At 44.3% G+C, this 144,179-nt stretch overlaps 2 protein-coding genes and 1 pseudogene across 3 annotated transcripts; all 3 read left to right on the forward strand.

Annotated features, from left to right (window-relative positions):
* Positions 1-7,249: 7,249 nt before the first annotated feature.
* LOC143965155 (U6 spliceosomal RNA) lies at positions 7,250-7,334 on the forward strand (annotated as a pseudogene).
* Positions 7,335-15,411: 8,077 nt separating this feature from the next.
* LOC143961289 (uncharacterized) lies at positions 15,412-95,956 on the forward strand. Its single transcript, XM_077470541.1, has 9 exons — positions 15,412-15,539; positions 34,797-37,109; positions 46,522-46,623; positions 52,794-52,915; positions 74,385-74,443; positions 79,967-80,109; positions 91,957-92,019; positions 92,100-92,265; positions 94,759-95,956. Exons 1-9 carry the CDS (start codon positions 15,494-15,496, stop codon positions 94,964-94,966), a joined length of 3,222 nt encoding a protein of 1,073 aa, XP_077326667.1. The 5' UTR covers positions 15,412-15,493; the 3' UTR covers positions 94,967-95,956.
* A 2,432-nt stretch (positions 95,957-98,388) lies between these two features.
* Positions 98,389-134,001, forward strand: LOC143961290 (uncharacterized). Of its 2 annotated transcripts, XM_077470542.1 has the most exons (6): positions 98,389-98,529; positions 119,982-120,212; positions 124,428-124,565; positions 127,704-127,729; positions 129,003-129,139; positions 132,101-134,001. In XM_077470542.1, exons 1-6 carry the CDS (start codon positions 98,484-98,486, stop codon positions 132,294-132,296), a joined length of 774 nt encoding a protein of 257 aa, XP_077326668.1. In that variant the 5' UTR covers positions 98,389-98,483; the 3' UTR covers positions 132,297-134,001. The 2 variants fall into 2 exon arrangements, with proteins under 2 accessions (XP_077326668.1, XP_077326669.1); XM_077470543.1 differs by lacking the exon at positions 124,428-124,565.
* Positions 134,002-144,179: the final 10,178 nt, after the last annotated feature.

Consider the following 144,179-nt stretch of genomic DNA (forward strand, 5'->3'; position numbering starts at 1 on the left):
GGCAATAACTTTTCCGCAGGATGTGGAAACCTTGAAAAAAGATCTGAACAAATTAATGGGGTGGGCAACTACATGGCAAATGAGGTTCAATGTAGAAAAAATTAAAATAATGCATTTGGAGGGCAAAAATATGAATGCAATCTATACACTGGGGGAATCTAGGATGGAAAAGGACCTGGGGGTCCTAGTAGATGATAGGCTCAGCAATGGCATGCAATGCCAAGCTGCTGCTAACAAAGCAAACAGAATATTGGCATGCAATAAAAAGGGGATTACTTTCAGAGATAAAACTATAATTCTCCGGCTCCAACAAGACTCTGGTCCAGCTGCACCTAGATTATGCTGTCCAGTTCTGGGCACCAGTCCTCAGGAAGGATGTACTGGAAATGAAGCAAGTACAAAGAAGGGCAACAAAGATAATAAAGGGTCTGGAGGATATTAGTTATGAGGAAAGGTTACGAGTACTGAAATTATTCCCTCTGGAGAAGAGACACTTGAGAGGGGCTATGATTTCAATTTACAAATACCATACTGGTGACCCCACAATAGGGAGAATACTTTTTCGTGGAAGGGAGTTTAACAAGACTCATGGTCACTCATTAAAATGAGAAGAAAAGAGGTTTAACATTAAACTATGCAGAGGGTTCTGGATGTGGCAACGATGTGGAATTCCCTTCCACAGGCGGTGGTCTCAGCAGGGAGCATCGATAGTTTCAAGAAACTATTAGATAAGCACCTGAACGACCACAACATACAGGGATATACAATGTAATACTGACAAATAATCACACACATAGGTTGGACTTGATGGACGTGTGTCTTTTTTCAACCTCACCTACTATGTAACTATGTAACTATATATATAGCCACTGTATATAGTTAGTTTGTAGTTAGGCTACCTGTTACTTAGGCATTTTTGTTATATGTAGTTCACGTGTATCTTCATGTTTGCTTGCTTCCTGTTTGCAGGTGTATGGGTATCTTTTCTTTTACTATTAATCGATCCCCTTTGTTATATATAGTCTGTTCTCAGTTTATAAGTTTTGACACGCAAATCTGACCATCTCTGCTGCTGATTCCTGACAGGTCCATCAGGTATGAGATATACCTATTTACATTGTGTCAAGCTCTACCAATTTAACTATGCAAAAAATATAACTCCTGGAGTTCAGGTTAAGTTTCAGCTGAAAACACAGTGCCTCTGCTGCACTGAAATCCCAAGAGAAGGTACAGAGCATCAAATGATCATGTCAAAAGTCCATACAACCTTTATTCTTGACAATAAAGTTTCAACCAGTAGAAAAACAGTAACCAATGGATTTCGGGGGTCAAAGCAAAAAATTGACTACCGTTTTTCTATTAGTTGTGACTTCATTGTCAATAATAAAGGTTATGCTGTGTGTTAGGTGTGTAGCACTCCCGTGGGACTATTCTCCCACTTTGTGCTTTTTAGAGCAGCCTAGATTGATTTGACAAGAAACACTACCAACCTGTATTTGAAGAAAGCCAAGTATAGGATCTTGCTTCTTTAGTTTATTCCCTTTTACAATGTATTTCTTTTGGTTACATAACAACACCACTTACATTATGGAGGAGAAGAGAGCACTGTCATCCTAGGTAAGGAAGTGTCTTGATAGCAGGATCATCAAGTGAAAGCAAAGAAAAAAAATAGCCAGAAAAAAACGGTGAACGAGGACCGCTACGGGGGCTTTGATCTCAGGTAAGTAGTTCATAAAGAGCTAGTATGCTATTCATACTAGCTCATTATTCCTTTGTCTTGCAGGTTTTTGGTGGGGGGGGGGGAGGGTGTAGGGTTTACAACCACTTTAACATGTTTAGTTCTTGGATTTGGATACACTTTAACTTGGAAACATGGAAGTGAAACTGTGACTTTTATTGACTTTCTAATTGTGTACCTTAGATTAGCTTCCTGTTATTGAACAGTGTACTACTAATATTTAACTTCATCACAATTAAAGGGGTTTATTTTCTAGAGACTAATTCTTAAAGGAGCTAAAAATTGTGTGTGTATATATATATATATATATATATATATACACATACACACACACACACACACACACACACACACACACACACATACATACATACATACATATTTACACACATACATATATATATAGACACAGAGTGGCAGCCATGACTTTCCTCCAGTCGCAAGTGCAGCTCTTCTACATACATATACACATTTCCCAGTGGTTGTTGGCTAGGACCACCAGCAACCTAGCAACCAATGATGCGATTGTCCCATTTAAAGCAATTACAGGAGGACCGGACCTCCTCTGTCCAGTTTCACTCCACCTCTTGCCCTCACATTGAAACATTTGGAGATCCCTGTTCTAGGGCTATGATACTCCAAAAAAGGCAATCTAATACAATGCAATAAGCCAAGCAAACAGGGTTGAAGACAGCAAAGGTTTAATCCAATCTATGGTGTCAGCAAAATTTGCCTGTACACAGATCACACAGCCAAATCTCCTGTTTCTAATAATAATAACATTTTGTCTCATGATATAATGCATCTTACCTAAAAACCCACTCACCCAAGTAAACAGACATGACCATCCTTAAGTTCTCAGTTCCGTCAGCATCACTGACTCACACTAGCCAGCATGGCCTTTTATTATCACAAAAGCTTTCACAAATAGGAAGTGCTGGTTCCAGCCAATCACTTCTTAGCCCCTGTACACACGGTCGGAGATTTCCACAGCCAAATCCGTCGGATTTTGCCCGTCGGATTTTGTCCGTCGGATCTTGTCCGAAACTGTTGCATACACACACGGTCGGACAAAGTTGCCGAAAAAATCCGATCTTTCAGAACGTGATGACGTAATTTCATCAGTAGCCAATAGCTTTGATGTAGGAATTTGATCTGAGCATGCATGGCACTTGGTCCGATCAAAATTCTCTACACATGATCGGAGTATGTCCGATCGGCCCAGTTGGTCAGGAAATATTTCCAACATGTTGGAAAATTGGGTCCGACGGATATTCCGACAGAATCAGTCCGATGCATGCCACACACGTTTGGATTATCCGACGACACGGTCCGATAGGACACATTCCGACGGATTCTCCGACCGTGTGTACAAGGGCTAACATGGGAAGTGATATCACAGGGAATGACAAACAGTAAAGGGGAAGGGAAAGGGAAGGGGGAGGGAGAGTGCACACACCCCATCTCAGCATGGATCCCACTCAGTACTGCTCAGAGTAACCAGTATTTAATAAGATCATTCTAATGGTGTTGTCAATATACGGTACAAGTATATTAACAAGGCAGATATCAATGTCCTCTTATTAAAGCAGATATGTATCCAAAAGGCATAGCGTAGCCGCAACAGAGATAAAATAATATGTTTCTCTCGTTATGCAGACTTTGCTTCTCTAGTGTGCATGGGCATTTGAAGGCAAGAAGTCCAGCGCATTGCGCTTGACACTTACAAACCAGAAAAGGCCCACACACACAAAGAACACGTCTCCAAGCCCAAGAGAAGGTTTTCATACTGACAATTTTACCGCTGGTCCCGATTCAACCCAAGTGCGCTCTGCTAGAGCTCTCCTTGGTTAGATCAGACAGAGGGAGACAGATGACAACAATCCATAAAACACACATCCTAGAATAAAATGTCCACATGAGTCCATATAATAAACATTTCCACAACAATGGGTAGTGCACAGATATTCACAAGACATCTCCTTATATATAAATAAAATCTCACGGGCCCACCAAACATGTACCTTTTTATATACTAAAATGTTTTAAAAATTGTGTTTTTTTTATTTATTTTTATGTCTTAATTTTTCAAAACATCGTGACAAAAAATTACATCAAAAAACTCACCATGCCTCTTATTAAATACCTTGGAATGTCTACTTTCCAAAAAATTTTAATTTGGGGGATATATATTGTGCTGGTATTTTCAGGCCTCAGAAAAAATATCCCATAGTTTGTGGACTCTACAACTTTCCTACAGACTAAATAATATACACTGATTTGGGATTTTTGTCAAAGAAATGTAGCAGAATACATTTTGACCTAAATTTATAAAGAAAGATTATTTATGTACAAAATGTTATTACAGAAACAAAAAAAAAAATCATTTTTAAGGAAAAAAATAAATAAACATTTAGCAAAAATTTGAAAAAAATAAATAAAAAACAGCGGTGATTAAATACCGCCCAAAACAGCTCTATTTGTGTGGAAAATATGATACAAAATTTCATATGGGTGCAGTGTTGCATGACCGCGCAATTGTCATTCAAAATGTGACAGTGATAAAAGCTGGAAATTGGCCTGGGTAGGAAGGGGGTAAAAGTGTCTGGCATTGAAGTGGTTAATAGCAGCAGTTCCCTGAGACCAGAAAGTTATTTCAAGGCAGTGGCGTATCATTCATGTGTAGCACCCTCTAGTGTGCTAGACTCTAGAAGGATAGTACATGTTTGTGAGAGCAGGTAAATGTCCAGACTTGGCTGACAGCCAAGCTTGGGTGTGTTTTTGATCTGAGAAGGGAGTCACTCAGAGTAGAGCTGGGTGACTCACAGGTAGTGTCACCAAGACTTCCCACTTCTTTCCAGAATGTTCTGGTGTTTTCTGGAAAGAGAGGTGGAGACTGGAGGTGGAGCTATCTGGGGTGTTCTGAGGAGCCCTGACCATTTCCCAATCTGGATTGGCAGGGGGTAGGCCTCCTTAAATACCCAGGGTCAGCCCAACTGGGGAAGAGTTGATCGGGTGGAAATTGGAGATGGAGAGTTAGGCTGTCGGGCCTTGGAGGGAGCTTCCTAGTGGAAGGTGACCTTGGGCCTGGCCTTGGGTACAGATGGGACCCTCTTACAAGCCAAAGAAGTGTCCTAACCAGGTGGCACAGGAGGAGCAAGAGAGGACAGCAGGAGAACACTGCCAGGCAAGTCTCCAGGAGTTCCACAGAGGCAGCCAAGAGTGCTGGTGAGTGTTCATACAATCGGGAGGACTGGGAGGCATGCCTGAGAGGATTGAGATGGAGCAGTCTGGGGTGGGTGCAGAGCCAGTCTGGAGGATTGTGGTGGCATGGGCAGTGGAAAGGGGCAGCTTCAGCGGGAGAGCTGGCAGTGCCTGAAAAGGTTGTACTGGGAGCAGAAGCCACAGGAACAGCTAGCACTGGGACTTTCTATATTTTTTTGCTACATTATAAGGGCCCACAGTCCCTGTGCCAATCTTACAGTGATAGTTGGTCCTGAAAGTGCAAACAAGTAAAGTGCTGGAGGTCTTGGGGTGTTGAGGAGTGAAGTGCTGGAGAGAGAGAGAAAAGACTATATATACTGTGAATGTATATAGTTGGTCCCAACATTGACTTCCAATTATCTGGGCATCTCATTGTAGCGCCTTGGGGTTTAGTCAGGGAGTTCCTCACCAAATTCCTTGTCAGGAGTAGCTACTGTAGATAGTTGTTAGAGATCCATTGATTTCGCCCTAAGTTTGGCTTTGTTGCACTTTTCTCTTCTGCCACTAGATGGCTGGGCACTTGGTGGCATTAGATGTGAGAAGGACATTTCAAGGTCAAGTTGTGGGCATATGGGATATCTCAGCTATTCAATACTTATGCTGCTTAGAAAGAGACTTGGGGATCTCTGTCCTCAGTCCCTTTCTCTGTCTCAAAGGGGAGATGTCAGAGGTCTGTTTAGACCCTGATATCTCACCAAGTCCCATCAACAGCGCTAATAAAAAAAAAATCTAAATGATAAAATTATAAAAAATAAAATTGTAAAAAAATATATAAATAAAAAACTACTGGCGCCACTGCCTCCCCCAACCCCCTCCCGCCTAACCGACACTTTACACTGCCCCAACCCCCTCCCCCAAAAAGCATTGTGTAAAAAAATTAAACATAAATTATATTGTAAAAAACATTGTACAAAAATGAAACTGTCCACCGCCCTACTGACAAAGTTCACTGCCCCATACCCCACCCACTTTCTCAGAACCACTGTGAAAAAAAATATTTAAAAAACTATAAAAAAAAACAAAAAAAAACAACAAGATTGTTAAAAATAATCGATAAAATAATAAAAACAAAAAACTGCTAACAACCCTCATTTTGAAAAAAATAAAATATAAAGTAAATGGTAAAAAATCATTTAAAAAAAATAAAATTTAAAAAAATAATAGCAATAAAAAATTCTGACACTGTCTACTGCCCTACTGAAACCATCCGCTGGCCCCCAAAAAGCATTTTAATAAAATGAAAGAAAAATACAAAAAAATGTAATTGTAAAAAAAAATAAAAATAAAGAACTACTGACACAGTCCACTGCCTTACTGACACCATCCTGCACATACTACCCACCACCGTACACTCAACACTTCTCACCTGCACATTATACCCACCTACATACACTGCACACTCCTCTCCTGTACTTACTGCCCACCACCATACACTCCATACTCCTCTTCTGCACATACTACCCACCACCATACACTCCATACTCCTCTCCTGCACATACTACCCACCACCATACACTCCATACTCCTCTCTTGCACATACTGCCCACTACCATACACTCCATACTCCTCTGCTGCACTTACTACCCACCACCCTACACTCCATACTCCTCTCCTGCACATACTGCCCACTACCATACACTCCATACTTCTCTCCTGCACTTACTACCCACCACCCTACACTCCATACTCCTCTCCTGCACATACTACCCACCACCATACACTCCATACTCCTCTCCTGCACTTACTACCCACCACCATACACTCCATACTCCTCTCCTGCACTTACTACCCACTACCATACACTCCATACTCCTCTCCTACACATACTACCCACCACCATACACTCCGCCCTGTACATTCCCTACTTATCATTACTGCCTTCTGCACTATGCAGGTCAACTCAAACTCTATTAAACCACACCCCTTTAAGCTAAGCCCAATATGTAGTGCAATTTAAGCCATGCCCCCATTTCACCTCGGCTCGCTACACGCATCGCTTTTTTATTTATCAATCTCTTGGGCCCACTTTTTATCTTGCAGGTTATGCCCCATTTTCAGGGGTTCCTCCATATTGAAAAGGGTCAGAAAGGCTGGTCTAGTCAGCAGACTGGAAATGGAGAGAGGACACCACTGTATGCCATCCACCTGGCTGTGCTTTCCAGCAGGACTGTGTAAACCTCAGGACTGAATTGAAGAATTACAAATCAACCGACAGTTAAATCAGGATGTAACAATTTGTATTTTTTAGTCCTCGCTTCGGCAGGACATATACTAAAATTGGAACGATACAGAGAAGATTGGCATGGCCCCATGCCAAGAGTTCCATATTTTTACACACCAGGGAATACCAACACATACACGACTATCGCAAACACTCAGAGACAAAAGCATTTTACTAGACCCTTAAAACCCTTCGAAACGATATGTTTCATGGCTACCACGACCATTAAGAACATTTCATTAACATATACCTGGTTGCAGTCCTATGATTTACAGGAGCCGAACAGATACAAAACCTTCTGGGAATCAACCCTAAACAGATCCTTTACAAGAGATCAATGTCTACAAGCTTGCGTATTCACTCCCAAATGTGCAGTCAGTGTGAGATTGCAAGAAACATCTTTTAAAATTCTAACAAATTGGTACATAACACCAAACAAATTACACAAATGGTTTTCGACAGTTCCTGGACATTGCTGGTGCTGCAACCAGGAAGAAGGTACTCTCTACCATATCTGGTGGGAATGTGACTTGATTAAACCCTTTTGGAACCAAGTAATCAAGATTATAAAACACATTACAAAAACTAAAATCCATTTAGACGCTGCTTGCTGTCTTATAAATATCACCAAATGCACCTTGAGAAAATACAAAAACTCCTTGACCAGATTCTTAATCACAGCAGCAAAAACAGTGATACAGAGGCACTGGAGAGACACCACCGCACCCACAATCAAAGAGTGGCTGGAAGAGATACATCTCAAAGGCATGGATGAGATCAGGGCAACAGCACCCGTGGATCATCTTTAACCACTTAAGCCCCGGACCATTTTTCAGCTAAAGGACCAGGCCCCTTTTTGCGATTCGGAACTGCGTCACTTTAACTGACAATTGCACGGTCGTGCGCTCCCAAACAAAATTGGTGTCCTTTTTTTCCCACAAATAGAGCTTTCTTTTGGTGGTATTTTATTTTTTGCAAAATACACAAAAATAGAGTGACAATTTTGAAAAAAATGCAATATATTTTACTTTTTGCTATAATAAATATCCCCCCCAAAAAAATATATAAAAAAATTATTTTCCTCAGTTTAGGCCGATATGTATTCTTTTACATATTTTTGGTAAAAAAAAAATCGCAATAAGCGTTTATTGATTGGCTTGCGCAAAAGTTATAGCGTCTACAAAATAGGGGATAGTTTTATGGCATTTTATTAATCCCTTTTTTTTTTACTAGTAATGGCGGTGATCAGCGATTTTTATTGTGACTGCGAAATTATGGCGGACACGTCGGACAATTTTCACACATTTTTGGGACCATTGGCATTAATACGATCAGTTCGATTAAAAATGCGCTGATTACTGTAAAAATGTCACGGCCAGTGAATGGGTTAACCACTAGGGGGCAGTGTAGGGGTTAAGTGTGTGTGTGTTTTTTTTTTACTGTAGGGGGGCTTGGCTTGGCGTGTGACGTCACTGATCGTCTTTCCCTATAACAGGGAACAGACGATCAGGGACAGCCTCACTAGAAAGCATGAGGAGAGGTTTGTTTACACTTACCTCTCCTCGTCCTTCAGCTCTGTGACCTGATCGCGGGACACCTGCGGAGATCTGGTCCGCGGGTCCCATGGCCACGGTCATGGAGCTCAGGACTGGGTCGCGAGTGCACCGCCAGTGGCGCGTGCGCGACCCACGGCTGGGCACTTAAAGGGCAACGTACCTGTACGTGCTTGTGCCCAGCCGTGCCATTCTGCCGACATATATCGGCGTGAGGTGGTCCTTAAGCGGTTAAATACTCTGACTCGTATGCAACTTTCATACAGAGATAGACCTTTAAAGTATAAAGAATCGTGAACAATCAATATTCTTCTCCCATTTTTATTTATTCTTCTATCCTTCTCTTTCCTTTCATTTCTGTTCTATACTTTTAAGGGCACTTCTCAGAGGCCCACAATTTTATTCTTCTTTTAAAAATAAATAATATATTTATCTACACAAACTCAGAGTATTTCTAAATAGACCATCGATGTAATGATTGGCTGATCACAAAGCAGTTTTGTTGGTTTTACTAGTAAAATACTCTACCACTGAACTCAATTATACTTTGTTATATTTTAACCACTTCCCGACCGCCGCACGACGATGTACGTCGACAGAATGGCACGGGCAGGCATATGGGCGTACATGTACGTCCCTGCCTTCCCGCGGGTCGGGGGCCCGATCGGGCCCCCGCCCGGTGCCCGCGGCGGTCGGTATTCGTTCGGGAGCGATCCCGGACGAGGGGACGGCCATTCATTCATGGTCACCCCCTCGCGATCGCTCCCGACGAATAGAAAGTCTTCGTGACATCACTTCCTCTCCTGTAATGTAAACACAGGAGAGGAAGTGATGTGATCTCTCCTCCGTGCAGTGGCGGAACTACCGCCATAGCAACACATGCGGGCGCTATGGGGCCCGCAGTCAAGTGGGGCCCGGTGAGGACAGGCGCCACGGCTCCGCGGGAGATAGCCGGCGGCTCCGCGGGAGGTCCGCGGGTAGTCCGCGGCTCCGCGGGTGGTCCACGGGCGGCTCCGCGGGTAGTCCGCGGCTCCGCGGGTGGTCCGCGGGTGGCTCCGCGGGTAGTCCGCGGCTCCGCGGGTGGTCCGCGGCTCCGCGGGTGGTTCACAGGCGGCTCAGTGAGTGAGAGCGGGCGGTCAGAGGATCCGTGGGAGGCGGATGAGAGTGGCCAGTTCGCTGGTGAGAGAGTGGGCTGGCCAATCAGGGAGCTGACAGGCGGGGAGCATAGAGATGACATCATCTCTGGCCGCCCTGCATCCCTGCAGTGCAGTTCCCCCCTCACTGGGCAGGCAGCCAGGAAGCAGAGAGCTGACATTATCTCTCTGCTGTCTGACTGATAATCTGCTGCCTGACTCAGTGACACAGCAGGAAAGTGGCAGAGCAAGTGACAATCCATAATGTGTGGCAGGCGACGTGGCAAGTGACAATCCGTAACGTGTGGCAGGTGACGTGGCAAGTGAAAATCCATGACGTGGCAAATGACAATCCATAATGTGTGGCAGGCGACGTGGCAAGTGACAACCCGGGACGTGGCAAGTGACAATCCATAACGTGTGGCAGGTGACATGGCAAGTGACAACCTGGATGTGGCAAGTGACAATCCATAACATGTGGCAGGTGACGTGGCAAGTGAAAATCCGTGACGTGACAAGTGTCAATCCGTAATGTGTGGCAGGTGACGTGGCAAGTGACAACCCGGGACGTGCAAGTGACAATCCATAATGTATGGCAAGTGACAATCTAGGATGTGGCAAGTGACAATCTGTAATGACGTGGCAAGTGACAATCCGTAATGTGTGGCAGGTAACGTGGCAAGTGACAACCTGGATGTGGCAAGTGACAATCCGTAACATGTGGCAGGGGACGTAGCAAGTGAAAATCCGTGACGTGGCAAGTGACATTCCGTAATGTGTGGCAGGTGATGTGGCAAGTGACAATCCGTAATGTGTGGCAGGTGACGTGGCAAGTGACAACCCGGGACGTGGCAAGTGACAATCTAGGACGTGGCAAGTGACAATCCGTAATGTGTGGCAGGTAACGTGGCAAGTGACAATCCGGGATGTGGCAAGTGGACAATCCACAACATGTGGCAGGTGACATTCTGCAATGTGTGACAAGTGACAATCTGCATCTGGTGGCAGGCGATGTGGCAAGTGGACAATCCGCAACATGTAGCAGGTGATGTGACAAGTGACAATCCTTAATGTGTGGCAAGTGACAATCCAGGACGTGGCAAGTGACAATCCATAATGTGTGGCAAGTGATGTGGCAAGTGACAATCCAGGACGTGGCAAGTGACAATCCATAATGTGTGGCAAGTGACGTGGCAAGTGACAATCCAGGACGTGGCAAGTGACAATCCATAATGTGTGGCAAGTGATGTGGCAAGTGACAATCCAGGACGTGGCAAGTGACAATCCATAATGTTTAGCAAGTGACGTGGCAAGTGACAATCCAGGACGTGACAAGTGACAATCCATAATGTGTGGCATAATGTGTGACTTATCTATCTTGGCAAGTGACAATCTGGGATGTGGCAAGTGGACAATCTGCAACATGTGGTAGGTGACATTCCGCAACCTGTGACAAGTTACAATCTGCATCTGGTGGCAGGCGATGATGGCAAGTGACACGCTCAGGGATCCCACTGATTTTGCATTATGGTGAGTTGAACTATTTCATTTTATATAACAGAACAGAAATTGGTTAGAAGGCCTGGAGGTCTGCAATGTGTTCCCTTCAGGGGCTGCATACAGTATAGTGCATACTTTGTTGTTCAAAATTAATATAAGCTGTTGCCTGGGTACTGTGCCACATGGGTGTGGTAGTCTGTTGTTCAATGGCATTAGTTCATTTTTTTTTTTTGATGGGGGGGGGGGGGGCCCATACAACATTTTGCTATGGGGCCCTGTGATTTCTAGTTACGCCCCTGCCTCCGTGTCGGTATTTTTCGTTCCGACACCGAGGAGAGAGGATCGGTGAGTTGCACCAACACGACACTACACAGTAGAACATGCCAGGCACACTCACACCCCCCCGATCACCCCCCCCAATTACCCCTGCCCCCCAGTCACAGTGACACCAATGTCATTTTTTTTTTTTTTTTTTGCATTGGTGTCATTTGTGACTGTAATAACTGTTAGGGCAGTTAGGGTTAGCCCCCTTTAGTTCTAATGTACCCCCCTAACCCCCCCAATAAAGGTTTAACCCCGTGATCACCCCCCCGTCGCCAGTGTCACTAAGGCTGGGTTCACATTGCAGAGGTTTATGAGAACGAATGTGATTCGCACCGCACTGCAGTGCAAATCACATCCGATCTCTGTGCGATTCGAGTTCAGCCATTCGCCGCACCCGCCGCACCCGCCGCAAATTCGCACGGGACCCTTTTTTTGGTCCGCAGCAGAATCGGATCGCATAGGTGTTCACACCATGCGATCCGAGTTTGCAGATCGCACTGCGATATGCGAACTGATCTGGGGGTGTCATTAACATTTCACTGACACTCCCAGCAGTTCGCATAGGGCAGTGTGAACTGCCGCCGGGAGGCATGCGATGCGGGAACCCGCCGCGGATTCGTGGCGTTCCCGCATCGCTCCAGTGTGAACCCAGCCTAATAAGCGATCGTTTTTCTGATCGCTGTATTAGTGTCACAGGTGACGCTAGTTAGGCAGGTAGGTATTTAGGTTCGCCGCAGCTTTTTATAGCGCCAGGGACCCCCATATACTACCGCATAAAGCCCCCTGATTGCCCCCTAGTTAACCCTTTCACCAGTGATCACCATATAACTGTTACAGGTGACACTGGTTGGTTAGTTATTTTTTTATAGTTTCAGGGCACCCGCCATTTATTACCTAATAAAGGTTTAACCCCCTGATCACCCAGCGGGTGTCATTTGTGACTGTAATAACTGTTAGGGCAGTTAGGGTTAGCCCCCTTTAGTTCTAAGGTACCCCCCTAACCCCCCAATAAAGGTTTAACCCCGTGATCACCCCCCGTCGCCAGTGTCACTAAGGCTGGGTTCACATTGCAGCGGTTTATGAGAACGGATGTGATTCGCACCGCACTGCAGTGCAAATCACATCCGATCTCTGTGCGATTCGAGTTCAGCCATACAGATAGTATGGCTGCATTCGTGTCGCACCCGCCGCAAACTCGCACGGGACCCTTTTTTTGGTCCGCAGCAGAATCGGATCGCATGGGTGTTCACACCATGTGATCCGAGTTTGCAGATCGCACTGCGATATGCGAACTGATCTGGGGGTGTCATTAACATTTCACTGACCCTCCCAGCAGTTTGCATAGGGCAGTGTGAACTGCCGCCGGGAGGCATGTGATGCGGGAACCCGCCGCGCATTCGTGGCGTTCCCACATCGCTCCAGTGTGAACCCAGCCTAATAAGCGATCATTTTTCTGATCGCTGTATTAGTGTCACAGGTGACGCTAGTTAGGCAGGTAGGTATTTAGGTTCGCCGCAGCTTTTTATAGCGCCAGGGACCCCCATATACTACCGCATAAAGCCCCCTGATTGCCCCCTAGTTAACCCTTTCACCAGTGATCACCATATAACTGTTACAGGTGACGCTGGTTGGTTAGTTTTTTTTTTATAGTTTCAGGGCACCCACCATTTATTACCTAGTCTCACTAGTGTACCCCTAAATTTAGGGGTGTCTACTTTCCAAAATGGGGTCATTTGGGGGGGGTTTGTGCCATCTTGGCATTTTATGGCCTTCAAAACTGTAACGCCCTTAGAAAGCCTGAAGGCGGTGCTTGGTTTTCGGGGCCCCGTACGCGGCTAGGCTCCCAAAAAGTCCCACATATGTGGTATCCCCGTACTCAGGAGAAGCAGCAGAATTTATTTTGGGGTGTCATTTCACATATGCCCATGGCATGCGTGAGCAATATATCATTTAGTGACAACTTTGTGAAAAAAAAAAAAAAAAGTTTGTAATTTTCCCGCAACTTGTGGCAAAATATAAAATATTCCATGGACTCAACATGCCTCTCAGCAAATAGCTTGGGGTGTCTACTTTCTAAAATGGGGTCATTTGTGGGGGTTTTGTGCCATCTTGGCATTTTATGGCCTTCAAAACTGTAATAGGTAGTGAGGAGTGAAGTCAAATATTTACGCCCTTAGAAAACCTGAAGGCGGTTCTTGGTTTTCGGGGCCCCGTACGCGGCTAGGCTCCCAAAAAATCCCACACATGTGGTATCCCCGTACTCAGGAGAAGCAGCAGAATTTATTTTGGGGTGTCATTTCACATATGCCCATAGCATGTGTGAGCAATATATCATTTAGTGACAACTTTGTGAAAAAAAAAAAAATTAAAGTTTGTAATTTTTCCGCAACTTGTGGCAAAATATAAAATATTCCATGGACTCAACATGCCTCTCAGCAAATAGCTTGGGGTGTCTACTTTCTAAAATGGGGTCATTTGTGGGGGTTTTGTGCCATCTTGGCATTTTATGGCCTTCAAAACTGTAATAGGTAGTGAGAAGTGAAATCAAAAATTTACGCCCTTAGAAAGCCTGAAGGCGGTGCTTGGTTTTTGGGGCCCCGTACGCGGCTAGGCTCCCAAAAAGTCCCACATATGTGGTATCCCCGTACTCAGGAGAAGCAGCAAAATTTATTTTGGGGTGTCATTTCACATATGCCCATGGCATGCGTGAGCAATATATCATTTAGTGACAACTTTGTGTAAAAAAAAAAAATTTTTTTTTGTCATTATTCAATCGCTTGAGGCAAAAAAATAAAATATTCAATGGGCTCAACATGCCACTTATCAATTTCCTTAGGGGGTCTACTTTCCAAAATGGGGTCATTTGGGGGGGTTTTGTACTGCCCTGCCATTTTAGCACCTCAAGAAATGAGATAGGCAGTCGTAAACTAAAAGCTGCGTAAATTCCAGAAAACGTACCTTAGTTTGTAGATGTGACAACTTTTGCGCAAACCAATAAATATACAATTATTGACTTTTTTTTTACCAAAGACATGTGGCTGAATACATTTTGGCATAAATGTATGACTAAAATTGAGTTTATTGGATTTTTCTAATAACAAAAAGTAGAGAATATCATTTTTTTTCAAAATTTGCGGTCTTTTTACGTTTATATCGCAAAAAATAAAAATCGCAGAGGCAATCAAATACCATCAAAAGAAAGCTCTATTTGTGGGAAGAAAAGGACGCAAATTTTGTTTGGGTACAACATTGCATGACCGCGCAATTACCAGTTAAAGCAGCGCAGTGCCAAATTGTAAAAAGACCTCTGGTCATTTACCAGCAAAATGGTCCGGTCTGAAAGTGGTTAATATGATACTCCTGTACAAATGTTAGTATTATTGTACAATTGTTATATCTAAGAACCAATAAAAGCTTATTGTTTAAAACAATTTGTATTTCATACGTGTTTGAGGTTCAGCGTTTGTTTAAGGTGAATTCCTGAACACCAACTTGTCATGGCAGCTTGAACATTTTTACTGACTTCCTCCTAAACAAATCCAGAAGTTTGAACTTTAATCTTTTCCTTTGTTAGCTGAGCAAGAAAACTAATTATTGGTCCTTTGAGCTCACATTTGCATTTATTGCATTATGCATGTCTCATTTATAACCCATTTAAATCATATTTATTATTGACTTTGTGGATTATCTTTGGAGAACACATTCTGGGTGATTGAACACTTCAGAAGCTTCCTGTGTGAGCGTAGCAAGTGATGTGAAAATGGTGCTCAACACGGCTATCCTCTATCTACTCATTCTATTAGCAGGTAAGTGGCCAGTTAGCCAAAATGGGGGGTCAGTGCATAGAGTTATCACATTGCATTTCTATGTATCATTTTATCCATATGTGTAATATAAATTTTTTATTAAATATTAACAGAAGAAAGGAGAATAACTTTTTTTTAAGTGTATTGATTTGTAAACCATTTATATTCAATATATATATATATATATATATATATATATATATATATATATATATATATATATCAGGGATATGCAATTAGCGGACCTACAGCTGTTGCAAAACTACAAGTCCCATCATGCCTCTCCCTTTGGGTGTCATGCTTGTGGCTGTCAGAGTCTTGCTATGCCTCATGGGATTTGTAGTTCTGCAACAGCTGGAGGTCCGCTAATTGCATATCCCTGATATATAGTATATTTTGAAATATATTTATTATATTATTTTTTTTAATTTCTGAACATATAAAAATATAAGTGGTATGTTGATACCACATGTGTGAGTCTTTTTCACAGCCTGGATACATAGAGAGGCCCAAAATCCAAAGAGCACCTTTGGGCTTTCTAGGAGCATAAAGTGATTGTAAACAATCACCTTGTAAACAAACCCATTCCATTTAAAATAGAAATGAAAAACAAAACATTTGTATATACATATAAAAAAAAACATTAGAAATACCTTTGTTTCCCTTTTTTATAATTGATCACATATCCTATGTTCTCAGCTGCTTGGTATGTGGATACCACGTGTGAGACTTTTTCACAACCTGGATACATAGAGAGGCCCAAAATCCAAAGAGCACCTTTGGGCTTTCTAGGAGCATAAGGCTCGGTTCACACAGGGGGCGACACGAGGCGACACGACTTGCCGTGCCGCGACCTGCCGCGACCTCAGCGGCGACTTGCAAATGACTTCTGTATAGAAGTCAATGCAAGTCGCCCGAGGTCGCCCAAAAGTAGTACAGGAACCTTTTTTCTAAGTCGGAGCGACTCGAGTCGCTCCTCTTAGAACGGTTCCGTAGTACAGAACGGGGGCGACTTGTCAGGTCGCGGCACGGCAAGTTGTGTCGCCTCGTGTCGCCCCCTGTGTGAACCGGCCCTAAAGTGATTGTAAACAATCACCTTGTAAACAAACCCATTCCGTTTAAAATAGAAATGAAAAACAAAACATTTGTATATACATATAAAAAAAAACATTAGAAATACCTTTGTTTCCCTTTTTTATAATTAATCACATATCCTATGTTCTCAGCTGCTTTGTTTGTGGATACCACGTGTGAGACTTTTTCACAGCCTGGATACATAGAGAGGCCCAAAATCCAAGGAGCACCTTTGGGCTTTCTAGGAGCATAAAGTGATTGTAAACAATCACCTTGTAAACGAACCCATTCCGTTTAAAATAGAAATGAAAAACAAAACATTTGTATATACATATAAAAAAAACTTTACAAATACCTTTGTTTCCATTTTTTTATAATTTATCACATATCCTCTGTCCTCAGCTGGGGAAGGAGAAGCAGCAGTACACTAAACTTCCCCATAAATGGCTGTGCGGGGGGGTCAGGATCTGATGAAGTCTGATCATTGGAGGAGAGTAGGCGCCGAGTTCCCGGCTGTGCTGTCATGCCTAGTGTGGGCAATTTTTAATAGGAAATCACAGGGACTGGCAGGAGAACCAGGGATTTCACACAAAAAAAAACAATGCAAAGAGAACAGGATACTTTCTCATACAAGTGCATGGTACAGCAGGCACATATCAGGAATATGAAATGTTGCTTTTACATATTTTAAGTGGTACCAAAAGTTCAACTTTTTAACCGGTTCCCGACCGGCGCACACCGATGTACGTACAGTTACGTCCAATCTTCAATGCCGCCCTGCCATCGCGAGCACGCCGCCAGTCCGGTCGCGGGTCCCACGGACTCGATCGCCACGGGCATACCCACGATCGATTCACGGGGCGGCTGAATGGAGGAAATGCCATTCTAAACAGCATTTCCCCATTCTGCCTAGCAACTAGTGACGCTGATCTCTGCTCGAAGTGATTGGAGCAGAGATCAGTGTTCACTAAATGAAAGCCCAACCCCCCACAGTTAGTAACACACCCCTAGGAACACTTAACCCCTACACTGCCACCCACTGGTTAACCCCTTCACTGCCAGTGTCATTTACACAGGAATCACTGCATTTATATAGCAGTGATTGCTGTATAAATGACAATGGTCCCAAAAATGTGTCAAAAATGTCCGATGTGTCCGCCATAGTGTCGCAGTCACAATAAAAATCACTGATCGCCACCATTACTGGTAAAAAAATAAATAATAAAAAAATAATAAAAATGCCATAAAACTATCCCTATTTTGTAAACGCTATAACTTTTACGCAAACCAATCAATAATCACTTATTGCGATTTTTTTACCAAAAATACGTAGAAGAATACGTATCGACCTAAATTGAGGGCAAAAAATGTTTTTTTTATTTATTTTTGGGGGATATTTCTTGTAACAAAAAGTAAAAAATAATGAGTTTTTTTCAAAATTGTCGCTCTATTTTTGTTTATAGCGCAAAAAATAAAAACCGCAGGGGTGATCAAATACCACCAAAAGAAATTTGGGAAAAAAAGGATGTCAATTTTGTTTGGGAGCCACGTCGCACGACTGCGCAATTGTCAGTTAAAGCGACGCAGTGCCGAATCGCAAAAAGTGGTCTGGTCTTTCACCAGCAAAATGGTCCGGTCTGTAAGTGGTTAAAAAAGCAAAAAAATTAAATAAAATAAAGTTATATTTATTACAGGTACTTATATAGCCCTGTCAATTTACACAGCACTTTACATATATATTGTACATTCACATCAGTCTCTGCCCTCAAGGAGCTTACAATCTAAGGTCTCTAACTCACTTTCATACATACATATATATATATATATATATTGTGAGGGGGTTCGCTCGGTAGCGGGTGTGTGTGACCCCCTGGATGGGTTCACAACACAAAGTCAGGCACAGCAGACAGCGGTGTAGGTGCAAAAAACAAAAGATCCGGTTTATTTAGGCTACATGCAGTGATACATATAACAGCCAAACAAAATAAAACAAGAAAATAAATCCTGGTCAGCTTGACCTCTAACTACACACGTAGACTCCCTGTCTAACAACTGGGTGCAGCCTTGTGCTGCCCCAGTCCCTGTCTCTATTGTAGGGGTTTGCCACACAGGCGTTAACTCACCGCACAGAACAGATCTCAGACTCCCCAGTCTATACACACAAAACTGGTTCCAGGATGGAGCATCTCCCTATGCATGCTGGGGTTTTTTGTAGAGGTCTTAATGAGCCCACTTACTACAGCTGGGCTCATTAACTCTTCCCCTCTAATTGTAAAAGTCTGCATAAAGCCTGAATCTAGGACACACATATTTCCCATCCTGAATACAACCAGGTGATTTTACCTGCGTGCTGCCACATACCCCCCCCCCTCTTGTTTCAACCTTGGGGTTGTAACACAAGCAGCCAGACACGCATGTATCCGAGACAAAGCATCCACATTCCCCATTTTAACACCAGGGCGATGCTTAACTGTAAAGTTAAATTCCTGTAGGGCCAGGAACCACCTATTTACCCTTCTGTTGGTCTCCTTGTTCTGAGCCATCCACTTTAAAGGAGCGTGATCAGTCACCAGGTCAAAGTGCCTACCTAGCAGATAGTACCGAAGGGAATCTAGAGCCCACTTCACTGCTAAACATTCCTTCTCAATCGTGGCGTAATTTACCTCATGGGACTTCAACTTCCTGCTGAGGTAAATGACTGGGTGCTCTTCCCCGTTCCAGACCTGGGATAACACTGCTCCTAACCCAACGTCTGATGCATCAGTTTGTACAACAAAGTCCTTAGAGAAGTCTGGTGAGTACAACACTGGCTGGCTACATAAGGCTGTTTTTAAGGACTGAAATGCTTCCTCAGCCTCTGGGGTCCATTTAACCATAACCGACTCTTTCCCTTTTGTCAGGTTGGTGAGGGGCACAGCCTGAGAAGCAAAATGGGGAATGAATCGTCGATAATAGCCAGCGATTCCCAGAAAGGCTCGTACCTGTTTCTTGCTGTTGGGACGTGGCCAACTCTGTATGGCCTCGACTTTATTGACTTGGGGTTTTATCACCCCCCTCCCAATAGTGTACCCAAGATATTTGGCCTCCTCCTGTCCAATGGTACACTTCTTTGGATTGGCTGTAAACCCAGCTTCCCGGATAGAGTCTAGGACTGCTTGTACTTTTGGCAAATGTGAGACCCAGTCTGTGCTATGGATAATCACATCATCCAGGTAAGCTGCAGCATATTTATGATGGGGCCTCAGAATCTTATCCATTTTCCGCTGGAATGTTGCCGGTGCATTCTGTAACCCAAACGGCATTCTCTTATATTGGAATGCCCCATCTGGGGTTACAAACGCAGTTTTCTCCTTGGCCGACTCGGCCAGGGGAATTTGCCAACACCCTTTGGTGAGATCAAGAGTTGTCATATATCGGGCTGTTCCCAGCCGGTCAACCAACTCATCTATACGTGGCATGGGGTAGGTGTCAAATTTTGTAACTTTATTTAATTGTCTAAAATCGTTACAAAACCGCCAGCTACCATCAGGTTTGGGCACTAGTACAATAGGACTGGACAAGTCACTCTGGGACTCCTCTATCACACCCAATTCCAGCATCCTTTGAACCTCCCCACGTATTGCCTCCCGTCGGGCCTCTGGTATTCTATAAGGTTTTCGTTTTACCCTTTCTCCTGGCGGGGTGATAATGTCATGCTCTACGCCAGATGTTTGTCCCGGAAGCTCAGAGAAAATCTCTTTGTTACGAAGTACAAACTCTTTAACCTCCTGTTGTTGGGGTTTCGATAAGGTGTCTGCTATTCCAACCTCAGGAACTAAGCAATCAGGCTGTGCTTGTGACAAAGTCTCTGCGACTAGGGATTCCCTATCCCTCCAGGCTTTCAGCAGATTGACGTGATAGATCTGCTCCGGCTTTCGCCTTCCTGGCTGTCTAACCCTGTAGTTCACCTCACTAATTTTTTCAATTACTTCATATGGACCTTGCCATTTGGCCAGAAATTTGCTTTCAACCGTAGGGACTAGCACCAAGACCCTATCCCCCGGGGAAAAAGTACGTGTCTTGGCCCCACGGTTGTACACTCTCTGCTGTGCTAACTGCGCTTGGGTCAAATGTTCCTTTACAATTGGCATTACTTGTGCAATTCTATCTTGCATCAGGGCGACATGCTCAATCACGCTCCTGTGAGGAGAACTCTCATTTTCCCAAGTTTCCTTGGCGATATCCAGCAGCCCTCTTGGGTGTCTCCCATAGAGCAACTCGAAGGGTGAGAAACTCGTAGAGGATTGGGGTACCTCCCTAATGGCAAACATCAGATAGGGTATTAGACAATCCCAATTCTTTCCATCTCTATCCACCACCTTCTTTAACATTTGTTTTAGGGTTTTGTTGAATCTTTCAACCAACCCATCTGTTTGGGGGTGATACACAGATGTACGCAATTGCTTCACTTTGTACAACTTGCATAATTCTTTCATAACCCGGGACATAAAGGGTGTACCTTGGTCCGTAAGCAGTTCCTTACAAATACCCACGCGGCTAAAAACAAGGGATAGCTCTTTGGCTATGGTTTTGGCCGAGGTATTTCGGAGAGGAATTGCTTCCGGATAACGGGTGGCATAGTCCAATATAACCAAAATGTACTGATGCCCCCTAGCAGACTTCATTATCGGACCTACCAAATCCATTGCGATCCTCTCAAAGGGGACCTCAATGATAGGAAGAGGTACCAGTGGGTTACGGAAATGTGGCATAGGTGCCGACTTCTGACACACAGGGCAGGAGGAACAATACTTTTCTATTTCCTTCATGACCCCAGGCCAATAGAATCTCTGCAATACCCTCTCTCTGGTTTTCTCTGTCCCCAGATGACCTCCCAGAATGTGTCCATGAGCCAATTCTAACACCAACTTCCTGTAAGGTTTGGGCACTACAAGTTGCTCAATGGTTTCTTCTGCCCTTTGAGCCACTCGATATAGCAGGTCCCTTTCCATAGTGAAGTAAGGATAAGGGCAAGTCTTATCTGGGTTCACTAACTCGCCATCTATTTTCTTTTTTTTTTTTTCCACAAAATTTTTTATTAAGGTTAAGTAGTCATACAGAGAAATACAAACAATGGAGTAAGTATAGCATCAGAATATACATGACACAAGAAGGCATTAAAGCGTAGATAAACAGTTAATAGTTCAACATCTTACTCCAGAATTTAACCAATTTCCAACCGTGGAAAGAGTCACATTAAAGATCTTAGTTACTGATATAGTTGAATCTAGAACCAACCTTAAGGGTGCATTAACTAGAAAGGAGGGAAAACTAAGACATTCTGAGCCATCGAATGGGAAAACAGATCAAGCAGAAATACATATTATGGGGGAAAGGAAGGATGGAAAAGATAAAATTTAGAGGGTAGGGGTAAAACTGAGAAGGGTATAATCTAGTGTATGAGAATTATTTAACCAAATTGTGAGGAGTAAGCGTCAGTAAGTTTGAAACGGCGCCAGTCCTGCCATATTTCTGAAAATTTTGTGACTGTGTCATTGGATATGCTAATTAGTTCTTCAATGGTTTCGGTGTTATTTAATCTACGGAACCATTCCGCTATGGTTGGTACTGTAGAGGATCGCCAATGACATGGGATGCATTGTTGGGCCGTGTTAATCATGATCATATTGAGTGATTTAAAGTAGCGTGTCCTGGGGATTTTGGTGTAGTGAAGTAGGTAGGAAGCAGGGGAAAAATTATTGGTTTGGGATGTTACAGCCAATATGGTGTCATGGACAGATCTCCAGAAATTCTGAAGGGCGGAACACGACCACCAAATGTGAAGCATGGTCCCTTCCGCCTTGCCACAGCGCCAGCATAAGTTGGAATTATTATCTGAGAATTTGTGAAGCAGGGAAGGGGTTCTATACCATTTGGATAGAATTTTGTATCCTCCTTCCTGAACCGCTACATTAAGGGATCCTTTGAGAATATAAGTACAAATTGTTTCCCACTCAGAGTCAGAAAGTTTGATAGCTAGATCTTGCTCCCATGAGGAGTAAGGCTTGCTGGAGAACGCTGAATCGCCCATGAAGAGATATGTGTACAGGATGGAGATGAGATGTCTTTGTGGTTCGTGTTGTGTACAAAGGCTTTCTAGGGTGTTCAGATCTCTTGTCCAATAGTCTATATTATGTCGTCCAGTCAAGAAGTGTTGTAGTTGTCTATACGTCCAGTCGGAGATGTGGGTAGGGGAAGCCGTGGTATTCAAATCAGCCAATGATCTGAAATTCCTTCTCCTGTCGAAGAATTGCCTAGCAGTAAGATCTGTGTGGGGCCAGGAGTTGGCCAGATAAATAGGACTCTTGCCTGGTGGAAAATCGGGATTGTTTCTCAGTGGGGTAAGAGGACTCAGCCATGGGTGCGGATATAGTGTTTTCAATGCCTTGTGGATAACAGACAGTGTGGGCCCAATCAGCGGATGTTGCTTGTGCTGTATCGATATATGGCGTGGATTTATCCAGGGCAGTGATCGAAGATTTTGTGTAGAGACAAAGTGTTCTAGTGGTACCCAATCTTTTACATTGTGGTGAACATTCCAGTCCACAATCCTGGCTAGATGTGTGGCCCAATAGTATCGACGTAGGTCAGGAAGAGCAATTCCACCTTTGGTTTTTGGAAGGGTAAGGCGTGTAAAACTTATTCTTGGCCTTTTATTTTGCCATATAAAAGCGGAACATACTTGACGGAAAGAATGGAAAAAGGACGAGGGAATATTGATCGGAATCGTTTGTAATAAGTAAAGGAAGCGTGGAAGAATAGTCATTTTAAGGAGTGCGGCTCTACCGAACCAGGACACTTGTAGAGCTCTCCAATTCTTAAGGTCTGATTTGGTGTTTTGCAAAGTTGGGAGAAAGTTTTCCTTAAAGAGGTTGGAGAGGGACGTCGGTATTTTAATTCCCAAATAAGTGATTGAGTGTTCAGCCCAATTAAAGGGGAAATTTGCTTTACATTGCGTTACCATCTCTGCGGGGAGAGTTACATTCAGGGCAATGGATTTGGAGTAATTTATTTTAAGATTGGAGATGGATTGGAACATCTCCAAGTCGGAAAGAAGATTGGGGATGGATATATGCGGGTTGGTTAAGAAAAGAAGAATGTCATCCGCAAAAGCTGCTAATTTATAAATGCGGGTATTGATGGAAACGCCATTAATATCTGGATTCAATTTTAGTTTATTGAGAAGGGGTTCGAGAGTGAGGACAAAAAGTAAAGGTGAGAGGGGACAACCCTGTCTCGTACCATTGTGAAGCCGGAAGGCGTTTGACAGGTGGCCATTGACCCGCACTCTGGCGGTCGGTTGGGAGTACAGAGCCCGAATATATGAGATAAATAAGCCCGGCAGTCCTATTGCTTTGAGGACCGAGTCCATGTAATCCCAGGCCACCCTGTCAAACGCCTTCTTGGCGTCCAGGGAAAGGAAGAATCCTTGTTTTTTGGTTGAAGTCAGCCAATGGTGGATGTTAAGCGCTTTAATAGTGTTATCTCTACCTTCCCGTCCTGGGATAAATCCTACTTGATCTAAAGAGATCAAAGACGGGAGAAGCGGCAACAAGCGATTCGCTAGAATTTTAGCATAAATCTTGACATCCACATTAATGAGTGAAATGGGGCGGTAATTCGGGACCAGGGAAGGATCTTTGTCCTCTTTCGGTATTACTGTGATGTGTGCTTCAAGCATATGAGGGGGGGCATGGGAAGTGGAGGCGAAGGATTTATATGCTAAGAGAAATCGGGGTCTAAGTATGTCTGTAAATGTTTTGTAATATGTCAAAGGAAGACCGTCTGGGCCAGGTGCCTTCCCTACTTTCATCTCTTTGATTGCTTTATCGAATTCTTCTTCGGATAAGGGAGTATTCAGCTTTTGGGCATTTTCCTGAGAAATACGCTTAGGGCCAAATTTGGAGAGAAATTCGTTAATCTTATGCTGTCTCACCTCCAAACTACTGGGCTTAGTGGACCTAGAGGGAATATTATAAAGCGTTTGGTAATATTCTTCGAATTTTTGGGCTATATCTTCATTTGAGTTGTAAGCTTTACCCTGGTTATCAGTAATATGATGTACAGTTGAGTTGAGTTTCTTACTTTGCACTGCTCTAGCCAGAAGAGAGCCAACTTTATTACCCTTTTCATAAAAGAGTTTATTTCTTAAGACATATTGTCTCCTGATCTTCAGGTTAAGTTCTTCTAATAATTGTTTCCTGATTTGTGTCAGGGATTGATAGGTCTGTATTGCAAGTGTTTGTTTGTGCGTGGCTTCCAACACGCGAATTTGGGACATAAGTGTTGCTATTTTGGCCTGGCGTTCTCTTTTAAGAAGAGAGGATAATTTGATAAATTCCCCTCGGATTACAGCTTTATGGGCTTCCCATTGGAATAGTGTGGAGGTGTCAGGGATTTCATTAAGTCTGAAATAGTCTGTAAGACGAGTTTTTATGCTTGCCACGTTGATTGGGTCTTTGAGCAAGGCAGAATTTAGTCTCCACGTTTTAGATTTGGTTACAGTTTCGGGAAATTCCAGAAGAATGGATATTGGATGATGGTCAGAAAATGTCATAGGTTCTATTGTGGCCTTAGTCAAGAGGGGTAGGTCAGGTTGTGAGATAAAAAAATAGTCAATTCGGGAGTATTTTTGATGAGTAGGGGAGAAATATGTATAATCTTTTCCCTGTGGATTCAGCGTTCTCCAGGAATCATGTAGCAGGATGTTTTGGAGTTGCAATTTTATTTGTTTCAAAGCTTTGTATGGCAAGGCTGAGGAACCAGAGGAGGAATCTAAGATAGGATTCAGGGGGACGTTGAAATCCCCCCCGAGAATGAGGATGCCCGATGAGAAGGAAGACAAAAGATCACAGATAGAACGAAAAAAAGTAACTTGTTTTGTGTTGGGAGAATATATATTAGCAATTGTGATTGGTTTGGAGTGAATGGTCCCTTTAAGAAATAAGTATCTCCCTTCAGTGTCGCTTAGTGAATCTATTAGTTGAAAGGGTGTGCTTTTAGAGATAAGGGTCGACACACCTTTTGTTTTGGAGTGGCTATTCGTCGAATGAAAGACCGTGGGAAAATTTTTATCCGACAGCTTAGGAATTTTGTCTGTCAGAAAATGTGTTTCCTGTGCAAATATTATATTCGCTTTCAATTTATGGCATTCTCGCAGGAACTGGGATCTCTTTTCCGGTAAGTTAAGACCTTTGACATTAATGGAGACCAGTCTCAGCGAGAGCGCCCTGGAATGTGTCTTGTATGAAGGGGAGTCCATTCTATCTTCAGATGTGCGAGAGACGCGATAGAACACCCTAGAAATATAATGACAGGGGTCGACGAAAAGACTAGCCAAAGGAGTTTATACTACGTTGTGAAAGAAAAACACTAGGAGAAAAAGGGAACAAAGGAATCCGGGGGGTAAAAGGGTCAAAAGAAGGGGGGGGAGTACTAGTCTCGAAAGATCTTACAGCCGTAGATTATATAGAAGTGCAGTCGAGACTAGTGAAGTAATCGATTTCTCGGAGGTTTGTAGCGAGAACCAGCTCACTGTGTCCGATGCAGCAAATATAATGCAAAGGACTAAACCTAGACAGGTGTGAGATATTCCAAGAAGTAATGGAAGTAAATGTGGTATGGTTGAACAGAATATCTCTGTGTGAAACGTCGTCTGGGTTATTGAGGAGAGTAAATACAAGATTAAGAAATGCTGACAGCTGAACGGAGGGAAGGGTATGAATGCTGAAAATGGAGGTGTGAAAGATGTAAGCTGCCTAACGACAGTCTAAATTCTTGTCAAAACAGTTAGAGGAAACACCCAAAAAAGAAAAAAAAAGGAGTGTATATCGGCTAATGGATCTAGTCAGTATAAAAGACACTTCGTCTGCAGGCACGAGTAGGAGAGGCAAAACAGGATTGAGGATAAAGGATGCAGACCTGAGGCCTAGTAAAGTTTATCTGGAAACTCTAATTGACGCAATCATGCATAAAACATTGTCAAGGCGAAGAGGTATTGAGAGATAGAAATAAAAACCCATGAAATGGAGCAAAACATGGAAGAAGGGTTACGCAACATCAGAACTAAACCGATAATAAACTTCAATTTCAAACTAAAGTATTTTTGTCAGACTAAACAGGTATCTTGTGGCAATAAAGCAAAACTAGCTCTTTCCCAAATTGAACTAGGATAGTCTCGAGGACGAGTCAAGGACCTACCATTAGCAATACTCCTATGGAGATTGTAATATCAGAGTTGTAGGGGAAATGATAGACCTTGCTCAAAAAAAAAAAAAAAAAAAAAAAAAAAAAGGGCGTCTGACTTGTGATTGGTGTATCAAGGTATTAATACACGGGACAAGATCCATCAGACTCAGTACGAAACTTAAATTGCATGTTTGTGACCCCCCCATTAAGAATAAGGGGAGAGCGTGAAAATGACCACATCCTAATGGGAAATAGAGGAGGTGACGTAACACAAGACTCTTAAAATGGTAGATGCTAACCATGATGTCAGTAATCTAAGATAGGACACAGATGGATTCATTTATGCTTATTAAGTCACCCCTTACCCCGGGTATCCAGTAAGCATCTGGGTGATCCTCAAAAAATTAAATAGATCTCTTTGTTTCCTGGTAGTAGAGGACCCAATGTAAAGAGGGGCTTCTGAGCACAACATAAATCATGAAAAACAGGAATCATAGTTTCCCTCAGTTTCGGTAACAGTTAAAAACTGGGGGGAGGGGTAATCCACAAGGACCACAGCGCATATTAGTGAAGGGGATAGAATGAAAACAAATGGTCCCCCACTTAATTAAGCAGCTCACTGAGTACCCAAGACAGGTCTGGGGTAACATACAAAGCCTGGTTGGTAAGTTATGTGTATTCTCTAGCTAAGGAAAATGCCCATGAGACGTTGCATTGGGTCCATGTGAATTAAACCTATAAAAAGAATAGCATACTTTAAAAAAGAAAAATTTTCATCCCAACATAAAGGTTTGTAATGAGTACGTTGATAAAAATCCCAGATTAGGCTATAAAATAACAATCTCTGAGCAGCTTGAGATTTACAAAAAAAAAAAAAATAAAAAAAAAAAAATAAAAAAAGGGGGAGCAAGGTTGCTAGTAATAAGTCCCCGAGACCTAATGTGGCCCAAAAAAAAAAAAAAACCCCCGAGCCAATAAAAAGAAAAAAGAAATACGATGGGAAAGAGGTGTCAGTATATCAACAGAAGAATCCCATTTAGCAACTCCAAGAAAGGGTAATACCACTGCATTTCTGATCAACGATTCCGACGAGCTCTTCTCGTGGTCGGCGCTTTCATCGGACTGGAGTTGTGGGTAGGATCGTTACGGAAGCCGTGAGGTTGATCAGGTGAAGGCGAACGTTGTCTGCGGTTGCGATGTTCTTGAACTTCCATCGGTTCGTATTCTTGCTGGTGACGTCTCCCGGATTGTGGACGAAATTCCGCGTACCAATCCGGTACCTCCGTGAAGGGAATCTCTAGGGTGGTACAGAAGCGTCGGAGGTCCTCCGGGACTCTCAACAAAGCCGAACGGCCTTGCGCAGAAGCAGATAATGCGAACGGATACTTCCATCTGTACTGTATGCCCTTGGCGCGCAAAACCTCCAGAAGTGGGCGGAGTTCCTTGCGACGTTGAAGCGTTATGGAGGATAGGTCTTGAAACAAACGAACTTCTTTATCGTTGTACGTCAGCGGGTGTTTCACCCGCGCTTGTCTGAGAATATCTTCCTTAAGCTGATAGTCTATCACACAACAGACCACATCCCTGGGGGGGTCCGTCTCCTTGCCTCGTGGGCGTAGGGCGCGATGAATGCGCTCCAATCCTATAGGGGTGAGCGGATCCCGATCCAGGATAGCGTTGAACAGGCCCGTTACCTCAGGTCTCAAACGATCGGCTTCGACCGATTCAGGGAGTCCGCGGTTATCAAGGTCCTCCATGTGGCGATTCAGATCTCTAAGTTGCAGGGTATGAGTATCTATAACCTGGCAGGACCGACGAAGTACCGTGGAATGTTGTGCCGTTCTGTGTTCAACATCTTGTACTCTGTTCGCTATCGTTTGAATGTCTATGCGGAGCTCCGAAATAGCCGCCGTTAATGTTTGCTTAATATCATCCGCAACCGATCTAAGATCGGTAAGACTGGGGTGGTGTTGCGGTTCGAGTACAATCTCACCAGTAGCTGAGGGAGACCGTGAGGATTGTGAGGTGATTTGAGGTGATGGCGGGCCTCGTGTGGACGCCATATTGCTGGCCTGAGAGCGGAACATCTCAGGGACGTTTTGACTCGTTCCGTGTGACAAATCTCGAGGAGACCTGGATCGGGACGAAGAGGATCTACGGGAGGATGTTCCCATGTCGGTTTGTAGACCGTGGGTTCGAGTTTACCTCCGGTATCTGCTGTTTTCCCTCCGTTGCAGCAGGAGCTCACAAGTTAGGCTGCCATTCTCCTCAGCGTCCAGGCCACGCCCCCCATCTATTTTCACCACATTTTCCCGTGCCTTTATTAGGGTGGGGTCTTTTAACTGTTCTGTGGCAAAATTTTCCCTGTGAACCTCAAGATCCGAAAACTCCACAGACGGCATGTTTTCATCTGAGGATGTTGGCTCCTCCCCAGTTTCTCGAGTTTCCCCCGCCAATACCGACAAGGGAAATTCAGGAGAGTCCTCACCACTCCCAGAGGAATTCTGGTCATCTTCCTGGTTTATAGGGGCACCAATGGGGGCCTCAGGACAATCCCAGAGTTCCCAGAATTTTGGAAAATCCCTTCCCACAATAGCATCATGTGGTAAATGAGACACTAACCCCACCTGATGAGAGAGGTTACCTTTGGGGGTCTCAAAAATCACTGAAGTTACAGGATACTCTCGGGTGTCCCCATGCACACAAATACCAGCCACCCTGTTCTTCCCAGAGACCTCTGTAGTAACTAATTCAGCTTTTATCAATGTTACCAGGCTACCTGAATCTAGCAACACATCAACATGTCTACCATTAATACACATTTTACATAAATGTTTCTCAGGTCCCCGAATGGCAGTGCATGCAACTGTCGCAAACAGCGACTGACTTCTCTCCCTTATAAAGTCACATTGCATAGGCTCATCCACAACTGGGCAATTGGCTGCAATATGTCCCTCTTGCCGGCAGCGGTAGCAAATAATTTTTTCCGCTGCCTCTTGCAGCATGGGCTTCCTGGGCTGCTCCCGCCAGACCTTAGGTAGAACTCCCACCCTCTCACTCTCTCCACCCTCACCCCTTGGAGTCATCTTACCCGCCACTGGGGATGATCTGGTCTTAGGGGGGAAAGTCCGTGAGTCCCTGGAAGAGATGGTCAAGTTCTCTGTAGCCAAGTACCTCTCAACCAGATCCACAAGTTTATCTGCATTTTCTGGGTCTCCATGGCTTACCCATTTTTGGATGGCAGTAGGAAGAGCTCTCAGGAAACGATCCATAACCACACGTTCCACAATGTTTGGTGCGGTCAAAATCTCTGGCTGCAGCCACTTCCTGCTCAGGTGAATGAGATCATACATTTGAGACCTGGGAGGTTTTCCAACCTGAAAAGTCCAGTTATGCACACGCTGAGCCCGGACTGCCAGGGTGACACCCAGCCGTGCCAATATTTCTGCTTTTAGCACCACATAGTCTTTTGCTTGGTCAGGCTCTAGGTCATAATAAGCTTTCTGCGATTCCCCAGTTAACAGAGGGGCCACCAGTCCAGCCCACTGCTCCTTAGGCCACTTTTCCCTTTCAGCAGTGCTTTCAAATGTGGTCAAAAACACCTCCGGATCATCCTCTCCAGTCATTTTTGTCAGTAAACGGCTCACACCAAAGGTTGCGGTATTATTGTACCCACTTGCTTCATTGGTCTGCGGACGTTGCTGTATCAATGTCTCTATTTGCTGTTGAAAATTCTGCTCTTGCTTCTGCAACAGGTCTATGAAGCGGGCTTCAGATCGCTGCTGGGCTTGTTGCTGAGCTTCCAAACTCTGCTGCAAAGTTGCATTTGTCTGCTGCTGATTTGCATTTGCCTGCTGCTGGGCTTCCAAACTCTGCTGCAAAGTTGCATTTGTCTGCTGCTGATTTGCATTTGCCTGCTGCTGGGCTTGTTGTTGAGCTGCAAGGCTCTTTTGTAAAGCTGCATTTGTTTGCTGCTGGTTTGCATTTGCTAGAGCCAGCTGTCTCAGTATCTCCTCCATGCTGGCCTTAACAAAAAAAAAAAAAAAAAAAAAACTGCCAAAATTCTCCACCAACTGTGAGGGGGTTCGCTCGGTAGCGGGTGTGTGTGACCCCCTGGATGGGTTCACAACACAAAGTCAGGCACAGCAGACAGCGGTGTAGGTGCAAAAAACAAAAGATCCGGTTTATTTAGGCTACATGCAGTGATACATATAACAGCCAAACAAAATAAAACAAGAAAATAAATCCTGGTCAGCTTGACCTCTAACTACACACGTAGACTCCCTGTCTAACAACTGGGTGCAGCCTTGTGCTGCCCCAGTCCCTGTCTCTATTGTAGGGGTTTGCCACACAGGCGTTAACTCACCGCACAGAACAGATCTCAGACTCCCCAGTCTATACACACAAAACTGGTTCCAGGATGGAGCATCTCCCTATGCATGCTGGGGTTTTTTGTAGAGGTCTTAATGAGCCCACTTACTACAGCTGGGCTCATTAACTCTTCCCCTCTAATTGTAAAAGTCTGCATAAAGCCTGAATCTAGGACACACATATTTCCCATCCTGAATACAACCAGGTGATTTTACCTGCGTGCTGCCACAATATATATATATATATATATGTCACGTACCTGGTGGAAGGAGCCCGGAGTGCAGGGAGCGGCCTCTCGTAAGCCTCTGGCTCGAGATCCCCTGAAAGTGGGAACAGGGACTCTAGAGGTCAGAGGGCACAAGTGCCAAGTCCGTGTAGGTAGGCTTGGTCCTGGAGCTGGTGGCAGGCAGCAGCGGGTGCAGGCAGATGATACTGGAACAGCTGGAGAGCGGTCAGCGGCTGGCAGCAGGTGCAGGAAGTCACACAGGAACGGCTGGCAGGCGGGCAACTGGCAGCAGCGGTCACGGAGACAAACTGGATAAGCAGGCAACAGCAGGGTCAAACACAGGCCGGGTCGTCAACGGGCAGGCAGGAGAGGTACCGGAGGAGAAGGCAGAAGCGTAGTCAGGAAGTCCGAGGTCAAGGCTGGCAGCAAGCAGGGGTAAACAGGAACAGGCCGGGTAGATCAGAGGCAGGAACAATCAGGTTTAGCAGAGGTAACTCACAGGAACGCTGTAGACAGGACAGCACCGAGCCACTAGAACGGATCTCTTAAGAAGCCCTCTGGGCGGCAAGAACGGTCGCACGGCGTGCCCGTTCGCGTCCACGTGAAACCGTGCAACCGACCGTGACCCCGCGCACCCGCGTGCGCACGTTCGCAATCTCGCGCACCCGCGTGCGCCCGATCGTACCTGCTCGCACCCGCGTGCGTCCGTTCGCGCTAACACGCGCCCGGGAAGACCTATTAGCGCTCAACGGACCAATTCTGTGGGTAGGTCTTCCACGAGCCGCTGGAACTCGGAACCGACCATGACAATATATTAGGGCCAATTTAGACAGGAACCAATTTACTTACCAGCATGTCTTTGGAGTGTGGAAGGAAACCTATGCAGGCACAGGGATAACATGCAATCTCCAGGTAGGTAGTGCCATGGTGGGGATTGGAACCGATGACCCTAGTGCTGCTAGGCAGAAGTGCTAACCACTAAGCCACTGTGCAGTGGTTTTGCACAGAGCTGCCCTGATCCTCCTCTTGTCGGGTCCCCCACCAGGGCTGGTGGCTCCTCCTTCTTGACCCCAATAGAAAGCCTCTTCCTATAGGGGAACTGGGGCATGCTCACCCCCGAGCCCTGCTCTATACATCCATAAGACATATAGAGCCGTGGTTCGACCGCACCACCCCCACTCTACTCTCCTCATTTGTTCACTGGCTGTGATTGATAGCAATGGGAGCCAATGGAAGGTAAAAAAAACCTTCAGCCTTTACAACCACTTTAAGTACCCATTAACTACAGTATTTGCCTACCAGGCCAATTCTGAAACTTCTTTCATATATGTAACAATTGGTGTCTTGTGCAAGTCGTTTCATTCCTAATTTGTTTTTTAATGAATTTTGACAAATCTGAATTAACGAAAACCCGTAAACAAATTTTTCCTGAATATTCGTAAATTTGAATATTTAAAAATTCGTAAATTTGCACATTCGTATATTCGTAAATTCTTAAATCAATAAATTCGTAAATTTGTAAATTCTTAAATAAAAAAAATGAGGAAATCTGAAATAATAATTAACTAATAACTATTACTAACTATTACATTTTTCCTTTGAAAAACTAGTGATTTTGGTTGCTTTTCATTTCTTTTCTTTTTTTTCTTTTTTTTTTTTTATTTTGAAAAGAGAGTGATTTTTGTTGCCTTTCATTTTTTTTTTTTTCCTCCTTTGAAAAGTGAGTGATTTTGGTTGCTTTCTAGGGTGGTTCTGTGTGGAATATTTGCGATGTATATGCATTTATATACACAATATTTTGCCTCTACATGATTTATATATCACGGACGAGAGCAAGTCCGAAGTTACAAATTACCCGAAATGAATGCCGTATCTAAGAAAATGGAACGTAATGAATTAATAATAATAAATAATAATAATAAAAACTTTTTATTATTATTATTTATTATTAATTTGTCTGTTCCATTTGTTTGGATGCAGCATTCATTATTTTGGATAATTTGTAACTTCGGATAAATTTGTATTCGTTTCGTTCACTAACAGCCAAATTTTAAAGGAAATTTCAATACCTATAATTTAATAGTTAGTTATTTCAAATTTTCCCATTTTTGGGTTTTCGGACTTTCAAATTTCTTTGTTCCAAATTTCCAAATTTCAGAATTTTCGAATTTACGAATTTATGAATGTACAAATTTACGAATATACGAATTTACGAATGTATGAATTTACGAAATTGCGATCATAACGAATGACCCAAAAAAATCTAAAAAAAAAACACAAACGAATGAAATGAAAACTAAAAGCAAACAATTTTTTTGGCAGTGCACGTCTACATGGTATTTGCGCAGCGATTTTACAAAGCATTTTTTTTTTAAATACATTTTAATTAATTTAACCAAAAAAACAAAAAAAAACACAATATATAACCCAATTTATTTGTAAAATATGAAAGATGATGTTACACCAAGTAAATAGATACCCAACATTTCATGTTTTAAAATTGGGCCCACTCGTGGAGTGGCACCAAACTACAGTACTTAAAATCTCCATAGGCAATGTTTTAAAAAGTTCTACAAGTTTAGAGTTACATAAAAGGTCTTGTACTAGAATTATTGCTCTCGCTCTAACGTTCATGACAATACCTCACATGTGTGGTGTAAACAGTGTTTACGTACGTGGGCATGACCTATGTCTGCCTTTGCCACTGTGTGCAAAAAAGGGGGGGGGGGGGGGGGGTTTGCTGGCACTTTAAAAAATATATATTATATTATTTTTATTACAATTAAATTGTAAAAATTTATTCTTACACTCTCCCTTTAATTGTTTTTTTTTTCATCTTTCATTTTTTTGCAATAACATTACATGACAGGTCCTCTTTATGAAGAAATCTGGGGTTCAAATGACCCCACATTTCTCCTCAACCAAACGTGATGTCATGATGTTGCTCCAGTCCTTCTAAACCATAGAGTTTAGCTAAGGCCACCTGTCCTCAGCCAATCTCTCTGGTCAGTCGTTGCAACTGTAGGATCAGTTCCCAGGGCTACTGATCATCCAGGTAAGCCCAAGAACCACCAGAAAGTGGTGGGAGGGGTGGGGGGAAACATCAATAGCTAATCAGCCGCTGGGATCACTTTTAGTGGTTAGAGACTTGCCAGCTGAAAAAAACAATACCGGGGTTATGGCATATTGGTGCAGCCATAACCCCCAGTATTTCACTTCCAACCAAGGACGTCATTTTACTATGGCGTTAAACCCTAAAGGACCATATTTTACATTACATCCTCATTTCTAATCTTGATTGATTAGTGTCAGTATTCACTGCATATTGTATAATTAATCATATCTATTTTCTCTTCCAGCATCTGCAGGTGGAGGGGGCACTGCATCTGGTATAATGCAAGTAAATTCTACTTCGCCAGGCTGCAAAGCCCAGATGGCATACCTAACAGGCATGGAAATCACCACTACACCTATTATACCCACACTTTCAACTACAGAACTTTCCACCACCACAAAACTTACAACACTTACAACTACTAGTACCGCTTTCACCACCACAACACCCCCTACCACGCCAATGTTCCCAACCATAGCACCATCTACTACCACCACAATGTTCACAACCACTACACCAACTACCAACACAATGTTTACAACCACTACATCAACTACCACCACAATCTTCACAACCACTACACCAACTACTACCACAACGTTCACAACCACTACACCCACGACCACCACAATGCTCACAACCACTACTCCAACTACCACCACAATTTTCACAACCTTAGCACCTCTTACTACCCCCCTAATGTTCACAAATACTACACCCACTACCACGCCAATGTTCCCAACCACAGCACCATCTACTACCACCACAATGCTCACAACCACTACACCAACTACCACCACAATGTTCACGACCACTACTCCAACTACCACCACAATGTTCACAACCACTCCTCCAACTACCACCACAATGTTCACAACCACTACACCAACTACCACCACAATGCTCACAGCCACTACTCCAACTACCACCACAATGTTCACAACCACTACACCAACTACTACCACAACATTTACAACCACTACACCCACGACCACCACAATGTTTACAACCACAGCACCTCCTACTACCACAACAATGTTCACAACCACTACACCAACTACCACCACAATGCTCACAACCACTACTCCAAATACCACCACAATGTTCACAACCACTACACCAACTACCACCACAACGTCCACAACCACTACACCCACGACCACCACAATGCTCACAACCACTACTCCAACTACCACCACAATGTTCACAACCACTACACCAACTACTACCACAACATTCACAACCACTACACCCCCGACCACCACAATGTTTACAACCACAGCACCTCCTACTACCACAACAATGTTCACAAACACTACACCAACTACCACCACAATGCTCACAACCACTACTCCAAATACCACCACAATGTTCACAACCACTACACCCACGACCACCACAATGTTTACAACCACAGCACCTCCTACTACCACAACAATGTTCACAACCACTACACTAACTACCACCACAATGCTCACAACCACTACTCCAAATACCACCACAATGTTCACAACCACTCCTCCAACTTCCACCACAATGTTCACAACCACTACACCAACTACCACCACAATGTTCACAACCACTACTCCAACTACCACCACAATGAACACAACCACTACCCCAACTACAACCACAATGTTCACAACCACTACTCCAACTACCACCACAATGTTCACAACCACTACTCCAACTACAACCACAATGTTCACAACCACTACCCCAACTACCACCACAATGTTCACAACCACTACTCCAACTACCACCACAATGTTCACAACCACTACCCCAACTACCACCACAATGTTCACAACCACTACACCAACTACTACCACAACATTCACAACCACTACACCCACGACCACCACAATGTTTACAACCACAGCACCTCCTACTACCACAACAATGTTCACAACCACTACACCAACTACCACCACAATGCTCACAAACACTACTCCAAATACCACCACAATGTTCACAACCACTACACCCTTGACCACCACAATGTTTACAACCACAGCACCTACTACTACCACAACAATGTTTACAACTACTACACCCACTACCACTGCAATGTTTACAACCACTATACCCACTACTACCACAATGTTCACAACCACTAAACCTACTACCACAATGTTTACAACCACTAAACCTACTACCACAATGTTTACAACCACTACACCCACTACCACCACAATGTTCACAACCACTATACCAACTACCACCGCAATGCTCACAACCACTACACCAACTACCACTGCAATATTCACAAGCACTACACCAACTATCAACACAATGTTCACAAGCAATACACCCACTACCACTGCAAAGTTCACAAGCACTACACCCATGACCAACACAGTGTTCCCAACCACTACACTCAGGACCAACACAATGTTCACAACCACTACACCAACTACCAACACAATGTTTACAACCACTACATCAACTACCACCACAATATTCACAATCACTACACCAACTACCACCACAATGTTTACAACGACTGCACCCACTACCACGGCCAGAATCCATACAACCTGGAATCCAGGACAAGGTAAGGGGTTCTTTCAAGTATGAGCTATTCCACTAAAAAAGTATTTTACAAGTTTTGGAACATGATGGAGACATATCATCTATGGCTTCTTGTGTTTCTCAAGCATCTTTATCTCCATTCTCTGCCTGAACATTTGTAATAACTATTACAATGGAGTCACACTTTCCTATTGTATTTTTTTACCATGGATAATGCAAAAGGAGCAGTGAGATTAGTTAAAGATTGGTGATATTGCTCCAAACTGAATTGTGGACAGAAAGAGAGCAAGGAACTAGGGTGGGGAGGGCATCCTAGAGGTACAAGAAGCCAAAAGTGATTAGGCCCACCAGATTCCACCTATACAGAAAATAACAATTTGGGGAAGGCTGTTCTTTTAAATACGCTTTAAGAGAAACTAAAATGTTTTTTTAGTTTAGTAGCGAGTTATGTAATGTGAACTAAAAAAATATCCTGGTCAGCTGCAAAGATGGGTATCTTTTTTTTTGCAATTTCAATGGTACATATCATTTTTAGGCTTGACATATTTGGTATTAATATATTCAAAATTCTATTTTTAACATATTTTACAAAAATATGAGGATTAGGTTATGTTTATGTGCACTAAAATTGACTGTATTTTTAACTCAAAATATAAGTTTGAAAAAAATGTGATCATATACAGTATGACAGAAGAATTACAGCCACCATCTTTCTAGCCTATAGGCCCACTGCTTTCAAATATATATACTGTATATTGTTACAGGGTTTTAAGTAATTTGCAAAAAGGTCTGGAAACAAAAGGGCTAATGCTGATATTGTAAAAAAAATAAAAATAAAACGTGTATTTACGGTAATAAAGGAACGGAGTAAGCACTTAAATATGACCTGATACCAATGCTCCAATCTTCTGACCCACTCTAGGGCTATACTCATGGTTTATAAAAGAAGATTGGCCGTGCTAATTAATATAACAATCTTGAATGGTTATATGTGTTCAAAGACAAAATACAAAAGATAACTCCACATAAAAATATGAATAATGTATAGGAAACTATACCTATCCATACCAGTGGAGAAGGGCAATTGAAAAAAGTCCACATAAATCCATATTGTGTAAAAATTACCTGTGTATAAAACAATGTATATGTAATTTACAAAAATTATTACAGTGCAAATAATAAAACAATAAAGTATATAGTTCAAGTATATATGAGTCCCAAAGATTATTAAAATGCAAAAAACAATTAAGTGTATAGTTCAAGAATAGTGAACGCTGAGTCCAATTCCCAAATGTGAAAAGAAAGGCAGGGAGCAGGAGACAAAAACGCTGAAGGATGGAGACTACAGGTTGATTCCACCACCACTGGGAGGACGAGGAGCAAGCCTTTCCTTGAAGAATGCACCAAAAGAAGATGGAGACCCTTACCAGATGTGGTTGATCACTTATCAGAAACAAGGTCATTATGGCTTGCAGATACAACCCTTTGCGGGGTCTCTGATCAGTCCAAGATGCCTGAAGTTCCAGACTCCTAGCGTCCTTCTCCCTCCATACATCCTTTCACTGTCCAGTGTGTATAGGAAACTCTCCCTCTAATGAGTACCAACACACTCTCCCGGGCCGGAACGGGCCGTATAAATATAAAAAGGAACTCCAATAGTGTGTGCCCTTTGAGAATGTCATGTGTGACGAAACATGTCAGGGCATGTGCCCTTTGAGAACGTCACGTGTGACGAAACATGTCAGGGTGGAGCTACACATTGATGTCACCACGTTTTGCATGACCCCGGAAGCACGGGCGTTCGCTTTAGATTTAGATTGCTGGCAAAATCTTTTTATAGTTTTGTATTTGTACTGTGAACTTTTTCAATAAACCTTTAGTGTTTAAGGGTAACGCACTGTTGGAGTTCCTTTTTAGCTTTATATGGTCCGTTCTGGCCGGGAGAGTGTGTTGGTACTCATTAGATTGAGGGTTTCCTATGCACACAGGACAGTGAAAGGACGTACGGAGGGAGAAGGACGCTAGGAGTCTGGAAGTTCGGGCATCTTGGACTGATCAGAGACCCCACAGAGGGTTGTGTCTGCAAGCGATAGCGACCTCGCTTCTGATAGGAGGTCCACCACATCTCCATCTTCTTTTGGTGCATTCTTCTAGAAGAGGCTCCTTGTCCACCCAGTGGTGGTGGAATCAACCTGTAGTCTACATCCTTCAGCGTTTTCTCTCCCGCTTCCCTGGCCTTTCTTTTTACATTTGGGAATTGAACTCAGCGTTCACTATTCTTGAACTATACACTTAATTTTTTTTTGCACTTTAATAATTTTTGGGAATCATATATACTTGAACTATATACTTTATTGTTTTATTATTTGCACTGTAATAATTTTTGTGAATTATATATTCATTGTTTTATACACAGGTAATTTTTGCACTATATGAATTTATGTGGAATTTTTTCAATTGCCCTTCTCCACTATTATGGATATGTATAATTTCCTATATATCATTCATAATTTCATGTTGAGTTATCTTTTGTATTCTGTTTTTGCACACGTAGAACCATTCAAGGTTGTTATATTAATTAATGCGGCCATTCTTCTTTTTTTTTTGTTTTTGCATGAGTATCGCACTTTTTTTGTGCCGCAGCTTTCGCATCACATGAGTACATTCATCACTATAAACTTTCAGCGCAGTATAGGCCCCTTTTACTATACTCGTGGTTTAGCATTAAAGTTTATAAGTGATTATCTGTATCTGATTATTTCCCATTTTTATTTAATGCTAACCTTCCAGGCAGGGGCGTAACTAGAAATCACAGGGCCCCATAGCAAAATGTTGTATGGGCCCCCCCCCCCCCTCACCCAGGGGCGGATCCAGAGTCTAGTCTCGGGAGGGGCACTGATAAAAAATACTTTTTTGGGGGGGCAATTTATTGGGGCAATGGCTGATGTTGGCGCTTCAATTATCACGGCACCATTTGTGTTATGGTGTAAGGATGATTGAAACACATTATTTCTATTATTACATTGTTATAGTTCAACTCACCATAATGCAGAATCAGTGGAAGCCCCGAGTGTGTCACCTGCCACCAGGTGCAGATTGTCCACTTGCCACGTCACCTGCCACCCGTTGCGGATTGTCTGTTTGCCACGTCACCTGCCACACGTTGTGGATTGTCCACTTGCCACGTCACCTGCCACCCATTGTGGATTGTCCATTTGCCACGTCACCTGCCACACATTGCGGATTGTCCACTTGCCACGTCACCTGCCACCCATTGTGGATTGTCCATTTGCCACGTCACCTGCCACACATTGCGGATTGTCCACTTGCCACGTCACCTGCCACAAGTTGCGGATTGTCCACTTGCCACATCACCTGCCACCCATTGTGGATTGTCCACTTGCCACGTCACCTGCCACAAGTTGCGGATTGTCCACTTGCCACGTCACCTGCCACCCATTGCGTATTGTCCACTTGCCACGTCACCTGCCACAAGTTGCGGATTGTCCACTTGCCACGTCACCTGCCACCCATTGCGTATTGTTCACTTGCCACGTCACCTGCCACCTGTTGCGGATTGTCCATTTGCCACGTCACCTGCCACAAGTTGCAGATTGTCCACTTGCCACGTCACCTGCCACCCATTGCAGATTGTCCACTTGCCACATCACCTACCACAAGTTGTGGATTGTCACTTTCCTTTTAAGGTGGGGAATGGGATTGTCACGTCTGAGTCAGGCAGCAGAGAGATTCAGGCAGCAGAGAGATGATGTAATCTCTCTGCTGCCAGCACAGTGAGTGAGGGTGGAGCTGGCAGAGAGATTCAGGCAGCAGAGAGATGATGTAATCTCTCTGCTGCCAGCACAGTGAGTGAGGGTGGAGCTGGCAGTTCGCAGGGCGGGCTCTCTGCCCCGCCACTCGCTGATTGGCCACCCACCAAGCCTCCCCGCTGGCAGCTTCCCCGCCACGCCCCCCCCCCGCCGCCGCCGCCTCCGCCGCTGCCGAGTGACCCGGCTGCGTCCGCTCGTACAGTCAGTGTGACTGTACGAGAGCTGAACGGATAGGCAGCTCGGCGGCTTACCCGCCGCCCGCTCACCGGGCCCTTCTCAGCTGCGGGCCCCATAGCGACCGCACGGGTCGCTATGGTGGTAGTTCCGCCACTGCTTCCAGGGAAACATTTGTGACAGAATAGTGGGGAGGAGAGGCAAGGTGAATACATGCTGCTGATGAGGGGGGAATAAAAGCGGAGCTTCACCCAAAAATTACACTTGGCTTCTTTCAATTCCTTTCCTCCAGCCTCTTCAGAAATGGCACATGTTTTTGTTTTCTTTTTTCGGGTAGCGGGTGCCTTTTTTTCATGGTACCCACTACCACTTTCTCATTCCTATTCTAGCACCCCCAGCCTGCACCCTCCTCAGATCACATCGCACACCCCAGGAGGTTGCAGCTTGCACATTCTCAGTAGGGGAGCTGGGTGTGAGACATCAGGTAGTCACAGCTGGCTCCCAAATCCAATATGGCGGCACAGAGGAGCAGTGGCCCTGGGTAGAATCGGCTGAATAGAAGACAGCGCTGGACTCCAGAAGCTGGTGAGTGTCTGGTTATTAAAAGTCAGCAGCTACAGTATTTGTAGCTGCTGATTTTTAATTTTCTCATTCCCCTCTTTAAGTGACCCTTTTATGTTGCCATGTGTGAGCAAAGTACAGGTTCACTTTAATGCAGGGTGCAAGAAATTAGGTACACTATACTGCCATGCTTTTGTGGACACCTTACTCTCACATCAACCCATACATGAGCTTTTTGGACATTGTATTTTAAAATCACTGGCAATATTATGAAGTTTTCCCCTCTTTGCCGCTTAAGCATTTTTCTGGAAAAGCTATTGGCGTGTGCCTGTGTGAATTTGTGCTCATTCACCCAAAGGAGCATTTGTAAGTTTGATTACGAATGTTGAATAAGAAGACCAGGCTCATTCTAATCTAGTTCATCCCAAAGGTGTTTAATAGGATAGAAGTTGGGGCTCTGTGGGTCCTTCTGGACACCTTGAACAGGGTCACTGCCTTACACATGGGGTACCTTTACTTGCCCAGATGACTGAAATTGAATTAACTCTCTTGGCATTAGTGTACACAGTCACTGTTGCATTTAGGAGGGACACGCAGAGCTGAAGCCCTCTTCCCATGTCCAGTGTATCTCTGCTACCTCACTCCCAGTAATGGTTTGGGGTCCCGCAATGCGCCTTTCATTGGAGACTGAGAGAACAACTCCTCCTGAAAGAGGCTATCACACCTGCCACATGTACACACTTAAGACACGCTGCATGCAAAATCTTTTTTTACCTTTAGTAGCCCATTGTGTCTTCACACTGTATTAACTCTTGTACCGCTGTCGTCATACCCAACTCTGAATTATGTGTATCAGTTACTTGCGTTACACCTCTTCAGTAACTTCAGACCAGGCAAAGACAAAGTTTCCAAAGCTTTACTGAAATATATGATCATTCCAGGTAACAACAGTAGCAGTTTTTTCCTAATGTCACTACTTCCTAACTCAGGCTTTGTAGCTGCCCCAGCATACCTGCACAGGATAGAGTCCGTTATGGCAGATTTCCAGGATTGGCGATTTGCAGCTCGCTCTGGTCCCATACTCTCTAGAAGGCTCTTCATCCATAGGTGCTCCAGACTCACCAGTAGGCTGGACAGACATACTCCAGCAATGACATCATGTCTAGTACTATGCGCACCCCTGTCCCTATTTGTACACAGCACAGGACCAGTGGGTTGGACCCAAGAAAGCCAGCTGAGAGAGACCCAAGAAGCAAGTTAACCCTAACCCTCCCAGCTGGGACAGCACTAATCTTTAACCTCCTTATATCAACCAATACTAAAATGAAATCAGTTAATTTTAGCAAAAGCAGCTCCAGCTCTCCCTTGTTGAAGTAAAATTTACAGTGGAGAACTGTAAAATTGTTGTCAATGCCTAAGGAACAGTTATATTTTTTTTAAAAGCAGTGGTGGAAAATCAACATCTAAGATTGACAGTCCACTTGAACTATAAGTCATTTAGTAAACAGGGCAGGGTAGCAACCATGCTGATTTTCTGACATTAAAACTTTCAGTCATTGAACTTGCAGAGAGTGAATTGAGAGCCTCTAACATATATATTTGCTTTGTGCCAGTTACATAAATACAGTCAGGCAACCAGCAGATTTGGAAGGAGGACATGACCATTGTATAACAGATGTGTCATGCTAACTCACTATTACCATCCCACATACTTCCCACTGCTACATACCCCACCCTTCAACCCCAGAAAATCAGACCACGCCAGTCTGGAGTAAAACTTGGCCATAGCAGCCAATTATCTTTATTATTAAAAATTCAAATAAAATTAACATAAATTAACATAACTGTATAAACCTGTACTAACCACCTCCTCCATTAAATTCCACCACCCGTTGATCTTTGCAGGAAACCCCCCCCCCCCAATCTTAACACCAGATCCATTCCGGCACTGCGGTACCTTAAAACTAAAATAGGCCTCCAGCTGACATGCTAGCTCAGAGACAACAAACACTGACCGTGACCGCAGTGCACCCGATAACCAACTTCCAGCTAAACACTTTTAGCTGGAATACCACCCTTGGGTACCATACCACCGATGGGTCCCGAAATCTTCCAAACCTGGGGTCATCAGCAAAGATCAACACCATGCCACTGCCATGACATCCACTGCTCTGTAATGTAAATAACACAAGATTAATAATCACATAACCCCCCCAAAATAAGGGAAGGGAGGGTGGGACGCTCTCTTCCTCCACGCAGACTGAGCTAGGGAGGAACCACTCCCCCTGCTAAGTGAACTCTGCTCCGCCCCTCCTGCTCTTCCCTTCCAATCAGCACCATCCTCTCATCTTTCCCCAGCACTGCACACCACCCTGTTAACCCTGTCATGCCTGCCCTGCGCTGATGTAATTTTATTTCTTTTGCTCAGGGCTTTCTGCAATGGGCCATGTATTTCTCTCAAGAAATGAAGAATATAACGAAAAGAGACAGGTTCAGCTGGTAGTGGCTTGTGGCAGTGGTAAACCATGCACAAAACAGGGACACTCGGCAACAGCCCAAGCAGGTTTTCCTCCCCTTTTCCCCTTTTTTATCAACAAGACAGCAAACAAACACAGTTCCAGTGCAGGAGGGCTTTGTTCAGTAAGTCCATAGCATAAAACAAAACATTTACTCACCATGCCAATAACTAAACTTATGTCAGTTCCTGACGAGCAGGGTTTCCACTAATGGGTTCCCTAAAACAAGCAGGCAGCACTACCTTTTTAGTGTTCTGTCAACAGTCAGTCTTTTCACCCAGCAGCAGTCTCCCACAGCATACATAGATCACACAAACAGTATATAAAGTCAGCTCACATATATAAAGGCCTGTGCACAGATGGGAATAATAATGAGGTCTGGCTATCACATAAGATGTAAGACTGGAGACTTTCCAACCCAAAGCTCTACAAAGTCTCCTGGCTCCAAGTCTCCAGACAGTGGTGTAATTATGTTTTGTGCTTCCCTAAGCCTGACTAAACTCGTGCACCCCCTAATTTTAATATGACCCTCTCCTTCCTGTCAAGGCCACACCCCTTCCTGTTTAATGACCACCCTGTCCTCTGTAAACCACACCCCTTCCTCTTGATGCTCCACCCTTTGCTTTTAGAGCTCCACCTCAACTGCAGTGGACTCCTGTAGTTGGATTTCCAGGTGCTTGAAGACAGTTGAAGCTGTTCAAAGCAATGAAAGGCTGACAGCAGCTGCAGCCATCCTTGATGTTTACATGTAATCACTTTATGGAATTATTTTCTATGGTGAGGGACAGATGACTGTCCTTGCACACAAGTTGTTTGTGTCCTGGAGTGATCATCTGTCCTCCCGAACCCTAGGCAATTGCTACATGCGAGATTACATTGGAATACCAGTGGACAACTGCTGCCAGACTGTCACCGGCTTGCATGGGCTGAGCTGTATGTCTTTGTGTGGGAGCTGAGAGAAGGGGCTTTTTTTTGTGCGGGTTGGGGGAGTGAGCAGCTTTTTTGCTGCCCCCCCCCCCCCCATAAAGTGCTGCCCTAGGCCTGGGCCTTGTTGGCCTAGGCCAAGATAAATTGCTGGCTCCAGGACACAGATATTAATATCTGAAAAAATAGTCTGTTTTCTCCATACTAGATTAGATACAGATCCCAGAGGCTCACACCAGGTATATGTGTGAAGCAAAAATTTCAACTAATAAAAATAATACCTGATGATCCTTCCATGAAGATTCTTGTTTAGGCATTTCCTGTTATGGGATGCCCAACAATTATGCTTCTATGTTGTAACCAAAGCATAAGTAAAGATGAGGCCAGCACACCAACAAGATACAACAACCCTACTACAAGGTTAACAACCTTAAATTCCTTGAATGGCACTTTTTAGGAGCAACATAGGGACCCCATTATCAAGATTACTAAACAATAAAGGGGTCCCCTTGCAACCCCAAAACATCATTGGTAGAATGCTATTTAAGTAAATCAAGGTTGTTTGTATGCTGTTAGTGTACTGGCCTCATTTTTACTCATGCTCAGACTTGTATTACCTCTACTGCTGTGCCCCATATCATAATCCTCTTGCAGTGGTATGGGCTTGATTTACTAGTTCGGTTGTCACCCTGTAACATAATACCCTAGTGGTGACTGCAAATGGCCATACCGAAATACATTGTCCCGTTGCGCTGTCACTATTAGGGGAGCCAGATCAATGATGTGTAGCTAATGCTGGAGCAAGTGCATGTAGACAGGAAACGTCTAATGCCCCATACACACGATCGGACTTTCCGAAATAAAACCGTGGATTTTTGTTCAAAGAATGTTGGCTCCAACTTGTCTTGCATACACACGGTCACACAAATGTTGGCTAACAATTACGAATGTAGTGACATGCAAGACCTACGTGATATCTCCATTACGAACGCTAGTTATATCTTCGGCTCGTACTTTATTCCGAGCATGCGTGGACGTTTGACTGACGGACTTGTGTACACACGATCGGAAATTCCGACAACCAACATTTGTTGGCGGAAAATTTGATAACCTGCTAGCCAATATTTGTTGGCGGAAAGTCCAACAACAAATGTTCGATGGAGCATACACACGGTTGGACTTTCTGCCAACGAGCTCACATCCAACATTTGTTGTCCGAAAATCTGATTGTGTGTACGGGGCATAAGAGTTCTAAAGACCTCAGCACAGTAGCACTGAGATACAAATCAGAGCAAAAATACTAAAGGCAATACTTGATTTAAAAATTGTTTTTGATACACTAAATATTATCCATTTAGAGTTTAAATCTACTTTAACCATGATACATATGTCATTTGTGTTTTTTTGTTGTTTTTTTTTTTTTACTTAGTACAATGTCAAAATGGTGGCTACTTTGATGGGGTCAAATGTATCTGCCAGGAAAATTTCATTGGGACCTTTTGTGAGTTAGTTCAAGATATAATCACAATAGGTAAGTCTTAGTGGGCTTTGTATGCAACAGAAATGTGTGGGAATTTGTCTGCATTACTAGTACAATACTATACCCAGATTAAATAAAGAGGATCAAAGCAGCATCTATGAGATCACAAAACCCAATCAAACAAGAAGCCCAAGAGCATGAAAAATAAAGAAAAAAAACAGCAGCTACCTATCCAGAGATCTGGTGTCTGTCCTCTTCCTGATCGAAGCCCAATGCCATTGAACCCACTTTTGTTGAGCCTAGGACATCGAGGTTCTGCCCCTATCCTGATTTCACCAGAGAATTGTACAGGGAGTGGTGCCACCTCATTGCTCCCTGCAGCATTTACCCATACGTTCACACTTAGGTGCTTTTTTGTGCATTTTCCGTTTTGCAGAAATGTACTACAGTCCATCGAACATGTTTACATCTACGCGTTTTTCAGCCGGCATGTTTTTGAAAAGGGTCGTGTAATAGACTTCAATGGAGTCGCACCAGAAATGCAAGTGTTGCTATACACACTGTGTATATCTGGTAGCTAAGGAGCGGGCCAGGAAACTGGCTGCTGTGTCCTTAAAGCGGTTGTATACCCGCTAATGTTTTTTTTTTTTGCCACCTGCAAAGAAAAAGGCCTAATGAGCTAGTATGCACCGCATACTAGCTCATTATGAAATACTTACCTTAGAACGAGGCCCCGACATCTGGCCCGATCCACGCTGAGGGAGCTGACATGCTCCCTCGTCGTTTCTTCCGGGTATCGCGGCTCCGGCCCTGTGAGTGGCCATAGCCGCGATATCGCATGCGCGGGAGATTTCATCCGGGTCCGGCCACTGCCGGGCTTTCAGCCGAGAATCCCCTTGTGCGCATGCGCCGCTGCAGTCAGCGGCGCATACCGAGGGGAATATCTCCTAAACTGTACAGGTTTAGGAGATATTTTTTTTACCTACAGGCAAGCCTTATTATAGGCTTTCCTGTAGGTAAAAGTAAAAAAAATGAGTATACAACCACTTTAAAGAGGAGGGCCACTCTAAAAAAAAAAGTTTTTACTTACCAGAAATGGCTGTTGCTAGGCAGATTGTCCTAGTCTGCCACTTCCTACACCGCGGTGATCTTCAGTCTTCTCCTCCTCTCATTGTCTTCTGCGGAAGGTGGCGCGCTGTGTTCTGGGAACTGTGTGTGTCCCAGAATACAGCCGGCCATTCACAAAGTGCAGCGCGACTCGCACATGCCCAGTAGGAAATGGGCAGTGAAGCCACAAGGCTCCACTGCCTGTTTCCCTTACTTCAAATGGCGGCGCCGGGACCCGATCCGATGGACGAATCGGCCTCGGGCTGCTGACATTGTGGGCAGCCTGGACAGGTAAGTGTGCTTATTAAAAGTCAGCAGCTACAGAGTTTGTAGCTGCTGACTTTTACATTTTTTTTTTTTTAAATGGACCTCCTCTTTAACAACAGATGAGTCATCAGCTGTCAGCGGTTTCCCCGCTGACAGCTGAATGTGAAAAAAAAGCATTGCCAGCTAAAAAAAAAATCAGGAAAAAACACGAGGGATCCCCCCAATCCATACCAGGCCCTTTAGATCTGGTATGGATTTTGAGGGGAACCCAACATCTAATTCATACCAGGCCCATATCCGAGCATGCAGCCTGGAAGATCAGGAAAGGAAGGGAACGAGTGAACCCCCCCCCCCAAACCATACCAGGCTATATGCAGGACCCAGTGCATCATGGATCGGAGTAAAGGGCCAATGAAAGCAGCCCTTTACCACTTGATCACTCCGTCCAATGACAGAGTGATCACTTGTCATTAAACCAGCGTCATTGCCAGTTCAGCCTGTGCTGCTGCAGTGTGAGGAGAGGAGAGAGAAACAATGCAGCAGCGTGAGCTGGCACGATCCTGTGTGCCATCAGTGCAATCACAGTGCCCCATCATATAGACAAGGTGCTGTTGCATGTAAATCTGACTTCGTGATTAATTTGAAATTTAATTATCACAATATAAAATAGATGTGGGGGCCTTTTGGTTGGTGCAAATTTTTTTGGGGTGGGGGGTTGGGGGCAGCATTTTATTCTTGGACCCAGGCAGCACAATGTCTTGGGCCAGCCCTGCATTGGAGGACAATAGGCAGCCATAGCTATCTGTATCCTATAACTGAAGGATGTTACATGGCAATAGCCACTTACACCCTAACAACCCATAGGCTGCTTTATTGCTGCATGCTTTTCGTGGGGGGAAAAAAAATAGCAAATAAAGAAAAAATAATATAGTGTATATAATTGCAATACAAGTCATATTGTAATTGAATGTTATTAAAAATTGCCTTTCCTTTTCAATCTGCAGCCACTGTAATTTTCTGAGAATGCATTGCAATATGGCTACATGGAGTTGTTCTGTACACAGAGTGTGTACTGACCACTCCCCAGAAACATCATTTCCTGCTTGTGTGATTGGCTCACCAATTTTCCCAGAAGTCTGCATAAGATACAAGTCAGATTTTAGGCATCCCCTGCAACAAAAATGTCATTTTTGGTGAGACATTCCCAGTAGGAACACATCTAAAGGGATGCAGGCCCAGCAGATTTCCTCATTAGAGCCCTGCAGCTGCACACCTGACACTTAATTTTGAAAACAATCCCATTAGACCCACTGAGCACAGAGGCACAAACAAACACACAGTGATTTCTTGAGAATAACAAAAGGTAGGAATCTGCAACAAAGGTTGGTATAATCCTTGCAATTTACATAGATTACCGAGAGGGGAATGTTTTTCTTTGGAATTACTCTTTAAATGATACATGCGCACAGATCACTTATTACACAGGATCTTGCTGCCAGAAAGACCCAGTGTTTAACTGCCCATAGCCCACATGTTTTCCCAGAAAAGGGATTTCTTGTCCTTCTGTCTGACCCTTTTCAACCTTAACCACTTGCCGACCGCCGCACGCCGATATACGTCGGCACACTGGCAGCAGTGGGCAAATGGAAGTACTTGTACGTCCCCTTTAAGAAGCGGGGCTAGCAGGCACACGCGTACAGCGTGACCGTGCCCGTAGGACTGGCGATCGTATCAGGGAGCTGCAGAGGTATTTCCCCGTTCTGGCTTGTGTCATGACAGAGATCACTGCTCTTTGTCTTCGGGAGCAGTGATCGCTGTCATGTCAGTGATAGCCCACCGCCCCCATAGTTAAAATCACTGCCTAGGACACACTTAACCCCTTCATCACCCCGAATGGTTAACCTCTTCACTCCCAGTGTCATTTACACAGTAGTCAGTGCATTTTTATAGCTCTGATCGCTGTATAAATGACAATGGCCCCAAAATAGTGTCAAAAGTGTCCCATGTGTCCGCCATAATGTCGCAGTCCTGATAAAAATCGCAGGCCGCTGCCATTACTAATAAAAAAACTAATAATAAAAATGCCATAAAACTATCCCCTATTTTGTAGACGCTATAACTTTTGCACAAACCAATCAATATACGCTTACTGCGTTTTTTTTAACTAAAAATATGTATAAGAATACATATCGGCCTAAACTGAGGAAAAAAATATTTTTTTATATATTCTTGGGGGATTTTTATTATAGCAAAAAGTTAAAAATATTGTGTTTTTTTTTTTCAAAATTGTCGCTCTTTTTTTGTTTATAGCGCAAAAAATAAAACTGCAGATGTGATCAAATACCACCAAAAGAAAGCTCTATTTGTGGGAAAAAAATTACATTATTTTTTTTGGGGGGGTGCAACGTTGCACGACCGCTCAATTGTCACTTAAAGCTACGCTGTGCCAAATCACAAAAAGTGCTCTGGTCAGGAAGGGGGTAAAATCTTCCGGGGCTGAAGCGGTTAAAGAAGGAATCGGAAATCTCCCATCATCCAAAAATACAGACACCACCAAAGTCCTAAAAAATGAAGGGAGAACAAAAGTTCTACACCAAAGGTCTAGAATCCCAAGTATATTTATTTCATCACAGGAGTCTATAGCTTGTTCAATTATGCAGAGCTGCATCAGATTTTGCACACTTCAGTTTTAGCAAATCGACGCCTATACCTCCATTACATATCAGCTCCTTTGAAGAAAGGTGCACTCCGTTGTATATCAATCAGAACCAAGCCTGGATTCTATTGGTCCAGCACCATCACGCTATCAGACATTCTGTGGATCAGGAAAAGAGGAGGCCTCCTCCAACATTACCATCTTGTGATGGGACAACACTATACCTTGGACCTCTCTACACTTTAGTCCATTATAGAAGTAACTCAATAACCTTTTCCCTGTGGAAATAAGAGTAACCTTAGATTGCAGTAATCATAAGATGTCTTAAAATAATTGTGACCATTATGCTAAGATAAGTGTTGCATAGATATCTTATAGCCTATTCACAGATAGTCCTGACAAAGTGGACCTACAAAATGCGTTGACCACAACCTATTACCGGTAAATTGGGAAACTCAGTATAATACAAATATATAAGTGGTCTTTGTAGTGTGTCAAAAAAAGAATATTGTTTTTTTTTTTGTTTATTCATGTATAAAACAATACATTAAATATATTCCTTAATAGCCTTAGCCCTTGTACACACGGTCGGACATTCTGACGGAATATGTCCGATCGGACCACGTTGTCGGATAATACAACCGTGTGTGGGCTCCATCGGACTTTTTCCGTCAGAATGTCCAACTAACAAAGTTTGAGAGCTGGATATAAAATTTTCCAACAACATGATCCGATCGGACTTTGTCCGACCGTTTGTAGAGAATTCCGATCGGACAAAGTGCCACGCATGCTCAGATCAAATTACTAGACCAAACCTATTGGCTACTAACCCTGAACGTAGTCCCATTGTAACGAAAGAACGTCATCACGTTCCAAACGATCGGATTTTCCGTCAACTTTGTCCGACCGTGTGTATCCAACACCAGTTTCGGACAAAATCCGTTGGAAAATATCTGACGAATTTTGTGGTCGGAATGTCCGACCGTGTGTACAAGGGATTAGACAGGGCTGGACTGGGACAAAAATTTGGCCCTGGACTTCATCAGCCCACGTTAATTTTGAGTGTCTCCATCAGCACTTCCCCTTACATCAGAGTGTCCTCCCTCTCCTCCCCCTCCCACGTGTACTCACAGTTTTGAAGGCAACTTCTCGTTCCTCTCTCCAGTCATGTGATAAGTGACAAGTGATAAGGGGAGAGAGGATGGAACGTCTGCCAGCTGTCTATCTCCCCCTGCAGGCTGGATGGAGCAGAAAGCCTAATGCTCTCTCCTGCAAGTGACGGCAGCTGCTCCTCCTAACAGGAGTGAAATCCCGATCACTCACTGTCAGAGAGGAGTGGCTCCAGGACTGCACCTGACCGGCCCACTGAGCCATCGGCCCACCGGGAAACTCCCTGTAGACCCGATGGCCAGTACATGCCTGGCCTTAGAGAATATAAATCCACTTTGTATGCACCAAATGTCTCGACAAACCAAGTTTTCACCTTGTAAAAGTAGCAGTGGCATCATCACTGTACTGTACATAGCCTGTGCAGACAGCAGGTCTACCCAGCACATAAAAATGCAGGAGGGGGCGGAGACGAGACCAGTCCCCCTGCACAAGGAGAGAGCAGCAGTGAGCGGTCTTTATTAGCCCCTGTACACATGGTCGGTGGGCTTCATCTGACTTTTTCCGTCGGAATGTCCGATCAACAAAGTTTGAGAGCTGGATATAAAAGTTTTCCGACAACATGATCCGATCGGACTTTGTCCGATCGTTTGTAGAGAATTCCGAAAAGACAAAGTGCCATGCATGCTCAGATCAAATTCCTAGACCAAAACTATTGGCTACTAGCCTGAACGTAGTCCCGTCATAACTAAATTACGTCATCACGTTACGAACGATCGGATTTTCCGTCAACTTTGTCCGACCGTGTGTATGCAACACCAGTTTCAGACAAAATCCGTCGGACAAAATCCGACGGATTTTGTTGTCGGAATGTCCGACCGTGTGTACAAGGGCTAACAGGAAGCTCCTGTACAGAGGGAAAGTCTCACACTGGATTACTGCACTGATCTGGAAGAAACACGCAATGCACACCACGATTCAAGGAAGAATACACATGATGAATGTATTTATTTGTTCTGCTTTAACCATTCTTGGTGTCAGTGTTAAGCAATAAAAGCCGCTGTTTAACATTCTGTTCTCTTAGGAACTGGCATTCCAGCCCAGGTGAATGTAGAAGTTAGATTCACTAACTTAATTTTCACAGAGAATCTGATGGATGTAACAAGTGAGGAATTTAAACATTTTGAATCGAATTTCAAATTGGAGGTAAGTTATCTTCTGCCAAAAAAGTTAAACTTTCATTTTTTTTTTTAGTTTTGGATTAAGTGGAGATGAATTAGAACACCTGTCAGGTTTTTGTTGCTGTTGGGCACGCCCTTTGGACTACTGTGTGTAAGAAATATCCTATTAGTTGACAGTGTGTAAAAATAAATAACTACATTTTCATTTCTTTTCTTCATTTTCTAAAAATCTGTGGCTTGACATGAAATATTCAAAAGATTCTCCTGATGTCTCTTTAAAATACCTTGGGACGGGGCCAGACTGGCCTACTGGGATACAGGGAAATTTCCTGGTGGGCCGCCTGTCCTGATGGCCACTTCGAGCTGTGGCTGCAGCGGCGCACAGGTCCAATCCAAGTGAAGCCTGCTCCTCTCCCTCCCTCTGCTTTTGTAATCACACACAGTGATCTCCCACTGTGTCATGGAGCTGGGATCTGAACTGTTCGATGGCCATCCACTCACTGTAACAAAGCCCCACCTCCTAGATGGTGATCAATTGTATCTTTGTTCCATCTATCATGATCTAGGAGGCGGGGCTTTGTTACAGTGAGTAGACGGCCACCGAACATTTCAGAGTTCAGACCCCAGCTCCAATACACAGCGGGAGATACCCACTGTGTGTAATCAAGGCACCGACGAGGCTACATTGTTGGGACAGTGAGGCTGCAGATGGGCACAGTGAGGCTGCTTAAATGGGCACAGTGATGCTGCTTAGATGGGCACAGTGATGCTGCTTAGATGGGCACAGTGAGGCTGGAAATGGGCACAGTGATGCTGCTTAGATGGGCACAGTGCGGCTGCAAATGGGCACAGTGATGCTGCTGTTCAGGTGGGCACAGTGATGCTGAATAGTGATGGCCGAACGGTTCGCCCGGCGGTCGTTTCGCGGCGAATTTCCGACTTTCGCCGTCCGCGGGTTCGAACGCCTTTTTCCGTCGTTCGCCCCGGCGGACTTACGTGTTTAATGTATACAAGAACTTTAACCTTTCGTGACACGTTTATCATGTGTTACAGGACAACCAATTGAGACATGACAGCTCATGGACACTTGGACATTCCCCCTAACCTATAAATACACCCGATCCGGTGGCCATTTTACATTCTTTCTTCTGTCACTGTAGGGAAAGGATCCTGTGTGGAGTAGGGACAGAGAAAACGCTAGCTATTTGGTACACAAAAGTTCTTTTCAGGACTGGTATAGGTGTTAGGTCAGCAGCCTGAGTTTCTTTTGTCAGTTTAGATAAAGGGACAGAGCGCTGTATGCTGCTATTTTAGGGACAGCTCAGCCAGATTAGTCTTTCTTCATCATCATCATCATCATCATCATTAGCTGTTACTATCAGGTCCACAAAAGAGCTGTTCCAGCTAATCGTTCCAGCCTACTCTTTTTTGCCAATTTGTATAGGGACAGGCAGGAAGCAGTGTGTCAGGCAGTGAGGATAATTTTAAAGACTTGCTGTTACTATTAGTTCCACAAAGGTTCTTTTCAGGACTGGTATCAGTGGTACGGTAATAGGCTTGTACACGTATAATATTCTTTCTTCCAAATATAGAAAGAATATTATACTTGACTGCTGCCCTTCTGCTGCAGTCTGCTAATCATTCACAACTCACTTGTTCCACAAAGCTCTTTATCAGGACTGGTAACTTGGTCTGTCTAGGGTGCTACGGTACATAGGCTTGGGTGCGGTACAGTCTGCTGTTCTGTAAGGACCGCTATCGGTCCACAATACATAGGGTTGCCGTGCACTACTGCTGACCGCTGCCCTATACTGCAGCAGTCCTTCAGCGGTATAGGGACTGACGCACAGTCTGCTAAACACTAATACACAACCTGCTTGGTCCACAAAAGTTCTTATAAGGACTGGTAACTTGGTATAGGGTGCTACGGTACATAGGCCTGAGTGCAGTACAGTCTGCTGTTCTGTAAGGACCGCTATCGGTCCACAATACATAGGGTTGCCGTGCACTACTGCTGACCGCTGCCCTATACTGCAGCAGTCCTTCATTGGTATAGGGACTGACGTACAGTCTGCTAATCACTAACACACAACCTGCTTGGTCCACAAAAGTTCTTATAAGGACTGGTAACTTGGTATAGGGTGCTACGGTACATAGGCCTGAGTGCAGTACAGTCTGCTGTTCTGTAAGGACCGCTATCGGTCCACAATACATAGGGTTGCCGTGCACTACTGCTGACCGCTGCCCTATACTGCAGCAGTCCTTCATTGGTATAGGGACTGACGTACAGTCTGCTAATCACTAACACACAACCTGCTTGGTCCACAAAAGTTCTTATAAGGACTGGTAACTTGGTATAGGGTGCTACGGTACATAGGCCTGAGTGCGTTACAGTCTGCTGTTCTGTAAGGACCGCTATCGGTCCACAATACATAGGGTTGCCGTGCACTACTGCTGACCGCTGCCCTATACTGCAGCAGTCCTTCAGCGGTATAGGGACTGACGCACAGTCTGCTAAACACTAACACACAACCTGCTTGGTCCACAAAAGTTTTTATAAGGACTGGTAACTTGGTATAGGGTGCTACGGTACATAGGCCTGAGTGCAGTACAGTCTGCTGTTCTGTAAGGACCGCTATCGGTCCACAATACATAGGGTTGCCGTGCACTACTGCTGACCGCTGCCCTATACTGCAGCAGTCCTTCATTGGTATAGGGACTGACGTACAGTCTGCTAATCACTAACACACAACCTGCTTGGTCCACAAAAGTTCTTATAAGGACTGGTAACTTGGTATAGGGTGCTACGGTACATAGGCCTGAGTGCGTTACAGTCTGCTGTTCTGTAAGGACCGCTATCGGTCCACAATACATAGGGTTGCCGTGCACTACTGCTGACCGCTGCCCTATACTGCAGCAGTCCTTCATTGGTATAGGGACTGACGTACAGTCTGCTAATCACTAACACACAACCTGCTTGGTCCACAAAAGTTCTTATAAGGACTGGTAACTTGGTATAGGGTGCTACGGTACATAGGCCTGAGTGCGTTACAGTCTGCTGTTCTGTAAGGACCGCTATCGGTCCACAATACATAGGGTTGCCGTGCACTACTGCTGACCGCTGCCCTATACTGCAGCAGTCCTTCAGCGGTATAGGGACTGACGCACAGTCTGCTAAACACTAACACACAACCTGCTTGGTCCACAAAAGTTTTTATAAGGACTGGTAACTTGGTATAGGGTGCTACGGTACATAGGCCTGAGTGCAGTACAGTCTGCTGTTCTGTAAGGACCGCTATCGGTCCACAATACATAGGGTTGCCGTGCACTACTGCTGACCGCTGCCCTATACTGCAGCAGTCCTTCATTGGTATAGGGACTGACGTACAGTCTGCTAATCACTAACACACAACCTGCTTGGTCCACAAAAGTTCTTATAAGGACTGGTAACTTGGTATAGGGTGCTACGGTACATAGGCCTGAGTGCGTTACAGTCTGCTGTTCTGTAAGGACCGCTATCGGTCCACAATACATAGGGTTGCCGTGCACTACTGCTGACCGCTGCCCTATACTGCAGCAGTCCTTCAGCGGTATAGGGACTGACGTACAGTCTGCTAAACACTAATACACAACCTGCTTGGTCCACAAAAGTTCTTATAAGGACTGGTAACTTGGTATAGGGTGCTACGGTACATAGGCTTGAGTGCGGTACAGTCTGCTGTTCTGTAAGGACCGCTATCGGTCCACAATAGATAGGGTTGACGTGCGCCACTGCTGACCGCTCACCTATACTGCAGCAGTCCTTCAGCGGTATAGGGACTGACGTACAGTCTGCTAATCACTAACACACAACCTGCTTGTTCCACAAAAGTTCTTATAAGGACTGGTAACTTGGTATAGGGTGCTACGGTACATAGGCCTGAGTGCGTTACAGTCTGCTGTTCTGTAAGGACCGCTATCGGTCCACAATACATAGGGTTGCCGTGCACTACTGCTGACCGCTGCCCTATACTGCAGCAGTCCTTCATTGGTATAGGGACTGACGTACAGTCTGCTAATCACTAACACACAACCTGCTTGGTCCACAAAAGTTCTTATAAGGACTGGTAACTTGGTATAGGGTGCTACGGTACATAGGCCTGAGTGCGTTACAGTCTGCTGTTCTGTAAGGACCGCTATCGGTCCACAATACATAGGGTTGCCGTGCACTACTGCTGACCGCTGCCCTATACTGCAGCAGTCCTTCATTGGTATAGGGACTGACGTACAGTCTGCTAATCACTAACACACAACCTGCTTGGTCCACAAAAGTTCTTATAAGGACTGGTAACTTGGTATAGGGTGCTACGGTACATAGGCCTGAGTGCGTTACAGTCTGCTGTTCTGTAAGGACCGCTATCGGTCCACAATACATAGGGTTGCCGTGCACTACTGCTGACCGCTGCCCTATACTGCAGCAGTCCTTCAGCGGTATAGGGACTGACGCACAGTCTGCTAAACACTAACACACAACCTGCTTGGTCCACAAAAGTTTTTATAAGGACTGGTAACTTGGTATAGGGTGCTACGGTACATAGGCCTGAGTGCAGTACAGTCTGCTGTTCTGTAAGGACCGCTATCGGTCCACAATACATAGGGTTGCCGTGCACTACTGCTGACCGCTGCCCTATACTGCAGCAGTCCTTCATTGGTATAGGGACTGACGTACAGTCTGCTAATCACTAACACACAACCTGCTTGGTCCACAAAAGTTCTTATAAGGACTGGTAACTTGGTATAGGGTGCTACGGTACATAGGCCTGAGTGCGTTACAGTCTGCTGTTCTGTAAGGACCGCTATCGGTCCACAATACATAGGGTTGCCGTGCACTACTGCTGACCGCTGCCCTATACTGCAGCAGTCCTTCATTGGTATAGGGACTGACGTACAGTCTGCTAATCACTAACACACAACCTGCTTGGTCCACAAAAGTTCTTATAAGGACTGGTAACTTGGTATAGGGTGCTACGGTACATAGGCCTGAGTGCGTTACAGTCTGCTGTTCTGTAAGGACCGCTATCGGTCCACAATACATAGGGTTGCCGTGCACTACTGCTGACCGCTGCCCTATACTGCAGCAGTCCTTCAGCGGTATAGGGACTGACGCACAGTCTGCTAAACACTAACACACAACCTGCTTGGTCCACAAAAGTTTTTATAAGGACTGGTAACTTGGTATAGGGTGCTACGGTACATAGGCCTGAGTGCAGTACAGTCTGCTGTTCTGTAAGGACCGCTATCGGTCCACAATACATAGGGTTGCCGTGCACTACTGCTGACCGCTGCCCTATACTGCAGCAGTCCTTCATTGGTATAGGGACTGACGTACAGTCTGCTAATCACTAACACACAACCTGCTTGGTCCACAAAAGTTCTTATAAGGACTGGTAACTTGGTATAGGGTGCTACGGTACATAGGCCTGAGTGCGTTACAGTCTGCTGTTCTGTAAGGACCGCTATCGGTCCACAATACATAGGGTTGCCGTGCACTACTGCTGACCGCTGCCCTATACTGCAGCAGTCCTTCAGCGGTATAGGGACTGACGTACAGTCTGCTAAACACTAATACACAACCTGCTTGGTCCACAAAAGTTCTTATAAGGACTGGTAACTTGGTATAGGGTGCTACGGTACATAGGCTTGAGTGCGGTACAGTCTGCTGTTCTGTAAGGACCGCTATCGGTCCACAATAGATAGGGTTGACGTGCGCCACTGCTGACCGCTCACCTATACTGCAGCAGTCCTTCAGCGGTATAGGGACTGACGTACAGTCTGCTAATCACTAACACACAACCTGCTTGTTCCACAAAAGTTCTTATAAGGACTGGTAACTTGGTATAGGGTGCTACGGTACATAGGCCTGAGTGCGTTACAGTCTGCTGTTCTGTAAGGACCGCTATCGGTCCACAATACATAGGGTTGCCGTGCACTACTGCTGACCGCTGCCCTATACTGCAGCAGTCCTTCATTGGTATAGGGACTGACGTACAGTCTGCTAATCACTAACACACAACCTGCTTGGTCCACAAAAGTTCTTATAAGGACTGGTAACTTGGTATAGGGTGCTACGGTACATAGGCCTGAGTGCGTTACAGTCTGCTGTTCTGTAAGGACCGCTATCGGTCCACAATACATAGGGTTGCCGTGCACTACTGCTGACCGCTGCCCTATACTGCAGCAGTCCTTCATTGGTATAGGGACTGACGTACAGTCTGCTAATCACTAACACACAACCTGCTTGGTCCACAAAAGTTCTTATAAGGACTGGTAACTTGGTATAGGGTGCTACGGTACATAGGCCTGAGTGCGTTACAGTCTGCTGTTCTGTAAGGACCGCTATCGGTCCACAATACATAGGGTTGCCGTGCACTACTGCTGACCGCTGCCCTATACTGCAGCAGTCCTTCAGCGGTATAGGGACTGACGCACAGTCTGCTAAACACTAACACACAACCTGCTTGGTCCACAAAAGTTTTTATAAGGACTGGTAACTTGGTATAGGGTGCTACGGTACATAGGCCTGAGTGCAGTACAGTCTGCTGTTCTGTAAGGACCGCTATCGGTCCACAATACATAGGGTTGCCGTGCACTACTGCTGACCGCTGCCCTATACTGCAGCAGTCCTTCATTGGTATAGGGACTGACGTACAGTCTGCTAATCACTAACACACAACCTGCTTGGTCCACAAAAGTTCTTATAAGGACTGGTAACTTGGTATAGGGTGCTACGGTACATAGGCCTGAGTGCGTTACAGTCTGCTGTTCTGTAAGGACCGCTATCGGTCCACAATACATAGGGTTGCCGTGCACTACTGCTGACCGCTGCCCTATACTGCAGCAGTCCTTCAGCGGTATAGGGACTGACGTACAGTCTGCTAAACACTAATACACAACCTGCTTGGTCCACAAAAGTTCTTATAAGGACTGGTAACTTGGTATAGGGTGCTACGGTACATAGGCTTGAGTGCGGTACAGTCTGCTGTTCTGTAAGGACCGCTATCGGTCCACAATAGATAGGGTTGACGTGCACCACTGCTGACCGCTCACCTATACTGCAGCAGTCCTTCAGCGGTATAGGGACTGACGTACAGTCTGCTAATCACTAACACACAACCTGCTTGTTCCACAAAAGTTCTTATAAGGACTGGTAACTTGGTATAGGGTGCTACGGTACATAGGCCTGAGTGCGTTACAGTCTGCTGTTCTGTAAGGACCGCTATCGGTCCACAATACATAGGGTTGCCGTGCACTACTGCTGACCGCTGCCCTATACTGCAGCAGTCCTTCAGCGGTATAGGGACTGACGTACAGTCTGCTAAACACTAATACACAACCTGCTTGGTCCACAAAAGTTCTTATAAGGACTGGTAACTTGGTATAGGGTGCTACGGTACATAGGCTTGAGTGCGGTACAGTCTGCTGTTCTGTAAGGACCGCTATCGGTCCACAATAGATAGGGTTGACGTGCACCACTGCTGACCGCTGCCCTATACTGCAGCAGTCCTTCAGCGGTATAGGGACTGACGTACAGTCTGCTAAACACTAATACACAACCTGCTTGGTCCACAAAAGTTCTTATAAGGACTGGTAACTTGGTATAGGGTGCTACGGTACATAGGCTTGAGTGCGGTACAGTCTGCTGTTCTGTAAGGACCGCTATAGGTCCACAATAGATAGGGTTGACGTGCACCACTGCTGACCGCTCACCTATACTGCAGCAGTCCTTCAGCGGTATAGGGACTAAGAGTTTTGTCACAGGGTCATTTAAAAAATGACATGCAGAGGAAGAGGCAGGCCCTTCCGCAGGGGTGGTAGGGGTAGGGCAGGAGCAACAGGCTTGAGCCAAAGTGGGAAGTTGCAGAAGGTGCGTTCAATTACTTTAAAGGATGCACCAGACTTGGTTGAGTGGCTCGCTCAGCCTTACTCTTCTGCACCCTCCTCATCCTCTCGATCTGCACCCTCTTCTTCACTCTCTGCTATGTGCACCCCCAAAGACACTACCACCAACAACACGACCACCACCACCACCACCACATACCTTCCGCTTGAGTCACTGGAATTATTTTCCGATCCATATCAAGAGGACATTTCTGATGCGCAGCCACTCTTGGTATTGGATCAGGAAGAGGAGGTAGCAACAAGCGCTACTCAGCAGTCTGACGCCAGTACCCAGATCAGCCCAAGGAGGAGGTTGGTCCCCGGTGTTGCTGCCTACTCTACTTATAGCGGTGGGGAAGGTGACGTTGATGATGACGTGTCTAGTGATGTCACGTGGGTGCCCACAAGAGAGGAAGAGGAGGGGAGTTCAGAGGGAGATATGGACCAGCAGATAGGGAGGAGAAGCAGCAATGACTTACATTGCACAGCAGGGACAAAGCAGACTGCAAATGTATCAGGAGCGAGTCATCGACCATGTACGGTCACATCTGGCGCTCCCAGGACACCGGCACATGGCTCCGCAGTGTGGGCTTTTTTTAACGTGTCCGCTGCTGACAATAGCGTTGCCATCTGCAATCTTTGCAGTCAACGCGTTAGTCGCGGTAAGCCCAATACTCACCTAGGGACGACCGCCTTAAGAAGGCACATGAGCAGCCATCACCGAGCCCAGTGGGAGCAACGGAACACACAAAGCCACACTGCAGGCTCTCACCGTCCAGCCTCGTCTTCTACTTCTCCTTCTCCTCTCTCCTCACAATTGTCCTCCACTCCACCTTCCATCACGCCAAGCTCACATTTTTCTGCAAAAAGGCAGGCTTCCGTGGGCCTAATGTTTGAGCGTAAAAAAATGATGACGCCGGATAACCCTCTTGCCCAACGGTTGGCGGCTGGCTTGTCAGAACTCATAGCCCGCCAACTACTGCCATATAAACTGGTGGACTCGGAGGCCTTTCGCAAATTTGTGGCCATTGGAACACCACAATGGAAGGTCCCAGGAAGGAAGTATTTCTCAGAGAAGGGCATCCCAGAGCTATATGGCCATGTTCAGCGGCAAGTGAATGTATCTCTGGCACACAGTGTCGGTGCCAAGATACATCTGACCACAGACACGTGGTCTAGCAAACACGGGCAGGGAAGGTATATCAGTTTTACTGCCCACTGGGTGAACCTTCTGACGGCCGTCAAGCATGTAACCCGTGGCACCCGTGTAGATTTGGTTTTACCGCCACGGATTGCATGCAGGCCTGACTCTTCTTCTCCTCCTCCTACTCCATCCTCCTCCCTCTCCTCCTCAGCTGCCTCCTCCTTTTCCGCTGCTAGCGTCTCTTCCACTGCACCGCCCAAGCTCCCCAGAACCTATTCCACATGCCAGGTGAGACGTTGCCATGCCGTGCTGCGTCTGTTGTGCCTGGAAGCAAAGAGCCACACTGGCCCGGCACTCCTTTCAGCTTTGCGTTCACAGGCAGATGAGTGGCTAACACCGCTCAATTTGACAGTTGGTAAAGTGGTGTGTGACAACGGTGCCAATCTGCTTAGCGCATTGAAACAGGGCAAAATCACGCACGTGCCGTGCATGGCACACGTCTTAAACTTGGTCGTGCAGCGATTCCTTGTCAAATACCCTGGGGTCCAGGACATCTTGCGGCAGGCAAGGAAAATCTCGGCCCATTTCAGAAGATCTTACACGGCCATGGCTCGCCTTGCTGACATTCAGCGGCGACACCATCTGCCGGTCAGACGTCTTATTTGCGATTGCCCGACGCGATGGAACTCAACCTTCTATATGCTTGATAGGCTGCTCCAGCAGAAACGTGCAGTTAACGTCTACCTGTATGAACTCTGCGAAAGAAACGGTTCTGGGGAGCTGGGTTTTTTTTCACCGCGCCAGTGGCTGCTCATGCGCGACACATGCAGACTTCTGCGGCCATTTGAGGAGATCACCAAACTGGTCAGTCGCAGCCATGGCGCCATCAGTGACATGGTACCTTATGCCTTCTTTCTGGAGCGTGCATTGCGTCGTGTCATTGATCAGGCTGTGGAGGAGCAGGAGCGGGAAGATGAGGAAGTCGCAATGCTGGATGAATTCCCAGGGGGGGCTACTCTATCTGAGACAAGTCAACAACAGGAGTCTGATGAGGAGTCAGAGGAGGATGGTGCCGGGGCGGATGAGCAGGAGCAAGAAGAGCATGCTTTAAACCTTTCTGGGATCCCTGTTGTGCGAGGATGGGGAGAGGAGAATGAAGAGGACGACATTATCCTGGATGATGAGCAGGAGCCAGGCCACCACACCGCTTCCACTTTAGTGCAAATGGGGGCCTTCATGCTCCAGTGTTTTAATAGGGACCCCCGTATAAAAAGCATGAGGGTCAAGGACCAGTACTGGGTGGCAACGTACTTAGACCCCCGGTACAAACACAAAATGGCGGAAATGTTACCGCCGTCGCAGAGGGCTGTCAGAATGCAGCACTTCCAGGCCTTGCTTCGAGAAATGCTGCATTCTGCTTTTGCGTGCGCTGGCAGAGGAGCAATTCCCACTCCCAGAGAAGGATTTGCGGGTACCAATCCAACAGCGCCTGCAAGAAGAGGCCGGTTTGAAGATGTGTTGGTGACTTCGGATATGAGGTCATTCTTTCAGCCGACCCATCGACAGGTGTCATCCGGATCCAGCATCAGGGAACGCCTAGACCGTCAGGTGTCCGACTACATTGGGTTAACGGCCGATGTGGACGCTCTGAGGAGTGATGAACCCCTAGACTACTGGGTGGGCAGGCTTGACCTCTGGCCAGAGCTTGCCCAATTTGCAATCGAACTGTTGGCTTGCCCCTCATCCAGTGTCCTGTCCGAAAGGACGTTCAGCGCAGCAGGGGGGATTGTGACCGATAAGCGTACTCGCCTAGCTCACCACAGTGTTAACTACCTCACATTTCTAAAAATGAATGAGGCATGGATCTCGGAGGAATTCAACACATGTGATCAGTAGACCATGTATATGTCTATAAACAATTTTTGGAATCAAGCACACAGACCTTCTTAATTCATTTGGCTCACTTCCCTGACCCAAAAAAGCACACCGTACTATATGCCCCTACCCTCCTCTTTGAAGAGGTTGAGCGGTGTCATATTTCTACTGGGGCTGCTTATTATGAGGGGTTCCCACCATCCCTGTGCTGTGCTGACTTCCTCCTGGGTGTTCTTATTATGAGGGGCTCCCACCATCCCTGTGCTGTGCTGACTTCCTCCTGGGGGTTCTTATTATGAGGGGATCACACCATCCCTGTGCTGTGCTGACTTCCTCCTGGGGCTGCTTACGGTGCTGCTGTCAGCGCTGTATGTCACGGAGCTGCTGTCAGCGCTGTATGTCACGGAGCTGCTGTCAGCGCTGTATGTCACGGAGCTGCTGTCAGCGCTGTATGTCACGGAGCTGCTGTCAGCGCTGTATGTCACGGAGCTGCTGTCAGCGCTGTATGTCACGGAGCTGCTGTCAGCGCTGTATGTCACGGAGCTGCTGTCAGCGCTGTATGTCACGGAGCTGCTGTCAGCGCTGTATGTCACGGAGCTGCTGTCAGCGCTGTATGTCACGGAGCTGCTGTCAGCGCTGTATGTCACGGAGCTGCTGTCAGCGCTGTATGTCACGGTGCTGCTGTCAGCGCTGTATGTCACGGAGCTGCTGTCAGCGCTGTATGTCACGGAGCTGCTGTCAGTGCTGTATGTCACGGAGCTGCTGTCAGCGCTGTATGTCACGGAGCTGCTGTCAGCGCTGTATGTCACGGAGCTGCTGTCAGCGCTGTATGTCACGGTGCTGCTGTCAGCGCTGTATGTCACGGAGCTGCTGTCAGCGCTGTATGTCACGGAGCTGCTGTCAGCGCTGTATGTCACGGAGCTGCTGTCAGCGCTGTATGTCACGGAGCTGCTGTCAGCGCTGTATGTCACGGAGCTGCTGTCAGCGCTGTATGTCACGGAGCTGCTGTCAGCGCTGTATGTCACGGAGCTGCTGTCAGCGCTGTATGTCACGGAGCTGCTGTCAGCGCTGTATGTCACGGAGCTGCTGTCAGCGCTGTATGTCACGGAGCTGCTGTCAGCGCTGTATGTCACGGTGCTGATGTCAGTGCTCTGTATTACGGTGCTGCTGTCAGTGCTCTGTATCTCCTGCACCCTCTTGTTTGCCTACCCTGGTCCCTGACCTTCCCTCTCCTCCATTGCCTTCATTAGCTCCATAGTCCTGAATTGTCAGAACAATTTCCCAAATAAAAAAAAAATGCTTGTAGTTATCGATCCCAAATTCACCTCATACATGTATTATGCTATTGTCCAGGTGGTGGGACTACGTGCTACCCCCTAATAATTACCCCGTGGCCGCAAATTCGACCTAAAGGTTTGCGAAATTCGCCTCCCATTGAAGTCAATGGAGCCCGCGGCGAACGGTCGTTTTCGCGAACGTTTGTGTCCGTTCGCGTTTCGCGTTCGCGAAACGTCCCGTCGGAAGTTCGTCCATCACTAATGCTGAATGAGGCTGCAGATGGGCACAGTGATGCTGCTTAGATGGGTACAGTGGTGCTGCTTAGATGGTCACAGTGATGCTGCTTAGATGGGCGCAGTGATGTTGGTTAGATGGGCACAGCGTGGCTGCAAATGGGCAAGGTGATGTTGCTTAGATGGGCACAGTAATGCTGCAAATGGGCACAGTGATGCTGTTTAGATGGGCACAGTGAGGCTGCATCGATGGGCACTGATGAGGCTGCAGATGGGCACAGTAAGGCTGCATTGATGGGCACAGTGAGGCTGCATTGATGGGCACAGTGAGGCTGCATTACTGGGCAGCCTCTTGTGTATAATGCCCGCAGTCTGACCATCTCTTGTATCTTGTCCGCAGTCTCTGACCATCCCCGGTACTATGTCTGCAGTCTCTGACCATTTCCTGTATCATGTCTGCAGTCTAACCATCTCCTGTAGTATGTCCACAGTCTATGACCATCTCCCGTATCATGTCCGCAGTCTCTGACCATTTCCTGTATTATGTCCGCAGTCTCTGACCATTTCCTGTATCATGTCTGCAGCCTCTGAGGGAGTCAAGAGTGGGAGTGCCGCCGGGATGGGGGTCATGGGAGAAGTCAGCCATGTGTGGACTGTGGAGAGGAGATTATAGGATAAAACCAAAGCCGCCAATCTGGAGTCATCCGACTGCTCATTGCACAGTGCACCTGAGAGGAGGTCAGTGACAGCGCCACCAGGCCAGTCTGAGGGGGGGGGGGTCACTGATGTAAGGGAGGAGTGAATACAATAATGTAAGGGGGCATTGATATAAAGGTTACCCCCTTATATCAATAACCCACCCCCCTTACCTTAGTGTATTCTTTCTGCGGAAGGTGGTCCTTGTGCTTTAAAATATATGGTTTTTCCCTTTTATGAATAAGAAAATAATGACATTTGCTGTTGAGCTGTTATAATAATGCTAAGTGGCTGATGTGAAATTTTTTCCAGGGCTGTTTTTTTTTTTTTCCCCCAGTCTGGCCCTGCTTTGGGGGGTTTGCTTTCTAAAATGTGCTCATTCTGTGGGTGTTTCTACTGCCCTGGTGCTCCAGAGTCTCCAAAAATGTGATAGGTAGTCAGGAAATTATATGTGCAATTTATCTTCCTAGAAAGCCTGAATTTACTCCTTGGATTGTGGTCCTCTCTATGTGGCCAGGTAGTGGAAAAAGTCTTAAGCATGTGGTATCCCTATACTAAAAAAGCCCAAAGGGACCCCTTGGATTTTGGGCCTCTCTATGTGGCTGTAGCAAAGTCTCACCCATGTGTTATCCCCATACTCGGGTGGAGTAGGATAATATGTTTTGGGGTGTAATTCTAAGTATGCTTATGATGTGTGTGAGAAATAATGTTAAAAAAATTGCAACTCTTTGAAATACAATGTTATTTACTTTCTTCATTTACCAAAACATTTTGACAAAAAAAATAAAAAAATATTCAACTTCCAAAAACTTGCCATGCCTCTTACTAAATACATTGGACTGTCTACTTTCCAAAAAGTTATTTGGGGGGTATTTGTATGGTCCTGCCATTTTAGGGCCTCAGGAAATTAGATATGCCATTAGTACTTTAGAACTGACTAATTTTCAAATATACAGTTGTGCTCATAAGTTTACATACCCTGGCAGAATGTATGATTTCTTGGCCATTTTCAGAGAATATGATTGAGAACACAAAAACATTTCTTTCACTCATGGTTAACGTTTGGCTGAAGCCATTTATTATCAGTCAACTGTGTTAACTTTTTTTCAATCATAATGACAACAGAAACTACCAAAATGAGCCTGATCAAAAGTTTACCTGGTGATTTTGGCCTGATAACATGCACACCAGTTGACACAAAGGGGTTTGAATGGCTATTAAAGGTAACCATCCTCACCTGTGATCTGTTTGCTTGTAATTAGTGTGTGTGTATAAAAGGGCAATGAGTTTCTGGACTCCTGACAGACCCTTGCATCTTTCATCCAGTGCTGCACTGATGTTTCTGGATTCTTAGTCATGGGGAAAGTAAAAGATTTGTCAAAGGATCTGCGGGAAAAGGTAGTTGAACTGTATAAAACAGGATGATGGAACGGTGACTCACAAGGCGTTAAAAACACAATTTTAGCAGTGTTTTACATTTACGTCAATGTGCATTTAGCCACACTTTAAGCAGCATTTTCTGCCTCTATTCAAAAATCCATGGTTCCCTATGTGAGCCCATTGATTTGAATAGAAGTCGCACCAGAAGTAAGATCACAATGATCCAACTTGCGGTGTGGTTTGTCTGCTGAGGGTCTTGAAGGGAAAGCCCCCGCCAAAATAAAAATAAAAAATTGCCGTGGGATAAAAAATTCGGTCTGGTATGGATTTTAAAGGGAACCCCCACACCAAAATAATAACATGGGGGTCCCCCCAAGATCCATACCAGACCCTTATCCGAGCACACAGCCCGGCAGATCAGGAAAGGGGGGGCAAGCGAGCTCCTGCCCCTGAACCATACCAGGCAGCATGACCTCAACATGGGAGATTGAGTGCTTTTGGGCAGGGGGGCCCTGCACCCCCACCCCAAGGCACTTTGTCCCCATGTTGATGAGGACAAGGGCCTCTTCTCAACAACCCTGGTCGTGGTTGTCGGGGTTTGTGGGCGGGGGGCTTATCAGAATCTGGAAGCACCCTTTAACAAGGGGGCCCAGCCCAGCATTACACCGGGAGAGCACGTCAAGTCAATATCGGAAATAGAACAGAGGGAGAAGACCTGGCAAAAGAGCGAGAAGAACCAGCAAAAGAGTGAGAAGACAGCAGAGAGAAGACCCGGCAGAAGTGGGAGAAGACAGTGCAGAGAGGAGAAGAACTGGAGAGAGAAGGGAAGACATCACCAGAGGAGGGAGAAGAGTCAGAGAGGGGAGAAGAAATCGGTAGAGACACCGGAGCTGATTTAATAAATTACTGTAACCACTTGCCGACCACTGCACACCGATATATGTCGGCACAATGGCAGCAGTGGGCAAATGGACGTACCTGTACATCCCCTTTTATTGGCCGAGCCGCCGACGCATGGCAAATAATAAAAACCACAGAGGTGATCAAATACCACCAAAAGAAATCTCTATTTGTGGGAAAAAAAGGACATCAATCTTGTTTGGGTGCAACGTCACACGACTGCACAATTGTCAACGATGCAAAAAGTGCTCTGGTCAGGAAGGGGGTAAAATCTTTGGGCTGAAGCGGCTAAAAACCTGTGTAGTGTTTGTTTTTCTTTACACTTTTTTTTGGGTGAATGGGCAGGGATACACTGTACCCTATACTCATTCACATAGGGTGGGGGGATGGAATTTGGGAGCCTGCTTGTTAAAGGGGCTTACAGATTCCATAAGCCCTCCACCCGTAGACCCCAACAACCACCAGCCAGGGTTGTCGGGAAGAGGCCCTTATCCTCATCAACTTGGGGGGGGGGGGCACTGCGTACTGGGATGAGGGTGCGGGGATAAGGGTCCATACCAGACCTAAGGTTCTGGTAATGTCCTGGGGAGGAACTCTACGCCAATTTTTTTCTTCTAATTGGTGATTGGTCTAATTCAAGACCCTCAGCACACAAGTCATACCTCAAGTCGGATCATCATGAAAATTGATCACACCTGATGTACTGATGGCCTATCTCATTGCTTGACCCCCTAAAATGACAGAACAGTACAAATACTCCCCAAATGTCCAAATTTTTGGAAAGTAGACAGTCCAAGCCATGGAGAGGCATTGTGAAAATTTCAAAATTTTTAACATTTTTTACATACAGTGCAGTACAGCGTCATCATATAACTGGTGTGGTGGTGATCAGGGACACTGACTAGAGATAGTATGTAAAAAAAATGTTCACAGTTGTCATATATACAGTGAAAGGAGCAATACAGGGGATACAGATCAGGGACACTGACTGGTAACCGGTACCAAAAAAAATTTTTTATATTTTTTTCAATTTTCGTTTTTTATTTTTTATTACATTTTCTCTCCTTTTTTATGATTTTTTTTAACACATTATAACCAAAGCAACATAATATTGCCATAGTAACATTATACTGCTCTGTGGAAGCTTTCAGGATTTTTTTTTCTTACATTATGCTTATAGCAGTTTATTACATTGCTATAAGCATGCATTTTACTGAATTAACCACTTGCCGACCGCTGCACGACGATGTACGTCGACAGAATGGCACGGACAGGCATAAGGGCTTACATGTACGTCCTTGCCTGCCCGCGGGTCGGGGGCCCGATCGGGCCCCCGCCCGGTGCCTGCGGCGGTCGGTATTCGTTCGGGAGCGATCCCGGACGAGGGGACGGCCATTCATTCATGGCCACCCCCTCGCGATCGCTCCCGACGAATGAAAATGTCCGGTGACATCACTTCCTCTCCTGTAATGTAAACACAGGAGAGGAAGTGATGTATTCTCTCCTCCGTGTCGGTATTTTTCGTTCCGGCACCGAGGAGAGAGCATCGGTGAGTTGCACAAGCACTACACTACACAGTAGAACATGCCAGGCACACTCACACCCCCCCTTTACCCCCCGATCACCCCCCAATTACCCCTGCCCCCCCAGTCACAGTGACACCAATTGCTTTTTTTTTTGCATTGGTGTCATTTGTGACTGTAATAACTGTTAGGGCAGTTAGGGTTAGCCCCCTTTAGTTCTAATGTGCCCCCCTAACCCCCCCAATAAAGGTTTAACCCCGTAATCACCCACCGTCGCCAGTGTCACTAAGGCTGGGTTCACATTGCAGCGGTTTATGAGAACGAATGTGATTCGCACCGCACTGCAGTGCAAATCACATCCGATCTCTGTGCGATTCGAGTTCAGCCATACAGATAGTATGGCTGAATTCGTGTCGCACCCGCCGCACCAGCCGCAAATTCGCACGGGACCCTTTTTTTGGCCCGCAGCAGAATCGGATCGCATGGGTGTTCACACCATGCGATCCGAGTTTGCAGATCGCACTGCGATATGCGAACTGATCTGGGGGTGTCATTAACATTTCACTGACACTCCCAGCAGTTCGCATAGGGCAGTGTGAACTGCCGCCGGGAGGCATGCGATGCGGGAACCCGCCACGGATTCGTGGCGTTCCCGCATCGCTCCAGTGTGAACCCAGCCTAATAAGCGATCATTTTTCTGATCGCTGTATTAGTGTCACAGGTGACGCTAGTTAGGCAGGTAGGTATTTAGGTTCGCCGCAGCTTTTTATAGCGCCAGGGACCCCCATATACTACCGCATAAAGCCCCCTGATTGCCCCCTAGTTAACCCTTTCACCAGTGATCACCATATAACTGTTACAGGTGACGCTGGTTGGTTAGTTATTTTTTTATAGTTTCAGGGCACCCGCCATTTATTACCTAATAAAGGTTTAACCCCCTGATCACCCGGCGGGTGTCATTTGTGACTGTAATAACTGTTAGGGCAGTTAGGGTTAGCCCCCTTTAGTTCTAAGGTACCCCCCTAACCCCCCCAATAAAGGTTTAACCCCGTGATCACCCCCCGTCGCCAGTGTCACTAAGGCTGGGTTCACATTGCAGCGGTTTATGAGAACGGATGTGATTCGCACCGCACTGCAGTGCAAATCACATCCGATCTCTGTGCGATTCGAGTTCAGCCATACAGATAGTATGGCTGAATTCGTGTCGCACCCGCCGCACCCGCCGCAAACTCGCACGGGACCCTTTTTTTGGTCCGCAGCAGAATCGGATCGCATGGGTGTTCACACCATGCGATCCGAGTTTGCAGATCGCACTGCGATATGCGAACTGATCTGGGGGTGTCATTAACATTTCACTGACACTCCCAGCAGTTCGCATAGGGCAGTGTGAACTGCCGCCGGGAGGCATGTGATGCGGGAACCCGCCGCGCATTCGTGGCGTTCCCACATCGCTCCAGTGTGAACCCAGCCTAATAAGCGATCGTTTTTCTGATCGCTGTATTAGTGTCACAGGTGACGCTAGTTAGGCAGGTAGGTATTTAGGTTCGCCGCAGCTTTTTATAGCACCAGGGACCCCCATATACTACCGCATAAAGCCCCCTGATTGCCCCCTAGTTAACCCTTTCACCAGTGATCACCATATAACTGTTACAGGTGACGCTGGTTGGTTAGTTATTTTTTTTATAGTTTCAGGGCACCCGCCATTTATTACCTAGTCTCATTAGTGTACCCCTAAATTTAGGGGTGTCTACTTTCCAAAATGGGGTCATTTGGGGGGGGGTTTGTGCCATCTTGGCATTTTATGGCCTTCAAAACTGTAACGCCCTTAGAAATCCTGAAGGCAGTGCTTGGTTTTCGGGGCCCCGTACGCGGCTAGGCTCCCAAAAAGTCCCACATATGTGGTATCCCCGTACTCAGGAGAAGCAGCAGAATTTATTTTGGGGTGTCATTTCACATATGCCCATGGCATGCGTGAGCAATATATCATTTAGTGACAACTTTGTGAAAAAAAAAAAAAAAGGTTGTAATTTTCCCGCAACTTGTGGCAAAATATAAAATATTCCATGGACTCAACATGCCTCTCAGCAAATAGCTTGGGGTGTCTACTTTCTAAAATGGGGTCATTTGTGGGGGTTTTGTGCCATCTTGGCATTTTATGGCCTTCAAAACTGTAATAGGTAGTGAGGAGTGAAGTCAAATATTTACGCCCTTAGAAAACCTGAAGGCGGTTCTTGGTTTTCGGGGCCCCGTACGCGGCTAGGCTCCCAAAAAGTCCCACATATGTGGTATCCCCGTACTCAGGAGAAGCAGCAGAATTTATTTTGGGGTGTCATTTCACATATGCCCATAGCATGTGTGAGCAATATATCATTTAGTGACAACTTTGTGAAAAAAAAATAAAAAAAAATTAAAGTTTGTAATTTTCCCACAACTTGTGGCAAAATATAAAATATTCTATGGACTCAAAATGCCTCTCAGCAAATAGCTTGGGGTGTCTACTTTCTAAAATGGGGTCATTTGTGGGGGTTTTGTGCCATCTTGGCATTTTATGGCCTTCAAAACTGTAATAGGTAGTGAGAAGTGAAATCAAAAATTTACGCCCTTAGAAAGCCTGAAGGCGGTGCTTGGTTTTCGGGGCCCCGTACGCGGCTAGGCTCCCAAAAAGTCCCACATATGTGGTATCCCCATACTCAGGAGAAGCAGCAGAATTTATTTTGGGGTGTCATTTCACATATGCCCATAGCATGTGTGAGCAATATATCATTTAGTGACAACTTTGTGTAAAAAAAAAAATATATATATTTTATGTCATTATTCAATCGCTTGAGGCAAAAAAATAAAATATTCAATGGGCTCAACATGCCACTTATCAATTTCCTTAGGGTGTCTACTTTCCAAAATGGGGTCATTTGGGGGGGTTTTGTACTGCCCTGCCATTTTAGCACCTCAAGAAATGAGATAGGCAGTCGTAAACTAAAAGCTGCGTAAATTCCAGAAAACGTACCTTAGTTTGTAGATGTGACAACTTTTGCGCAAACCAATAAATATACAATTATTGACTTTTTTTTTACCAAAGACATGTGGCTGAATACATTTTGGCCTAAATGTATGACTAAAATTGAGTTTATTGGATTTTTCTAATAACAAAAAGTAGAAAATATCATTTTTTTTCAAAATTTGCGGTCTTTTTACGTTTATATCGCAAAAAATAAAAATCGCAGAGGCAATCAAATACCATCAAAAGAAAGCTCTATTTGTGGGAAGAAAAGGACGCAAATTTTGTTTGGGTACAACATTGCATGACCGCGCAATTACCAGTTAAAGCAGCGCAGTGCCAAATTGTAAAAAGACCTCTGGTCATTTACCAGCAAAATGGTCCGGTCTGAAGGTGGTTAAACTGAATCATTCAGTCTGTTTTGTTGTGAATAGCTGTGATTGGTCAAAACTGCTCACATGGATGGGCTATGATTGGCCCTGTCTGTACCATGTGATTACATTGACCAATCACAGCTACATTGTACTACTCTGGGGAAGTAATCAGGGTGTTTTGTTTATTATCTGTTACATATTTTGATTGCTTATAGCAGTTTATTACATTGCATTTTACTGAATGAAACTGAATCATTCAGTTAGTTTGATTGGCTGTGATTGGTCAAAGCTAATCATATGGTACAGATGGGCTGTGATTGGCCCTTTCTGTACCATGTGATCACATTCACCAATTACAGCTAGCAACACAATTGTACACAATGGATGGCATGAAAGGAAGTCAAGAGACCTGCTGTGATTGGTCACATTGGTCGCATTGGTACTGGCAGCCAGCCGGTGTACTGATCAGTCATTGGCTGTGTCTGGTGGACGCAGCCAGTGACAGATTGCGCCGATGCACGGTGCTTTCTGACAGTATGTCATGTGATGTCCAGTCAGGCCACCACTCTGCTATAGGCCGAGCGGGAAGGTGTTTAGTGATTTAAAGAATATAATTAGCTGGGTTTATAGTTAATACAAGCCAGACAGACCGGTGTCCTATCATATACTGTCCCCCATCGGATAGTGTCCGCTGTGTACTGCGCATGCGCAGTACACAGCACACACAGATTCCGAAAATACCTGAAGATGAACGGCGCCTGCACCGTGAGTCCAGGTTCTATCCCCACCATCCAAGTGGACATATAGTTGGAATATAAAAGAGCCGAGCGCAACCCTATGTCCGCTTGGATGGTGGGGCTACCACCTCCACTCATGGCGCAGGCGCCGTTCATCTTCGGAGATTTTCCGAAGTGTCATCTGCTCCGTACTGCGCATGCGCAGTACGGGGCAGACACTATATGATGGCAGGACACTATCTGCCAGAACACCGGCAGTCAAGATTCCCATCACAATAGCTGAGCATTTTATTATTTATGAGTTCTTTTAACTTTTATGTTGTGGCAACAAAATGCAGCGACAGATAAGAGCTATTTTTATGGTTTATGGCTGTTATATGACATGCCTATAAATTCCCCTTATATCTATTCAGTGATATGATGAATGTGCTTCTCCCTGCAGATGAATGTAGTCTATAATTCCATTCCTGGCTATAAAGATGTTGTCATTCAAGGAATCAGGTGTGTGTTTTTTTTTGCATTAATAAAACGCGAATGATTAGTGCAGGCTTACGGTGCGCTACAATAATAGTGAATTGTCAGAAAAACTGGGACGATCTTCCTAGCAGAAAATTATAATAATACTATGGGTGTTGTATTAGGGAGCTATTTATAAAAAAAAATTGACAGTGGGAATATCTCATCAAATTATTCCCTTAACATGTCTAATATGTGTGCTTTCCTATGACCGTCAGCTCCATCTAGTGGTTATTCTGCCCCACTTTTATGCGTTGTTTTGAACTAAATCAGGTTATTCTTGTGAAAAAGTATGCTGACATCTAGCGGTGGTTTTGGGGTCTTACTATTTGTTTACTATGTGGTTTTGGGATCTCCCTCTGTCCTCCCGCCTGTTTAGTGCTAATTAGTGTTAGGACAAAGTTAAAGAGGAAGTAAACCCTGATGGGTTTTACTTCCTCTTTTGCTCGCTGCAAAGCCTGCAAATTATACTAGCCCATTATCTGCCTGTTACCTGCAAAAGAATCCAGCTATGTCCCCTGTGAAGGCAGTGCCCATCTTCTGGCCCCACTGCGGACTCTGGCTCTGTGATTGGCCAGAGCCGCGTGACGTCATTCCCGCGCATGTGCACGGGATCCGCGATTAATGGCATGGGCTAGGGAAGAAACGGCATTTAGTATTGTTTCTTCCCCGCGTATGCTCCAATGAAATTTTCGGTGGACTACAAATGAAATATCTAATAAATGGCACACGTTTAGGAGATATTTCCACTACCTACAGGAAGTCCCCAAGTTATGAACATCTGACTTGCGAACGACTCCTACTTACAAACGGGAGGCTGCGTGGCCACTTTTCGATGGCGGGCACATTCGACTGAACCTTTTTGATGGCGGGCACATTCGACAGAACCCTTTTTTTTTCAAGTACCAGTCAGTGTATCTAAATGGGTAGAGTATCTTTGAAATCTCCTTGGTATCATAGGTGTATTCAATACATTTTCTCCATCTGGTAAAAAATCGTGTGTTTGATCGTAAATTCGATAGGATTGTATCCAGTCTTTCAAGTTGAAACAGTGACTGGAAAGTGAGTTTCACTGGGCCATTCTAACACATGAATATGCTTTGATCTAAACCATTGCATTGTAGCTCTGGCTGTATGTTTAGGGTCGTTGTCCTGCTGGAAGGTGAACCTCCGCCCCAGTTTAAAGTCTTTTACAGACTCTAACAGGTTTTCTTCTAAGATTGCCCTGTATCTGGCTTCTTTCATCTTCCCATAAACTCTCTCCAGCTTCCCTGTCCCTGCTGAAGAAAATCATCCCCAAACATGATGCTGCCACCACCATGTTTCATGGTGGGTTCAGGGTGATGTGCAGTGTTACTTTTCCGGCACACATAGTTTTGCTTTTCGAACAAAAAGTAAAATTTTGGTCTCATCTGACCAGAGCACCTTCTTCCACATGTTTGCTGTGTCCCCCACATGGCTTCTCACAAACAGCAAACAGGACTTCTTATGGCTTTCTTTCTATCATGTCTTTCTTCTTGCCACTCTTCCATAAAGGTCAGATTAATGGAGAGAACGACTAATAGTTGTCCTGTGGACAGATTCTCCCACCCGAGCTGTGGATCTCTGCAGCTCCTCCAGAGTTACCATGGGCCTCTTGGCTGAGTCTCTGATTAATGCTCTCCTTGCCCGGCCTGTCAGTTTGGGTGGACGGTCATGTCTTGGTTGGTTTGCAGTTGTGCCATATTCTTTCCATTTTCAGATGATGGATTGAACAGTGCTCTGTGAGATGTTCAAAGCTTGGGATATTTTTTATAACTTAACCCTGCTTTAAACTTCTCCATAACTTTATCCTTGACCTGTCTGGTGTGTTCCTTTGGCCTTCATGATGCGGTTTGTTCACTAAGGTTCTCTAACAAACCTCTGAGGGCTTCACAGAGCAGCTGTATTTATACTGAGATTAAATTACACACAGATGGACTCTATTTACTAATTATGTGACTTCTGAAGGCAATTGGTTCTACTAGATTTTAGTTACTGGTATCAGAATAAAGGGGGGCTGAAGACAAATACACACCACACTTTTCAGATATTTATTTGTAAAAAATGTTGAAAACCATTTATCATTTTCCTTCCACTTCACAATTATGTGGCACTTTGTGTTGGTCTATCACATAAAATCCCCCAAAAAATACATTTACGTTTTTGGTTGTAACATGACAAAATATGGAAAATATCAAGGGGCATGTATATACAACATGTACAACAAGTAGAAAAGAGGAATAAAACCAATAGGAATACAAGATAATTGTTTGATGGTTATATAAAGGCCCGTACACGCGGTCGGACTTTTTGACAACAAACATGCAAATTAGCTGTTTTGGAGCAACATCCGACTGTGTGTACGCTCCATCGGACAAACTTTTTCTGTTTTCATCGGACTTTTGTTGGCTCTGCGAACGGACAAACTTTTTGACAACAGAAGTCCGATGGAGCAAAGTCCGACCGTGTGTATGCAAAAGCATCGGACTTTTGTACAAGGTACAAACACGCATGCTCAGAACCATTGCAAACGATCAGACTACAATACAGAAGTTGACCAAAGGTGGCGCTGGAGTCATTGAACGTCCTCTTTTGAAGTGGCGTCCGTACGTTGTGACGTCACCACGTTCGTGTTTGTTGTCAAAAAGTCCGACCGTGTGTATGCAATACAAACTTGTGGACAACACACTTTGTACAAAAGTCCACGGAAAAGTTTGTACAAGTCCGACCGTGTGTATGGGGCTTAACATGTTTGTCTAAAACTTAGATCATCATACTGACAAGAATACATGTTTTTTAACCGAACTTGTGCCCCAACTTAGATATTATATATTATCTTAAAGAGGAGGTCCACCTAAAAAAATTATATATTAAAAGCCAGCAGCCACAAATATTGCAGCTGCTGACTTTTAATAAATGGACACTTACCTGTCCCAGGGTCCAGAGATGTCGGCAGCCAAAGCCGAGCAATCGCTCGGCTCTCGGCTGCTGCCACCGCCATTCTCTGTGAGCGAATCAGGAAGTGAACTTTTGTGGCTTCACTTCCCGGATCCTTACTGTGCATGCGTGAGTTGCACTGCACGTCCTAACTGGTCTCGCTATTTCCTGGGACCTGTGTGTGTCCCAGCAGACAGCAGGGGGACGGGAAAGGGCGTGACTCCCGTGGGAGTCTATGCCTGGTAGTGGGTGCAAATACCTGTATTATACAGACATCTGCACCCCCTCCCCCCTGAAAGGTGACAAATGTGACACCGGAGGGGGGGAGGGTTCCGAAAAGCAGAGGTTCAATTTTTGTGTGAGCCTCCGCTTTAATTATCTGTTTTCCGAGAACTGTCTTATGCCCTGTACACACAGTCAGACATTCCGACTACAAAATCCGTCTGATTTTTTCTGATGGATTTTGGCCCAAACTTGTCTTGCATACACACGATCGCACAAAGTTGTCGGAAAATCCGATCGTTCAGAACGCAGATGTAGAACACGTAGGGCGGGACTATAAAGAGGCCAGTAGCCAATAGCTTTCATCTCGTAATTTATTCTGAGAATGCATGACACTTTGTCCATCGGAATTGTCTACACACGATCGGAATTTAAATGATCGGAATTTGTTGTCAGAAAATTTTAGATCCTGCTCTCCAACTTTGTGTGTCGGAAATTCCAACGGAAAAAGTCAGATGGAGCCCACACGTGATCGGTTTTTCCGACAACAAGATCCGATCTCACATTTTCCGTCAGAAAGTCCGACCGTGTGTACAGGGCATTATTTTGCCAGTTGGCCTTTCGTTTTCTAGAAATACTTATTTATCACATATATTCTTTTATGCAACAATCATCTGGATATAATTATAACTAAAGAAAATACAATACTAATATTTGGTTCTAGCTAAAGCATAACTCTGGCCTTAACCGCTTAAGCCCCAGACCATTTGGTTGGCCAAAGACCTGAGAGTTTTTGCGATTCAGCACAGCGTCGCTTTAACTGACAATTGCGCAGTCGTGTGACGTGGCTCCCAATCAAAATTGATGTCCTTTTTTTCCCACAAATAGAGCTTTCTTTTGGTGGTATTTGATCACCTCTGCGGTTTTTATTTTTTGCGCTATAAACAAAAAAAGAGCGACAATTTTGAAAAAAAACACATTATTTTTAACTGTTTGCTATAATAAATATCCCCAAAAAATATATAAAACATTTTTTTTTCCCTCAATTTCGGCCAATACATATTCTTCTACATTTTTTTGGCAAAAAAATAAAAATAAAATCGCAATAAGCGTATATTGATTGGTTTGCGCAAAAGTTATAGCGTCTACAAAATAGGGGATAGTTTTACAGCATTTTTATTATTTTTTTTTTTTTTTTACTAGTAATGGCAGCGATCAGTAATTTTTATCATGACTGCGACATTATGGCGGACACGGACAATTTTGAAAATTTTTTGGGACCATTGATATTAATACAGCGATCAGTGCGATTAAAATTGCATTGATTACTGTAAAAATATCACTGGCAGTGAAGGGATTAACACTAGGGGGCAGGGGAGGGGTTAATATGTATCCTATTTTGTGTTCTAGCTGAAGGGGGATGGGACTGTGCAGGGAAACTAACAGATCGCTGTTCATACTTGGTTTGGATAGACGATCTGTCAGTTCACTGCTCAGAGAACCGGAAACTGTGTGTTTACACACACAGCTCCCGGTTCCCTGTGTTCCCCGAGCGATCGCGGGAGCCTAGAGGTGATCGAGACCGCTGGGCACTTGCATCGGCTCGAGGAGCGAGCGGGAGGCACGTAAGTGCCCCCCTAGTGGCTGTTTATGCTACCGACGTAGCATAACGGCGATTCGCGCAGCCGAGCCATGCTGCTGCAGTACAACTGCAGCGGCTGGTCAGCTAACGGTTAATAGACCCTTTATGCAAACTTAACCTTTCTGTTAGTTCAGTTCTAGTTAGACCCTCTCTGTTTCTTCCATGTTCCCCAGTCAATGTTATTCATAGAGACTGGGCTTGGGGAAGTCATTGTCTTTTTACACTTTAAAAGACTGCAAAAAACATCATCTCTGGTACTCTTTTTTTTGATTGTGGTATGTCAGGAAAATACTGCATTGTGGCCACTAGATGGAGCTAACGTATAGGAAATGCATGCTTTAGACACACTAGAAGGGTTAATTGCAGTGGCTGGAGGCATTTGTACAGCAAGTTTTTATAAATAGATCCCAACGTGTTAGTCAGACTTTTCTACTCACAGTTGCATTTCACGTATGCAGTTAGGTCCCTGCACTTCAAGCCCTGTTTGTTATCTTATAAATGGTTTAGGTCAGGCAAGGTGCACTTTTAGGAACGTACAACAATAGGAGTGAGACTCCCTTACTTATTTTTTGCAAAGGCTTGATTAAGGGACACAAACTCTGTTGGGAAAACTCAGACACTCTGCTAACCAATCTTTCTAATGAATATCATGGTAATGACAAATGACTTATTTTTTTCTGTGACAGGGCGGGCAGCGTCATTGTAAGTCATGAAATCAATATGGAAATAGAATACAAGCCTGAGCTGAACATTATACAGCAGTACAACCGGGTGCTTGAAATGGTGATACATCTATTGGAACTTGGCTCTAACTGTACTTCTGCAGCCAGTAAGTGTTTCACCAGCATGACAATTCATCTCTTTATCAGTAGGTGGCAGTGTTATGCTCACTTTTTTTTATTGTTTCTTCTGTAGGCCTCTTCCACGTGATATTCCTATTTAAACATCTACTTTTTCAGACTTTTTTTTTTCTATGTATTTGTCCGATATTATATCTACCCTAGATCAGATTGAGAATATAAAAGCATGCACGCTTATGTTAACTGTTGCAGTCAGTCCAGTTCCCAAGCAAGGGAAGGGTGAGCTTTGCAAAATATCTAAATATGTCTTAAGGCTGAAAAACTGAAGCTGATATGTGATGTGAATTTCCCAACAAGCCAAGTCCATTGATCAACTTCTCATGAACAGGTACAGGATCTAATTTAGATCCATGCATGGCCAGCTTAAAGTGGTTGTATAGTCAATTTTGGGACTTTTACCTACAGGAAAGCCTATAACACTTACCTGTAGGTAAAAAAAAATCTCCTAAACCTGTACGGTTTAGGAGATATTCCCCTTGCAATGCGCCACTGACTGCAGCGGCGCATGTGCACAGGGGATTCTCGGCTGAAAGTCCGGCAGACGCCGGACCCTGCCGGGAAGAAATCTCCCGCACGCATTCACGGGAGTGACGATATCGCGGCTCCGGCCACTCACAGCGCGGATACCTGGAAGAAACGCAGAGGGAACATGTCAGCTCCCTCGGCGTGGATCGGGCCAGATGTCGGGCCTCGTTCTAAGGTAAGTATTTCATATGAGCTAGTATGCGGTGCATACTAGCTCATTATGCCTTTTCCTTTGCAGGTGAGAAAAAAAAATAATAATAATTCAGCGGGTTTACAACCGCTTTAAGACTTATTCAGTGATGGCGGGTAGACTTAGCCTTTAACTGTCTCCTGCCTACATTGGCACTAGTATATGTATATATGCAAGTGAGATAAGGGTCAATTCACTAAGCTTTACCGCATGAGATAAGGGTATCAAGTTACTCATTTGCTTAAAGGATTGCATGCAGTAATTTAAGTCCAATGCATAAAAAAATCTCTCTCTCTCTCTCTCTCTCTCTCTCTCTCTCTCTCTCTCTCTCTCTCTCTCTCTCTCTATCTCTCTATCTCTCACACTCACATTGTGTATGTGTGTATATATATATATATATATATATATATATATATATATATATATATATATATATATATATATATATATATATATAATATATATATATATATATATATATATATATATATATATATTATAAAATAAATATATATATTTTGTAGAATAAATAATAAATATATGTTTTGTTGCACAAAAAAATGTTTTAATGAAGAAGTTTTAAAACATCAAAAAAGTTCAGGCAGACGTGGTAACAGTTTTGGGCTAATACAGATCACGCTCCTTCTTCAAAACCTCATGCCTATAAATGACCGCATACATGGAACAATATATATATATATATATATAGAGAGAGCTCATCAGCTGTCTATTAGACAATCAAACAATCTGGAATCAATTAATTGATGGATCATTGTGTGAAACATTTAGTGAATATATTTTATTACACAATCTTGGAATGAAAGATCAACAGGTATGACAATATTCCCACACTTCATAGATTATTTCAAGCAGGAATCCTATATAAGAAAACAAAAAGAAAAAAAAAAAGTAAATATATATGATGGAAGTGAAAAAATTAAAATAAATCTAATATATACAAAAGAAAAATGTGTGTGTGTGTGTGTGTATATATATATATACACACAGACACAAAAAAAATGAGATTAAATCAAAAAACCCAAACTATATACATGACAAAATATATATAAATAAACTGTGATCTGGGAACCTAATTATTGGTGTGCAAAAACATAAAAAAAAAAAAAAACATAAAAAGATATATATATATATATATATATATATATATATATATATATATAAGATAAGAGATATGTATATAATTTTAGAGGAATGAATACATATCAAAGTCTGAATTGAACTCTTTAGGTTGAAGGGTATCAAGCTGATGTATACAATTGACTTCTCTTTTTCTTAACTCCAATTCCCTATTATCCCCCATCTGTTTTTGGCACACCATCAATGATCATAAATCTAAGTTGCAAAACCATGTGGCCTTTTTTTTATAAAGTGTCTAGCTCATGGTAATTTATCCAACTTATCCCTAATGGAATATTTGTGTCTTTATTTTCTGTGTGGTCTCTCCCACATAGAGGAGACCACAAGGACATTTGATGATGTATATGACATAGAAGGATTGGCAGGTATAATAGTCTTTTATTGGTATATTATAACCTTTTTGGGGATGTGAAAAACCTTTGTCCTTAATCATACTGGTACATTGTATACAGCAAAGGCAGGGGAAATATCCCTTGTTTTTTGGTCCCAAAAACGAGGAGTAGGTGCAGAATATTGGTCAGATTTGACCAATTTTTCATAAATAGTCTTCCCTTGACGGTATGAAGGTAGAGGGGAAAGTAGAAAATAAGTGAAATTCAGAAATGAAATGCATTTTGTGACCCAAAGCATGAATATTAGAATTATTGTGTAAATTAATATGTTCTCTATGAACCGTATGTTCTTAAAACCCCCAAAAATTGTGAGGATAAATTACTCCTAAATAGGAAGAACCTTGAGGCACACAAATGAGCCAAGATGGATCGGGATCATGATGATTATACTAACAATCGGGTGTACAATTGGGTGGAGCCCAATCGCTTCCTAGACAGATTTAGAAATCCACGACAGAACCAACAATTATCCACATCCAATTCATCCATGTCATCTATATGTTCTTCTACCCATGCCCCTAGGGCAGTGATGGCGAACCTTGGCACTCCTGATGTTATGGAACTACATTTCCCATGATGCTCATGCACTCTGCAGTGTAGGTGAGCATCATGGGAAATGTAGTTCCAAAACATCTGGAGTGCCAAGGTTCGCCATCACTGCCCTAGGGGCTCTTTTTTGGAAAGTTCCCCCTCCAAGGTTAAACACTGAAAGAGAGGAGGCAAGAAGAACCGAAAGCGAAACAACAAGAGTGATTGAGACCAGGACCAGACAGAGGACTTAAAGCGAAAGAGTAAACCCATCGATTTAATAGTTTCAAAAAACACTTACATTCCTGGCATGCCGGAAATGCTAACTTTCACATTGGTTGTGCCCTCAACCAAACTTTCAAACCATCCAATGGCTGGTGTCATAACTGATCACATGTGCAGAATTAAGGCAGTTGAAGAATTATCAGAAGCTACCAAGATGGCAGCTTCCTTGGCTGAAGACGATAGGAGGGTTTACTTCCATTTTAACTACATGTGTGGTACATAATATTTTGTCTATTTCTTTAAGTGATACAGAGTTGTGATTTGTAGATTTGTATAGTTTTTTTTTTTAGACAAGTTAATTTAAAGTCATTTTATTCCTCCAGACTTGCTGGGAATAATGACATCCCGCTAGCTTTATCTATCTCAAATTTAGAGTTAAAAAACAAAAATAGTTTTCTTCCACCTACATCTTGTGCAGCGGCTGAGTTATTCATTAGCAAAGTCCAAGTTTGAATCTTTTCTTGCATAATCAATCCAGGAGGGACCACATACCAAACAATCTAAGTCGGGAGGAAGTTACAGTTCTTGCTGCTTTGTCTACACTGAAGGAAATCACTATCAATCCCGCTGATAAGGAGGGCTCGATAGTGATAATGGACACAGATCAATATGAGAGGGAGATTCACATACAATTGGCAGATACCAATGTATACACACGTTTGGAGACTAATCCAAACTTATTTGATTTCTGAACGTCCTGTTGCCCCGATCATTTATGTATTACCTAAAATATACAAAGATCCAAAGAATCCCCCTGGTCGCCCCATCGTGTCCAGCACTAATTCAGTGACTATGCCATTAGCTAAATACCTGGACAAATTTTTAAATGTCCGCACCCATTCATATATAAGAGACACCAAGGATTTTTTGAATAAAATAGAAAATTTGACACTTCCACCTGGTGCAGTGCTGGTCACATGGGATGTGGCCAATTTGTATACACCCATTCCACATGCTCTCGGTTTAGAAGCATGTCAACGATTATTAAACAATTCCAAAATATACAATCCTGCCCAGAATTCTCTCCTTTTGGAACTGTTAAAAATAGTTCTAGAAGAGAATTTTTTGCTATTAAACCAGTTCCCGACCGGCGCACGACGATGTACGTCGGCAGAATGGCATAGGCAGGCAAACTGGCGTACAGGTACGTCCAGTTGAATTTGCCACCCTTCCATCATGTACGCACCGCCAGTGGCACGTGCGCGTGCCGGTCGGGACCCTCGTGAGTCTGGATCGCCGCGGGGATACCCACGATCATCTCACGGGGAAGGAGAACGGGGAGATGCCGTTGTAAACAGCATCTCCCCATTCTGCCTATCAACAAGCGACACTGATCTCTGCTTCCTGTGATTGGAGCAGAAATCAGTGTTCACTAGCACACAGCCCAGCCCCCCACAGTTAGTAACACGCCCCTAGGACACACTTAACCCCTACACTGCCACCCCCTGGTTAACCCCTTCACTCTCAGTGTTATTTACACAGGAATCAGTGCATTTGTATAGCATTGATTGCTCTATAAATGACAATGGTCCCAGAAATGTCCAATGTGTCCGCCATAATGTTGCAGTCCCAATAAAAATCGGTGATCGCCGCCATTACTAGTAAAAAAAAAACGTATTAATAAAAATGCCATAAAACTATCCCCTATTTTGTAAACGCTATAAATTTTGCGCAAACCAATCAATAATCGCTTATTGCAATTTTTTATTTTTTTTTACAAACAATATGTAGAAGAATACGTATCGGCCTAAACTGAGGAAAAAAAAGTTTTTTTATATATTTTTGGGGATATTTATTATAGCAAAAAGTTAAAAATAATGCGTTTTTTTTTTTTAATTGTTGCTCTTTTTTTGTTTATAGCGCAAAAAATAAAAACCACAGGGGTGATCAAATACCACCAAAAGAAAGCTCTATTTGTGGGAAAAAAGGACGTAAATTTTGTTTGGGAGCCACGTCGCACGACCGGGCAATTGTCAGTTAAAATGATGCAGTGCCGAATCACAAAAAGGTGTCTGGTCATTGGCCTGCAAAATGGTCCGGTCTGAAAGTGGTTAAGGACATTTACCACCTACAGTTCGTGGGAGCCGCAATGGGTTCAAATGTGGCACCCCCGTATGTCAATGCATTTATGGACATGCTGGAACAGGCATTTATCTATAATTGCAAATGGTTCAATGATAACTGTACAGTCTGGTACAGGTTCATTGATGACGTCTTTGCCATATGGGTAGGTGACCTTGACTCTCTCTCATTGTTCAATTCTTATCTAAATTTACTGATTCCAGGTTTAAATTTGAACATGTCCATCGGTCAGGAGGAAACTCCATTTTTGGATACATTGTTATCTATACAGGATGGACACATCGTTAGTGACCTGTATATAAAACCAACTGACCGTAATCAACTATTAAAATTTTATGGGATGTAAACAAAAAAATGCAGCGCTACTAAGATAGCTCCCCCTGAGAAATGTCTATTGGGGAAAATATCTACACCAAACAATAACAAATGTCAAAATAGATAAAAAAAAGTGTTAACCCACAACAAATCGAAAAATCAGACACGACATAGACTAGCCGTGTAGCATATAAGAAAAATAATAAAAAAATGTCATCTGAAGTGAACATTCATATAACGTCTCGGAATGAACAGAATAATACAGAGCGCATAAATTATTAGTAGTGACAAAATAAATAAAACAGTCACTTTAAAGATGCTTGGTGTATATATCCCTCGTGACCGTGAGAATACAACAGGAATTCCAACACTGTGCTCCAAGTGTATAACCTCAAATTCAATATGTGCAATTCATCTTCAAAGAAGGTATGCCACTTCATGCAGGAAATCTCCAATATGTAATAAGGTATTGAATGCTCTTACCCTCCGGGAGGGCTGGACTGGGACAAAAATTTGGCCCTGGACTTCATCCAAATCGGCCCACCTTAATTTTTAGTGTCCCCATCAGCACCCAACTTACATCAGAGTGGTCCCCAACAGCGTCTCCCTTACATCAGAGTGGTCCCCATCAGTGTCCTCTTACATCAGGCATCACCCCTCTTCCTCCCATTCCACGTGTACTCACAGCTCTCCGGAAAGAAGGCAGCTTCTCTTCTCTCTCCAGTCATGTGATAAGTGACAAGTGATGAGGGAAGAGAGGAAGGAAAGCCTGCCGGCTGTCTATCTCCCCAGGTTGAAGGGAGCAGAAAGCCTAATCCTCACTCCAACAAGTGTCGGTAGCTGCTCCTTGGTGATAGGAATGAAATAGCGATCCTTCCTATTAGCGAGGAGCAGCTCCAGAACTGCACCTGACTGGCCCACTGAGCCATCGGCCCACCGGGAAACTCCCGGTAGTCCCAATGGCCAGTACATGCCTGCCCTCCGGTGTGGACCCACACACACATAAGGCGGTGAATCAATCAGGCATGCAAGACGATCATCTCCGGTAGATCATCCAGGTAAGATGGTGGAACATCAAATCTCATGTGAAAGGATGGGCATCCCAGTTGTCATATAACGGATAACCGACTTCCAGACTCAGGTAACGATAACGATGTAGTTGTCCACACCACCGGTGATGCACAGAAAAAATATATAAAAAAAGAGAGAGAGAAAAAAAAAGCCTCTACATAGAGCAGGTCATACCGATACAAAAATCATTTATTTTAAAAAATCAGCAACATAAAAAACTAAAAACGGTCATTCGTACAATCAAGTACAGCCCGAATCAATGCAAAAGCATGGTAGATCTAGCCAGCAGGCTATGTGGATTGATTTGGGCTGTACATGATTGGTAGCACTGCATTTTTTTGTGTACATCCTTGTCTACACAATTCAATCGTTGTTGATGCTGGCTGCTGCACTTCACTTTTATTACTTTGGTTGCGCAATTATAATTTTTTTTTTTTATTAAAATTTTCTAACTTCCATCCCCGGGGGTTTTTAAATCTATGCCCTGGAGCCAATTCAAACGGGTAGCAAGGATCACTAGCAAGTCTGACACCCGGGAAAATAGACTTAATGACATGGAAGACAGACTGCGACAGCGGGGATATCCCAGAGATACGGTTCATAGAGAATGTATTCATTTACACAATAATACTAATATTTATGCTTCGGGTCACAGAATGCCTTTTCATTTCTCAATCTCACTCGAATAAAATAAAAAAACATCATTAAAAAAAAAAATGGCCAATTCTAAATTGTAGTTACCCTTCGGTCCCAGAGTTTTACCATTCCACTCTACCTTCATACCGTCGAGGCAAGACTATTTATGGCCAAAATCTGACCACTATTCTATACCTACTCCCTGTGTGACCTTTTTGGGACCGAAAACAAGGGATATTCCCTTGCCCATGCTGTATACAATGAACCAGTATGATTAAGGGCAAAGGGTTTTCACATCCACAAAAAGGTTATGCTATACCAATAAAAGACTATTATACCTGCCAATCCTCCCATGTCATATACATCATCAAATGCCCTTGTGGTCTCCTCTATGTGGGGGAGACCACACTGAAAATAAAAGACACAAATATTCCATTAGGGATAAGTCGTATCGAATATACAGATGTATTGAAAAAGACCACACGGTTTCACAACTTAGATTTATGGTCATTGATGGTGTGTAAAAAAACTGACGGGGGAGGGGTTAATAGTGAATTGGCGTTGAGAAAAAGAGAAGTCACTTGGATACATCGGCTTGATACCTTCAACCTAAAGGGTTAAATACAGACTTTGATTTGATTTACATCTTTTTAAGGTTTTTATGTTTTTTTTTTATGTTTTTGCACACCATTAATTAGGTTCCCAGATCACAGTTCATATATATATATATATATATATATATATATATATTCTTTCATGTATATAAGTTTGGGGTTTTTGATTTTATCTCGTTAATTAAAATTATTTATTATTATTTTGTGTGTGTATATCTATCTATCTATCTATCTATCTCTATATATATATATATATATATATATATATATATATATATATATATATATATATATATATAGATAGATAGATATACACACACAAAATAATAATAAATAATTTTAATTAACGAGATAAAATCAAAAACCCCAAACTTATATACATGAAAGAATATATATATATATATATATATATATATATATATATGAACTGTGATCTGGGAACCTAATTAATGGTGTGCAAAAACATTAAAAAAAAACAAAAAACCTTAAAAAGATGTAAATCAAATCAAAGTCTGTATTTAACCCATTAGGTTGAAGGGTATCAAGCCGATGTATCCAAGTGACTTCTCTTTTTCTCAATGCCAATCTATCATATATATATATATATATATATATATATATATATATATATATATATATATATATATATACACACAGTGCCTTGCGAAAGTATTCGGCCCCCTTGAACTTTTCAACCTTTTGCCACATTTCAGGCTTCAAACATAAAGATATAACATTTTAATTTTTTGTGAAGAATCACCAACAAGTGGGACACAATTGTGAAGTGGAACAAAATCTATTGGATATTTTAAACTTTTTTAGCAAATAAAAAACTGAAAAGTGGTGCGTGCAAAATTATTCGGCCCCTTTACTTTCAGTGCAGCAAACTCACTCCAGAAGTTTAGCAAGGATCTCTGAATGATCCAATGTTGTCCTAAATGACTGATGGTGATAAATAGAATCCACCTGTGTGTAATCAAGTCTCTGTATAAATGCACCTGCTCTGTGATAGTCTCAGGGTTCTGTTGAAAGCGCAGAGACCATCATGAAGACCAAGGAACACACCAGGCAGGTCCGTAATACTGTTGTGGAGAATTTTAAAGACGGATTTGGATACAAAAAGATTTCCCAAGCTTTAAACATCCCAAGGAGCACTGTGCAAGTGATCATTTTGAAATGGAAGGAGTATCAGACCACTGCAAATCTACCAAGACCTGGCCGTCCCTCTAAACTTTCAGCTCAGACAAGGAGAAGACTGATCAGAGATGCAGCCAAGAGGCCCATGATCACTCTGGATGAACTGCAGAGAACTACAGCTGAGATGGGAGAGTCTGTCCATAGGACAACAATCAGTCGTACACTGCACAAATCTGGCCTTTATGGAAGAGTGGCAAGAAGCAAGCCATTTCTCAAAGATATCCATAAAAAGTCTCGTCTAAAGTTTGCCACAAGCCACCTGGGAGACACACCAAACATGTGGAAGAAGGTGCTCTGGTCAGATGAAACCAAAATTTAACTTTTTGCCCACAATGCAAAACGATATGTTTGGCGTAAACACAGCTCATCACCCTCAACCCACCATCCCCACTGTCAAACATGGTGGTGGCAACATCATGGTTTGGGCCTGCTTTTCTTCAGCAGGGACAGGGAAGATGGTTAAAATTGAGGGGAAGATGGATGCAACCAAATACAGGACCATTCTGGATGAAAACCTGTTGGAGTCTGCAAAAAACCTGAAACTGGGACGGAGATTTATCTTCCAACAAGACAATGATCCCAAACATACAGCAAAATCTACAAAGGAATGGTTCACAAATAAACGTATCCAGGTGTTAGAATGGCCAAGTCAAAGCCCAGACCTGAATCCAATCGAGAATCTGTGGAAAGAGCTGAAAACTGCTGTTCACAAACACTCTCCATCCAACCTCACTGAGCTCGAGCTGTTTTGCAAGGAAGAATGGGCAAGAATTTCAGTTTCGCAAGGGGGCCGAATAATTTTGCACACCCCACTTTTCATTTTTTTATTAGTTAAAAAAGTTTCAAAAATCCAATAGATTTCGTTCCACTTCACAATAGTGTCCCACTTGTTGGTGATTCTTCACAAAAAATAAAAATGTTATATCTTTATGTTTGAAGCCTGAAATGTGGCAAAAGGTTGAAAAGTTCAAGGGGGTCGAATACTTTCGCAAGGCACTGTATATATATATATATATATAGATAGATATATATATAGATAGATAGATAGATAGATAGATAGATAGATAGATAGATAGATATATACACACACAAAATAATAGTAAATAATGTTAATTAACGAGATAAAATCAAAAACCCCAAACTTATATACATGAAAGAATATATATATATATATATATATATATATATATATATATATATATATGAACTGTGATCTGGGAACCTAATTAATGGTGTGCAAAAACATAAAAAAAAAACATAAAAACCTTAAAAAGATGTAAATCAAATCAAAGTCTGTATTTAACCCTTTAGGTTGAAGGGTATCAAGCCGATGTATCCAAGTGACTTCTCTTTTTCTCAACGCCAATTGGGACGGGGTTTCAGCAACTATAACGCACAATATCTCTGCAACCAAAGCGGCACAAATGTTTATTTTTGCAGCACAAACGAATGGCACGTTTGTTTTTCAAATTCAGCAATGTGGGGTGCAAAGTGGGCGGGGATTCAGCAACTATACCGCACAATATCTCCGCAACCAAAGCGACACAAACGCTTATTTTTGCAGCACAAACCAGCACAAACGTGGCACAAACGAATGGCGCGTTTGTTTTTAAAATTCAGCAACGTGGGGTGTAAAGTGGGCGGGGTTTCAGCAACTATACCGCACAATATCTCCGCAACCAAAGCGGCACAAATGCTTATTTTTGCAGCACAAATGCGGCACAAACGAATGCTGCGTTTGTTTTTCAAATTCAGCAACGTGGGGTGCAAAGTGGGTGCAAAGTGGGCGGGGCTTGCATTAAATTGAATGTTTAATATCTCAGAAACCGAACCGGCACAAACGCTAATTTTTGCGGCACAAATCAGCACAAACGCGGCACAAAGGAATGGTATATTTTTATTCCGGTTTTATAAACATGGGGTGTCAACTTCACACAGCTGATTATGCTGGGGAAAAAAATGTGCCTGTAAATATCACTTTAAAAACTCCAATCCAATTCACAAACAAAAAAGCATGCGCTATTTACCACCAGGGTTTTGCCGTGTCCTTCACAACCGATGACTGAACAGCTGTCAGCGGGCTAAATGGGGGGAAAAAAGCTGACAGTTAAAACTGATGATAAAAAAACAGTGTGGGGTCTGGTATGGATTTTAAGGGGAACGCCAAGCCAAAAATAAAACGGCTTGGGGGTCTCCCCCAATATCCATACCAGACCCTTATCCGAACATGCAGTCATGGCAGGTCAGCATTGGGGAAGAGACGAGCGAGCCCCCCCTTCCTGAATCGTACCAGGCCACATGCCCTAAACATGGGAGGTTGGGAGCTTTGGGGCAGGGGGGCTCTGCTAAGGGCCTTAAATAAATCAAACAAATACTGCATTTGGCATTTAACACAAAACTCTTAGTGAATTGAACACTTGCACAATTGTTACCGCATGTGGCATTTTGCTGCATTGTATTAGCTGTTATTTACCGGTAACTCTTGTGAATTGACCCCCATAGAGTCCTTATATTGTAAGCTCCTTGAGCGCAGAGACTGATGTCACAGGTTAACTAAAAGCCTCATAGGGCTTATGGGAAATTGGTATATTTTGGAATAACCAAATCATGTTAGTATTTCAAGTAAGAAAATACCTCCTATTTGTCATGAATTAAAAACACTGCTTCTGAGTTCCCAAGTGGCCTAAGGAATGAAGAAGGAAGCAGCCATGACCGGGCCCTACTGACCTAATGGAACCAACATATGTTGTCCCTTCTACAACCCAGCAGCTGTACTCCAGGGCCAATGTCAGTCAGTACCAACCTTTTTCTCTTTTTTTGCAGATCCCTTCTGTGTGGATAGAAACACTATTAGGGTTACATCAATCCCACCACCAAGTGTGGAAGGTATGTGATTTAACGCTACTAAACAGTTCCAGTGTTAATATTGGACAGTAGGGTGTAACACTGCTCTCTTGTGTCTACAGAACTTTGTATGCGTCTGGTTCCAGAAGGTAGCAAAGAGTTTTATACACCTATCTTCTCTGCTGGTAGTCTGGCCTGCATATCTCACTGCCATCCATCTTCACCAACATACCATAACTGTAATGAGGGCACCTGCCAGATCAGGAACAAATCTGGCCCACAGTGCTTGTGAGTATTTTGATTTCCTGTTATTAGAAGGAAACTATGACATACAGACTGAAAATGACAGTCCCAATTCTTCTACTACCAGTTGTAAGGATCCTGGTGGTGTGTTGAGCTTGGTTTACCATTGCCATTTCAGAGAAATTCATTGGAATCATTGGGTTCAATTTAGTTGTTTTTTGCTGGTTTTCAAGGAAGCAGTGGGCTTTAGTAGTAGTAAACTACTTTTACCTATCCTTTATCTGTTCTTCTATTACATTTCTTTATTACGCTCAGGGTTAAACAGGAGTGAAATTGCATAAAACCCCCAAAACATTATATATTTTCTGAAAGCAGACATGCTAGAGAATAAAATAGTAATAGTTCCAAAACATAAATGCTGAGGTTGAACAGAGTAAATAGATGCCCAACATATCAAACCTTAAAGTGTCTGTAACCTTAAAAATAATATTTACTACCAGCCCCTCTCTTGTACCCCTCCAATCTTCACACTGGTATCTTGCTCAAGCGTCACCCCCGCTTCTCTGCTGGGTCCCTAGCTTGCCACTCTAGATACCTCTCAAGCTTCACCCCAGTGGCCTGCTCAGTCCCTGGCTTGACACACAAGGCTACTCTGGAAGCATCACCTCAGCTGGCTGAGTCACTGGCTTGATTACCACTGAAGTTTCCCAATTCTTCACCATCCCCATTTGGTGAGAATGCTGCTCCAATACTTGCTTCAGTTACTCACTGTGGTCCCTGGTAATTAGAGGGATAGTCCCTTACTGGCGACAGCTTGGACTGTGAGCCACAGTCCCAATCCTGTGCTGCTCTCTTGCTTCTGGATAGGCCCTCAGACAGCGTAGCAGCCAGATGTGCCCAGGATAGGCCCAATCTCCGTCCTAGCAGCCTGGGCAATATGACACACCTCCACCCAGACAGGTTGCACAGAACACAGATCACCTGACCTCACAAAATATATAGACTCTCCCAGCAGGCCAAGGGATCCAAGAAAACCCCTGTCCATTGGCTGAGATACCCCATATATCCATAACCTGACCCTGTGTTGTCTCATATTTAGTACCACCAAGTACCCAGCCACCTGGTGGTAGAAGAGAAAAGTGCAAAAAGGTCAAACTTAGGGAGAAATCAATAGTTCTCTAACAATCAACCAGGACAACTACTCCTGGTAAGTAAATTTGTGAGGAGAAACCATGTCTAAACACCAGGGTGCTACATCTATATAGCTCAATAGCTCAAACTGATTTTTATCCACCATTAATGTTTTAGGGTAGTGACCCCTCCCCCCATCTGTTCCTCCCTCCACTGCAGATCTGAATCAGAGGTGTTGGAAGCCATATCTGTTGTGCTTCTTCTTTTGAAAACCCATAATGGGGAATTTACTATTAGCCCCTGTACACACGGTCGGAGATTTCCACAACCAAATCCGTCGGATTTTGCCCGTCGGATTTTGTCCGTCGGATATTGTCCGAAACTGCTGCATACACACGGTCGGACAAAGTTGGTGAAAAATCCGATCTTTCAGAACGTGATGACGTAATTTCGTTACGATGGGACTATATTCAGGCTAGTAGCCAATAGCTTTGATGTAGGAATTTGATCTGAGCATGTGTGGCACTTGGTCCGATCAAAATTCTCTACACATGTTCGGAGTATGTCCTATCGGCCCAGTTGGTCGGGAAATGTTTCCAACATGTTGTAAAATTGGGTCCGACGGATATTCTGACGGAATCAGTCCGATGCATACCACACACAGTCGGATTACACGGTCCGATAGGACACATTCCGACGGATTCTCCTACCATGTGTACAGGGGCTTACTAGAGCTGACAGAATCTGGAGTACCTGTGCATGGCAACCAGAAAGTGTCTAACTTTCAAAGCTTTTATTTTCAAAGCCTAACTCTTGAAGCTGGTTGGTTGCAATGCACAGCTGCTACAAATTGTATCTCGGCCAATAGTAGTTTGGAAATCCTGTATCATGTACTAAAAATATGATAGCCACTGTCCATCTTCATCCACACATCACTAAATATCCTTCTGGACTGATCAAAGCAATTTTGCCCGATTCAGAAGAAGCCGCAAATTCAGTTGCTGCACTTGGCAAGCAAACCTAATTGGTTCAGTTAACTGGTGACCCCAAAGACCACTTACCAGTTCAGTTATGGCCTTTCCAAGGGGTAGTGGACTTCCCAAACAGAAAGTCTATGCTACCTTCTACCGGGGGAATCCATTCCATGGGATCCCACTTTTTAAACTGCTGAGGGTTATGAGGTAAAAAAGTCTGAAGTCTGTTGTAAAAGGGATTGGGCAGCTGTAGAGCTTGTTTTAAAAAGAAAGTGGTTAAACAATTGAAAATGGTTAAAGTAAATCTGTTGCTTTGCCCTGCAGGAGCAATGCACAAACTTGCTAAAATTGCTATACTCATCTCTATCAAAATAGTTTTTGTTCCTAATTATGTGATTATTGGTATTATACAAGTGATTGTCTCATCCCATAGATGTTCCAAGACAGACCTCTACATATACACATCTTCAGCATGCACGGGGAAGATTTCCAAGCTTGGCTTATTCATAGGCAGTGGAGTAACTATAGGGATCTTGTTCATCATCTCCATCATCCTAGGCATCTACATCTACTTAATTAAGAGGCCACCATCAACAATATCCTCTCCATATGATGGTCTGTATGTCACAACAATCGTTTAAGGGCACAAAAGATGAAACACATACAAGGCTCTTTAAAGGGTTAAAGGTACACTCCAATTAAAAGGAATTAAAGGTAAACCACCCTGAGGTATATAAAGGGAGCATAGTCTACCAGCTGTTAACCAATTCAGCTTTCATCCACACATTTATGTACTATGCATTTCTGTTTGACTGGAACCTGGTGATCCTGGAACACATCTGCTGGTGATGGTGGAACTCTAATGCTTAAAGTGACCCTTTGGCTATTCTAAAGATCTATAGGCAAAATGTACCTGTAAAGTAAAAGTATAAATACTTACCTTTCCTGCTTCAAAAACTGTTGAACTTTGATTCTAAGAACCTGTCCTATGAAGTCCTCTAAGAAATGGATCTCCTGGGTGCCCCAGCAGCTCACATTAGTTCCTCCTGCTGACTTACACATCATTACTGTCTCCTGTATAGAAGGAAGGATATGTAGGAAGTTACTAAGAACAGGATATAGCAACATTCCCCTCTATTGCCATTCACTGTCCCTCTGTAGAACTGCATATAGGCAGGTTGAAAGTCCGGCTTCCCATTTACACTGCCCAGTCAGGAACCTAAGAGTTAGGTGTGTTCCTGGGTTCTCTGTTAAGCGAGTTTTGCAGGGTCCAACCCACTGGTTCCCTGTGATATAAAAGGAACAGAGGGTTTGCATCCAGTGGGGGGAAGCCTGAGCCTAAAAAAAGGGAAGAGAATAAGGATCGTCCGGAGATGGATGGGGCCCAGATATGTGGGGGATGGAATGCTGCCATGTTGTCATCAGAGTCTGGAGGACCAGAGAATTGCTGGAATGAGAGTTTAACCCACTATAGACTTATGTTATCCAATTATGGACTTAATCTAAGCAGGTATGCTGGGGCAGCTACAAGCCTGAAGTTAGGGACTAGGGATGTTAGGGGAATATACAGAACTGTTACATGTGATTGTCATCATGTTAATTTATTTTTCAATAAAGCTTTCTAAAACATTGCCCTTGCCTGATCTGATGTTACTAAAAGGGTACAATTTAGGTAACCGGCACATACAGTCCACAGCTTGGGTCACTAAACAAATTGAGGTATGAAAACATCAGCACCAGAGTTAATGCAGTGTGAAGATACAGTGGTTACCAATGGTCTTTTCTGTACTGTACTATACTTATATAAGTAAAACTGCCTTAGAGCCAACTTCTGTGTTTGTGTTGATTCTGCTAAGTCAGCAAGTGGCCATACTGTCTGAACAGACTGAGATCCAAGAAGAAATTGCAATACATAGCATGGCATTAGGAACAGACTGAATTCTTCCCAATCTGCATCTGTATACCAGGTGACTCAAAAATTACTGAAAGCTCTTGGACTACATCACAGCCAGGAGACCAGCATGTTTTTATGGGAAAGATCAGCAATGGCAACCTTTGTATTTTATCACTTCAGCTTATTCATTATTGAATGTATCGTGTGTAGATTTTGATTCATGTTTGTCATTTTGGATTGTTACTTTGTAAATAATGTGTATATTTACTGATTTTAATATTTGACTGATTATGTTTTCTTTGTATTTTTTGCCATCAAAAAGCACAATAACTGAACAAAAAAAATATTTCACAGCTTTCGTCCATGGCATATAGTCCACCTACTGGCTGCAAATGGTAAACAGGAAAGACATTTTCCAGATCTAAAGGAAAACATAACTTTTTGTACTTACCATAACAGATAAAGAAAATGAAATAAAAAAATAAAAATTAAATTAAAAAAAATGTAACTGTGAAATGACTCCCTACTATGTTAGTCATTATAATGCAATACACTACTTTTATATAGGAAGCAAGGGGGGAAGGTAATCATATACAAATATAATTTTAAAAAAATCAAGCGCAAACTAGGAATATGTCCCTTAAAAAAAATGGATCAGTGGGCCTGATTCAGTAGATGGTAAGAGTGGCGTCACAATTATTCAAAATTTGAGAATTAGTAGAACGCTTGTCAAGGATAAAACTCCCCAAAGGCATATAAAATTAAAATGTGACCTGACACAACCACCTTGACAAGCCTCCATCCCTGTTATACATATGTATGCAAAGAAGTATGGCCATGGGACTTTATATGAGGCATGTAAAGTAGGTACTCCTGCGCTAAAAGGAATTTGTAATATATTTGAACGATAGGTGCTGCATACACCGTAAGGACCAAACTCGTGTCCAAATATGTGTATAGTTGTAAAAAGGGGGAATGGTGTTGCGCTCCTAACAAAATATTGTATATATTTTTCTTATAATAGATTATTAAAATATTTGACTATACTTCAAACTAGCAAACATTCATCGGTGTCATCAATAAAGTGCAAAAGTGTAGATGGAATAATATCCTGAATTAAATAGCATATATGTTAAAAAAACGAATATAAAACATATATCAAACATGTGCGATGCTGCATAAAAAATAAAATATAAAGTGTCACTGCAAGTGATTCTAAAACTGTGCAACATACACAAAAAGTGAATGGTTCATAAAGGTGACTTATTTTAACGTAGAAAAATTAAAATTATGTAAATATAAATGGAAAACAAATAAATAAATAAATAAAATGCTTTTAACAGACTGAGTGTAACAAGTCTTAGTGCAATATTGGACGTTATTCCTTGGTCCAATGTGCAACAATCACATGGAGCAGAGATCAGCGTCACTAGTTGCTAGGCAGAATGGAGAAATGTTGTTTACAACGGCACTTCTCCATTCGGCCGCTCCGTGAGACGATCGCGGGGATGCCCGCGGCAATAGAGTCCCCGGGTCCCGCGACCGGACTCACGAGGGTCCCGACCAGCGCGGGAGCACGCTGGCGGCGGCGCGCTCCCGATGGCAGGGCGGCAAATTTAAAGGGACGTACATGTACGCCCATTTGCCTGCCCCTGCCATTCTGTCGACGTACATCGTCGTGCGCTGGTCGGCAAGTGGTTAAGTGGTTAACGTCCATGTGCGTGTAAAGGCGGGTGTCCCAATACTTTTGGTAATATAGTGTGTCTTAAGTTTGGAGACTGAGGAAATACACTTGTAAAAAAGGTCTCTGTGGATTCCACGGTGCCCGGTGCTCAGTAGGTAGACACCCTTGCAGGAAGCAGGGTACATGACCTGTGTTCGGATAAGGTTCTCTTTATAGACATGAAAGGTGCAATATAAAGACTTTGTATCCACGATTAGTTCTGGGCAATAAAACACATCATAAAAAATAAATAAATAAAGAGCATTTTCCTGTTCCTTGTCAGATTATTAACTTTTACTGTATCTTTTGCCCAGAGATTATGACAACTCAGCTCTTTAGAAGCTGAAAGTAAAAAAGCAAAGAAAAAACAAAAACTTCCTTTTCCCTATTATTAACAATGTAAAATTTACATAATATTTACATGAGAAGATAATAAAATAAGCTTTAAGTATCAGCAGTGACCGAGCTGGAAAAAGACTTCAGAAGATTCTTGTGGGTGAACCTCGGTCCTTCTATCAGTCCTTCTCCCGGGTCTATTGCCATGAAGACCAACCAAGTATTACTCCTTCTTCTGATAGGAACAGCTGGTAAGTGTTCTAGATCTGACGAGGAAGTTCAATAGCCAGTAGCCTTGCGTCGTATATTTGGTGCGTCGGACCACCATACAAACGGTTTTCCCGATAAGAATTGAGTCCGTCGGACAGATTTGAACCATGTTCTATTTCTAGGTCCGTCTGATTTTTTTAAATGAAAAATGATTGGATTAGCCCACACACGATCGCATTGTCCGATGGACTGATTCTGTGGGATCTAGTCTGCAGGAACGTCCGGTCGTGTGTACGCGGCATTAGTCTATAAGTGACGTCATGTTGTTCTCTCCCACCTTCATGTACTTATTTTTTTTTTTGTGTTGACTTGAATTGCATGAGGTTAATATTGTTCTGTAGTCATAGGCATGCACAGGGGGGTGTGCCTGGGCACACCCTAATCACTATGTGCGGTGTGTAGACTTCCATACCTCCCAACTTTTTGAGATGGGAATGAGGGACACCTATCAGCAAATGTATGCAGGCATAGGTCACACCCCTTGCCACACCCCCTTAAAGGAGAATTGTACAAAAAAAACAAGATTGGTTAAACCCACGAGTGCTTTTTTTTACCACTACTATTCCTTTTAGTGATGGACGAACTTCCGACGGGACGTTTCGCGAACGCGAAACGCGAACGGGCACAAACGTTCGCGAAAACGACCGTTCGCCGCGGGCTCCATTGACTTCAATGGGAGGCGAATTTCGCAAACCTTTAGGTCGAATTTGCGGCCACGGGGTAATTATTAGGGGGTAGCACGTAGTCCCACCACCTGGACAATAGCATAATACATGTATGAGGTGAATTTGGGATCGATAACTACAAGCATTTTTTTTTTATTTGGGAAATTGTTCTGACAATTCAGGACTATGGAGCTAATGAAGGCAATGGAGGAGAGGGAAGGTCAGGGACCAGGGTAGGCAAACAAGAGGGTGCAGGAGATACAGAGCACTGACAGCAGCACCGTAATACAGAGCACTGACATCAGCACCGTGACATACAGCGCTGAAAGCAGCTCCGTGACATACAGCGCTGACAGCAGCTCCGTGACATACAGCGCTGACAGCAGCTCCGTGACATACAGCGCTGACAGCAGCTCCGTGACATACAGCGCTGACAGCAGCACCGTAAGCAGCCCCAGGAGGAAGTCAGCACAGCACAGGGATGGTGTGATCCCCTCATAATAAGAACCCCCAGGAGGAAGTCAGCACAGCACAGGGATGGTGGGAGCCCCTCATAATAAGAACACCCAGGAGGAAGTCAGCACAGCACAGGGATGGTGGGAACCCCTCATAATAAGCAGCCCCAGTAGAAATATGACACCGCTCAACCTCTTCAAAGAGGAGGGTAGGGGCATATAGTACGGTGTGCTTTTTTGGGTCAGGGAAGTGAGCCAAATGAATTAAGAAGGTCTGTGTGCTTGATTCCAAAAATTGTTTATAGACATATACATGGTCTACTGATCACATGTGTTGAATTCCTCCGAGATCCATGCCTCATTCATTTTTAGAAATGTGAGGTAGTTAACACTGTGGTGAGCTAGGCGAGTACGCTTATCGGTCACAATCCCCCCTGCTGCGCTGAACGTCCTTTCGGACAGGACACTGGATGAGGGGCAAGCCAACAGTTCGATTGCAAATTGGGCAAGCTCTGGCCAGAGGTCAAGCCTGCCCACCCAGTAGTCTAGGGGTTCATCACTCCTCAGAGCGTCCACATCGGCCGTTAACCCAATGTAGTCGGACACCTGACGGTCTAGGCGTTCCCTGATGCTGGATCCGGATGACACCTGTCGATGGGTCGGCTGAAAGAATGACCTCATATCCGAAGTCACCAACACATCTTCAAACCGGCCTCTTCTTGCAGGCGCTGTTGGATTGGTACCCGCAAATCCTTCTCTGGGAGTGGGAATTGCTCCTCTGCCAGCGCACGCAAAAGCAGAATGCAGCATTTCTCGAAGCAAGGCCTGGAAGTGCTGCATTCTGACAGCCCTCTGCGACGGCGGTAACATTTCCGCCATTTTGTGTTTGTACCGGGGGTCTAAGTACGTTGCCACCCAGTACTGGTCCTTGACCCTCATGCTTTTTATACGGGGGTCCCTATTAAAACACTGGAGCATGAAGGCCCCCATTTGCACTAAAGTGGAAGCGGTGTGGTGGCCTGGCTCCTGCTCATCATCCAGGATAATGTCGTCCTCTTCATTCTCCTCTCCCCATCCTCGCACAACAGGGATCCCAGAAAGGTTTAAAGCATGCTCTTCTTGCTCCTGCTCATCCGCCCCGGCACCATCCTCCTCTGACTCCTCATCAGACTCCTGTTGTTGACTTGTCTCAGATAGAGTAGCCCCCCCTGGGAATTCATCCAGCATTGCGACTTCCTCATCTTCCCGCTCCTGCTCCTCCACAGCCTGATCAATGACACGACGCAATGCACGCTCCAGAAAGAAGGCATAGGGTACCATGTCACTGATGGCGCCATGGCTGCGACTGACCAGTTTGGTGATCTCCTCAAATGGCCGCAGAAGTCTGCATGTGTCGCGCATGAGCAGCCACTGGCGCGGTGAAAAAAAACCCAGCTCCCCAGAACCGTTTCTTTCGCAGAGTTCATACAGGTAGACGTTAACTGCACGTTTCTGCTGGAGCAGCCTATCAAGCATATAGAAGGTTGAGTTCCATCGCGTCGGGCAATAGCAAATAAGACGTCTGACCGGCAGATGGTGTCGCCGCTGAATGTCAGCAAGGCGAGCCATGGCCGTGTAAGATCTTCTGAAATGGGCCGAGATTTTCCTTGCCTGCCGCAAGATGTCCTGGACCCCAGGGTATTTGACAAGGAATCGCTGCACGACCAAGTTTAAGACGTGTGCCATGCACGGCACGTGCGTGATTTTGCCCTGTTTCAATGCGCTAAGCAGATTGGCACCGTTGTCACACACCACTTTACCAACTGTCAAATTGAGCGGTGTTAGCCACTCATCTGCCTGTGAACGCAAAGCTGAAAGGAGTGCCGGGCCAGTGTGGCTCTTTGCTTCCAGGCACAACAGACGCAGCACGGCATGGCAACGTCTCACCTGGCATGTGGAATAGGTTCTGGGGAGCTTGGGCGGTGCAGTGGAAGAGACGCTAGCAGCGGAAAAGGAGGAGGCAGCTGAGGAGGAGAGGGAGGAGGATGGAGTAGGAGGAGGAGAAGAAGAGTCAGGCCTGCATGCAATCCGTGGCGGTAAAACCAAATCTACACGGGTGCCACGGGTTACATGCTTGACGGCCGTCAGAAGGTTCACCCAGTGGGCAGTAAAACTGATATACCTTCCCTGCCCGTGTTTGCTAGACCACGTGTCTGTGGTCAGATGTATCTTGGCACCGACACTGTGTGCCAGAGATACATTCACTTGCCGCTGAACATGGCCATATAGCTCTGGGATGCCCTTCTCTGAGAAATACTTCCTTCCTGGGACCTTCCATTGTGGTGTTCCAATGGCCACAAATTTGCGAAAGGCCTCCGAGTCCACCAGTTTATATGGCAGTAGTTGGCGGGCTATGAGTTCTGACAAGCCAGCCGCCAACCGTTGGGCAAGAGGGTTATCCGGCGTCATCATTTTTTTACGCTCAAACATTAGGCCCACGGAAGCCTGCCTTTTTGCAGAAAAATGTGAGCTTGGCGTGATGGAAGGTGGAGTGGAGGACAATTGTGAGGAGAGAGGAGAAGGAGAAGTAGAAGACGAGGCTGGACGGTGAGAGCCTGCAGTGTGGCTTTGTGTGTTCCGTTGCTCCCACTGGGCTCGGTGATGGCTGCTCATGTGCCTTCTTAAGGCGGTCGTCCCTAGGTGAGTATTGGGCTTACCGCGACTAACGCGTTGACTGCAAAGATTGCAGATGGCAACGCTATTGTCAGCAGCGGACACGTTAAAAAAAGCCCACACTGCGGAGCCATGTGCCGGTGTCCTGGGAGCGCCAGATGTGACCGTACATGGTCGATGACTCGCTCCTGATACATTTGCAGTCTGCTTTGTCCCTGCTGTGCAATGTAAGTCATTGCTGCTTCTCCTCCCTATCTGCTGGTCCATATCTCCCTCTGAACTCCCCTCCTCTTCCTCTCTTGTGGGCACCCACGTGACATCACTAGACACGTCATCATCAACGTCACCTTCCCCACCGCTATAAGTAGAGTAGGCAGCAACACCGGGGACCAACCTCCTCCTTGGGCTGATCTGGGTACTGGCGTCAGACTGCTGAGTAGCGCTTGTTGCTACCTCCTCTTCCTGATCCAATACCAAGAGTGGCTGCGCATCAGAAATGTCCTCTTGATATGGATCGGAAAATAATTCCAGTGACTCAAGCGGAAGGTATGTGGTGGTGGTGGTGGTGGTCGTGTTGTTGGTGGTAGTGTCTTTGGGGGTGCACATAGCAGAGAGTGAAGAAGAGGGTGCAGATCGAGAGGATGAGGAGGGTGCAGAAGAGTAAGGCTGAGCGAGCCACTCAACCAAGTCTGGTGCATCCTTTAAAGTAATTGAACGCACCTTCTGCAACTTCCCACTTTGGCTCAAGCCTGTTGCTCCTGCCCTACCCCTACCACCCCTGCGGAAGGGCCTGCCTCTTCCTCTGCATGTCATTTTTTAAATGACCCTGTGACAAAACTCTTAGTCCCTATACCGCTGAAGGACTGCTGCAGTATAGGTGAGCGGTCAGCAGTGGTGCACGTCAACCCTATCTATTGTGGACCTATAGCGGTCCTTACAGAACAGCAGACTGTACCGCACTCAAGCCTATGTACCGTAGCACCCTATACCAAGTTACCAGTCCTTATAAGAACTTTTGTGGACCAAGCAGGTTGTGTATTAGTGTTTAGCAGACTGTACGTCAGTCCCTATACCGCTGAAGGACTGCTGCAGTATAGGGCAGCGGTCAGCAGTGGTGCACGTCAACCCTATCTATTGTGGACCTATAGCGGTCCTTACAGAACAGCAGACTGTACCGCACTCAAGCCTATGTACCGTAGCACCCTATACCAAGTTACCAGTCCTTATAAGAACTTTTGTGGACCAAGCAGGTTGTGTATTAGTGTTTAGCAGACTGTACGTCAGTCCCTATACCGCTGAAGGACTGCTGCAGTATAGGGCAGCGGTCAGCAGTGGTGCACGTCAACCCTATCTATTGTGGACCGATAGCGGTCCTTACAGAACAGCAGACTGTACCGCACTCAAGCCTATGTACCGTAGCACCCTATACCAAGTTACCAGTCCTTATAAGAACTTTTGTGGAACAAGCAGGTTGTGTGTTAGTGATTAGCAGACTGTACGTCAGTCCCTATACCAATGAAGGACTGCTGCAGTATAGGGCAGCGGTCAGCAGTAGTGCACGGCAACCCTATGTATTGTGGACCGATAGCGGTCCTTACAGAACAGCAGACTGTAACGCACTCAGGCCTATGTACCGTAGCACCCTATACCAAGTTACCAGTCCTTATAAGAACTTTTGTGGACCAAGCAGGTTGTGTGTTAGTGATTAGCAGACTGTACGTCAGTCCCTATACCAATGAAGGACTGCTGCAGTATAGGGCAGCGGTCAGCAGTAGTGCACGGCAACCCTATGTATTGTGGACCGATAGCGGTCCTTACAGAACAGCAGACTGTACTGCACTCAGGCCTATGTACCGTAGCACCCTATACCAAGTTACCAGTCCTTATAAAAACTTTTGTGGACCAAGCAGGTTGTGTGTTAGTGTTTAGCAGACTGTGCGTCAGTCCCTATACCGCTGAAGGACTGCTGCAGTATAGGGCAGCGGTCAGCAGTAGTGCACGGCAACCCTATGTATTGTGGACCGATAGCGGTCCTTACAGAACAGCAGACTGTAACGCACTCAGGCCTATGTACCGTAGCACCCTATACCAAGTTACCAGTCCTTATAAGAACTTTTGTGGACCAAGCAGGTTGTGTGTTAGTGATTAGCAGACTGTACGTCAGTCCCTATACCAATGAAGGACTGCTGCAGTATAGGGCAGCGGTCAGCAGTAGTGCACGGCAACCCTATGTATTGTGGACCGATAGCGGTCCTTACAGAACAGCAGACTGTAACGCACTCAGGCCTATGTACCGTAGCACCCTATACCAAGTTACCAGTCCTTATAAGAACTTTTGTGGACCAAGCAGGTTGTGTGTTAGTGATTAGCAGACTGTACGTCAGTCCCTATACCAATGAAGGACTGCTGCAGTATAGGGCAGCGGTCAGCAGTAGTGCACGGCAACCCTATGTATTGTGGACCGATAGCGGTCCTTACAGAACAGCAGACTGTACTGCACTCAGGCCTATGTACCGTAGCACCCTATACCAAGTTACCAGTCCTTATAAAAACTTTTGTGGACCAAGCAGGTTGTGTGTTAGTGTTTAGCAGACTGTGCGTCAGTCCCTATACCGCTGAAGGACTGCTGCAGTATAGGGCAGCGGTCAGCAGTAGTGCACGGCAACCCTATGTATTGTGGACCGATAGCGGTCCTTACAGAACAGCAGACTGTACTGCACTCAGGCCTATGTACCGTAGCACCCTATACCAAGTTACCAGTCCTTATAAAAACTTTTGTGGACCAAGCAGGTTGTGTGTTAGTGTTTAGCAGACTGTGCGTCAGTCCCTATACCGCTGAAGGACTGCTGCAGTATAGGGCAGCGGTCAGCAGTAGTGCACGGCAACCCTATGTATTGTGGACCGATAGCGGTCCTTACAGAACAGCAGACTGTAACGCACTCAGGCCTATGTACCGTAGCACCCTATACCAAGTTACCAGTCCTTATAAGAACTTTTGTGGACCAAGCAGGTTGTGTGTTAGTGATTAGCAGACTGTACGTCAGTCCCTATACCAATGAAGGACTGCTGCAGTATAGGGCAGCGGTCAGCAGTAGTGCACGGCAACCCTATGTATTGTGGACCGATAGCGGTCCTTACAGAACAGCAGACTGTAACGCACTCAGGCCTATGTACCGTAGCACCCTATACCAAGTTACCAGTCCTTATAAGAACTTTTGTGGACCAAGCAGGTTGTGTGTTAGTGATTAGCAGACTGTACGTCAGTCCCTATACCAATGAAGGACTGCTGCAGTATAGGGCAGCGGTCAGCAGTAGTGCACGGCAACCCTATGTATTGTGGACCGATAGCGGTCCTTACAGAACAGCAGACTGTAACGCACTCAGGCCTATGTACCGTAGCACCCTATACCAAGTTACCAGTCCTTATAAGAACTTTTGTGGACCAAGCAGGTTGTGTGTTAGTGATTAGCAGACTGTACGTCAGTCCCTATACCAATGAAGGACTGCTGCAGTATAGGGCAGCGGTCAGCAGTAGTGCACGGCAACCCTATGTATTGTGGACCGATAGCGGTCCTTACAGAACAGCAGACTGTAACGCACTCAGGCCTATGTACCGTAGCACCCTATACCAAGTTACCAGTCCTTATAAGAACTTTTGTGGACCAAGCAGGTTGTGTGTTAGTGATTAGCAGACTGTACGTCAGTCCCTATACCAATGAAGGACTGCTGCAGTATAGGGCAGCGGTCAGCAGTAGTGCACGGCAACCCTATGTATTGTGGACCGATAGCGGTCCTTACAGAACAGCAGACTGTAACGCACTCAGGCCTATGTACCGTAGCACCCTATACCAAGTTACCAGTCCTTATAAGAACTTTTGTGGACCAAGCAGGTTGTGTGTTAGTGATTAGCAGACTGTACGTCAGTCCCTATACCAATGAAGGACTGCTGCAGTATAGGGCAGCGGTCAGCAGTAGTGCACGGCAACCCTATGTATTGTGGACCGATAGCGGTCCTTACAGAACAGCAGACTGTACTGCACTCAGGCCTATGTACCGTAGCACCCTATACCAAGTTACCAGTCCTTATAAAAACTTTTGTGGACCAAGCAGGTTGTGTGTTAGTGTTTAGCAGACTGTGCGTCAGTCCCTATACCGCTGAAGGACTGCTGCAGTATAGGGCAGCGGTCAGCAGTAGTGCACGGCAACCCTATGTATTGTGGACCGATAGCGGTCCTTACAGAACAGCAGACTGTAACGCACTCAGGCCTATGTACCGTAGCACCCTATACCAAGTTACCAGTCCTTATAAGAACTTTTGTGGACCAAGCAGGTTGTGTGTTAGTGATTAGCAGACTGTACGTCAGTCCCTATACCAATGAAGGACTGCTGCAGTATAGGGCAGCGGTCAGCAGTAGTGCACGGCAACCCTATGTATTGTGGACCGATAGCGGTCCTTACAGAACAGCAGACTGTAACGCACTCAGGCCTATGTACCGTAGCACCCTATACCAAGTTACCAGTCCTTATAAGAACTTTTGTGGACCAAGCAGGTTGTGTGTTAGTGATTAGCAGACTGTACGTCAGTCCCTATACCAATGAAGGACTGCTGCAGTATAGGGCAGCGGTCAGCAGTAGTGCACGGCAACCCTATGTATTGTGGACCGATAGCGGTCCTTACAGAACAGCAGACTGTAACGCACTCAGGCCTATGTACCGTAGCACCCTATACCAAGTTACCAGTCCTTATAAGAACTTTTGTGGACCAAGCAGGTTGTGTGTTAGTGATTAGCAGACTGTACGTCAGTCCCTATACCAATGAAGGACTGCTGCAGTATAGGGCAGCGGTCAGCAGTAGTGCACGGCAACCCTATGTATTGTGGACCGATAGCGGTCCTTACAGAACAGCAGACTGTACTGCACTCAGGCCTATGTACCGTAGCACCCTATACCAAGTTACCAGTCCTTATAAAAACTTTTGTGGACCAAGCAGGTTGTGTGTTAGTGTTTAGCAGACTGTGCGTCAGTCCCTATACCGCTGAAGGACTGCTGCAGTATAGGGCAGCGGTCAGCAGTAGTGCACGGCAACCCTATGTATTGTGGACCGATAGCGGTCCTTACAGAACAGCAGACTGTAACGCACTCAGGCCTATGTACCGTAGCACCCTATACCAAGTTACCAGTCCTTATAAGAACTTTTGTGGACCAAGCAGGTTGTGTGTTAGTGATTAGCAGACTGTACGTCAGTCCCTATACCAATGAAGGACTGCTGCAGTATAGGGCAGCGGTCAGCAGTAGTGCACGGCAACCCTATGTATTGTGGACCGATAGCGGTCCTTACAGAACAGCAGACTGTAACGCACTCAGGCCTATGTACCGTAGCACCCTATACCAAGTTACCAGTCCTTATAAGAACTTTTGTGGACCAAGCAGGTTGTGTGTTAGTGATTAGCAGACTGTACGTCAGTCCCTATACCAATGAAGGACTGCTGCAGTATAGGGCAGCGGTCAGCAGTAGTGCACGGCAACCCTATGTATTGTGGACCGATAGCGGTCCTTACAGAACAGCAGACTGTAACGCACTCAGGCCTATGTACCGTAGCACCCTATACCAAGTTACCAGTCCTTATAAGAACTTTTGTGGACCAAGCAGGTTGTGTGTTAGTGATTAGCAGACTGTACGTCAGTCCCTATACCAATGAAGGACTGCTGCAGTATAGGGCAGCGGTCAGCAGTAGTGCACGGCAACCCTATGTATTGTGGACCGATAGCGGTCCTTACAGAACAGCAGACTGTACCGCACCCAAGCCTATGTACCGTAGCACCCTAGACAGACCAAGTTACCAGTCCTGATAAAGAGCTTTGTGGAACAAGTGAGTTGTGAATGATTAGCAGACTGCAGCAGAAGGGCAGCAGTCAAGTATAATATTCTTTCTATATTTGGAAGAAAGAATATTATACGTGTACAAGCCTATTACCGTACCACTGATACCAGTCCTGAAAAGAACCTTTGTGGAACTAATAGTAACAGCAAGTCTTTAAAATTATCCTCACTGCCTGACACACTGCTTCCTGCCTGTCCCTATACAAATTGGCAAAAAAGAGTAGGCTGGAACGATTAGCTGGAACAGCTCTTTTGTGGACCTGATAGTAACAGCTAATGATGATGATGATGATGATGATGAAGAAAGACTAATCTGGCTGAGCTGTCCCTAAAATAGCAGCATACAGCGCTCTGTCCCTTTATCTAAACTGACAAAAGAAACTCAGGCTGCTGACCTAACACCTATACCAGTCCTGAAAAGAACTTTTGTGTACCAAATAGCTAGTGTTTTCTCTGTCCCTACTCCACACAGGATCCTTTCCCTACAGTGACAGAAGAAAGAATGTAAAATGGCCACCGGATCGGGTGTATTTATAGGTTAGGGGGAATGTCCAAGTGTCCATGAGCTGTCATGTCTCAATTGGTTGTCCTGTAACACATGATAAACGTGTCACGAAAGGTTAAAGTTCTTGTATACATTAAACACGTAAGTCCGCCGGGGCGAACGACGGAAAAAGGCGTTCGAACCCGCGGACGGCGAAAGTCGGAAATTCGCCGCGAAACGACCGCCGGGCGAACCGTTCGGCCATCACTAATTCCTTTATATTTGCTTTTGGAATTTACAAATGCAGCAATTTAGATTTCAGATGAAAGGTTTAGCGCTGAGAAACACTTTTTGATAGATGAAAAATGTATTTTATATACAACTATATAGATCAGACCAAAATGAGGAGGAATGAGGGACAGAGGGACATTCATTCAAATCAGGGACAGTCCCTCAAAATCAGGGACAGTTGGGAGCTATGGATTCCCCCTACTGCCTGGGCTTCCCCCTTTGTTGGCCCCCCACCTGCCCCGCAGTGCTGTTGGCTTCCCTTCTCTTCTTCCAGCTTCTATGGGGGGGTGATTTAGGATGCCGGGGAAGGGGCTAGTAAATATGTAATTTATCAGCCCCTTCCTTTTCTAAATGAACACAGTGAACATTCACCCACTGTGTTCATTCATAACTGAAGCCTAGTAAACTGTGTTTACTAGGCTTCAGATTGTGAATGAGCAGGAAGCCGCTCAGCACAGAGCCCTTCCCATTCATGCACTGTCCCATGTAGCTGAGGCTGCAGGGAAAGGAATGTGTGTTGGGGTGCACACCCTAATGCAACAGGCTGCGCACACCTAAGTCTGTAGTATGCTGACATCTAGTGGCAGTTTTTGGCCACTACAGCTTGTTTATTTTTGTGATTTTTGGTTTCTTCCTCCATCTACCCTCCTGTTAAAGTGTTACTAAATCCACAGCAGTAAAATCAGTCTGTATATGCAGTAAAGCATGCTTGTTATACTCACAGTGGAACCTAAGGAGTTAATCCTCCGCATTGTGTAAAAAGGCTGTTTGATCCTTTTTTCTCTGATCCACCCCTTCTTCCACAGTCCCCAATCCATTTCTTGATAAGACAGAGCCTTTGGAGTCATTGTGCACATGCTCAGTTTGGTGTGTATTGTTAGAGAGCATGTGATCAGCACAGGGGCAATCAGCACTGTCTGAACAGAGGGTCAGGGGTCCTGCAGCCTCATAGGACAGTCAGAGGAGAATGAAAACTCCTCCTACAAGCTTTAACCAGACAATGAAAGTCGTCACAAGACTGCTATATACTGCTGAAAGGTTTTATTTACTAAATAATTACATTTCCATGTTCTGTGTCCTATGGGAGACCAGATATAGTGAGTGCAGAGGCCTGGGTTTAGTAACACTTTAAAGCGGGAGTCCACCGGGACTCCGCGTTTTTTTTTTTTTTTAAAAGCCAGCAGCTACTAATACTGCAGCTGCTGACTTTTAAATAGTGACACTTACCTGTCCAGCGCGCCCGCGATGTCGGCACCCGAAGCCGATCGCTCGCTCGTCTGGCGGGTCCTGCCGCCGCCATCTTGGGTATGGGAATCAGGAAATGGAGCCTTTCGGGTTCATTTCCCGGTTCCCTACTGCGCATGCGCGAGCCGCGCGGCACAATCCGGACGGTCCCCGCTGCCTCTGGGAGCTGTGTGTTTCCCAGCAGGCAGCGGGGCACTTGCTGAAGGGGGCGGGCGCTTGCGGAAAGGGGCGTAACGTACGCCCCTTTCCGCAGAGAGCTAGCCCGGAAGTGGGTGCAGTTACCTGGATTATCCAGGTAACTGCACCCCCCTCCCCCTGAAAGGTGCCGATTGTGGCGCCGGAGGGGGGGGGGGATTCCGATGAGCGGAGGTCCATTTTAGGGTGGACCTCCGCTTTAAGTGCTAGTTAGTTGAGTCCTAGCTAGACCCTCCCTTCTTCCATGTTCCTTCAGTCAGTGTTAGTTAATGGCAGAAACAATGTTTAGAAAAGTCATATGTATTTATTTAAAAAATGTTAAAGTGTATATTAGGGCTCATGCACATAGGACGTTTTAAAAATGGCAGCACCATATCCGCATTTTTGCATTAGCGTTATTGCGCGTTTTCCTGCATTTTTTGCCGTTAGTGTTCTCTGGGCTTTTTATTTAATTGAAAAAACTCTATAATGTTAAAACGCCTAAAAAATTCAAACGCGGCTAAACGCTTTTAGACGCATTTTTGGGGCGTTTTTCATTTTTACTGCACCTGGAAGCACAAGGCTGTCATTTTTTTCTATTGCCCCTAACACCTCTGACAGTTTATGTGTGCATGGACTCATAGGCTAACATAGAGGGGCTTTTAGAGGCAGTTAAACAAAAAAAAAAACACGCCCTGAACAGCCGCTGTAAGATTGTCCTGTGTGGATGATCCCTAAACCCAGGAATAAAAATGTAAAGCTCTATGCACTGTAGACATGTCACTGGAGAAGTGATCGAGGGGGTGTACATCTCACCTAGGTTGCTACACAGTGTGAGATGGTAAATCCAGGATGGATCAGTTTCTCAGCAGCGATATGCTGCTGAGTTGTTATTTAATTTTGCCGGGCCTGGGTTTATATGGAATGGCAGGTAGGTTTGGTAGAGGGACCTGTCATTCCACATCCCCCGATCCAGTTCTGGGTTTGGGATCAGGTGAGCTTGGATCCTAATTAGCCTGGGAAGCTAAAGGCACTGCAGGGTCTGCAGGTGGTTGCTCTCAGCCAGGGAATGAACAATCTGTGTGTTGAAGGAAGCTGCAAGCACAGCCACTGCTGGAGCTAAAACTCACCCTGCGATATCCAGGCGAAAGACGCTGTGTTTGTAAGTGTCAGATAGGTGAGCAGAACCTGTTAGTAAGCGCCCAGCCGGGCTAGGACTTTTATTTTTGTTGTACTTAGAAAGCACGGTGTTGCTGTATATTTTGTTTGCTGGACTGTTTGTACCACGAATAAACGCCAAGATCTGCTTTATAAATTCCAAGTCTGCTGTGAACTGTGTCCAAACACACCCTACCCCGGGAAGATCCCTTACAATTGGTGGAGGTAGCGGGCAACGCGGTTGCTAGGGGCAACGGTGTGGACAGACTTGGCTACAGCTGCTGATGTCCTGGGTGAAAGCTGCAACTACACTCCAAGAACAGTCCAGCAACATGGAGGAGATGCTGAAGCAGTTTATGCAAGTGAGTTTGCAACAACAGCAGGCTCAGACAGAGGTCAATAGACGACATGAACAGTCCATGGCTGCACAACAACAACTTATCGAGCACCTGATAGCAAATCGAGAGGCGCCTGTGGTGATGGGAGCCGCTCCAGAGATTTTTTTTGGGAGAAGGACTGTGCAGAAAGCGCTGCAAAAGATGACTGCTGAGGACGATGTTGAAGCCTATCTAACAGTATTTGAGCGCGTGGCTGAGCGAGAGAAGTTACCAGCCGCTGAGTGGGCAGAGGTAATTGCGCCCTATTTAACAGGTGAACCTCAAAAGGCCTACTATGACCTCAGTGAGCAAGAGGTTAAGGACTATACTCGGCTAAAAGAGGAGATACTTGCCCGACTAGGAGTTACTACTGCAGTCCGTGCCCGGAGGGTACGCAACTGGAGCTACAGTCTGGACAAATCAGCGAGGTCCCAGATGTATGACCTAATCCATTTGGCAAGAAAGTGGTTGGAGCCAGACACTTCTACTCCTGCACAAATCCTAGAGAAGGTCGTGATGGATCGCTACCTCCGAGCACTTCCTACTGACCTGCAACGCTGGGTGGGACAAGGTGATCCTAAGAATGCCAACGAACTTGTCAACCTTGTGGAGAGGTTCCAGGCGACTGAGGACTACCTCCGTGATGTTCCTGCAGAATCTTCACCTCCCCGGAGCGCCAGATCTGTGCCGTCAGCTGGTAAGAGACTTCCATCTATTGGGGGAGTGTGGAGGGGTGCTGATGGAGGGAAAAGGGCTCAAGTGGTGTCTCAGGGACAAAAGACTGGTGATGGTCCCGGGTGGCTAAGGGGCTCTGAAAAGGACTCCTTGCCAAAGAGACCAGGCCCTATCCAGTGTTGGAAATGCCATGAGGCGGGACACGTGTCGGCCCATTGCCCTCTTACCTCTGAACCCATGGAATGTGACGCTAGCCGGCGTCAGTCGCTATTTGCGGAACCATCTTGTGCTGCAGTTCCTGGACTAGAGACTGAACCGCAAATCTGCGACATCACAATCAATGACTTTCCTGTTAAAGCGTTAATGGACTCAGGAAGCCTCGTAACCTTGGTGCATGCTAGCCTGGTGACTGGGGACTTAGAGTCTAAAAAGCATATGAGTGTTGTGTGTATACATGGTGATACAAAAGTGTACCCTATAGTGCTGGCTAAAGTCGGGACTGAACAAGGCACAGTACAATATGAAGTGGGTGTGGTTAAAAACCTCATGCATAATGTAATATTGGGGCGCGATTTTCCTTTATTCTGGGCTCTCTGGGAAAAAAGAAAAATCCCCAAAAGGAGTGAGGATACCTCTAAGGGGGTTGCCTTGTCCACTGTGAATGATAAAAGTGTACAGGATGAAAATGATTGTTTTCCTTTGCAGGTCCTGGCTGGGGAGGAGGAGGCTCCTCCCACTGAGCAAAATATACTAGACTTAGAGGTGTCTAGCGATAATTTTGGGGCTGCACAATTACAGGACCCCACTCTCAAAAATGCGAGAGAGCAGGTTGCTGTTATGAACGGGGTACCTCAGGAACCAGATGCTGAAAAAAGATTTCCACATTTTTCGGTGACTAATGATCTTTTCTATAGAGTCAATAAGGTTAAGGATGAGATTGTGGAACAGCTTCTGGTACCTAAGCCGTACCGGCGTCAGGTGCTTGACATGGCACATAACCATGTTCTTGGGGGACACTTGGGGACTGACAAAACGCGAGAGAGGGTTCTCCAGAGGTTTTTTTGGCCGGCCATATATGATGACATTAAAAAATACTGTGAGTCGTGCCCCACATGTCAGGTTAGTGCCCCAGTGTCACATTTTCGCAGTCCTTTGGTTTCGCTCCCTATTATAGAGGTGCCTTTTGAGCGTATTGCCATGGATTTAGTGGGTCCCATTGTAAAGTCAGCTAGAGGACACCAGTATATTTTGGTAGTCCTGGATTATGCGACCCGCTATCCTGAGGCTGTACCCTTAAGAAACACTGCATCTAAAACAATTGCACGTGAGTTGTTTTATATGTTCTCTAGGACTGGGATCCCCAAAGAAATCCTAACTGACCAAGGTACGCCATTTATGTCGAAAGTAATGAAGGAATTATGCAGACTATTTAAAATCTCACACATCCGTACCTCTGTATACCACCCCCAGACGGACGGATTGGTGGAGAGATTTAATAAAACTTTGAAACATATGTTGAAGAAAGTGGTGGCAAAAGATGGGCGTGACTGGGATCATTTATTACCCTACCTCATGTTTGCTATTAGGGAGGTGCCCCAAGCGTCCACAGGGTTCTCACCATTCGAGTTGGTCTATGGTCATCACCCTAGGGGTCTACTAGACATTGCAAAAGAGACATGGGAGAATGAGTCCACCCCATACAAGAGTGTTATTGAGCATGTAGCACAAATGCAGGACCGTATAGCCACTGTAATGCCCCTGGTAAGGGAACACCTCCAGAGGGCTCAAGAGGCCCAAAGTAGAATTTACAACCGGTCCGCAAGAATCAGGACATTCAACCCAGGCGATAGGGTCCTTATACTAGTCCCCACTGTTGAGAGTAAATTCTTGGCGAAGTGGCAAGGTCCCTATGAAATTGTTGAAAAGGTCAGTGAGGTGAACTACAAGGTGCACCAACCAGGTAGAAGGAAGCCTTTCCAAGTTTATCACATAAACTTGATCAAGCCCTGGAAAGACAGGGAATCCTTGGTGGCGACAAATACTGTTAATAATTTGTCACCACCAATCCCTCCAGTCAAGGTAGGTGATACTCTATCAGTGTCACAGAAACAGGAGGCTCAGAAATTTTTACAGAAAAACAAAAACAAGTTCTCTGACCTCCCAGGGCGTACACACCTCATCCATCATCACATTGAAACTGAGCCTAGAAGCAGAGTAAACCTTAAGCCCTATAGGATACCTGAGGCACGTAGGGAAGCCGTATCTGCCGAGGTAAAACGTATGCTTGCTCTGGGGGTAATTGAGGTGTCACAGAGTGAATGGTCCAGCCCAATTGTGCTAATCCCAAAGCCCAATGGAACTTGGAGGTTCTGTAACGATTTCAGAAAGTTGAATGAGATCTCCAAGTTCGATGCGTATCCTATGCCCAGGGTAGATGAGTTGATTGAGAAGTTGGGTAACGCCAGGTACATAACCACCCTCGATCTCACAAAGGGCTACTGGCAGATTCCACTTTCTGGTGAGGCTAAAGAGAAAACTGCATTCTCCACCCCTGATGGGCTATTCCAGTATGTAGTGATGCCATTCGGGTTACATGGAGCGCCTGCAACTTTCCAGAGGTTGATGGACTTGATTCTGCGACCACATCGTGATTACTCAGCTGCCTACCTCGATGATGTGGTCATTTTTAGCCCTGATTGGGAAAGTCACCTCTGTAAGGTACAGGCCGTGTTGGATGCCATAAGTGATGCGGGGTTGACCATAAATGCCGAGAAGTGTGCTCTAGCCCTAGAAGAGGCCAAATATCTAGGCTACATTATTGGGAGAGGGTTGATTAAGCCACAGCTAAATAAAATTGAGGCAATACAGAATTGGCCTAGACCCCTGACAAAGAAACAGGTTAGAGCTTTCCTGGGTATTACGGGGTATTACCGTAGATTTGTGCCGAACTTTGCCTCAGTTGCTGCTCCACTAACTGACTTGACAAAGGGCGGAAAGACAGCAATGGTCACGTGGACCCCAGAGGCCGAGAAGGCTTTCCAAAGCCTTAAGTCTGCCTTGTGCCAACCACCTGTCTTAGTTACCCCCGATTTCAGGCGAGAATTTCTGGTCCAGACAGATGCCTCTAACACAGGCTTAGGTGCAGTACTCTCACAAGTAGTGAATGGTGAGGAGCATCCAGTGACGTACTTGAGTAGAAAACTAACCCCGGCCGAGAAAAATTATGCCATTGTGGAGCGAGAATGTTTGGCAGTAAAGTGGGCCCTAGAATCGTTAAAGTATTACTTGCTAGGCAGGAAATTCAAGTTGGTGACAGACCATGCCCCCCTAACATGGATGAAGTTAAACAAGGAGAGAAATGCAAGAGTGACTAGATGGTTTCTCTCCCTACAAAACTTTAATTTCACTGTGGAACACAGGCCAGGGAAATTACAGGCAAATGCTGACGCATTGTCAAGGGTAAGTTGTCTGTGGGGACAAAAGGCTCAGCCCTCCGGTCTGAAAAAGAGGGGGGGGATATGTAGACATGTCACTGGAGAAGTGATCGAGGGGGTGTACATCTCACCTAGGTTGAAAAAGTGTTTGCCCCCTTCCTCATTTCCTGTTCCTTTGCATGTTTGTCACACTTAAGTGTTTCGGAACATCAAACCAATTTAAACAATAGTCAAGGACAACACAAGTAAACACAAAATGCAATTTGTAAATGAAGGTGTTTATTATTAAAGGTGAAAAAAAATCCAAACCATCATGGCCCTGTGTGAAAAAGTGATTGCCCCCCTTGTTAAAACATACTGTAACTGTGGTTGTCCACACCTGAGTTCAATTTCTCTAGCCACACTCAGGCCTGATTATTGCCACACCTGTTCACAATCAAGGCATCACTTAAATAGGAGCTGCTTGACACAGTAAGGTCCACCAGAAGATCCTTAAAAGCTACACATCATGCCGAGACCCAAAGAAATTCAGGAACAATTGAGAAAGAAAGTAATTGAGATCTATCAGTCTGGAAAGGGTTATAAAGCCATTTCCAAAGCTTTGGGAATCCAGCGAACCACAGTGAGAGCCATTATCCACAAATGGCGAAGACATGGAACAGTGGTGAACCTTCCCAGGAGTGGCCGGCCGCCCAAAATTACCCCAAGAGCGCAGTGACGACTCATCCAAGAGGTCACAAAAGACCCCACAACAACGTCCAAGGAACTGCAGGCCTCATTTGCCTCAGTTAAGGTCAGCGTTCATGCCTCCACCATCAGGAAAAGACTGGGCAAAAGTGGCCTGCATGGCAGAGTTCCAAGGAGAAAACCACTGCTGAGCAAAAAGAACATCAAAGCTCGTCTCAATTTCTCCACAACACATCTTGATGATCCCCAAGACTTTTGGGACAACATTCTGTGGACCGATGAGACAAAAGTGGAACTCTTTGGAAGGTGTGTGTCCAAGTATATCTGGCGTAGAAGGAACACTGCATTTCATAAAAAGAACATTATACCAACAGTAAAATATGGTGGTGGTAGTGTGATGGTCTGGGGCTGTTTTGCTGCTTCAGGACCTGGAAGACTTGCCGTGATAAAAGGAACTATGAATTCTGCTGTCTACCAAGAGATCCTGAAGGAGAATGTCCGACCATCTGTTCGTGTACTCAAGCTGAAACGAACTTGGGTTCTGCAGCAGGACAATGATCCTAAACACACCAGCAAGTCCACCACCGAATGGCTGAAGAAAAACAAAATGAAGACTTTGGAGTGGCCTAGCCAAAGTCCTGACCTGAATCCTATTGAGATGTTGTGGTATGACCTTAAAAAGGCCGTTCATGCTCGAAAACCCTCTAATGTAACTGAATTAGGACAATTCTGCAAAGACGAGTGGGCCAAAATTCCTCCAGGACGCTGTAAAAGCCTCATTGCATGTTATTGCAAACGCTTGGTTGCAGTTGTTGCTGCTAAGGGTGGCCCAACCAGTTATTAGGTTTAGGGGGCAATCACTTTTTCACACAGGGCCATGATGGTTTGGATTTTTTTTCACCTTTAATAATAAACACCTTCATTTACAAATTGCATTTTGTGTTTACTTGTGTTGTCCTTGAATATTGTTTAAATTGGTTTGATGTTCCGAAACACTTAAGTGTGACAAACATGCAAAGGAACAGGAAATGAGGAAGGGGGCAAACACTTTTTCACACCACTGTATGTGTCCATACACACTACTTTTGGCTATTAGCATTTTTTGAGCTTCAGCGTCTAGGAGCAGAAAAAAAAAGTTTCTTGGAGTGTTTTTCCAGCAGAAACGCTGCTAAATTATATTAACGGCGTAGTTGAGCTTTTTTTTTTTTTCCTTCTACTACAGAAATGCCAATAAATTACTAACACTCCTAAACCACTTCTACAAAAAGCTATTATCAGTGTTTTTCTATCCAGTGATTTTTCCAGCATTTTTTTTACTTAAAAAAAAAAGAAGAAAAACTACTAGTGTGCATGGAACCTTAATGTAGATGTGGTGGCTTTATTAGCTTTCTTTCCTTAGACTTTTTCCTTTATTTTCACCTGGTGATCCTGCGATGCTCAGTCCTCATAAAGTGACTGTACTTTGGGCAGATGGCAAAGTCCATTAGGCAATTCTTTCAAGGCAAGAGTCCATTTCGGCAATAAATTCACAAGAGGCAACATAAGTTTTCTTAGATTCCATAAGTTGGAATTAACCCGCACAGGCAATACAGTCCATCACTGGCATTTGTACGTCCATGTGGGTCTCAAGGCTCCAGATCCTATTGGGAACCCTGACTAGGCTCCCATCACCCCCCGAAGAGCGGGTGATCACTCCGGTAGAGTAACAGCTACATTTTGGCAGTATTTTCCCTGGAAGATCACTAGGGCATTATATATTTTTTGACCTATAGGGGGCTGAGTTGATTACCTTGAGGACGTGAACACAGACAGGAAAAACCCATTAACCATTTTGGAGGCACCTGCCTCCATCTCTGTTTTATAAAAGCAGTCTAATCAGAGCTAGTGAGCCTTACAAATTGTACTCATCATGGAACGCTAATGACAGAAGACCCCAAGCCTAAAACCCACACTTCCATCCTGATCTGCTAATCATTAGCTGTGATAATCAATGGAAGCTTACGGGGTTGGTTGTCTTCCTAACCCAAAAACAATGCAGGAGGAAAAAGGAAATATAAGTAGCTGCATCATGTGGAGGATACATGTACTTGGCTAGTTGGCACCTCTTCCTTAAAGTTTGGACTGTGGACCTAGACCCTCCTATTACAATTGATCACTGTTGGTCTGTTTTTGCATGAAAATAGTACAGAACCTTCCTGGTTTCTGCTAAACATTGGCTGTCGGCAAAGTGTTAGCCCTTGTACACATGGTCGGACATTCCGACGGAAAATGTCTGATCGGACCATGTTGTTGGATAATCTGACCATGTGTGGGCTCCATCGGACTGTTTCCGTCGGAATATCCGACTGACAAGGTTTTAGAGCTGGGCTATAAAATTTTCCGACAACATGATCCGATCAGACTTTGTCCGATCGTTTGTAGAGAATTCCGATCGGACAAAGTACCACGCATGCTCAGATCAAATTCCTAGACCCAAGCTATTGGCTACTAGCCTGAACCTGGTCCTTTCGTAATGAAATAATGTCATCACGTTACGAAGGATCGGATTTTCCGACAACTTTGTCCGACCTTGTGTATGCAACACCAGTTTCGGACAAAATCCGTCGGACAAAATCTGACGGATTTTGTTGTCAGAATGTCCGACCGTGTGTACAAGGGCTTAGACCTTCTCATGTTACATTTAATGCCTCATACACACGACCTGAAAAGGTCAGACGGTCTTCCCGATGAAGTTCCGACCGATCGGACTTGCCGATCAAAGTCAGTTCGTTTTGAACGTGATGACGTACAACGGGACTAGGAAAGGAAGTTCAATAGCCAGTAGCCAATAGCTGCCCTTGCGTCGTATTTGGTCCGTCGGACCAGCACACAGACGAACGCTTTTACCAATAGAAATTGATTCCATCGGACAGATTTGAAACATGTTCTATTCTAGGTCTGTCTGAATTTTTGAAGAAGAAAGTCTAATGAAGCCCACACATGATTGTAATATCCGGCTGAATGATTCTGTAGGACCTTTTCTGCCAGAAAGTCCGGTCGTGTGTACGCGGCATAAGAGGATGTTTGGTATATCAGAGCAGAAAAGTTAGCAAACCTTTAGAAAACAACAAATGCCACTGTGTGTAATAAATCTTATATCTTCTTATAAATTCTAGTAGTATTAGAATGTGGTAGTTTTAGCTCTTTACTATTGGAAAAAAACATGGCACAAGCCGATATCTTCTGTCCGCCAATAAAATCTCTGTGTTCTTTCAGTACAAAAGGGAACGGCTGTAACTCCAACTTTTCTCCAAACCATAACCGGTATTGGAACAACTCTACCTACTCACACTGCCAAAGTGGATGTGCTTACATATAAGCCTACATCACCTGAAACTAAAGCAACTACAGCAATAAAATATGAAACCACTAATACACCCTCTACCACACCGCATACAACTATACCAGCGACCGCCACCGCCCCAGCAATCAAAACATCTACTATAGGTAAGTAGTAAGATGTCCCTCTCCAGTTATAAACAGTATTTGTATGGCTGTAAATTTGCGTAAAAAATAACTTTCGGCTATTTCACCAATAAAGTATGGTCCCTGGCCACAGACATTCAGCTTAATATTCTCCATGGCTGTAGAAGTGTGCATATGCAAGCTCCTAACTGATGCTAGCCCCTATGACAGTGATGGCAAATCTTTGCACCCCAGATGTTTTGGAACTACATTTCCCATGATGCTCTTGCACTCTGCAGTGTAGTTAAGGCTGCTTTCACACTGGGGCGGTATTCAGGCGTTACAGCGCTAAAAATAGCGCCTGTGTAGCGCCTGAAAAAAACCGGCCCCTTTCACTCCAGTGTGAAAGCCGGAGGGCTTTCACACTGAAGCGGTGCGCTGGCAGGACAGTGAAAAAAGTCCTGCTAGCCGCATCTTTGGAGCGGTGAAGGAGCGGTGTATTCACCGCTCCTAAACCGCTCCTACCCATTGAAATCAATGGGACAGCGCGGCAATACCGCCGGCAAAGCGCCGCTGCAGCGGCGCTTTGCGGGCGGTTTTAACCCTTTTTCGGCCGCTAGCGGGGGTTAAAACCACCCCGCTAGTGCCCGCAGACCGCCGATAAAACGACGGTAAAGCGCCGCTAAAAATAGCGCCGCTTTACCGCCGACGCCCGCACCGCCCCAGTGTGAAAGGGGCCTAAGCATCATGAGAAATGTAGTTCCAAAACATCTGGGGTGCCAAGCTACGCCAGCACTGCCCTATGGAATTGAGAATGAAGGGTTGCTCTATATCAGTGACCTCTTTTTATTGTACATGTCACAACAAACTATCCCACATTTAGTGAGGAAACTAGCAGAGATCAATCCTTCCGTGGTATTGGCGCGTTTACTTTAAAATACAACGTAATTAAAAACTGTAGTATGAGATATGCAATACCTTTGATACATATAAATACACAATATATAGGTAAAAAGTATTGGGACGCCTGCATTTACATGCACATGAACTTTAACCTCCCTGGCGTTATAATTTTGTCAGATTTTTGATGCTCAAAGCGGTACAATGTTTTGCATGGAAATTTGGCATTTTATATTGTAGGCCTGTAATTCTTAGGAATGGCATACTTAAATCTGTCCAAACAAGAGTCTAGTAGATATCCCGGATATGATAAAGTTTGAAACACTAAATCATAAATTATAATATAATAAATAACTATAAATAATCATAACAAATAATAATAATAATACAAATTATTCAATAATGTAATCAAATCAAAAACACAGAAATTTGCTGAGTTGCAGAATTGTCATTGTCATAACTTTCAGTGTTTGATGACGAATTTCCCCACAAATCACTAATTTATTATCACTGTTTTCTAGCTGGTCTAAAACTGCTTTTGATGTAAAGGGATGCTTTTTGGTTGCTATGGACAATCTCAAGTTTCCAGGCAGAAAGAACGGTATATATCATATAAAACTGCATGCAGGGCACCAGACAAACCACTAGGGGACAAAAGGGATGTGAAATAATTTCATACAGTTATGTAATCTGTAAGATTACAGTGCACTGTATGTAGTGTGTGTTTTAAACTTTTTGAATTTGGCGCCATTCTCCGTCCCTGTGCGTCACCTCGCTCGCAGGGAACGGAGCTCGGCACTGTGACAGATCAAGCGGAGACACAGCTTGTACACACAGCGGGGAGAAATCGCAGGATCCTGGGGACAAGGTAAGTAATTTTACCTGGATCCTGTGATGTGATCTCCAGTGTGGCTTGGGGGTTACCACTTTTGGTACTGAAAATTCCCCCCCCCAAGCCACACTCGGGAATACCGCTAAGGAGGTTAATGGCATCCCAGTCTGTAAGGTTCAATATTGAGTTGGCCCACCCTTTGCAGCTATAACAGCTTCAACTCTTCTGGGAAGGCCGTCCACAAGGTTTAGGAGTGTGTCTATAGGAATGTTTGACCATTCTTCCAGAAGAGCATTTGTGAGGTCAGGCACTCATGTGGACCAGAAGGCCTGGCTCGCAGTCTCTGCACTAATTCCTCCCAAAGGTGTTTTATCGGGTTGAGGTCAGGATTATGGTTTGGGGCTATTTTTCAGGGGTTGGGCCTGGTCCCTTAGTTCCAGTGAAGGGAATTCTTAAGGTGTCAGCATACCAAGACATTTTGGACAATTTCATGCTTCCAATTTGTGGGAACAGTTTTGGGATGGCCCCTTCCTGTACCAACATGACTGCACACCAGTGCACAAACAAGGTCCATAAAGACGTGGATGAGCGAGTTTGGAGTGGAGGAACTTGATGGCCTGCACAGAGTTCTGACCTCAACTCGATAGAACACCTTTGGGATACAATGCGTGGCATAATACTGAACTGGTAAAAAAGTGGTCCAAATTACTATTTACCAGTTCACTTTTGAATTCCAGAATATACAGTAGCCCCTCCAAAAGAGACCCCGGCTCCATGCCCACCAAGTGACCGCTGGTCTTCTAGTAGAATCTAGTTGGAATTCTACTTTTAACACTCCAGAAGGTTATGGGGCAAGAATTCATACCCCATTGCCATCATAGGCATAATAAGAAACTAGAATTCCTACAGTGCCTTGCAAAAGTATTCAACCCCCTTAGCATTTTTCATGTTTTGTTGCCTCACAACCTGGAATGAACATGGATTGTTTGAGGATTTGCATCATTTAATTTACAGAACATGCCCGCGACTTTGAAGATTTTTTTTTTTTATTGTGAAGCAAACAAATAGGACAAAATAACAGAAAAAGTCAATGTGCATAACTATTCACCCCACTAAAGTCAATACTTTGTAGACCCACCTTTTTTGCGGCTATCAAATCTCATGGATAAGTCTTTATGAGCTTGCCACACCTTACTACTGGGATTTTTGCCCATTCCTCCTTGCAAAACTGCTCCAGCTCCTTGGATGGTTTGCGCTCATGAACAGCAATCTTTAAGTCTGACCACAGATTTTCTATTGGATTGAGGTCTGGGCTTTGACTAGGCCATTCCAACACATTTACATGTTTCCCCTTAAACCTTTAGCAGTGTGTTCAGGGGCATTGTCCTACTGGAAGGCCAAAAAGATCAATTTTTGTCTCATCAGATCAGAGCACCTTCCTCCATACATTTTGGGAGTCTCCCACAGGCTTTTTTGCAAACTCAAAATGTGTCATTTTGTTTTTGATGAAAGTAATGGCTTTCTTCTTGCCACTCTGCCATAAAGCCCAGCTCTATGGAGCGTACGGCTTATTGTCGTCCTATGTACAGATACTCCAGTCTCTGCTGTGGAACTCTGCAGCTCCTCCAGGGTTACCTTAGGTCTCTATGCTGCCTGTCTGATTAATACCCTCATGGCCTGGTCTGTGAGTTTTGGTGTGTGGCCGTCTCTTGGCAGGTTTGCTGTTGTGCCATTTTCTTTCCGTTTGGTTATAATAGATTTGATGGTGCTCCTAGGGATCATCAAAGATTTGGATATTTTTTCATAACCTAACCCTGACTTGTACTTCTCAACAACATTGTCCCTTACTTGTTTGGAGAGTTCCTTGATCTTCATGGCAGTGTTCGGTTAGTGGGGCCTCTTGCTTAGGTTTTGCAGCCTCTGGGGCCTTTCAAAAAGGTGTGTGTATGTAATAACAGATCATGTGACTTGATGGACATAATTTCACTAACTATGTGACTTCTGAAGGTAATTGGTTGCACCAGAGCTTTTTATGGGCTTCATAACAAAGGGGGTGAATACATACGCACATGCCAATTATCAATTTTTATTTCAGAAAAATAGTTTTATGTATATATATTTTTCTAATTTTACTTCACCAACTTAGACTATTGTGTTCTTGATCCATCATATATAACTCAGATTAAAAAAGCATTGAACTAAAGGTGGTAATGTAACAAAATAGGTAAAAAGCCAAGGGGGGCGTGAATACTTTTGCAAGGCACTGTAGTTCTTTGAATAGCACCTAATGAGGAAATAGTCAACGTTCTTAGCAGAAGATGGTCCTGCATGTTTGTGTAACATTTCAATTGAAATGTAGTACTTTTTTTTCCTGGAAATGAGAACTAATTGAGCTTTCTGCCCTACAATAAAATCTTGGTATCCTTTGAATACAAACGGGAAAGGCTGTAATTTCATCTTTTCCCCAGACCACAACAGTTATTGGAACAGCCGTGCCTGCTAACACTGCCATATTGCAATTGCAGATATATCTACGTCACCTGAGACCAAACATAGCACAGGTATCTCTGAAACCACTACTTCACCTTCTACCACGTCAACCACTACAGTACCAACTACCACTACCACCACCACCATCACGTCAATCAAAACATCTAGTATAGGTAAGTAGTAAGCTGCTTCTCTCCAGTTACACATTTGTATAGTTGTAAAGGTGCATAAAAAAAAAAAATCAGCAATTTCACCAATCAGGTCCCTGCTCACAGACCTGCAGCCTAGGATTCCACATCTCCCAACTTTCTGAGATGGGAATGAGGGACACCTATTAACAAAAGTATGTAGGCATAGGACACAACCCCCTGCCACAACCCCCGTTAAAGGAAAATTGTACAAAAAAAAATTATTGGTTAAACCTACAAGTGTTTTTTTTTTTTTTTTACCACTACTACGCCTTTATTTCGGCTTTTGGAATTTCAAAAATGAAGCCATTTATAAATTGGATGGAAGGTTTAGCACTGGGAAACACTTTTTGATAGATAAGTAGCATTTTATATATAACTATATAGCCAAAACAAGGGACGAATGAGGAGGAAAGATGGACAGAGGGGCTTTGTTCCAAATCAGGGACAGTCCCTCAAAGTCAGGGACAGTCCCTCAAAATCAGGGACAGTTGAGAGGTATGGTATTCTCCATGGCTGTAGAGGGGTGAATATGGACGTTCCTCGCTGATGCAAGCCCATATAGCATCCAGAACGAAGGGTTACTCTTTTTCAGTGCACCCTCTTTTACATTACCTGTCTGAAATTGAAGGATACACTGTTCTTCCACAACAAAGCACCCCAGAAGTAGAGAGTACTAGTAGAGGAAGTGAAAATTAGGGTTGCCACCTTTACTTCAAGTGAAACCCGGACACTTTAGCGGGCCTGGGACACCTTTGGGTGCCCCAAGGAGAATAGAAAAGCTGTGAGCATAGCGTGCTGCAGAAAACAGTGGGTGTGGCCAAATTGCTCTTGCAGACATCATCGTCCTGCCCCCCCAATGGTGATGGATCTGCCCCCAGACAGCCGCCCGCAGCTCCCGGACGGCAACAGATTTGTGTGTGACTACCTTGGTTACTTGGGGAGCCTCAGCCTGGTCTGAATAATGTGTCCGGGTTCCAGTCCACCTGAAACCCGAACACATGATTCAAAACCTGGACTGTCCGGGTGAATCCCAGACAGGTGGCAACCCTACTGGGAATTCAGCCCGCGTCTTCTTCTGGATTGCTACTAATGTCACAGCTTTGCCCAGCTGAATGTATCATGCAAAACCTCAGTCATAGATCTAAGCAGCTCATTAAAAGGCCAGGAGGTTTTTTTAAAGAAACATCAATTGCAGAACCAACAATAGAGTATAATCACATGGACACGTTTCACACTAAAGTGCTTAATCAAAGGGCTCAAAAGACTTGGTGTGAAAGGTATCAAGATGATTGTGCACCATTGTTGTTACTGTGATACTTATTTTTAGTTCTATTCCCGATCTGCGCTGCCCCCTGCAGCAACAGATCAGTTAAATAGCTATCTATTGCTGACTGATCAGCAATAGATCACTAAAAGAAGTGATCTGTTGCTGCCAAGGTGCATGGGGTGGCTGAATCACATTTCTCCCAAATTTGAACCTTACGGCCCATCACAAAGAATAGTGTAAAAAAAATAATGCAATATGTTTACAACAAAACAATATTTAGAACAAAGAAAAAAAGATCCACTCACTACATTGATCCTTGGGTCCAAAGACTTGGGTGGATGCTTTGCAGTAGTGTAAAGTTTTACTAAACCTACAACAGTAAAATCAGTCTATATGTGCAGTAAAGCATGCTTGTTATACTCACTGTGGAACCTAAGGTGTTAATCCTGTGCATTGTGTAAAAAGCCTGTTTGATCCCATCTTTTCTGATCCTCCCCTTCTTCCACAGTCCCCAATCCATCTCCTAATAGAACCTTGGGTGGAACTCTGCAAATGCTCAGTTTGGTGTGTATTGCTAGAGGTTTTTTTTTTTTTTCCTGTGAGAGTGTATGTGATCAGCAAAGGGCCAATCACCACTGTCCAGACAGCGGGTCAGGGGTCCTGCAGCCTCATAGGAAGTTAGAGTTGAATGAAAACTCCTACAAGCTTTAACCAGGAACTGATAGAAGTCACAAGACTGCTATATACTGCTGATGGGAAAAGGAATTTAGCAGTTTATATTTACTAAAATAATTACATGCCCATGTTCTGTGTACTGTGGGAGACCAGATAGGCAGGCTCCTTGGTTTTAGTAACACTTTAAATGCTTACATGGGTGATAATTTGTGTTCAAGCAAACCCAAATTATCTTAAAGTGTTACTAAACCCACAACAGTAAAATCAGTCTGTATATGCAATAAAGCATGATTATTATAGCGTGGAACCTAAGGGGTTAATCCTCTGCATTGTGTAAAAATACCATTTTATCCTGTCTTCTCTGATCCTCCCCTTCTTCCACTGACTCCAAAACATGTCTGGATAAGACAGAGTTACTGGAGTCAGGCTGCACATGCACAGTTTGGTGTGTATTGTTAAGGCCCATACACACAATCGGACTTTTTGACAACAAACATACAAATTAGCTGTTTTAAGGCAACATCCAACCATGTGTACGCTCCATCGGACAAACTTTTTCGTTTTTCGTCAGACTTTTGTTGGATGTGCGAACGGACAAACTTTTAGACAACATAAGTCCGATGGAGCAAAGTCTGATCGTGTGTACACAAAACCATAGACTTTTGTACAAAGTACAAAACAAGCATGGTCAGAACCAATGCAAAAGATCAGACAGCAATACAGAAGTTGACCAAAGGTGGCGGTAAAGAGCTGAAAAAAACACGTGATTTGGTGAAAGTTGGCTAAAAAAGTCCTACCGTGTGTATGCAATACAAGTTCACGGCCGGCGCCCTTTGTACAAAAATCCAAGGGAAAGTTTGTACAAAGTCCGATCGTGTGTATGAGGCTTTAGACCACATTGACTGTAAAGCCCCATGCACAGATTTTCTGCTGATTTTTTCCTTCAGATTTACCAAAACCATGTAATATGAGGTCAAACCTTAGGAGTTTCAATGTGTATGCAATCAGGCAGGCCCTTGCACTACATGGTTTTGGTAAATCTGAAGACAAAAATCAGCAGAAAATCTGATAGTGTTTATGGGGCATAATTCTTGTTTGGTAAGCAAGTTGAAGATGACAAAACATATGTTCATGATGTTAAAAGTTTTTATTGTTCATAGTGTCTTCTTTATCTCCAGGACCCTGTGAACACATTCCAAGTTATTTAACCACTTCAGATCCGCGCTATTGCCAAATGACGGCATTAGCGCGGACCTACATTTCCAGGACTACGTCTATTGACGTCGTCCTGGTTACGAGCGGCCTGCGCGCCCCCTGAGGGGCGCGCGCGGCGCGCTCTGTGATCGGCGAGTCCGTGAGACTCGCCTGATCACCGATCCGTGTAAGGGGTCGATCCCGACCCCTTATCACGTGATCAGCTGTCAGCCAATGACAGCTGATCATGTGATAGAACGGAGCCGGTAATCGGCTATTATTCCTCCTCGCGCTGACAGCGCGAGGAGAGAAAAAAAAAGCCGATCACCGGCGGCCATCAATACAAGCCGATCACCGATCACGGCCATCAATACAAGGGACCACCTGCCACCTGCCTGTGCCCACCTGCCTCCCGCAGTGCCATCCTGAAGTAAAATAAAAGAAAAAGTAAGTGCCCCCCGTCAGTGCCCCCTGTCAGTGCCCATAGTGCCCACAGTGCCACCCACAGTGCCACCCACAGTGCCACCCCACAGTGCCACCCACAGTGCCACCCAATCTGCCTCAAAGGTGCTGCACCCCAGTGCCGCCCATCAGTGCCCAGCAGTGCCGCCCATCAGTGCCCAGCAGTGCCGCCCATCAGTGCCCAGCAGTGCCACCTATCAGAGCCACCTATCAGTGCCACCTATCAGTGCCCATCAGTCCCATCTATCTGTGGTACCTATCAGTGCCCATCCGTGCCACCCATCCGTGCCACTTATCCGTGCCACCCATCCGTGCCATCTTATCTGTGCCCATCTTTGCCCATCAGTGCCGCCTTATCTGTGCCCATCGGTGCCGCCTTATCTGTGCCTATTAGTGCCGCCTTAACTATGCCTATCAGTGCCCACCAGTGCAGCCCATCAGTGCCCACCAATGCAGCCCATCAGTGCCCACCAATGCAGCCCATCAGTGCCCACCAATGCAGCCTATCAGTGCCGCCTAATCAGCGCACTTCAATGAAGGAGAAAAATGACCCGTTTGCAAAATTTTATAACAAACTATTAAAACATGATTTTTTTTTTTTTTTTTTTGCATCTTTTTTTGTTTGTTTAGCAAAAAATAAAACTCCGAGCTGTAACTAAATACCACCAAAAGAAAGCTCTATTTGTGGGAAAAAAATGATAAAAATTTCATTTGGGTACAGTGTTGTATGCCCGCGCAATTGTCACTCAAAGTGCATCAGCGCTGAAAGCTGAAAATTGGTCTGGGACTGAGGGGGGTTTAAGTGCCCAGTAAGCAAGTGGTTAAAGAAATTCTACACTCCAGTATTGAGTTCAGGTGTTCTGAGCTGCGTGTCTCATTGTAATCCAATGTCTCCTAATTATTTCTACTGTAACTGGGGCACCTGTGATATTCTGCCTTCAATTGGTCCCCGATGCTTGTAAGTATTAAAGTGGTGTTTCCACCAAAAAAAAAAAAGAAATAGCTTAAAATTCATTAAAAAAAATAAAAATAATTGGAAAAAAATGTTTTTTTACTAACCTCTAAATGCCTGTTGCTAGGGGGTCCCTCGTAGTCTACCTCCTTCAGTGCCCGGGCACTGATATCACTTCCCCTTGGCACCGCACAGTCATCTGGGACCTGTCACATGTCCCAGATGACTGTGCAGAATATCACGGTGCACGGCGCCGCTCGCGCATGCGCAGTGGGTGCCCGGCTGTGACGCCACAGCCGGGTGCCCACAGTAAGAATGCCGGCTCTGCGAGCGGAGCAGGGAACGAGCGGGTGCTTCGTTCCCCCGCATCGCTGGACCCTGGGACAGGTAAGTGTCCAATTATTAGAAGTCAGCAGCTGCAGTATTTGTAGCTGCTGACTTAAAAAAAAAAATTTAGGGGGCACCCCACTTTAAGTAACTACCCACCTCACTTAAAAAAATGACACTAGAAAATTCTTAAAGGTTACACTATAGGGTCACTTACCAAAAACTACCAGGCATGTTAAAGAGAAGGCCCTATACTTGCCTTTCCAGTTGCCCATTTCTTGAAACTCTATCCCTTTACTGCTATCTGGTTGCTACAAACATTCCACACTTCCAGGTGTGTGAAAATCTACTCCTCCCTCTACATATAATGGTTTCTCCCAGTGGCACATACATCACCATATGACTTATGAGTTGCCATGAAGAAGCATAATGCCACGTACACACGACCGGACTTTTTGACGGACTTGGTCCGCCAAACTGGAATCCGTCGGACAATTCGATTGTGTGTGGGCTCCAGCTGACTTTTTCTTCCCAAATATCTGGCGGACCTAGAAATAAAATTTGCTTCAAATCTTTGCGAGGGACTCGAGTTCGGTCGAAAAATCCGGTCATCTGTGTGCTAGTCCGACGGACTAAAGCCAACGCTAGGGCAGCTATTGGCTACTGGCTATGAACTTCCTTATTCTACACCATCACGTTACGATCCGTCTGACTTTTTGAGTGATCATGTGTGGCCAAGTCCGCTCGTTTGAAAGTCCAGCTCCTTTCCCCCAGGGCATCACTATCCTGTTGATTTCCCCCTTGCTACCAGATCCTTGTGCTTCCTGTATCCTGATCCATCCTGCACCCCTCTGCCTTGCTCATGGTACCTGCTCTTGTAGCTAGTAGTGATTCCCTTCCTTTGCATCCCTGTTACCCATGTCCCTTATATTGTAGACATTTGCATTTCATCAGTAGTGAGGTTCATTTATTATTTTTGTCTTTGGGGTTTGTTCTTGTTTGCTGGAGTTGTTTATGTTTTCACTGTTTGCTGTGCATGCTTGTTTTGTGTGTTTTTACTGTAAAAAAAAACTCACTTTAAGGATATCCACATTGTCTGGTCTCAGTTTTCATGTGTAGCTACATAGATCTGGTTTCTTTAGCCGCTGATTCTTTTTTTTCTTTTTATCAATAAAAGTTTATTGAAACAATTGACATCACAATACAATATAAAGAAAAAATATCCATGGACATAAGCCCATAAGGCACAAAATAACATATTGTTCTGTCATAAAATCCGCTACAGAGTACCTCATAGTTCGGTAACGTGAGTTGGCAAGGAAAAGAAAACGCAAATAAGGAAAAGGCCTCTGTAGGTGCGGAGCCTAAAGAAAAGATTGCCAATAACCCCCTTTAACCAGTGCACCTTGATACATTCGATTGTTGGGGGTGAATTTTTAAGTGTCTGTAAAGATAAAGGAAGGGGGCGAGGGATAAGGAAGTAGCCGCTGATTCTTGACAAAGGATGTTGGAAGGCAACATGGTTTAATATCATATTTCTGGAGTTTCACTTCCTGGTTGAGACAGACAGGTGGCCTTTGGAATGTAACAAGTTGCACATCAAAGCTTTGTAGCATATCAGAATATTCAGAGATCAGGCCTCCATTAAGGCTTTTGTCAGGAAGTGAAACTCCAGAAATATGACATTAAACCATGTTGCCTTCCCACACATGACATTGTTCAAAACAGTATACCAAAGCATATGTAGCCTACCAACACAATCCACCATATAGCATGGCATCTCTCCCTAAAAGGTCCTACACACACTGACAATATGGCTGCTGTGTGCCCATTCTTTTACAGATAGTGACTGGGTTATTCATTCCTTCAACTTATTGACTCACGTAACTTTGACCCAGGAGGCAAAATCTGAGCAGTGCATTATGGGTTGTTCCTAATTTTTTGCGTGAAGAGCAAACTTATCAGACAGTAATTGGCAATTTGGCCCAAATAGCAAACACAAAGGAATCTACTTTGAATACAGAAATGTGCACAATCGAATCTCATCCCCTAAACATAACCCCTAAACTAATCCCTAACACTCTGTGGTCTATTTATAAAAAAAAAAATATATATATATATATATATATATATATATATATATATATATATATATATATATATATATTTATATTTACATTTATTGGGGAATTGCAGATCCTGATAAGCCTCCCATCCACAGATCCCCACAACCACCGAACCACAATATGGGGAAGAAGCTCTTGTCCTCATCAACATGGGGACAAGGTACTAGGCTAGGGGGTCCTCTCTGGCGAGGTGTCTCCCCTCCCATGTTGAGGGTATGTGCCCTGGTTATGGTTTGAGGGGAATGGGGAAGCATGCTCACCCCCCCTGCACCCCCCCCCCCCCTTGCTTTCTTGGCCACTCAAGCTGAATGCTTTCCTTATTGACATCAATTATGTTTTCCATTAATTGTAACCACCCTATAAAATATCTGGAAAAAAAATGGCAGTGTCTACCTTTCTTGCTCTCCTACTTTGCAGCATTTAGATTTTGTCAAAACCTCAAGTTCTCTTTAGGGATGAGTTAGTAATCATGCATGAATCTTTTATAATGTGAGACTGTCCTTTATATCTCTAGCTGCCCGGGGACAGACCTCTACATATATGCAGATGACCGGTGCAGTGGGAGGATATCAAAGCTCGGCCTGTTCATTGGAGTGGGGGTTACTCTAGCCGTCCTTATCGGTGTCACCATTACTCTGGCAATCTACCTGTACAGAAGAAAGCACCAAACAGCTGAACGTAAAGAAGCATTCTATGAGTCTATTGAATAGTCGCATTGCAGGTTACACGTGTCTTACAGTTAAAGGGCAATTCCAGCTTAAACCCAACTAGCCTTAAAAATGTCCCCTCCCCTCCTCCTTACACATGTGCGGACTAACCTGTGTAAGAAAGATGCACACTATATTGTCAAAGGTTTTGGTACACCAGCCTTTATATGCACATGAATATTAATGGCATCCTAGTTTTAGTCCATAGGGTTCAATATTGAGTTGGCCCACCCTTTGCAGCTATAACAGCTTCAACTCTTCTGGGAAGGCTGTCCACAAGGTTTAGGAGTGTGTCTATGGGAACATTTGACCATTCTTCCAGAAGCACATTTGTGAGGTCAGGCACTGATGTTGGACGAGAAGTCCTGGTCTCCACTCTAATTCATCCCAAAGTGTTCTATCGGGTTGAAGTCAGGACTGTGCAGGCCAGTCAAGTTCCTCCACCCCAAACTCACTTTTCAATGTCTTTATGGACTTTGCTTTGTGCACTAGTCCAAATCATTTGGTGAAGGGGGATTCTGGTATAGGGTTGATTTTCAGGGGTTGGGGTTGGCCCCTTATGCCCCGTACATACGAGCGGATTTTCCGTTGGAAAAAAACTTGGATGGTTTTTCTGATGGAATTCCGCTCAAGCTTGGCTTGCATACACACGATCACGCAAAACTTTAGACCGTCAAGAACGCAGTGACGCACAACACTATGATGAGCCGAGAAAATGAAGTTCAATGCTTCTGAGCATGTGTTGAATTGTTTTTGAGCATGCGTTGGAATTTCCGATCGAAACTTTTTCTGACAGAAAAATTGAGAACATGCTCTTAATCTTTTGCTGGCTGAAATTCCGCTAGCAAAATTCCAATAGAGCATACACACGATCGCATTTTCGAACTAAAAGCTCTCATCGGACTTTTGCTGGCCGAATTTCCGATCGTGTGTACGGGGCACTAGTTCCAGGGAAGGGAACTCTTAAGGCGTCAGCATACCAAGACATTTTGGACAATTTCATGCTCCCAACTTTGGGGGAACAGTTTGGGGATGGCCCCTTTCTGTTCCAACATGACTGCACACCAGTACACAAAGCAAGGTCCATAAAGACATGGATGAGCGAGGTTGGGGGTGGAGGAACTTGACTGGCCTGCACAGAGTCTTGACCTCAACCCGATAGAACACCTTTGGGATGAATTAGAGCGGAGATTGTGAGCCAGGCCTTCTCATCTAACATCAGTGCCTGACCTCACAAATGCTCTTCTGGAAGAATGGTCAAACATTCCCATAGACACACTCCTAAACCTTGTGGACAGCCTTCCCAGAAGAGGTGAAGCTGTTATAACTGCAAAGGGTGGGCCAACTCAATACTGAACCCTACGGACTAAGACTGGGATGCCATTAAAGTTCATGTAAAGGCAGGCATCCTAATACTTTTGACAATATAGTGTATATATTTTTTACATAGGTTAGTTAGCATAGGTGTTAGGAGGCGGGCAGCAATTTTAAGACTAGTTAGGTTTAAGCTGGAATTCTATGTTAATGTATAGTATTATATTCTTGTTTTAGATACACATGTAAAATATATTGACTTGATGTAAATACAGTTTTCAGTATGTATTAATATTTAAATGCCTTGTATCTTTGTATAGTTTGTATTTATAAATGTATGTTCTGCCCTACTTTTATGTAACTTTTCTCTGTTGTATTAAACTGTTTTAGCTTATTATTGTTTTGTTGTATTCTGACATATAGAGTAAGTTTTGGGCCATTATAATTGGTTTAATATGTGTTTTGGTTTCTCCCTCTTTCTGTTTAGAGCTAGTTAGTTCAGTCCAACCAGTCAAAGAGAAACAGCACTTAGGGCCCTTGATGCAATTATGTACATTGTGGTAATCCCCATTGGGTTAGATGGATATAAGCTCAACAATGAAAATATCATCCCTTAAATAAGCCCTCTGATAACAATGCTGACTCTTTGACTCACATCCATGCGCATGTCATGATGCACATGCACGGCTGGCTAATGGGAATTCCCTACTCCAAGTGGATTTTTGACAGCAGCCTGGGGCGGCCCTTTGGTGATCTCATTCACATGTACTGATAGCACTTTGGCTGTAGCGCATGGAGAATGTGTGTGTTTTAGTTCCGTCCTTGCTACACCCTCCCTGTTTCCATGGTCCCTCGGTCATTGTTAGTACTTTACAGGGACAGGGGTTAGGGAAGTCATTGTCTTCTTACACTTTAGAAGACCGGGAAAATCTCTATACTGAAATTAGTTGAAGTAAAATTTTGTTGGATTCAACTTTTGTGCCTTGTTGAAGAATTAAGCTGCCGGTGGATGGTGCCAAGTCAGCAGGTGACCATACTGTCCAGACAGACCTGGGTCTAAGGAGGTATGCCATTGCTTAAAGCAGCAATTGAAAAAAAAAAACAATGTAAATGAGGCATTCATATTTGTTCAGTACACGTACAAGCTCTACTATTCGGCTCCTCCTCACTGATATCTCAAAACAAGCTTTTTACAAATCAATCGACAAATCCTTTCATTTGATATAGCAACACAAATATGAAAAGGCTGTGTATGTATATACTGTATGTGTTGAATATAAATGTATACCTAATGCCGCGTACACACGGTCAAACTGTTTGACGTACTTAGTCCGTTGAAACACATTTCAGCGGACAATCCGCTCGTGTGTGGGCTTCAGCTGACTTTTTCAGCGTGCAGTCCGGAGTACTAAGATTTTCGGATTTTCCAAAAATCTGTCCGTCGTACTTTGGTTTCAGCTGACAATACGGTCGTCAGTATGCTAGTTCGACGGACTAAGAATGGCGCATGCCCAGAAAGGATTTACACGGCGGAAGGGTGCTTTGCTGTGTCTTGGACTTCCTATTTCTAGTCCCGTCGTACGTGCTGTACACGTCATCGCGCAAGCTTTCGACGGACTATTTGTGCATCCGTGTGTGGTCAAGTCCGTTCAGTGGAAAGTACGACGGATTGTCCGTCGGATTGTATGACGGACTAAGTACGTCAAACAGTTCGACCGTGTGTACGCGGCATAAGAGCTAGTTTACACTTGCTTCAAAACAAGGCTTCGGACACGCTTTGTTAAAGCTCTCTGAACGCCAGTCAAAGCTCCTGTCACTAATTAAAATGGTTAGCTTACAGTCCTGTTTATACCTGCATTTGCTTGGTGCTTCGATGAGGCTTCGGTGGGGCTTCAGGGAGGCTTTGTGGGGCTTTGGTGGAGCTTCGATGGGGCTTCGGTGGGTCATTTTGGTGAGGCTTCATGGGGGTTCGGTGGGACTTTGGTGAGGCTTTAGTGGAGCTTCAATGGGGCTTCAGTAGGACATTTTGGTAAAGGGTTCATGGGGCTTCGGTGGGACCTTGGTGAGGCTTCGGTGGGGCTTTGGTGGAGCTTCAATAGGGCTTCGGTGGGATATTTTGGTGAGGCTGCGGTGTGACTTTGGTGGGGCTTTGGTGGAGCTTCCATGGGGCTTCGTGGGGTATTTTGGTGGGGCTTCATGGGGCTTCAGTGGGACCTTGGTGAGGCTTCGATGGGGCTTTGGTGGAGCTTCGGTGTGATATTTTGGTGAGGCTGTGGTGGGACTTTGGTGAGGGTTCGGTGGGACTTTGGTGAGGCTTTAGTGGGGCTTTGGTGGAGCTTCGATGGGGATTTGGTGGGACATTTTGGTGAGGCTTCGTGGGGCTTTGGTGGGACATTGGTGGGGCATTTTGGTGAGGCTTCGTGGGTCTTCGATTAGGCTTCAGTGGGGCTTCAAGTGAGCTTCTCCATAGATTTCTATGGAGGCTTTGAAGACGCTTTGAAGGACCACTGAAGCTACATGCGGTATAATTTTTGAAGCAAAGCCAAAGTAAAGCAAAAGCAAGGTCTAAACAGGACTGTAAGCTAACCGTTTTATTTAGTGATAGGAGCTTTGACTAGCATTCAGAGAGCTTTAACAAAGCCTTTCGAAAGCCTTGTTGAAGCCGAAGCGAATGTAAATGAGCCCTAAAGCTTATGTAAACCCTTAGTCCAAAGTGTGTGCTTATAAGTGCCCTCAACTTATCTCATTAAAATAGAGTGGGAAAAATGTTATACAGTATATACTCCTTTTTAATAAATAATTAAGTTTCTCCCATCAGGCCAAGGGGCCCAAGAACATCCCCATAAATTGGCTGAGACACCCCATTTATTCCCAATCTGTGCTTGCAATGCCCTCGTCTTATCTAATGTCAACATGTACCCGGCCACCTAGTGACAGAAAAGAGAAGTGCAGAAATTCCAGAATTAGGGCAAAATCAATTGACCGCCTAACAATTGGCCAAGGCAACTTTCACTTGGCAAATAATTTTAATAGCAACCCTGTCTAAACATCAGGGTGCTACATTTAAAAGGTGTATAAATAAGTGTCATATGCATGCCTTTGAAGAAGATGCTAAGGTTTATTGGTGGGGAAGTTTGTTTGGTCACAATCTTAAAATAATTGCCTTTTGGATATTTTACTTTATTGTTACATTGTTCATATTCATTACTATTTTTATTTTCTTATGATAATCGTGTATTGCAAGGTTAAGAAACTATGTTCTGAGGTAGGATATGTGTTTAAATAAGATGTAAGGTTTTGTTCTGGGATTTCAAGGTTCCACTTGGGTCGAAAAGGATAAAGAACTGAATGCCTCAGGTCACGTCTGAATCCAATCAGAGAATTGGAAGCTCTTTTTCTGATTCGTTGAATCCTGTGGCAATATTGAGTATATATGTCTAGTAATGAAAACTGCTTCTAGAAAACATTTTATTTCTGCAAACCACCGCTTCCGGACCGCTGCACGCCGATATACGTCCTAACCTTGAAGAGGGATATGTTTGCTAATAAGACAACAAAAGAACAGTGTAAAAATAAAAAATAAAAGGTAAAATAAATAAGAATTATTTTTTTTAACCGCTTGCAGACCAGCCGTCGCAGTTTTATCGCAGTTGGCTCCGCTGCGCAAAATCACGTTATTGTACGTGATCTCACGAGGTCCACATAGCAGGCACCGCATGCTCCCTGAGTCCACAGACTCGATGTCCACGAGGATACCCACGACCGTCTCACAGAGAGGAAGAACGGGGAAACGCTGATGTAAACAACAGGTACGTCCATTTCTATATGCCGCCCTGCCATCGCGTGCGTGCTGCCGGTGGCACGCTTGCATGGCAGTCGGGACCCGCGGGATGCCGCGGACTCGATCACCACGGGGATACCCGTGATCGTCTCACGGGGAGGCTGAACGGTGAGATGCCGTTGTACACAGCACCTCCCCGTTCTGCCTAGCAACAAGTGACACTGATCTCTGCTCCATGTGATTGGAGCAGAGATCAGTGTTCACTAACACAATGCCCAGCCCCCCACAGTTAGTAACACTCCCCTAGGACACACTTAACCCCTACACTGCCACCCCTGGTTAACCCCTTCACTGCCAGTGTCATTTACACAGGAATCAGTGCATTTGTATAGCACTGATTGCTGTATAAATGACAATGGTCCCAAAAATGTGTCAAAAATGGCCGATGTGTCCGCCATAATGTCGCAGTCACAATAAAAATCGCAAATCGCCGCCATTACTAGGAAAAAAAATTATTAATAAAAATGCCATAAAACTATCCCCTATTTTGTAAACGCTATAACTTTTGCGCGAACCAATCAATAATCGCTTATTGCGTTTTTTTTTACCAAAGATATATGTAGAACAATACGTATCAGCCTGAACTGAGGGAAAAACCTTTTTATATATATATTTTTGGGGGTTATTTTTTATAACACAAAGTAAAAAATAATGTGTTTTTTTCAAAATTGTCAATCTATTTTTGTTTATAGCGCAAAAAATAAAAACCGCAGGGGTGAACAAATACCACCAAAAGAAAGCTCTATTTGTGGGGAAAAAACGCAACGCAGTGCCAAATCACAAAAAGTGCTCTGGTCTTAAGCCAGCAAAATGGTCCAGTCTGAAAGTGGTTAAACGTCGCCTATGGAGATTTTTAAGGGTAAAAGTTAGCCGCCATTCCACAAGTGGAGGTAATTTTGACGTGTGACATGTTGGTATCAATTTACTCAGCGTAACAAAAAATTGGGCTAACTTTACCATTGCCCTATTTTTTAATTCAAAAAAGTGTATTTTTAAAAAAAAAAAGTGTGCTTGTAAGACCTCTGCGCAAATACAGTGTGACAGAAAGTATTGGAACAACCGTCATTTTATTCTCTGGGGTGTTAGAAAAAAAAGTATAATGTTTGGGGGTTCTAAGTAATTTTCTTCGCAAAAAAAAACTGTTTTAACTTGTAAACAACAAATCTCAGAAAGAGGCTAGGTCCTTAAATGGTTATTGGACTGATGGTGGAATTATTAAAATGGTAGAATTTTTTTTTTTAAAACACCTCCAATGGTTAAGAAAGACTTTAGTAGGGAGGTGATTCTGTGGTTATTCATGCTGACTGGAGAAGTATCTGCCCCCTATTTATGCCTCCATCTAGATGTTCTATTTGAAGGAAATTATTAATCTATGCATGGAAATCCTTGTTTTAAAGCTACGCATGAAGTCCTGGAATGATTCCAGAAGCTTTGCCAAGCCATCAATTTGAAAACACTTCTCTAACTTTACACAAGCTGAAGGTTGCAGACACCTGTGGGAAAAGTTCCTGGCAAAGCCTAGAGGAAAGAGCCATGATGCCAACCCAAGGCCTGAAAGTCAAGTGAGCACCATGCGAGAGAGAGATCTGACGCGCCAGCCTGAAGACCCGAAGGTTGATTTCTTTGCAACATCCGTTCCAGTTTATGCCAGCTTTTGTCCTTACGGAGAGGTAATTTTTAAAGGGTGGTAGATCTCTTCTGGGAGCATGAACTGGTACAGAATATTTATATTTGGGGGTATTTTAGAAGTTATAAAATGAACTTGAGGAGAGACATGATGTGGACTTTGCACTATCTGGAAAACCTATGGACATTTTCAAGGCTCAATACAATTCATTATTTTTCACTAAAGACTATTTTATTAACTTAAAGACTATCATGCTCTTTTATCTTTTTCATGGACATGTGCTATACAATCGGGATAACAGTTGAGCTGAACTTTATTTATATATCGTTATCCAGCCATATATTAATTTAATATGTTTTTATACATGTTTATAAAGATAGGCCAATGTAATTATAGGAAAGCGATTTAGGATGATGCATATTGCAGGCAAGATTCATAATTGTCACTTTTGTGACAAATGAGAGGAAATTGTTAGGGTTACTACAATATTGCGGAGCACAAATTGAACACTAATGCTGCGTACACGCGACTGGACTTTTCAACAGCAAAGGTCTGACGGAACAAATCCTTCAGACAATTAGATTGTGTGTGGGCTCCATTGGACCTTTGCTGTCCAAAAATCTGACGAACTTTAGAAATAGAACATGTTTCAAATTTTTATACGCCGGAACTCCGCCAGACCCAGTTCTTATGGAGAAATCCGCTCGTTTGCATGCTAGTCCAACGGATGAATACTGACGCTAGGGCAGCTATTGGCTACTGGTTATGAACTTCCTTATTCTAGTCCGGTCGTACGTCATCACGTTCGAATCAGTCGGACTTTGGTGTGATTGTGTGTGGCCAAGTCCGTTCATTCGGAAAGTCCATCGGACCTCCACCGAAAGTCCATCAGGAAGACCTTGTCCGATCATGTGTAGAGAATTCTGATCGGACAAAGTGCCACGCATGCTCAGATCAAATTCCTACACCAAAGCTATTGGCTACTAGCCTGAACGTAGTCCCATCGTAATGAAATAACGTCATCATGTTCTGAACGATCGGATTTTCCAACAACTTTGTCCGACCGTGTGTATGCAACAGTTTCGGACAAAATCCATCGGACAAAATCCAACAGACAAAATCCGACGGATTTGGTTGTCAGAATGTCCGACCGTGTGTACAAGGGCTAATACAGTCATAAGAGCTAAAAAATATGCACTGTCACTATACTAATGACACTGGCTGGGAAGGGGTTAACATCAGGGGCGATCAAAGAGTTAACTGTGTGCCTAGCTGGTGTTTTCTTACTGTGGGGGAGGTGCTTGTACTAGTGGAAGGCATGGATCAGTGCCCATGCCTAGCAGAGACACAGGATCCATGCTTTCTGTACTGACAGAACGGCGATCTACCTTGTTTACAGACAACCACTCTCCCTTTGTACAGAAGGATCAGCGGGTGCCGGCAGACACAGAGTCTGCGGCTTGCGCCAATCAGCTCCCAATGTACATAATCACAGCATGCGTGCCCCAGACCCATAGGATGCATTAAGGTGAAAAAACACGAGGGTTTACAACCCCTTTAAATTTATAGGTATTGTAATTTCCTTTTAAATTAGGCTGTTAGTGAACGTAACAAATATGAATTTAACCTGAAGTTTACGATTTATCCGAAATAACGAATGCTGCATCTAAACAGATGGAACAGAACAAATTAATAATAAATAATAATTAAAAAGTATTTATTATTATTATTGTTATTTATTATTATTAATTTGTTACGTTCCATTTGTTTAGATACGGCATTTGTTATTTTGGAAAATTCGTAACTTACGTAACGGATACATTTATATTTGTTGCGTTCACTAACAGTCAAATTTGAAAGGAAATTCCAATACTTATAATTTAATAGTTAGTTATTATTTCAGATTTTCTGGTTTTTGGAGTTTCAAATTTACAGTTTCCGAATTTTCTAATTTACGAATATTTGGAAAAATTTGTTAATTCAAAATGTGTCGTAATTCGTAAAATAATTAGTTTGAAACTAATTGCACATGTCTATTACGTACTAGGTACGTGATCTACTGGAGTATATCTACGGAAGTGGTTAAACCATACAGTATATAAACCCTCAGCCCAAAGACTTTTAATTGATATACTTATAAGTGCCTTCAGTTTCTCCCAATAAAAAAATGTGGAAAAAATCTGATGATGTTAATACTCTTTTTGACAATTCCTATAATGACCATGTGACCACTGTGTTCTTTCCTCATCTCAGAACTCCAAGGGCTGTGGGCACAGACTTCAGGCTGGCAAGGTGTTGTGGTTTCCTGTGATGTCACAGGCTGACTATAGGAGGTTTTTACTGTTGAATGTCAAAGTCCACACATAAACATAAGTAGCACTAACTCCCGAAGGAGGGGCTGAAATTATTGGGCTTACCGTTACCTTCTTCACCTCGTATGCGTCTAGGGGTTTCCTGAGGTAGATGGCCCAAGAACTGTAGAGACTGACGACAGATCCACTTAAAGGGATTTTTATTTGCAAAAGGGTAGTTAAAGCGGTTGTATACCGTTTTTTTTTTTTTTTTTACTTTTACCTACAGGTAAGCCTATAATAAGGCTTACCTGTAGGTAAAAAAAATCTTCTAAACCTGTATGGTTTAGGAGATATTCCCCTCGCAATGCGCCGCTGACTGCAGCGGCGCATGCACACAGGGGATTTTCGGCTGAAAACCCGGCAGACGGCGGACTTTGCTGGAAAGAAATCTCCCGTGCGCGGGAGTGACGATATCTCGGCTCCAGCCACTCACACCCGCAAGACACGCCGAGGGAACATGTCAGCTCCCTTGGCATGGATTGTCAGAGATATCGGGGGCCTCGTTCTAAGGTAAGCATTTCATAATGAGCTAGTATGCGGTGCATACTAGCTCATTATGCCTTTTCCCTTGCAGGTCAGAAAAAAAAAATATTTCAGCGGGTTTACTACAACACAGTCTCTCAGTATAGGATCAGAGGGTTTAGGTGAAAAATCCAGGTACTCTTTTTTTTTTTATAAAATTCTTTTTATTGAAGATTACATTTTAAACACACTTAAAACCAGGCCACATCAACGTGACATGGCCCAAAAAAAACAAAAACAAAAACAGTGGCCTCGCAGGGCCCAGTCGTATCTGACTAACATTGATAAACTCCCTATCTACTACCCACATCACCCCTCCCATCACCCCCAATGCCCACTCCCCCTTTGTCACAGCTCACAGTAGATTTTATAGATCTAATTAAAGTCAGAATGTCCCCAATGGATTCCTTCCCTTGTTGCCATTCACAGACATGTCCCCAGCCGCCCTAGGGCTCCCTACTCACATACCTATAGCAAAATTTCCCCCCCTTCCTTAAATCATTTCGTGTCCAGTTGTACCTCAAGGGACATCATGCACTCATTAGTCCTGTATCATAGTCTCCAAGAGACCATCTACCCCACAGTGGCTTCAGCCTCATACCACAACTTCCACACCCCCTGGCTATATATGTAGCTTTGTAGTACGGTAGCATAGCATTAACCAAGCTCTTCCAAAAGTTAAGATCAGGAGCACTGGCATTTTTCCATTTAAGCAGTATTGCCTTTTTCCCATAGCATAAAAGAATAGTGAGTAGGGTTCGCAAGGCCCTCGTAGGTACTACCTCCTCTATCAATCCCAGCAAGCAAACCTTCACAGTTAGTGGAATGTGTACCATCAGAAGGTCTGAGATACAAGTCGTGATCTCCTTCCAAAAATCCCGTATGTGTGAACATAGCCAAAAGATGTGCCTGGCATCAGCTGGGGTAACCGAGCACCTCCAGCACTCTGCCTGATCATGGCCGTAGATCTTTGCCAGTCTTGCTGGCGTGTTGTAGCTCCTGTGGAGAAACTTAAATTGGATTAGCCTATCCCTGGCGGATATCAGATGTTTAAAGGGCTGAGACCACAAATCATTCCAATCTTCCCCTTGAATATCTGGCACCTCCATTTCCCACTTATCTCTGCAGTTCAGGACAGCCTTCAGCGTTAGTTTAAAGAATTCCTTGTATGACACCGAGAGAACCTTCTCAAGGTCCCCTCGGGACAACATGGACTCAAGGCATGATGGGAGGGACTCTATCCTTAAATCCCCAAACTGTTTCTGGAAAGCATGCCTAATCTGAAAGAAGCGGAAAAGATATGTGTTTGGCATTTCGTGTCTCGTCTGAAGTTGCGAGAATGTCAGCAGGTCTCCAAAAGCGGTAATGTCCTTAAGCGTTTTTACCCCCCTAACCGCCCAGATCATTGGATCTGGCAGATTGTAGAAGTGAGGAAATAAGTGGTTCATCCACAGCGGAGTGGATGGAGAAAGTCCTCTATAACTAGGGGATGCCAGTTTCACCGCCTGTCCCCAAGCTCTAATAGTGGCCCTCATTGTTTGTGTTAGAGGCAGAGCCGACCTGCCTCCCCTAAATAGTGCCAAACGCAGACTCTCGTATGAACCCAGTGAGGCAGCCTCTAAAACGGTAGCCGCATCCCCGTCGTCCGATATGAGCCATCTGCGAACAAACACCATCTGACCAGCCAGATAGTACTTGTGCCAATCTGGCAAAGCTAAGCCCCCTCTCTCACTTGGTTCTTGTAACACCCTATTCCCTATCCTTGGGGACTTGGGAGCCCAGAGAAAGGAGCTCACAATTCCCTCAATCTGCTTGAAATAGGTTTTGGGTATCCATAGTGGCGCATGAAGCAGGAAGTACAGTATTATTGGGAGAATCTTAATTTTAATCAGACTAATTCTATCTATTAAGGAGAGCTGTAATTTACTCCACACCTGCGTTTTTTGTCGGAGGAAGGTCAGTAAGGAAATCAGGTTTAGGGGCAGATAATTTCTCACATTTGCAGTGAGTTTGACCCCCAAATATGTAAGCGACATCACCCAGCGTAGGGGCAGGTCCGGATCTGCCCCCTCCCCGGCTTTGGCATCTATTGGTAAAATGGATGACTTACTCCAGTTCACCGTTAACCCGGAGAACCTGGAGAACTCATCAAAGATAGTCAGCACAGCCCGCAATGATCTCCCGGGGTCATCCAAGAACAGCAGCATGTCATCAGCATAAAGAGCTAA

Source organism: Lithobates pipiens, unplaced genomic scaffold, assembly GCF_037356315.1.
Source record: "Lithobates pipiens isolate NorthernLeopardFrog02 unplaced genomic scaffold, aLitPip1_a1.2 Scaffold_8, whole genome shotgun sequence".
Lineage (NCBI taxonomy): Eukaryota > Metazoa > Chordata > Amphibia > Anura > Ranidae > Lithobates > Lithobates pipiens.

What these genes read in the sequence shown, in the direction of transcription:
- LOC143961289 (XM_077470541.1), top strand. Translation starts at nt 15,494, where the DNA reads ATGGTGCTCAACACGGCTATCCTCTATCTACTCATTCTATTAGCAG. An exon ending in TCTACTCATTCTATTAGCAG is followed by an intron (nt 15,540 to 34,796) that starts GTAAGTGGCCAG and finishes TTTCTCTTCCAG; the next exon opens with CATCTGCAGGTGGAGGGGGC. An exon ending in TCAAGATATAATCACAATAG is followed by an intron (nt 46,624 to 52,793) that starts GTAAGTCTTAGT and finishes CTGTTCTCTTAG; the next exon opens with GAACTGGCATTCCAGCCCAG.
- LOC143961290 (XM_077470542.1), top strand. Translation starts at nt 98,484, where the DNA reads ATGAAGACCAACCAAGTATTACTCCTTCTTCTGATAGGAACAGCTG. An exon ending in AATCAAAACATCTAGTATAG is followed by an intron (nt 124,566 to 127,703) that starts GTAAGTAGTAAG and finishes CTTTATCTCCAG; the next exon opens with GACCCTGTGAACACATTCCA. An exon ending in TCAATTGGTCCCCGATGCTT is followed by an intron (nt 129,140 to 132,100) that starts GTAAGTATTAAA and finishes TTATATCTCTAG; the next exon opens with CTGCCCGGGGACAGACCTCT.